This window comes from Lontra canadensis, unplaced genomic scaffold, assembly GCF_010015895.1.
Source record: "Lontra canadensis isolate GAN:19392208 unplaced genomic scaffold, GSC_riverotter_1.0 scaffold391, whole genome shotgun sequence".
Classification (NCBI taxonomy): domain Eukaryota; kingdom Metazoa; phylum Chordata; class Mammalia; order Carnivora; family Mustelidae; genus Lontra; species Lontra canadensis.
The window spans coordinates 1-104,468 of NW_022631385.1; the positions used below are offsets into that span (position 1 = coordinate 1).

The 104,468-nt window shown below is 51.3% G+C and overlaps 1 protein-coding gene across 1 annotated transcript; it reads right to left on the reverse strand.

Moving 5' to 3' along the window:
- Positions 1–93: 93 nt before the first annotated feature.
- Positions 94–80,720, reverse strand: LOC116862926 (active breakpoint cluster region-related protein-like; the record flags this gene model as incomplete). Its single annotated transcript, XM_032850376.1, has 8 exons — positions 80,691–80,720; positions 80,124–80,255; positions 74,753–75,152; positions 36,812–36,996; positions 15,995–16,093; positions 9,005–9,190; positions 2,925–3,032; positions 94–224 (listed from the first exon to the last, which is right to left on the reverse strand). Coding segments are annotated over exons 1-8 (1,271 nt in total), but the record flags the coding sequence as incomplete, so codon positions are not given.
- Positions 80,721–104,468: the final 23,748 nt, after the last annotated feature.

The following is a 104,468-nucleotide window of genomic DNA, read 5'->3' on the forward strand; positions in this document are numbered from 1 at the left end:
AGGCTGGATTCCTCGCATTTGTGCATACCACACACACACACACACACACTCTCTCTCTCTCCCCCTCTCTCTCATTCCCATGCACATGCTCACATGAGCAGGGCACCGTAGTCCATAGAGCAGACAAAGGAATAACTATTACCCAGCCCGCTCCCCCGAGTACCTTCCATAGTGACTGACGTGTGGCTGTCCTTGGAGTCCTTGGGACCTTTCACTTTGAGTTCCTGCCGAACAGAGGGAAGGAATCACTACATGGCCTGCCCCGTGAACCTCCCCTTCCCTTATAGCAGCCAGAGCAGGAAGAAGCAGTGCTCTGGAAGCCAGGGTACAAACAGAAGGACAAAGACCAGAGCCCAGGTCTCCCCCTGACTCATGGACTCCAGACTCCCTGTGCCGTACCCATGGTCTCCCGGCGTGTGTGGAGTACGGAGGAGGCTGGATGTAGGCAGGAAGGAGGGGCTCTGGGTACCAGAGAGGTGTGGAGCTCCGGTGCTCCTCGGACACACCCCCCAACACCCCACCCTGGTGACTCTGATGGCCTTCTGGAGAGGTGGCAAGAGCTGGATCCCCCAGCAGCAGCCATGAGTTAGGGCTTCTGTCCACCATCAGCCCGGGGTACATGGGATTTGAGAGGACAAAAGGCAGGTGAACCCTTAGGGCGTGGGCAGCCCTGGAGATAAGGAGCCAGGGGTCCTACGTACCCAGGACAGAGACTGAGCTCCACAGGGCAGTCCCATCTAGATCCTACCCGGATGGAGAGGGGTTCATCCAGCCCCCAACCCCACCTGCCATCCCCCACCCACAGGTGCTAACATAAGGGAGGAAACTGCAAGCAAGGAAGAGGCCACACCCCTCCTGGCCCCCAAGCCAAGTGCCCGGGAGAGAAGAATCGGGATTGCTTATCTGATCCTATTTTCTCAGCCTTTGGAGAGAGAGGTTCCAGCTCTGGCCCTTGGCGACAGACCACTAGGGCCCGCAACTGGAGCTGTAACGCAATCCCCATGGCAGGCAGGGCTGAGTGTGTGGAGGGGGGGCCTCCAGGTGGGGTGTCAACAGGGAGGCTAGGGTGAGCGAAGGCCAAGGTCAGGGACCCAGGGGATGGTGCCTGCTCTGCTCTGCCTGGAACGGGGGGGGGGGGGGACACACCCAGGCAGCAGGAGCCCCACATTTCCTACTCCTGCCTCAAGCTGTTTCTCAACAGAGAAAACCCCTAGGGACTGAGCTTGGGGATTGGGGTGGGGAGAAGGGGGGTACTCAGCTCCCCAAGGCTGTCTCTGGTGGGTGACTGGATTCCTAGCTTTAGGAAACTTGTCCCCGTGCCCCCCTCCAGCGTAGCCCAGAGGTATGAAATCGCTCCCACTGCAGAGGAGAAGGGCCCTAATTGCAGTAATTAAGTGGAAGTGCCAGTAGGAAGTGACAGCGTCAGCGTGAGTCAGGGTGAGAAGCCACCTGGCAGCAGGCCAGGGGGCCCGCTCTGCCGCCAGGGCGGGAGTCTGGGAGAGGGATTTGGGAGGAGTGCGGGGGTCTCCGCCGACCAGAGAACAGGCAGTCGGCCTAGGCTAAGAGGAGGTTCGCCACTCTCTGGACCAGACGTGACCCTGGGACACACATTGGGCGGTTACAGTTTGTTCCCAGGGAGGGCTGGGAGCCATGAGGGGAAGCACCATTTCTCCCGCCTTGTGACCCCAAGCAGAGGGACCTCCCCACCCAGCTCTGTTCTCCCAGGCAGAGGGTGACTGACTGCACTCCATGGCTGGGGCTGGAAGAAGAAACTGAGCTTAGCTCCCTGTTTCCTTCCCCAATAGATGTGTTTCATTGTGGAGGGGAAGTGCTAGCAAGCCCAATGTGCCTACAGATCCAAGGCCACATTTTTCCAACCTGGCTTTTAATAGTAATCGAGTTGACATTTTCATCTCCAGCTGTCCAACTTGTGTGCTGCCTCTCAGTGGATTCCAAACTGGAGTAGAACCTGTCACCCCAGAGTCTCACCAACGCTATCCTGCATCTCCCCGACTTTTCTAGCATCAGAGCAGAGATGGGAAAGCAAAGGGTCCGTCGAGGCCTGTAAGGCAGAATTTCCAAAACTGCAGAAGGAGCTCCCCTTCCCTGGACCCAGAGGTTCTCTTGACCCAAGCTTGGAGCTGGGGCTGTGACAGCAAGGGCAGCAGCTTCAGGAGTCTTATGGAGATCCTTTCAACGCAAGAGGGAGGCTGGGCTGTGCTCCCGGGAGGAGATTAGAGCTCCTCCCTGCCGCTTCCTGGAGAGGCAATGGCAGCCAATGCCACAGCTTTGCCCAGCAGAGGAGCATGGAAGGAAGGCTCCTGGCAACAGCAGAGAGAGGCAGGCTTCCAGCCAAAGTGTACGGCTGCTTCTCACAAATGGCCCTGGTCCTCTCTCTGTCGTGCGGTTGCAAAAGATCTTAAGAGACAAGCTAGTCCAGAACTCTTCCAATCTTTCTGATCATAAAAATAACCCGGGGAAGCTTCAAAAATAGAGACTCCTGGGTCCCACCCCAAACTCTCTGAATTAAAGCTCCAGGGAAGGTGTCTGGAGATCTGCATTTTAAACAGTGCCCCTGGTGGTTCTTATCGAGCAAACCAGGGATGAGCTGAAGAATCCAGACCCCTCACTGGACAGAAGAGGAAACAAGGCCAGGAGAAGGGAAGGGACTTGCTCAAGGTCACCACAGCGTGTGACAATACTGCCTTTTTTTTTTTTTTTCTTTTTCGTCTCCTCTGTTCTGATACAGAATAACCTAAACAGAATAACAAAATCAAACACATCGTTATTCTTATATTACGAGGGAAAATGTCAAGTGCAAGAAAGCAACTGTCAGTCTAAGTGCTCCCCTCAGGGGAACCATTTCCCTAATGGGCAACGGGCCCAGAGGCCAGAAGGCAGGGGCTGTGCGGGGAGCTGCCCACCTCAGAGATCTTCTGGAACTGGTTGTTGGACTGGCTGCACTTCTCAGCTGTCTCCAGAGCGACTTTATAGTTATCCACAAATGCTTTGTACACACCGAGCTGGCTGGCCTGCAGGGAGAAGAGGAGAGAGAGAGGAGGGCAGGGGGATGGGAAGGAGGATTAATGAATGGATGACACCGTAAGCAGGGCACCTGGAGCTCCCTTGGCACTCAGAACCTCTAACTTTGCTCCAAAGGGCTACACTCAGAACAGAGGTGAAAGGCGGGATGAACATACTATAGTATCCCTTTGAACTTGACAGTTTCCATGGAAACCAGCTCAGCCAATAAGGTTAACAAGAGAGTACTGGGGATGGGGGGAGCAGGGCAGGGTCTTTGTTGGCACACAAGAAATTCAACAGCATTTGGCTTTATTTAGCATCATAAAGGTCTCCTGGGGTTTGAAGCCCCGTAATGCCTTACCCGTCTTTCACAGCCTGGAATTAGCCTGCCCAGTACCCCACTCCCCAGGCTGAGTGTAAGGCACAGCATTTAAAGGTGCAGTCCCAGTGGGGTAAGGGCAGCTGGCTGGCTCAGTCAGTGGAGCATGCTACTCTTGATCTCGGGTTGTGGGTTCGAGCCCCAGGTTGGGTGTAGAGATTACTTAAAAAAAGAGATGCAGTCCCCACTTCCCTTGGCCTCCCTCAGTCCCTGTCCCTACATCCTCAGCCTCTTAAGGAGCCAGAGACCCTACCAGCCTCAGGACACATTTGCATGTCGCTCTGAACCTAACACAAAGCTTCCCACTACTTACAACCACACAGAACCTCAGCTCTGAGAGGCAGAACGGATACCATCATCCCTTTCTGCAAAAGGGGAAACCGAGGCTCATTAACTTAATTCCTCAAATATTTATGGAAAGTCTTCCTGTGCTTTGCATATATGCATTTCCCCTTGAGAGAGGAAAGGGTAGAAATGTGAGTTACAAGCACGGTGAGGTACTATGTCATCCCCATCAATCTGCCCCAAATTTTAAAGTCTAATCATATCAAAGGTTGGCAAGAATGAGGGGGAAATTAGAGCTTTTACAGACTGCTTATGGGGGCGTCAGGCCTGTTATTTGGACAGTAATTTGTCAATAACTGATGAATCTAAAAATATGCACAGCTCAGCCTACTCCTTAGCAAACCCACTTCTACATACAAACCCCAGAGTCTGGGGTCCGGTTCGGGTGTCAGTCAATACTTGTAGCAGGTGAGCACCTGAGAAGTGGCTAGTCCAAACTGAGATGTGCTGCGTGTGTGTGTGTGTGTGTGTGTGTGTGTGCGCGCATTTTTTTTAGAAAGGGAGATGGGGCAGAGGGAGAGGAAAAGAGAGACTCTTCAGCAGGCTCCACACCCAGCTCGGAGCTGGACATGGGGCTCAATCTCACAACCTGATCAGATCACGACCTGAGCCAAAATCCAAAGTCGGATGCTTAACCGGCTGAGCCACCCAGGCGCCCCAAGATGTGCTCTAAGTAGGAAATACATACTGGATTTCAAGGACTTAGTATGTAAAAGAGAATGAAAATGATCTCATTAATTTTTAAATAATGATTACATGCTAAAATGACAATATTTTGGATCTCTTGGGCTAAATACATATTTTTTTTTTTTAAAGATCTTATTTATTTGACAGACAGAGATCACAAGTAGGCAGAGACAGGCAGAGAGAGAGGAGGAAGCAGGCTCCCTGCGGAGCAGAGAGCCCGATGCGGGGCTCGATCCCAGGACCCTAGGATCATGACCCGAGCTGAAGGCAGAGGCTTTAACCCACTGAGCCACCCAGGCGCCCCAAAATACATATTTTTTAACAATAAAATGCATTCTTAAAATTAATTTCCTGCGTCTATTTCTACTTTTTTTTTTTAAGATTTTATTTCTTTATTTGACAGACAGAGATCACAAGTAGGCAGAGAGGCAGGCAGAGAGAGAGGAAGGGAAGCAGGCTCCCTGCTGAGCAGAGAAACCGATGCGGGGCTCGATCCCAGGACCCTGGGATCATGACCTGAGCCGAAGGCCGAGGCTTTAACCCACTGAGCCACCCAGGCGCCCCTATTTCTACTTTTAAGTAAGGGCTACTAGGAAATTTAAAATTAGCGTACGTGGCTCGCATTATAGTTCTAGTGGAGGCACTGCTCTAGTGAAACCTGCCCTTGTATGTCCCCAAGGAGCCGTGAGCAAGGGGATTCACTGTTCCACTCTCCCTCCTGTAGAGAGACTGGGGACAGATGCTCACAAATGCGGTAATTCATATCCACACTGCAGCTACAATAATGGAATGAGGTCTATGGGTAGTAACACCGACAAGTTCCCAAATGATCGAATTGCAAAATACATAAAATATATATGTTGAAAAAGTACATGTAATGCCACAAAAAGATACAGATACATAATAAAAATAGAAACTGCAGCCCAGAAGGCAACACACCAAATTCATTCCAGTAGCTGCTTCTGTGCTGAGCAGAAGGGCGAAGGGAAGGGAGACAGACTTCATCTACAATGCTTTGTTTCCTTGATTAAAAAGCCTATCTTCAGAGTTTAACATCCATCAGTTCTGGGGGAATGAGTGCAGTTGTTTGCTACACATATTCTCTAGAATTTCTGGTTTAAATATTTTGCAGTCAAGTAGCAACAGAGGTTCAGCTGCCACGGGGCTTCCTCGGGGGGATGCTAAGGTGCTGGGGAAAGCAGGCTGCCCAGGAGGCCCACCCTGGACCACTCTGCTTTCTGCAGAACTCTCGTGTTCCTCCAGATCCAGAAGATCTGGGGCAGGTGGAAAGCCTGGCAGGTGGGGGGCCGGGAAAGCCAGAGGGGAAAATGAGAACGGCGGTGCTTGCAAAGAAACCAAGGCCAGAGCTGTGCAGGTCTCAGCCTCAGATGGGCCAGACTTTTGGCAAAGACGACAAATCTGGCGGAAGTGCAGGAAGGGATGAATTTAATTCCTTTTCCAGGGAGAATCCAGCCCACCGGTGTCCCAGGCTACGGGGGAGGTGCTAGACAATTGCTTCCTAAACCAAAGTAAAAATCATTGCTTTTCTTCTTCCGGGGATGTGCTCTCCTTGTCCCCCTTTCCCACAAGAATGATGAGGGTTGGCTGCCAAGGTCAGAACGCTATCCTCCCACCCCACAGCCTAAGGGAGTAGCAGGAGCTGAGTTGGAGCTGGAGTCACCCGGGCAGAAGACTGGCACACGGGGGTCAAGGCCTGTCCCAGGCACTGCCAACTTCACGGTGTACCCTCGTCTGCAGAGCCTAAGGCCTGGCCTGCCAGGGCCATTAACTGGGATGTGGAGGTTGCTTGGAAACAGCAGCCTGGCACTGGGGTGATCTCATAAAACAAATAGCAGAGATGCTAATTCCCTTCTCTCAGTAATGGAGACCAGCTGAAAATAAACCACCTCCAGATGCCTGGGCTGCCCAGCTCCTCCCCGGCCCTCCCAGGCCTGCAGTCCCCGGGGCTGCGGAGAGCCCTTCATGCTGCTGGGGAGGGGAGGGGGATAGCAAATTCACCACCCGGGGCCTGTGGAGCTGAATGCAGGACACTGGTGACAGCAGGGTCCAAGTGACAGAGATAAAAGTGGGACAGCATCTCCACTATGCGTTGGCCTAGGTACCCCCACCCTCCTCTCGTTTGTTCTCTGATGAGGCTGAGGAGAGGCTGTCCCCAGAGCCAATCCACTCAGGCTCCTGGGACCAGGCCAGGAGTGATGACTGGGTACATGCTGTCCCTGAACTGGAGCAGGCACTCTGGGGCTGCCGGAACCAGGAGTGTGGGGTTCCCCGGCAATACCACCTTCCAGGGTGCCTCTCACTAAGAATAGCGAGGACGACGATGGTGGTGACAGCGGTGATGGTAGTAACAGTAATGCTAATGGCTGACTATTGAGTATTTACTAATTTACTATGTTCTGGGCCCTGTTCCAAGCCCTTTTCAGGTATTAACTCACGTAGTCCTCACAACAATTCGGTGAGGTAAATACTATTATTATCCTCTTTTTCACAGATGAGGAAGCTGAGTCAGAGAGGTTGCGCCCAAAGTCACAGGCTTAATCTGTAGAAGAGTCAGGATTTAAAGTCAGCTGTAGCTGGGGGCACCTGGATGGTGCAGTCAGTTAAACCCCTGACTCTTGCTCTTGGTTCAGGTCATGATCTCAGGGTTGTGAGTTCAAGCCCACTTGGAGCTCTGCCTCGGGCTCCGCACTCAGCACAGTCTACTTGGGAGGCTCTTCCCCTCGCCCTCTGCCCCTCCCCTCTTCCACATGTGCACACTTTCTCTTTCTCTCAAATAAATAAGTAACTCTTGAAAAAACCAAAACAAAGTAAGCTGTGGCTCTAGAAGCTATGTTTGTCCCTACAACACTGCTGGCCTCTTGGGACGCAGACCTCAGGCCCTGTGATGTACATCCCCCTCGATGCCCTTCCAAGTTCTCCCAAGTCACAGTAGTCAAGGTCATGGTGCACTCATTCATTTACTCACTCATCATGTATTGAGTACTAGGCTAGTTCTGGGGTCTAATGATAAAGAAAATGCAGCCTATTCTCTGAGAGCTTATGGTTTTAGGGAGACAGGAGGTTCCCATGTTCACTGAGGGGATAAACAAAGGGGCTACATTGGAAGTTTGGGGGAAGGTTTTGCCAAGGATGTCACTTCTAAGCTGGAAGCAGTTGGGGAAGGACATTTCAGGCGGCTGGAGCTAAAAAAACTAGAGAGGTCAAGAGTGTCTGCTGCATGGACTGAGAATAGAAAGTTCAGTGTCAGTGCGGGGAGGGAGCACACAAGGACAGGGGAAGCAAGAGCCAGAGGCCAGGGATGGCCAGCATGCAAAGGGTCTCATAAGCCATTCCTCAGAGCCTGGCATTTATTCAACAGGCAAGGGGGAGCCACTGAAGGGATTTAAGTTGGGGAGAAGCGAGGTCAGGAGTTCAGGTAACTCTGCTGCTGCTAAGTAGAGGTGGGGAGGCTGGCAGGAAGGGGGGCCTGGAGGCAGGAGCCACTCCTGAGGGGAAGGGAGGGCCCCAGAGGGGGCAGGGCAAGGCAGGCCCAGCAGTGAGCATCCTCCAGAAGTGGGGATGGGGAAGGGAGTGGAGCAGGGAGGTACCAAGGACTAGTCCAAGGGAGTCATGGATGGATGGGGGATGGGATGGTGGCAACACCCACTGACACAGAGGCAGGAAGAAGAGCAAAGAACTTTTGAGACAGTAAGTTCAGTTCTGAACATACCGTGAGCTTGAGGCCCTAGAAGAATCTTAGCAAGAGTTTTCTCCAGTGTAAGGAGAGTACAGGCCTGTCCATTCAACCGGTCCCACCACTGCAGGGGAGGTAAAGGAGAGGCACTGCTCCCTGCCCACCTCCATTCACACCCAGACAACAAAGATCACGGACTGGCAGTCTCCTTGCTGCCTCCTGGGCGGGCGAAGTTATGGGCAGTAAAGAGTGGGGATGGGGGCGCCATAGGTCTAACCTGGGGGTCCTCCTGGGACACAGCCAGAGACAGTCTCACAGCTAGGGGAGAAGGTGTCACAGAAGCCTTGGGAACTGGAAGACCTCTGAAAGCCTTTCCCAACACTATGTCTGCATGCTAATTCTACCTTGTCTCTCCCCTGCAATGGTGGGTGGGCTGAGTTCTTGATGCTTTCTGCTCTAGAGGCCCCAGGAGGGGATCATTCACTGACCCGTCTGACTGCTTCATTTCAGAGGCAGCACCTTGGTGAGGCAAATGCCCAGTGTTTCAAGGGAGCAGTCCCTGCCTGCCCACTGGCACTGTCAGCCTCTCTGTCCGCTGAGGGACAGGCAACCTGAAGCCCAGCAGGTGAACCTTCATTCCAGCCCTGAAGCCCCTCACATCCCTAGAAGCACTTTCAGGCTTTACAGTGGGAGGCCTGGAGTCGGGACACTAGGCCCAGGGCCCCACAGAGCAGAGGTCCAGGCTTTCCTCCGGGACTCAGAAGTGACCCAGGCCTTGAAGGAGATCAAGAAGGCTGGGGATTCCTGGACATTTCCCAACACCAGCATCTCTACTGAGGCATCAGATAAGTGCTGTCCGTCCACAGGAGACTCACCAGCTTCTGGAAGAGGTGGCCCATGGTGACCTGGCTGTCCCACTGCTGCACCTTGGGGCAGAGGTTGTCATAGAACTCCTTGTGGATCTCATAGATGTCCTGGATCTTGTAGAAGATGGTCTCGATCTGTTGGATGGTGAGCACGGGCTGGGAGGTGGTGGCTGTGGCCTTCAGGGGTTTCATGGGCTGGGAGTGAGGAGGGAGAAAGAGAGAAGGTAAGAACCGATGAACCAGATGGGCAGAAGCTCCAGGGCACAGACATGCACTTCCCGTAGCTGGAGTTGGGCCTCAACAAGGCCACGGAGGGCATGTGGCCACATCCTACCTCCTGTACCCATAGCAGACATTGCAAGTCGACCATGGCAGACATCACGAGTCAATCACAATGCTCTTTCTCACTGAGCCTGGTCACAGTCCCAGACTCTCTCCATGCTGAGACTGGCAGGTGAGATGAAACTTATCTGTCAACTGAGCTTATCTACACCAAGATGCTCCAGGGCCTTCATGTGGGGTGGATGCAGGGACAAAGAGTAACTCGGGGCACTCCCTAACACTGGTGGGGAGCTGCAGCTGTTGCCTTCATGCCCAACAAGGGGACGGTAGGAGAATGGGACCTGGGTGCAATTTCTTCAGTGTGATTTTTCTGCATTTTCTGAACCACCTACAATGAGTAAATATTAATTTTTTTAAAAAGATTTTATTTATTTGAGACATAGTGAGCAAGTGAGAGAGAGAGTACAAGCTGGAGGAGGGGCCGAGGGAGAGGGAGAAGCAGGCTCCCTGCTGAGTGGAGAACCTGATGCGGGGCTCGATGCCAGGATCCTGAGATCATGACCTGAGCCAAACGCAGATGTTTCATCTACTGAGCCACCCAGGTACCTGAGTAAATATTAATTTTTATCATCGGGGGAAAAAAGCTACTAAAATTCACAGCTGAAGCAAAAAAAAAAAAACCCCTGATATCAAAAGATAACGAACTCTTCCTTGATTGGCCTTCCCTTAGCCCCAAAGCCTGCAAAGATGCCTAGACTGCACTCCAGAGGTCCTCCAGGAGACAGGGTCTGGACCCCTGTCACTTAGAGAAAGTATGGGAGGGGCAGACACATTTACACAGAAGACAGAAGCCTGAGTCAGACGTGCTTAATGTGTTCTTCATCTAGTGGAAAGGCTGTGCAGAAAGAGCCCTTTGACTTAGTCTGAGTCACCCTGGAAACCTAGGAACAGCCAGGAGAAGTCATGGGGGCAGGTCCCCATCACCTCATAGGATTGGTTAGTGAGCTTTCTAACCAGAGAAGCATTCCAGCCAATAACGGGTGACTAGAGGCTAGACTGGCTGGAACAGTGACATTAACAGAGACCGGAGTTATCACTGGCTTGGTCTGAGAGAGGACCACCAGGGCAGCCAAGCTCCAGCAATGCCTGTCCATAAGAGTAAGTCCCATCTACCCAAATACCCAGATGAGGCTCTGACTTCCCAGCTCCCCTGTCCTCCCAGCTCTAGAAAGTCCAGAAGTGAGGAAAAAGGCAGGGAAAAGCAGAGCCCTCCTTCCGAGCCTCTTAGCACTGGGACCAATTAACCCTAACGCCCAGGCTTTGCAAGGGCAGTAGGATGGGGTTTTCCCTGGTGCAGGCCAGGAGGTGTGGGTTTGAGTCTCAGCTCTGTCACTTAGCATCTGGGCCTCTGAAACCTCATTTGTAAAACTGGGGTAATATTACCTTCTCAAGAACACTGATGGGAAGATCAAGAGCCATAATTTATATGAAATATCAAGTAGGTGCCTGGTACCCAGGAGGCAGTCAATAATGTTAGCTGCTACTATTATCATCATATGCCCCACGAATAATGTACCAAGTGCCTAATGTGAGGTCAGACCAGGTATTCAGTGACTCACCACACACGTCCAATCCCTGCCCCGTGGAGCCCCCCATTCAATAGGGGAGACAGACAAAACACAAGGAAACTGTCATACACACTATTTTCACCTGGGCACAATGAAGGAAATAAGGGGACCTCCTGAGACAGTGTGGGGAAGGACAGCTTCTCCCAGAAGGGAAGGAACATTTACCCTGAAATGGAAGCCTGGGGGCTCAGAGGACAGTATTCCTCAATGCTGGTTCCACGGTGGGCAGGGGCTTGATGAGAGAGAGGAGCTGGAGAAAGCCAGGGAGCCCATGTGCAGTGGGCAAGGGGAAGGAGCAAGGCCTAAGGAGAGCTGAAGGACTGGGCAGGGGCCAGACCAGGCAGGGGCAAGAAATGCAATGACCTGCCTTTCCCTGAAGGGATTTAGGCAGGTGAGTGACGGAGGGCCAATTCTCTTCTCAGGAGATTATTTTTCTGACTCAAGATCCTTGCTCTGGAGAACATTATAAGCCATGTGGGTAAACTAGACCATGTAGTAGACAAAGCCAGACAGGTTATTACCCATCTTGGACTGTAAATACCAACCAAGTGGTCCCAAGGTAGTGCTGGTACAGCCCAGGGGGCTTCACAGAGGTGATGACAGGAACAGCGCCTTGAAGGTTGGGAAGATCTGAGCAGGTGGAGGGTGGGGCATGGGTAAGCAGGGAACAGAAGAACCAGGAACCACAGAAAGGAAACACTGTTCTCCCAACCCCAGATGGGCGGCTGCCCTCAGCTTCAGGGCTCCCAACATTCTGTGAAGGACACGGAGCTGTTCCTCAAGATTGCTGTCCTAGTTTATCCTTTTTTTGTCCCCACCCCGCCCCGCCCCCGCCAGGATCCAGTGGAGAGACAAATCACCACAGAGTCCCAGAACCTATACTCCTTGCTCCTGCCTGGGTGCCGTCCCCTGGGGAAAAAAAACCACATAGGGCGGGAACAGCCCTGGGAAGACGAAGGGTCGGGACTTCTCAGAAGCTGCTGGGGAAGCACTTATCAGCCACCCCGGCAAAGACAAGACCCAACTGCTCTGCTTCCTCCCAAACTTCCCACTCTGTCTACAAAAAGGGAAGCAACGCCCGCTCACCAACAGCGGGTCACATGGATGGGGCCTGTACTCAGGACGGCAGAGGGTTCTCAGGACAAGGCTGGGGCCCTTTGGTCTCAGGCTTGACTTCACTGGGGTTGGCGGGGAAGAGGGAAAGTGCCAGGCGTGTGGGAGCCCCGGCTGGCCAGAGACCCTTGAAGGCAGTTACTTTTATCTGGTGAAGCCCTGAAACCAGGCCTCAGGTTCCAGATGGCTAAAAGGCAAAAGCAACCCAACACTGAACTTGCGTCCAACACTGTTCTTCTCCCCAAGGGCTAGCATGCCTCTCCCTCCTCCCAGAATCCTGCTGCAGAAAGCAGGGCTAGCCCTTGGCTCTCCATTTCGTCAGGGGAGAAACAAATTCTTAAAAGAGAGGATTGCTGAGTGACCCGGGAGTCAGGCCTGGCTCTCCACTTTCCACAAAGTGCTTCTCAGGAAGCGGGGCCAGGTGGGTTCTGACTCAGAGCGGGCCTTCCCACAGCCGTCTGTCAGCTCTGTCCCCCAGCAACCTGCCTTTTGAAACAGAGGCAAGAAATCAGCCCACTTCCTCCACCTCCTATCCCAGAAGGCCTGGAGGCTGCCAACGTATCATCTCAGTTACTCCTCTTCCCGGAACCCAGGGAGGGAATCATCATTAACCTATTTTAGAGAAAAGGAACCTGAGAACCCCAAATGCGAGGCTGAGAGCAGAGGGCCCTGTGGTGGGAAGTGCTGTAGCAATGGCCAGAGGCAGCCCCTGAGCTCACTTCCACATTCCCCACAGTGGGTGAGATGCAGAATGACACGCATCTGGTTGTCTCCCTTCCTCCACCCCCCACTCCAGCTCGGGGCTGCGGGCCCACTCCGTTTGTAATCTGAGCCAACAGGGAACCGGAGGTTTCCAGATTACCAAACCTTGCTCCAGCCAACAACCCAGGGGGGCAGGAACAGAGGCTCCTGCGTGAGTCCCAACAGCGTCTGTGTGTGCACACAGCCTTGGGTACACACACCACACACACCCAGCCATCTGCATATCAGGAAGTGTTAAGCTGAGAACAGTCTGACACCAACATGGGAGGAGCAGAGCCAGAGGGGCTGGGTGATGAGTAGGAGATCTGGGAGTGGGCAACGGAGAGGAGAGGTTTTCTTCCCCGGGGCCCCTCGGTCAGATCACCCCCTAAAGGGCAAAGGCTTTAGTAATCAGAAAGCTGTGAGGGGAGGGCTCCCAGCTCAAGGCCTTGGGTGGAAAGGCTTGATTCCTATCTCGGAGGCTCACTGTCTGAGGCTGTAGCTGTGGAGGATCCGCCCCCTCTTCCTGGAGCCCTCTAGCATAGACCAGGTCTCCCAGTCAGCCTCCCCACTCTTCTCCTGGCCTCTGTTCAAGAACCAATCAGGGGCCTGGGATGAACAAACTGGGGGGAGAGGAGGGATGTGTCCTGGGTGGCCTGTAGGCCTGAGCCTCACAGGTTTTGCCTTTGAGGCTTGAGCTGTTAGAAAGGTGAGGCAGGGAGGGAGTGTCTTGGCCCCTACTTCTGTTGCTATCTTTGCCCCGACACAGGGAAGCTCACCTTAGGCCCAATGACTGACGAGAAGGCACACACAGGCTGGAATCCAATAGGGCCCAGCCTCCTCTGAGGACTCGCCTCCCCTTCCTTCAGGGAAAGGCTGTGTTGACAGAAACAGGCCCCAACCTGCGTCTCTCCCAGGACTGGACAAAATAACAGCAGCAGCTAACGCTTTAGTCTCTGTTCTAAGAGCTTCACACACAAACTCCATTTGTCCCCACAACAACCCCACAAACAGAGTACTCGTATCAGTATCTGGGGTCTGCAGATGGAGAAGATGTGCCACAAGGGCTCACAAATATTCTGAAGGGCTCGAGCTTGAGAGCGGTCAAGCAGGGATTCTGACAGGCCATCTGTCAGAAGGTCCTCTGTTGGAACTCCTCTCAAACACACATCCTTTCAGTAATGACAACGATGCCCCCTCACTTGGCTGTGGCAATTCTCCGTTCCTGAGGTATGTCATGTGCATCTGACTGGTCCTCCGCTTGTCCTCCTTCCTTCAGCTACCCTGAGTGCCTGGGACCCCAAAAGGGATCAACTGAGCTTCTCAACCCCGTGAAGAAGACAGAGAAGGTCACGGGATTATTCTCATGTTTAGATGAGGCTCAAGGAGGTTATGCACAACTTGCCCAAAGCCAGGGGTTTCCAAAATGACAATACCCATGAGAAAGAATGTGGCCCAGTACATACATATATATATATGTATGTGTGTGTGTATATATATATACACACACATATACACACAACACAACAAAATGACAATATGAGAAAGAATGTGGCCCAGTACATACATATATATATTATGTATGTATGTATATAAATATATATATACATGCATATACACACAACACACCCGAAATTAAGTGAAATAGTACTTACTCTTATTATGCACAACGCACACTGGTATTTTCTTTCTCATTTTATAAAAAATGCTGGCTCCAACCTACATTGATTTCATGATGCACTAATGGGTTCAGATCCAGATAAGAAAAACAGTGCCATGAATCTATGATTAATGGCAGAGTCAAGTCTTGCCTTAGTTCTGGCCCCAGACCACAGTCCTTGTCTGTCTGCTGGACTGTCCTGCTCTTGAACAAACACTGTCATGCCTACCAATAAACCCTCAGTGAGAGGTACCACAGACCGAGCCCAGGCAGTCACAAAGTATCTACACATTTCTTTTATTAATTTTTTTTGATGCACATTTTTTTTTAAGATTTTTGTTTATGTATTTGAGAGGGTGCAGAAAGAGAGCATGTGAGTGGGGGGAGGAGCTGGGGGAAAAGGACAAGCAGACGTGGGGCTCAAGCTCGTGACGCTGAGATCATGACCAGAGCCGAAATCAAGAGTCAGACACTTAATCCACTGAGACACCCAGGCATGGCAAAGTATCTGCACATTTCGATAGTTATTCCTGGGGTAATAAATGCCAAGGCCCCCGGCATCCTGGGTGGCAACATTTCATATCACAACAGGTACATAAATGTGTATCTTATAGTTCTTACAAGAATGAGTTTCTGGGGTACCTGGGTGGCTCAGTCGTTAATCCTCTGCCTTCAGCTCTGGTCATGATCCCAGGGTCCTGGGACTGAGCCCCCTGTCAGGCTCCCTGCTAGGCAGGAAGTCTGTTTCTCCCTCTCCCTTGGCTTGTGCCCCCCCCCAAAATAAATAAATAAAATCTTAAAAAAAAAAAAAAAGAATGAGTCTCTACTCATCTACATTTCTTATTCCCTCTTTTAGTGATATCATCCCATGTCTCAGGCTGCAAAACACCCAGGGGGAGGCCTTTACATTCCCCAGTTCCTCTGTGTAAGATCTAGCCACATCTAAGGTGCACTTTCTTTAAAGGAAAATGGCGTCATATCTAATACTTCCCTCCCAGTCTGAGTCTCACAGTGCTGCCATCTTGGGAGGAAACTGAGGCATCTTCACAGAGGGTTGGGGCTGGTCTAATGCCTCAGAGCTATGGTGCTTCTCAAATGATACAGACACCCGCCTACCTCACACTTCCTGCCACGGGGCTTGAGGAAAGCCATGGCTCACTATCTGTGGGAGGAGAAAGGACTGCAACCAGGGCATGACAAAGAGGACTCGGCTTGATTGGTAGAGACTGCCCAGAGCACAGTGTGGAGGTGGAGGCTAGGTCCTCACCTGGGCCGCACCTGGGCCCCCACCTGGACAGAGCACCGTCATTCATCAGTGGTGCCTGTGCGTGGTCAGCGGCCACGGGAGCGTTCATCTCCAACATGGTTGTGTTTCTCCCACCTTTCCCAGGGCAGGTCAAGGAGGCCTGGGGCTGAGAGGCACAGGCCCCTTTTTTGGCAATGACCCCGGCTGCCCAATGCCAGGCTGTCAGACTCTGCCCACAGGGGAGGACTGGTCCAGGTCCCCCTTCTTCTCCCACCCCAAAATCAGTTTGCAAGCATGACGCTGACCGGCAAGCCGGAGCACAGACTCACCAGCAGCAAGGCTTCCAGCTGGTTAATGTAGATCTCTTCGCTGGCCAGGAACCCCGAGAGAACCAGCTTCCTCATCTCCAGGCCTTTCCCTGCCTCCACCTGTAGGAAAGCAAACCAAGAACCAAGAGCTCATGAGAAAGGAGGCTAACATCCTGAGCCATCCATTTTCTTGCCTTTTTCCTCCTCTTTCACAGACACTTTGGTAGGGAATAGAAGCCAAATACATTTATGATAATTTGGAAAATGCGGAACAAAAAAGGAAAAACAATCATCCATATTTCTGGTGCTCACACCTCGCTTTTTCTCCCACATTCTTTTTCCCACATTTCCTTATTTGCCATCCATCCAGCCACCTATTCCACAGTAATAAAGGACCTGGGGCAGTTTAGTGGAGGAATACGGACAAGGAAAATCAGAGGGGGGCACCTGGGGGGCTCAGTCAGTTAAGCAGTGAACTCTTGATCTCAGCTCAGGTCTTGATCTTGGGGTTGTGAGTTCAAACCCTGAGTGGAGCTCCAGGCTGGGTGAGGAGCCTACTTCAAAGAAGAAAAAAGAAAGGAAATCAGAGCCATGGGTGAGGCAGGAGGAGGGCCCAAGAGGGGCTGGAAAAGGCTCCTGGAGGAATGTCTACTCATCAACATGAGTTTATACTCATAAACTGAGAAGAGGGGTAGAGAGAATGGAAGTGGCCATGGGAGCCTCATCTTGTGGCCTTCTAACTATATCTTCCTTTCCCCAAGGGCTCAACCCCGCAAAAGAAGGTGCTGGCTGTGGGGTCTTCAGCCTCACCCCTGTATCCCCCAGCATTTCCTGATTGCCTCACTGGGCAAGGCAATATATCCTAACTAACCTCCTCCCCACTCCAGAATTCCTTCACCTTTACAGCAATCATGCCCCACTTAGCCTTGGAAGTCCATCTTATTCATCTCTTAAAATGACGCTGTTCTGTCCCTCCCTGTGGGAGAAGCTATGGACTTTGGCTCTGCAGCCTGGATTCTTCTAATGGACCTCTGCCTCTCTCTCCCCCCTTCACACCACACACCAGAGCCCGGCTAACCTTCTGAGGACACCACCTTACACCTAATGCCTGCCAAGGACTTAATATCAGTGCTGTGAAATCTTGCCATTTGCAAGGACGTGTATGGGCCTAGAAGGTTGTAAAGCCAAGTGAAATAAGTCAGTTGCAGAAAGACAAATACCATACAATTTCACTCGTATGTGGAGTTCAGGAAACAAAAGGCAAAAGAGACAGCAAAAAAACCAGACTCTTAAGTGTAGAGAACAAAATGGCGGCCAGAGGGGAGGCAGGTGGCAGGATGAGTGAAACGGGTGAAGGGGGTTGAGAGTGCCCTTTTCATGATGAGCTCTGAGTAACGGAGACAATTGCTGAATCACTATATCATATACCTGAAACTAATATAGCACTAATAACTATCTACACCAGAATTTAAAAAAAGAGAAACAAAAATTTCGACGCTGCAAAAAGTGATTACTTGGGGATTCAATTAGGTCATTCATTCATTTATTCATGCAACAAATATTTACTGAACACCCACTGGACTCTGTAGATACATCAGGAAGCAAACAAACTATAATCCCTACTCTTACGTGGTTTATAATGTAGAGGAAAGACAGTAAAAACAAAAAAACAAGTAAATATAAATATATAACAATGCCCTGTGATATGGGGTCTGGCTTAGTCTTGGCTTAAACACCTTTGTTGGCTCCTAGCGCCTCTTCTGACCCTGCTGACCTCCCCCTGCCCACCTCCTGTGCAGCCGGCAGGTCTCTGGGTCTTCCCAACCTGCTGGGAGTGCTTGGGCCTCTGTACTTTGGATCCTGCTGCCTAACAGGCGGGCTCCCACCCTGGCTCTTCTCTGCAGCACAGACCCTCCCGCCTGAGGCACTGCTCGGTGATTCCAGGGGCGGAGGTTGGGGGATGAAGCAACATCACACTCCTCTGCAGAGCCCTGAAGGCCCGCACCATATAGTACCCCTGGCACGTGGGCACCTTACACTTATTAAGCCTTGTAAGTTCTTCTCATGCTCCTTTAGCCCTCATATACCTCACTGAGGCGGGTACTACATTTTTCCATCATGCAAATGGAAGCAAATAGGACTTGGAGGAGGGAAGGGACGAGGCTGGGGTCACACAGCCCGGAAGTGGCAGAGCTGGGACTGCATCCCAGTCCTTCAATACCAGATTCCAGGCTGTCCCACTGCTTAAAAGAGTAACACCACCTCCCCACCCCCACCCCCGTTCTCATTTTCTTTTTCAAGCATCAGGTGCTTTCCCGGAATCACGCACAGAACCCTCTCTGGGCATCAGATGCACACCCTTACTTATTTGGCACAGGCTGGGAGAGTATATGAAGCTATCAGAAATTTCTGATGTCCAGGGCAAATGGGTGGCTCAGTGGGTTAAGCCTCTGCCTTCAGCTCAGGTCATGATCTCAGGGTCCTGGGATCAAGCCCCGCATTCTTCCCCTGTCCCCTCACCCCCGCCTGTCTCTCTACTTGTGATCTGTGTCTATCAAATAAATAAATAAAATCTTAAAAAAAAAAAAAAAGAAATTTCTGACGTCTGGAGAAGAGTGGCTTTCCCCAGCTGCACAACCTGCCCCACTGTGTTCCCACAGCTTTCCCACCATGCCCCAGGGGAGGGGTAGAATCCTTGGCCTTCCAGCAGCCCAGGTATCCAATCTGCACCACAGGCCACTGCCCCCAGTCTCTGAAATGTTATCTGACCCTGTGACCGAAAAACAATATCCTGCTAGAGATGTCCGCACCCTAGTCCCCCAAGCCTATATACACACGTCACCTTATATGGAAAAAGGGATTTTGCAGGTATGATTAAGTTAAGGATTTTTTGATGGAAAGATGACACCGGATTATGAGAGCTCAAGGACCTTTATGAGGGGGTGGAAAGAGGGTCAGAGTCAGAAAAAGCAATGTGACCAGAGAAGGGGAGCAGGAGGAGGGAAAGTGATTGCAAAGACTGGAAGATGCTACACTACCAGCTTCCAGGACCAAGATGGGGCCATGAGCTGAGGAGTACAGGGAGCCTCTAGAAGCTGGAAAAGGCCTGGGAATGGATTCTTGCCCCTAGAGCTTCCAGAAGGAATGCAGCCCTGCTAACCCTTTAAGGCTTGCATGTAAGAGAATAAATTTGTGTTTTAAACCACGGAATGGGTGGTAATTTGTTTCGGCAGCATTAGGAAACCAGGAGGGACAGCAAGCTTTAGGGAAGGGCAAGAGTTATGTACTTATGGCTTCACAAGTACCTGGAACCATGGGAGAGCTTTCCAGGGATTAACTCAGGACAATCCCACCCTCTGGAAGGTGTTGTCATTATCCCCCTGAGGCACGGAGTGGAAACCGCCAGCTGCTGGGGGGGCTCAGGCACACAGCACACCCTTCAAGGAATGAGATCTGAGCTGGAGCCCAAAGCAGGGCCCCAGGTGGTCCCAGGCCCTCCTGGTCATACTTGAGGCCACTTCCCTGCACACAGCACCAGCCCCGCTCCTTCCCAAGCCGGACAAATGGGAACTCGCCTTCCATGCTGGGGGGCCAGTGATTCCCCCCGCCCCCCCTTGCTGTTCCCTGCCAGCCGAAGATTTATCTGAGAGGCTGGCAAACATCTTGTAAAAGAAATCACTTGAAGGACGTTGTGAGCTTCCCTGGAAGGCTGGCTGGACTAGAACCGGGGATGAAGACCTGATCACCGCAGATCCAGCCACACTGTCCCCCACCTCGGCATGAGCACAGAGCCTGTGACAGTCCCTGCAACAGTCCAGTTCAGCAAGACCCTCTCCTCAAGAGACTCCCACCTCTGAGTCCAATCTGAGCTCCCCAAAAGTCAAAAGTCACCCCCCAAGAGTCCCACTATGGGCTATTCTCCCTCCGAAGTTTCGCTGGCATGGGGTGAAGGTCGGGGAGAGCTTAAGCACGTGAAATGAAGTTCTGCTCACGTTATCAACAGGAGGCCTATTCTCACCAAAAACCTCTTCCCTTTTTTTTTTTCTTTCCTCATACCCCCATGTTCCTGGCTTAGAATTATCTGGAAACTCACAACTGTTTCTTCAATCCTCGTGGGGCTATTCTTGTTTCAAAAAATACCAGGGCTGGACTTTCATTCATTCTGTACCATGTACTGGGCTCTGGGATACAAATACAAAGGTGAGAGCACCAGTCTCTGTGCCCAGAGAGCCCTCCGGAGGTGGTGCCCACGTGCCCAGAATGCTCAAGGCCAGTTCTCTGAAGAATTCAGGGACCCCCCTGTCCCAGTCTGTGCCATACTGCCTGTTGGTCCCCCAGCACAGGGAAGCTGCATGGTCTCTGCTATCCTCCCCAAGCGGACCTCATGAAACGCAGTCACTATAGGCTGGTTCACTCCCAGAAATTTCCCACAATTTGCAAGGCTGCAAGTCGGTCAGCTCAAGGCCCCCAAATGCAAGCATTCAAGTCCCCCTGGGAGGGACAGTGTCTACAAGGTCAGGTTAGCCAGCTCTGGCCTGGTCTTCTAGAGAGCGCAGAAGCTAAATAAATAAAAGCCTCTAAAGGTTTGGGTCTAGGCCAAACCAAAATACGATCTGTCCAGGAACTGTGACCTCCTCCAAGACAATAGCAAGGACTGAACAGGCAGGGGCACCTGCCGTTCGGAGCCTTGGGGCCACGTGGCGCTGTACCCAGCAGAGTTCGGCTCATGGGCTGCACCACTTTTCGGGGTGTACCCAGCAGGAACTGCGCAAAAGAGATGGTCTAGGGGGCTGTGTCCATGCCAAGCACCAGCCTTAGGACAGCTGGCCCTTCTCTGAGCCAAGACAACGCAGGGCCATCCAGCCATTGCTCCTCTTGCTAGTGCTAGGCACTGGGGAGCTCTCCTTCAGCTACTGCCTTAGCAGAATCTGGAAGGGGGGCACAGCCCACTCTCCTGGAGAGTGGATCCCTCTATTCCAGGCTCCCTGCTGTCTGAGGCCCTAGACAGGTCCCAGCAGGGCTTCCAAAGGTCAGGTGTTTGATTCCCATCTTTGCAGTTCTGTCACTCACACCTCCGACACTACCGTCTACTTAAGATCGTTTTTTTACAACTGACTTCTTAAAAGCCCAGCCTCATCCCAAACATGATATTTGAAATCATAAGATGCACAAGTCATATTTTTCCTAATACACATTAAAATATAAACCTAACTATTGAAGTTCAAGAAATACACCTAGGTGCCTCCTAAAATCACATCTCAAGTCATCCTAAGTGGGTTTCACACTCCTGGAAACACCTCAGTGGGGGACACAGGCGTGGCCATATGGGGCCCAAGGGCGGGAGGAAACAAACGTGGGCGTTTCTGACTCTGTTAAAAACTGGCCCAGAGTAACACCTGATGGGCTAATCTGCATGACAAAAGGACTTTCATTCCCGACAAAGGAGTTCCTTTAAATAGCAGCTTTTAGATAGCATGGACGCAATCAGCCCTGCGTACCTTGAAATAGAATTGTGCGAAAGATTTTTGGAAAGCATACAACCCTTTACCGCCAGGAGATGGTGTGGCTAGCGTATCAATGTGATTATTTGTTTATGGAGAATTAAATCCTCAAAAGGGGGTCTGGGTTGAAAGACACAAGCCCCGGCCCCAGCTCTGGAGGAAACCACTGCCCTATCCACCTCCGTCCCTGGGGGAAGACAGAAGCATCTCAGAAATTACACTGAAAGCAAGATTGATTTATAGGACACATGCTCAGGGACACAGCCGCTGCTGAAGGTAAGTACTCCTGAAGGAAAGTAATAGCCCAGAGAGAAAGGCCTTGGATTCCCACCAGCTGCTGAGAGGAGTCTATCGTGCAGACTGCCAAGACCATCCCTTGCCCAGGACAGTGAAGTACCCTTCAGAAGTGCCCCTTGACCACGCACATGCGCGTGCACACACACACACACACACACACACACGTGTGCACGCACGTGCACCCGGTCCAGCTCTGACCAAAACAGAAGCGGTCTCTCCTCCTCTGAAGTTCATACCCTGTTATTGGAACCCTGAGGACTTTCTCTTTCTAGTCCTTTTATCTGTGCACTTGCCCCCTCGCCCTGAGCTGTGAACTCTTCATGAGAAAGGATCATGCCCGTTCATCCCGTCTCCTCCCCAGTGTGAGGCAGAGTGCTTTGACTAGAACAAACCTGACAGTGTTTGTTCAATGACTCAATTCTTTGTCCCCACCCCTCTGCAGCCACCTTGCTTGCCGGCTCCCTCTCCTGAGGACCAAGCTTGGTAGAGAGAGCGAGGGTATCCTGGAGGTGTTCAGGAAGAGACGGGGGTGGGGGAGAGGTCTGGAATTCACCAACACTCAGGAAAGGCCCCATTCCCCATGCTGAGACAAATCCAGGAAAACTGAGGCCGCAAAGAGGGGAAGAGGCCACTCACAGGGATCTGGGAGGGTCTGGGTTTTTAGGGGTCGTGTGTGCCTGGGGGTGGAACACCTCTGAATAGAACAAGACTGGGAACAGGGTACCTTCTTTGCAGGCCCCACGGAGCCTCGCTCCCTCCCTCCACACATTCATTGCGCACCAGCCCCATCCCAAGCTCTTTGCAGTGTTCAGCAAGCAGTCAATACAATATAGCCCTTGCCCTGGAGGAAAACAGGGCATAATCGAGGAGGCAGACATCTAGAGTTCTGGGCAGAATGAAATATGGGCTAAGACCCAGGTATAAGCCAGAGTCTAGAGTAAGGGTGGTTCCATAAGGAAGCCCATGAGCAGGACCCCATCTGTGCTGGGGAGGGGTTCTGAGAAGGCTCATCAGGAAACCCCCTACACCTCGCATCCCACACACTATTTGGCTCTTGGTTCCAGCCAATGCTCTTGGTTCATTGCCACTTTCCCCCATCCTGTTCCTGGTGGGAGGTTGCTCAGACCCTAAGTGCAGAGACCTCTGCAGGCCTGGTGGAGATGTGACTGAATCCCAGTGCTCTGAGCTAGCACCAGATGAGAGAACCAGGGGTGGGATGTGAGCCACCACCAGCCTCCCATTACCTCTCCTCTCTCCTCCGCACCCAGGCCCACAGCTACAGCTATACCCAGATGCCGCACATCAGCCATCTCCTGTGGGTCTCCAGCCTGTTTTCACCTCCATTAGCTTGCCCTTGGAACCACAATGTAGTGTGGGTGTGGCACGGCTGTGATTCCCCATCCTACAGGAGGGACAAAGAGGCCCAGAGAAGCTCAGTGGCAGCCTCCTGCCCACAGCAATGCGCCCGTGACCACACCCTCTGGGGTGCAGACCGGCCCAACAGGGAGGTGGGCACAGATGGACACTCTGCTAGGCAGCCTGGACGGCCAGCCGGCCATCTGCAAACTCCTTGCCATACATTCCCACTGGCCTTCCATTCTAGCTGCAGAACTCGGAGGAGGTGAGCAAAAGGCTGAGGTTAGGGCTCTCAGAAGTGGATGAGAAAGAAAGGAAGAATGAATGGCACAGGGTGCCATGTCCCAGGCAGCACTGGGACCCCGCCCTTGGAGAGGAGGGAAAGAGAAGAAAAGGGGATGGATGTATAGCCCCCCTCCTGCTCTGCCTTCAAGGCAATTCCTATGACAGGACAGGGGCATCACTGGGGAGAACATTCACAGCCCCAGAGTGAGTGGGCCAGGGCCCACAGATTCTTCTTGCCTACACCCACCTTGGGAAAAGTGCCTACCCTCCTGGCTCCTGCCTCCTGCCTCCAAACCAACTGTTATCACCCCCTTTTCAGCTAATCCAATTCTTTTCCTTCAAGGAAGCTCAGTGACCTCTGGCTCCCAGTCTCTCCCCCACCCTCTCTTGCCTTAGCTCAGCCTGACAAAGTCTCCTGGCTAGAAAGCAAGTGGCGAGTGGCCCCTTTGGCCCGAACTTCCCAAGTGCACTTATCCTACTGTTGCCATGGAAACAACGAATTATGGCCTCCTGGTTTCGAGTCCACCGACTCCTCTGGGGCAGCAGGCTCACACCACTGCTGTGCCCACAGGGTGACTCATGTCACTGCCAGAGAAAGCCCCCGGCACAGCTGGCCTGGGGAAAACCGGCTGCCACTCCCGCTGAGGACAACTGGCCCACGGGGAGGAGGCAGGCACTGCACCTCTCCCTCAGGAACAGCTGCCGGAGAGCTCAGCCCCTCGCATCCCCTCGCAGGCATGCGCCAGCCCCTCTCGGGCCAGAGTGCGGGGCTTCCACCCAGCCACGAGGTTTGTGTGCAAACCAGCCATTTCTGCCCGCACACAGCTTTAGGCAGCCGGGCGCAGCTAGCCCTGCCCCTCCCCCGACAAGCATCCAGGGCGTGTCACATTCCCACCTTCACGGCCACCAAGAAGGGGGACCCAGAGCCGGGGCTGGTCGGGGTTCCCAGCTCGCACTCCTCCAGGAGAAACACATCTTCATCCTCCAGAACCTTGTCCAAAAAGCCTATAGCCTCCTCTTCCTCTTCCATGGCAGCCGGAGGCGCGGAGGGCAAACAGGAAGCGGGGTCCACGCAGCAGCAGCAGCCGTTGCCGCCGCCGCCCCGGAGGGAGGCAGGCGGGCAGGGAGGGGAAGAGCGTGCAGGGCAGGCCTAAACCAGCATGCTGGCCTCCCGGGAGTCAGTCCTGGCGCCCCGCCACCGGCTCCCGATGAAAGGCTCCATTATGAACCCTTTCCCGCTGCCGCTTCCCGGCCCTCCCGCGCGCCGGGGCTGCGGGCCGCCTCGCGCGCGCCCCCGGCCCGGGAGAGGGGAAGCGGCGCTCGGGCAGCTCTGGCAGCTCCGGCAGCCCCGCCGCCGCCGCCGCGAGCTTAGGGCTGTCCCTGGAGAGACCGCGCGGCCGAGCAGGAGGAGGCGCCCCCGCCAGCCGCCGCTGCCCTTCCCGCTGTGCGTGCCGGGCCCGGGCGCAGGCGGGGCCCCGCGCTCCCCGGCCGCCGCTAGCGAGCTCGGGCCGGCCGCCCCGCCGCCGCCGCCGCCGCTGCCGCCGCCGGCCCCACAGATCCCGCCCTTTCTGGACTCGGAGGCTCGCGTTTGCTATTAATACACAGGAAATGCACGACTTGACTCGTGAGGTGGAGCCGTTCCTTCTCTGCGGTCACCGGCCGGCGGCTGGCGGAGGCTTCTGGCGCGCGGAGGAGGGGCGAGGGGAGGCCGCAGACGGGCCGGCCGCGGGGGGGAGGTCCGCTTTCCAGAGACAGGCTTTATTTACAGCCCCTCACCAGAGCCCGGGCCGACAGGGGGAGGAGCGGAGGAACAGCTGCCCGCTCGGCCTCTGGAAGGGCCGGGCGAACCTTGCTCGCACCCGGGGAGAGCCCCAGGCTGAGCCCCTTTCTCATCTCCGCCGCCGATTCTGACACCTTTGCGGAGGGAGGCTAGGGCCTGGTAAGAGGAAACAGCTTCTCTAGCCACGGCGGCTGGAAGCACAAGGCTTTGTGCAAAAGGAGGCCTCGGCCGCCTCACCACAACAGCACCAAAAAGTGCCAGCCGGGGTCTGCGGCAGGCCCACCTTGGCTGGCGGGAGCTGCCCCATCTCCTACTCACAGATGCTGCTGGGACGCGCACTCCCACCTCCTTGGAGCGCTTTTGCCTCGAGAGGGGCCTCTGCCCTGCAGAGCCCAGGCCCATGGCAGAGGGTACAGGAAACCCAGGACGGGTAACACCAGCTGCCCTTCCTGCCCCCAGTCTGCTTCCCTTGGCTTCCTCAAGGACGGCAGAGGCTAAGCCCATCCAGACAGAGAAGTTTACGTTTGTGGCCGAGTAGGCCCCAGCTAGAGAGGAAAATAGTCTTACTCCCCTGGGGGAGGCGTTCAGGGGCAGCACCTGGGAAAGGCTCTATCACCACACAACACCTAGGGCAAAGGCCGCAAACTCCAGCAGCCCTTCAGATCAATGGAAGTGAGCCAGGTAGGCATGGGGGCAGCGGTGGGGGGTTGGCGGGGAGGGCTGCTGGGTGGAGGGGAAAAGCCACCACCCAGCTCCCCGCTGCTGGCTGCTGGGACAGTGCGGGCTGTGCCATCTCAGATTGTCCTAGAGAAGCTGGCAATGTGGATTTTTAGCTGATCTCTTCGTTTAAAAATGGTGGCAGATCAGTGACGTTAAAACCAAACAAAATGTCTAAATGAAACACACAGGTGACCTGAATCAGGCCCACAGACAAGGCTGCTGCCTTCTTGCAGCTGGTTGTTTTTTTGAGGGGTGCTGGGAATTGTGTGGGTCCGGGAGACACAGGGTGGTGGTCGTGTTCCCTGAATATTAACCCCCCCGTCCCACTTCCTCACCGGAACCGGCATCCTGGAATCCAGTTCAGCGTCACACACGACCAACCCACCACTTCCCCGTGTAGACCCGAATCATCAGCGCCACCACCCAGGTAGACCAAGTGGAAGTTCAGGGTTCCGGTGGTGAGCCCTTCAGCCCCAGTCAAACCAACCCCCTCAATCTGCGACCAGCCCCTCCACAATGTCTCCAGCCAGGGAGCCCCTGAAATCTTCCTGATGCTTCTAGCTCACAATTCTCTCTTCCAGTCAATATACAGTTGCTGGGACCAGTCAGCGTGGCTCTTAGTGATGCGGTGTCTGAGCTGTCCACTGGTGTGTGTATCTATCACCAGCCTCCTTAGGGACAAGTCCTACACCCTGTCGGGTAGTAATGGCCACAGCGGGGAGGATTCAAACTCTTTGGAAAGGAGTTCCAAAGTAAGGTCAACTGCGTGCCATTCTGCCTCTCCTTTCCACTGGGCACCTCAACTGAGAAAGGGCCCCTGGCTGAGCCTCCAAGCTGGGTGGAGGGCTGAGGAGAGAAGAGGGAAATAGAGAAGAATGGAAATGGTCTATCCCAACCCCCCAAAAGGTCTGTGGGAGCTCTGAGCTTGAGATGGGGCTCCCGCCACAGAGAATCTGTCCTCCCGGCTGACTCCCTGTCACTAAAGCTGAAAAACAGATGGAGGGATTTGGGGTAGGCTCTTGGGGCCTCAGGGCTGACAGGGTTCCACAGACGCACACCCCACCTTCCACCCCGCCCCTTCCCTCGGTCCCTGGTTTTTCCCTGTCCCTTCCCTGCTTGGGTTATAAATAGCCAGAGCACATCTGAAGGGCCCTTTCAGCCACAATTCCTCATTTGGTTTGGGCGGGTGAGGCTGCTCCTGGGGCTTGGGAACAACTGGGCCTGGCATTCCCCAGGGCACAAGTGTGCCAGCCCCAGGGCTCTCTGCCACCATTTCTGTCTCCTACCCTGCAAGCTTCAAGAGCACAGCCGGACTGCCCCCATGAGTCAGACGAGCAGATGGAATGGGAGAAGGGCCCGAGAGCCCAAGGGTCCCTCTTGTGTCCCTTCCCCTGCCCAAGGGGGCATGAAATACCCTTGGAAGTCTCCTGGAGTAGCCCGGTCTTCGTTCCCCACGCCCCTAACCAGCATAGCCAGATCAACACCCACTTCTTCCCCAAACCCTGGAACCTCTCAGAAGCTGCTCCCTAAACATCCAAGGCGTCTCTGCTCCACCCCACCCCAGCTGGCTGGAAATTCCAGTGAGTAAGGAGAATGCCCTTCCATTGCCATCGGGCACACAGACACCACTCAGAGGCCCTCAGTCCTCCCCCGGTGGGGGGGGGGGGGAAATGACTCACAAGTCCCAGCGACGCTCCCCTTCCTTTCCCCTCCGAGTGCCCTGAGCCAGCCCTGGACCTGAGCTTCCTTTCTGCCTCCTCCACACTCCACTGCCTCAGTCTGGCTCCTGCGCCTCTTTCCAGAGTAGCAGCTTCCTCCAAAGGTCTCCAAACTGCCTTATTCCGAAGTGAGAGGCCTCTCTCTCCTACTCCGCAGCCTCGGCAGTCTGACCGCTCCGGCTAAGGTGGGCCCTTCCTTCTCCTGCCTCCTGGAGTCACCCACTCAGGACCCCGGCCTCAGCCCGCTGCTCTCTCCCCTTGACGAACTCCTCCCTTCTCGCTTCTCAGCCGATGGTGGCCCGTCACCACCTGTAGCTCCAGCAACCTGCTCAGCTCCAAGCAAGACATCTCCACTGTCGGCTGGCTCTCTTCACTTGGAAGTCCTGCCAACAGCCCCTCGGCTCCACATATCCAGAGCAAATGACCCCTCCCCCTCCCTAAGCCAGCTTCCCCTTCTGGCTTCTCCACTTCTGTTGGCAGGGCCACCATCTTGTGACTCTTCCTTCCCTCCCTCCCCACATCCCTTTTACCGAGTCCTTTTGGTTCTGCCTTCTTTTCCTCTTCTAAAGCCACCACCCCAACCAGAGTTTGCAGCATCTCGCCCCTACACGGTCACAGTCATGTTCCATTTTGAGCCCTGGTCTTGCCTATCTACCTGGTAACGGTGTTTGCTCCTTCATACCCAGTGAAGCCTGGCATTATGAACACGAATCTGGGAGACACAGCCACTAGAGTGCCCTTAACCTATGGGAAGCGAAGGCCACAGGAACAAAAGAGACAGTGTCTTGGTGATCACCACAGTGGGAGCACAGGACAAAGGCAAGTATCCCTGCCTTAGAGAAAAAGCTTCTCAGGAGAGCGGCTTCTGAGCAGTAGCTGGAAAAGGGGAAGAGTTTACAGGCAAAGGGAGGAAGGCCAGAAAGGAGAACTTCTGGTGAGCAAAAACAGAGGGAGGACAAAATAGAAAAGGGGCAGGAGGTGAACTTGGAGAAGTAGGCTGGAACCACACTATGGAGGGTGAGAGGCATGGACTGCCCCATGGGTGAGGGTCACTGACTGAGCTTTTCTCTTTGAGTTCTGTTCTTTTCTTTTCCTTTCTTTAAAGAGGGAGGTGGGGAGGAGCAAAGGGAGAAGGAGAGAGATAGAATCTTAAAAAGGCTCCACACCCAGCGTGGAGTCAGACAGGAGGCTCAACCTCACAACCCTGAGGTCATGACCTGAGCTGAAATCAAGAGTCAGATGCTTAACCCACTGAGATTTCTGACACTTGCCAAATGCACACTCTCAAAGCCACTGACAGTTTCCTCTCCCCAAACCCAATGGCCTTCCCTCACACTCATTCTCCATCCCTCATTCTCTTAGCCACTAAATCAGTAAGTATTTATTAACGGCCTCCTGTGCACTGGGCATTCACAATGCAGCCATAATGGAACACTATGTCTCCCTCTATGGAGCTGACAGGCTTGGGGACAGACTGACCATCATGAGCCAAGGCAGCACCAGGAGTAGGACACGATCTCAGAACTATGGGGCTGAAGTACAACTCTCCCCGAAAGGATAACGTGGAAATACCTACTGTGATTTTAAAGGTTCACATCCTCTGACCCAGCATCTGCACTTTAAGGGATTTTTCTGCAAACACATTCCTTCTAAGGGCACAAAGATCTCTGTACAAAGATATTCACTGCAGTGATCTTTATACCAGTGCAAGACTAGAAACAGCCAAATGTCTAGCAGAAGGGGATGGTTAAGTGACTTATGGGATATTCATAAAGAAAGAAGAGTGAGGTAGATCTTTACTTACTGATATACAAAATGTCCAAGACTTATTAAGTAGAATAAGGAAAGTAAATTACATAACAGTACCAGTATGATTTAAGGGCAGGGGGAAGCATATATCTAATATGTCACATGGAAAAATAAGGAGAAGTATACAACCAACTCTTCACAAAAGTTCTGTCTGTAGGATGGGACTTTAGGAGACTTTCACTTTCTACATTACATATTTCTGTAAAGTTAGAATTTTCAGTGATGTAACCAGGGAAAATAAAGAAGTTAAAAAAAGAAGTGTGGCAAGTGCTACGATTGGGAAAGTAGACTGAGCTCTGGGGGCACAAGATAGGAGCAGCTGATGCAGCAAAGGGAGAGTCAGAGAAGGTTCTCCGGAGGAGACAACATTGAAATTCATACCCCAAAACGTTCAGGGGTTAGCCACGCCAGCAGGCGCAGCGGGGGAAGAAAGACAGGACTATGTGAGCACAGGAAATGAGTTCAGTCTGGGGGAGAGTGTGCGTTCAATCATTCAGCCAACATTTACTGAGCATCTACTAGGTGCCAGGCACAGTTCTAGGCACTAGTTTTTGGATGAACAAACATCTGGTTACAAAACTGACAAAGCTCCATCATGGGGCTCACATTCTAGCTGAGAGGTTGGTAATGACCCGTAGAAGTGGGCAGGGGTCAAGTGGTCAGATCCAGCAGAGCCTTTAACAGCATTGCTAAGAGCTGGATTTTGCCACTAGGAGAAAAGAAAAGGAACGCACTGGAGGATTTTAAGCAGGGAATGAGGAGACCATTGTTCAACAGTCATACCTCCCGGTGACATCAGATTATTCTTTCTAAAACACTGCTCCTCTGTGCCCACAGGAAGCCACCAAGTCAGCCCAAACAAGGGCAGTGGGGCCCTTGCTGGCGACTCAGCCAATCCAACTGTTGACAACAGTCTCCTACTCACTCTCCCCTTAATGGGCCGGGCCGTTCTCACCTTCAGGCCTCATCCTAGGCTAGAAGCCTCTTCTCCCTCCTCTCTGACAATTCCCAGCCCTCCCAACTTTCTGGGCAAAAGCTGAAGCTTCACCTCCAGATTTGCTGGAGCTCAAGAGACTCTGGGCCAATAAGAACTGGCCCCAAGGGGCCAGTGCCGGCAGCAGGCAGAGTCCACTAAGGCCACAGACAGAATCAGATGCATCATCTTCCTGATAACTGTGCTCCTCACTCTGCCTTTCCACCTCTGTTGTAGAAGCCATTCCAAAAATCATACATAGAGTTTAATTACATAAAGCAAATGCTGGGTGTCAGTCAGTACATGACACTATTTACGCAGTAAAATAAGCAAAGAAAAAAGAACTTCCCTAGATTCTGGATTTCAATCCTCACTCTGCCTCTTGCCATTTGTGTGACCCTGGCCAAGTCATTCAAACTGCTGGGTCCCAGTTTCCTTGTCTGTAAAATGGGATTACAGTACCAACTCCAGGGTTGCAATGAGGGCTAGTACATGTAGGGCAGTGCCTGGCAAGTGTCAGCCCTTGTTAGGCACTAGCTAGTCTCCTTTTCTTTGGCAGGGGTGGTAGGGTGTGGGGAGCACAGAAGTGGGGGGTCCTAGCTCACTCCCTGCTTCACCTCCCACCTCTTCCTTTGAACCCAGTACCCAGCAGACCATTATCCTTTTCTCAAACTTCCAGAGGTTTCCCCACGTTCCAGAACTTGCATAGCCCTCTTTACCTTGAATGCTCTTCCTGACCAGTGCCCAGGCAGAACACTTCCTGCTATCTGAGGCTGCCTCCCCCAGACTCCCCTCCCTGGTTCCCCTACCTGAGGTCACATGACCCCTCCCTTGGGATGCTGGACATCTCTCAAGGTTGTTGCATAGATGGCCTTGAAATAGAGTGTATGTGGGGGTATGGGGGGGCAGCCCCTGTGCATGCAAATTCCCCACAGCAGTTGGAACAATCTCTTGTAAAAAGTGGGTGCTCTGAAAATAATTAGTGAGTAGACATGAATGCTCACAGGGCAAGGCAAGGGGTCTCCCCAGAAGACAAATCAAGAGGTTTCGATGGGATGGATGGTTCCTATGGAACGTGGTCATATGACGTGGGGTGCTAGGGCTGAAAGGAGCACAGTCCTACCAAAGGAAACAGGCTGAGGAGGGAGGAAGGGTGAATATCTACCCACCAGTGCCCAGTGCAGGAGGCCAAGCTGTGGCTGTATCTCGATTTCCCAGCACTTCTCTCCCTGCTCGTCTCTCAAGCTCCTGGTAGTGGCTTGGTGTCTAGCAAGGTGGGCTTAAGGGGAATACCTTCGCGGTGGGGGCTGGGGAGAAGGGAAGGCAGATCATGGCCAAGTGACAAAGAGCCCAAGACCACTCTCACCTCCTTCCCAGCAGCTGGGCTCTCCGCTTTGTGCCCCTCTCCCCCCCGAATCCTTCACAGCGGTGCCCCCTCTCCCCTCTCCCTTCAGGGGCCTTCACGAGGCTGGAGTAACCACTGGGAACTGAGATGGGGCCTCCTGGAAAATCGGGTTCAGATCTCAGGAGAGATACAGAATCAACTCCCATCTCAGGAACCAGTGCTCTGTGTGGCTGTCACGAGGCGTTTTCACAGGTCCTGTGTCTCTTGGTCCTGGCAGCAACCCTTCTGCATGGGAGGCATTTGTCCTCATTTATAGCCGAGGGTACCAAGACCCCACAAGTTGCCCAAAGCCACACGGCCGGAAAGAAGTAGAACAAAGGCATGAAAGCTCCTGTTCGGGAGAGGTAACAGAGAACGGCCAAGGCGAGGATCCTACCACTTGCCAGCTGGGGGGCCCTGGGTAGGTGGTGTTACCTCTCTGCACCCCAGTTTCCGTAGCTTAACACAGGGCAATGGTGGTGCCTTCCTCACAGGGTCGTGGTGCGGGTGAAGCAAGCCAGTGTTTATAAAGTACTTTAACAGCACCTGCATTTAGTGTTTTTGTGCGTTCTCTTTGCAGGATGGGAGGGGTCTGGAGGCCCTCCTGGCAGAAGCAACCAGCCCACAGCCCTGAGGGTAGAAGGCTCGCCGGCACATCATCCAAGCAAAAGAAAGCTCTAGCAGGCGCTCCTGGAGAAACTAGGCTCAGGGCAAGTCCAAGCACTGGGGGTGGGGGTGGGGTGGGGTGGGGTGGGTTTGAGGAGGCCAGAAGGAGAACAGTGATCCCTTCAACACTCTTCCACCCTTACTTTGGATTCTCCTGCTATATAAAGTCTGAACCCCTCAATTCAGCCTTTTATTCGAACTGCCTCTGGATACCCCAGGAACTACAGAATGAGTCTGACGCTGAGCAGTCCCAACTGCACATGTACAAACTTCATGACTGCACAGCGCTCTGCCTAACCCCATCGCACGGAAACCTCCCAACAGCTGCGTGAGGTCAGGAAGGAGGAAATTCTCAGTATCTTCCCTTTACAGATCAGTACACTGGAGCCCAGACAGGGAAAGTGACATCCCTGACATCCCTCGGGTCGCACAGCTGGTAAGTGCTCTAGCACTGAGACAACACCCATATCTTTGCCTTGCTTCTGCTTTTTAGGGCATCTCCCAAGACGGGTGACGGAGGAGTCTATGGCTTGGGGGGAGCAAGCTTTTCTGTAAGACCCTGGTCATAGCAGAGGAAAGTGGGCCCCCACTTGTTAGCTGAGATCGAGATTCCCTGCCCTTCCTTCCCAAGATGGAACCAGGCACAGGACTCTCAACTGAATAGAGCCAGCACTGATAGGGGGCCCTGGCCCTACTAAGGAGCTCTGCTCAGCTGGGGCATATCTACTATAGGAGCAGCAGGGCAAGGCTGTAGGGGTGTGGCAGGGAGGGAGGAGTATGGGTCTGTCCTGCCAACACTGCGGGGACCTGGCTTCATCTGGGCTCCCAAACCTGGCAGGACTGATCCAACCTCACAAAGGAGGTTGCAAAAGGCAGACTCAGTTGTTGTCTAGCAAATGCCTTGAGCCTAGGTCCTTGCAATGGTCTTGGCTCCAAAAGCTCCAAAAGCTTGGCTCCAAAAGCGAGAAAAGTCTTATAGGTCCCAGTCACAAAGGATGAGTCCGACCCAATGCTGTGGGCTTTACCTGAGTCATCCCAGTCCCTCCTCTCACCATCCCTTTGGGGAGTTGGTCCTACTTAAAGAGAGTAGCAAGGAGGCACCCTGGTGGCTCAGTCGGTTAAGCGTCCAACTCTTGATTTCGGCTCAGGTTATGATCTCAGGCTCGTGAGATCGAGCCCCACATCAGGCTCCATGCTTAGCTTGGAATCTGCTTGAGATTCTCTCTCTCCCTCTGCTCCACCCTCTGTTCTCTCTCTCAAATAAAAAAAAAATCTTAAAATAAAAAGAAATAAAGCTGAGGAAAGTGAGGCTCAGAGGGGTTATGTCACTTTTCCAGATCCTACAGCTAGAGAGTAGCAGGTGTTCATCTAGTCAAAGCTCATGTTCCTTTCATGTGTCAAGCTGCCTGGGCCATGGGTACCCAGACATTTGGTCAAAATTATTCTGCGTGTGTTGGTGAGAGCGTTTCTGAGTGAAATTAACATCTGAATCTGGGTAAAGCAGATTGCTCTCCCTAATGTGGGCGGTGGGCCTCATCTAATCCACTGAAGACCCAAATAGAACAAAAAGGCTGAATAAGAGGGAACTCGTCCTACCAGTTGAGCTGAGCCATGAGTCTCTTCCAGGCTTCTGACGCAGCCTGAAACACCGGATCCTCTTGGATTTTGAGCCTGGGGGCTTCAGGCTGCAACTCACACCACTGGGCTCTGCTGTTCTCAGGGCTTTAGGCTCAACCTAGAACTAACTATACGTCATTCCTGTGTGTCCAGCTTGCTGATGGCAGGTCTTGGGACTTCCCGGCCTCCATAATGACGTGGCACCAATTCCTTATGGTAAATCTCTCTACAGATCTAGATCTAGATACAGATCCTATTGGTCCTGCTTCTCTGGAGTACCCTGACCAAATACAAAGACCAAACCTTAGGCTCCCCGGAACAAGCTGGCTGCATGTTTGGGTATGAAATGCCCAGCTGCCAGAGGCCAGAAATCTGAATATCTAGAACAATTGTCTAATTTAGTCCAAAAGTCCCCTTGGTTCCTAAGGCCCCAACAGGAAGCCTGGCAGGGAGGGGCCCTGCCTGGCCAAATGAACAGAGCCAAGCAGCAGAAACCTTGGTTTTCTTTTTTTTGTTTTGTTTTTGTTTTTTTCTTTTTAACCAACACCCCCCCCAACCAGTACTCAGGAAGGGGTGTGTCAACTCTCTCCAGCACCTCAATGTAAACAGCAATACTTGTGGAGTCCACTAGGTGGAGCCAGTGATCCAGCAGAAAGGTGGGGAATGCAAACTAACTCTAGGAGGGAAGGCCTGCAGGCAGGGCGTGCACCAGGCTGCGATCTTCACCAGGATCCCCTGGTTGGATAAATGCTCCCCGCCCTCAGCATGTCTTCTAGCCAATGGTGTAAAAACTCAACTCTGGGGTTCCCAAGCCCCAAGCCCTTTCGTCAGCTGTCACTGTAGCATCTCTGGACTTCAAAGTTCTCAAACCATGTTATTCCCTCCTGAGCCACCCAGCAAAATGAGCAGCCACAAAGTGAAAAAAAGTCACTGCCCCAAAACCTCGGAACTCCAGGCAGGAAGGTGGAATGGGGTGGGTCCCCTGCTGTGCCTGTTTCACTGGAGAAAGCACCCAACAGTACCTCTCACCAAGGAATCTAAAAATGGACCGGGCCAGCGAACAAGCAAGGTGGTCATGTGATGAGGGAAGGAGCCGGGACAGGGAGCAAGAAGGAAGGCCGAGAGGGGAGAAGAAGATGGCAAAGGCACTTTTCTTGACAGCGAGCAGCTCTACTTAGCTACCCGTTCTCAGCTCTCAGCCAGCATTCCTGGCCCTGGGTTGGGTCCTCCCATGAATCTTCCTGCACCTGCTCCTAGTGGGGATAAGAGCTGAGTCCTCCAGGGGTCCTCTGAGCTCTATTAGGTCAGAGACCCGAAGGCAGAGATGGGAGGCAAGGGTTTTCTCCTTGTTTCCCCTGGCTGGCCTCAGTTCAGGTCCCAGAATACTCCTTCCTTTATCAGTAGAAAAACCCTCCCCTGCCTGTCCAAGATGGTGGTCTCTCACCTTCCTTAAGGATGACAGGACAACAGCCCAGAATGCTGGCTGTGAGGGGTCCTGAACCTCACCCAGCCCCTCCACCTCCCACTTGCCCCCACCATCTTTCCAAACTTGCACCGCCTGGCAGCCACTAAGCTCAGCCTCGGCCTCTGTTGCCATGGCAACAATGTGGCTTCCCCCAAGTGGGAAGCTGGTTGCCAAGGCCCTTGTTGCCAAAGGCTATAACAGCCACCCCGGTGTGCAAAGAGGGGGGTGAGAGCTCTGTGGATGGGCGGAGGGTGGCCAAGGAGGCTGGGAGGGAAAGAAGCAGGGGGCTCTCCAGAAATGGTAGAGTCCCAGCAGGCCCCCTGCTGGAGTGGGGCTTACTGGGCCCTTTAGGATGGGAACAAGTACTCCCCGATACCTCAGTGACTGCTCCTCAGGAAGGATGGAAGAAAGGGCCCCCTTCCCAAAACATACCTGGATAAGCCCTCTACTGAGCAGGACTGGGCCCTCCAAGCCCCACCCCCACCCCCACATGGAGGAATGGCTTTGATGCTCCCCAACTCCAGAAAAACAGTCCCCAGGAGCCCCTCCGTGTCGCTCGCTTAGATGCCCCTGTACAAGCTGGATGCAGACAGAGCTGGGCCCTGCAGCCAGAAGCAGCATTAATTACAAGGACTGCAAACCTCTTAGCCTGTCTCAAAGCACGTACTTAATATTCCTTGTAAAATGCTTCTCTTTGGAGCAGAGCTCCTGTCAGTTGATAAGAGGAGAGGGGGACACCATTAGGACTCATTCCCTTCCAGAGGTGGGCAGAATAGGGCCCTTGATCTTCGGGGAACACTGCCTGAGCAGCTCACTCCACCCCGCAGAGAGCACAGAGACCAGCCTTGCTTTGCTGAGCCGGCATCTGGACGTCTACAGCCCACGGGTCACGTGTGCAGCCCCTGCCCGGCTCCGGGCCGGAGAGAAGAACTGGTTCCCTCCCCCAGACCCCATCCTGCTCGAGAGGGGCTGGTAAAGAAAGCTGAGAGAGGAAGTGAGGGTATCCAGGGAAGCAGATGGCTGGTAGAAGAAGCAGGGGTGGCAGAGAGAGCAGCAGGTGGGGGTGGGGGCGGGGAGCGCAAGGGGCCCAGGACTGGAATGAGAAGACGAGGGCACCAAGAGCATCCAGGTCCATGTTTCCCCAGCCCTGCTCCCCCCCAGTAGCATTGCAAGCAGAGCCTGGCCCGTGACCCCCAGACCTGCCTGGCCCCCTCCCCTAGAACTCCCCCATCTTCTCCAACCCCAAAGGAAAAGCAGGTGTACCTACCCCAGGTGCCAGCCCCTCAGGTGGGGTGGGGGAGATGCCATCCCCGCCGCCCTGGCCACGGGCACTGAGCTGGGGTGACATGGTGGGCGACTCGTCGATGTACGGCATGGTCTCCGAGCCCTCCGGGGGCCCCTTCTGCTCCTCATTCCCCTCTCCGTCGTAGTCGTCGGCCCCGTAGCTGAAGTCTGAGACAAGGAACAAGAAAGGCCACTGAGAGTCCTCCACGAGGGCCGCCAGGGACTGGTAGCGCAGTGGGCGCCGACGGCGACCCCCGGCTGCCATGCCCCCCGCCGCAGCATGCATGGCCTGGCCCAGGCGGGGGCTGCGCGGGGGGCCTGGGCCTCGTGAGGGGCTGGGGAGCGCCAGCAGGCCCCGCGGCTGCAGCTCCAGGGCTGCTGGGAGTCGGGGAGGAGCGGCTCTACTGTTGCCACCTGCTTAATAGCATGTCAGCCGCGGATTTCGAGCCGCTGTTTCTTTCCTTTGCCTCCTGCCTCATTCCAAGTCTAAAAATTCACAGTGGGAGCAGGAGGCAGGATGCTTCCAACTCTCCTCTCTGAGTCACCATTTTGCTTTTTATAGGGACTAAGGAGGTTGGGCGGGCCGAGCGATGTCACTTCCTGAGCCCCTCCTCCTTGGGTACCATTCGTATACCGAGCCCATCCCTGGCATGGGGCGCAGAGCAGCTTTCGGGGTGGAGGGCTGAGGCACTGCCCCCGGGGAGCCCTCCCTCCTCCGAACAAGGCCCCGGCGCGAGATGGAGCCCAGGGCTGGCTGAGTGTGGGCGAGAGGGTGGCTCCAAGGCCTGGCAGGGATGTGGTTTAATGGCAGACTCAAAAGCTGGCACTTATTTCTATAATTTCAATGGAGGCTCCCTTCGGAGAAGAGGGAAGAAAAGGCTGCAGGGAAGTCGAGCTGCCGTTTACCCGACCAGGCTGCGGAGCCCATGCACGGATGCCCCTCCTGGGGACGGCAGGCTGGGCCCACAGGGGCAGAGCCCCGCAGAAAGGCCCCCAGAGCTCCACCACAGGGGTCTCTCCTGCAGCGGCATGAGTGACCCTCTCGCTGCCCCTCACCCTGTCTGGGCCTCGTCCCATCATCTGCTCAGACGGAGCTTCTTCCTGGATGTCTTCCCTGGCGTCTCTGCTCAAAACGACAGCAGTATGGACTTCTAGCGGCTTGGTTGCTCTTGCCCAGTCGTCTCTGTGCCCCTGGGACAGGAACTGGGTGTCTCGGTCATCACTGTGTGTGCCCAGAACCCACAGGCCCACATGCGGCAGGATCTCGGGAAACGTGTGTGGAGGGAATGAATGAGTGGAGGAATGCACTGTCCCACTCAGGTCTCAGGTTTGAGCCAAATTCTCCATGGGGCCCTGGCTCCTCCCCTTCTGTCACAATATACCAGCCCCTGGGCAGCCAGCAGCCTGAGAATGGTGTCAACAGGTCACTAGGGCGTCTGGCCACGGCTGTACTCAGTCCAATCTGGCCCTTTGGCAGCCAAGAGCTTCCCCCAGGCTCGCTGCACCTGCTCCCTCTGACTTTCTCTCCAGTCCCCGTGCTGACGGCCCATTAAGCTGTCGGAGGATGTAAGCTATTATTTTTTTCCCCCCAGAACAGGCATGCATGTGAAGAACCACAGGATCAAGCCACGGAAATGTATGTAAGCCACGTACACGGAGATAGGGCCCACTGGCTGGAGAACGCAAGGCCTATGCATGAGGCTGGGAGGGGGTGAGCCGACTCTGCTATTTTTGAGGGCGGGGTAGAGGGAAGGCAAAGAAGCCACAGCATCGAGTCGGCCCAAGTCTGGCATTGTCGGAGAAAGAAGGGCACTGTCTGGTGAGGTCTCCTCACTTTGAGAAACACAAGGAGGGAATGAGACATCCTGTTAACCTCCATCTCTCCTCCAGGGGGCTCCAGGCTGCCCTGTGAGGGCCTGGAGTCAAGGTCAGGGGTGTGCGGTACAGTGAACCCTGAGCTGGCCAAAAGCTCAGATTCCAGCGGGCCATGCGGACTCTCCTGTACACTGACCTATATTCCCAGAGGTCATGGGCCCAGATCTGGGTAAGCTCCAATTCCTCCTCATCAGAGGACCAGCCATGGGCCTGCATCTCCCACTCCTCTCAATCTAGCTACACCTGGAAGGCTGTTGCTACTATCCCCAGTCTATCAGTGAGTCTCAGGAAGATCTGCCCAGAAAGGTTCTGAACCCAGGTATGTCTCCAAATGCCACCCTTTTCCCTTTGAGTTTCTAACTTCCAGAGAAGTCGACTTCCACAGCTCTCCTGATCAGGGGAGGCTGACCAAAGACCAGGAGGGAGGGGTGCCGGCCACAGCCGTGGGAGAGGCCCAGGAGTGGAGGAAAGTGCACACATAAAGCTCTCTGCAAAAGTTCTTAAATACTTTCCCTTTCGTTCCACCACCTGTCAAACACTGACAGCCCAGGAAGTCCGTCAGAGACCCAGGAGGACCCTTACCAGGAAAAGGTACAGAAAAGACAGAGAAACCAACCCTCAGAGAAAGAAGGTGCCCTGGGGACTCAGGAGGATGGAAATCTACTGAACACAGGCTTCAGTTTATGAGAAGTTGCGGATACAAAGGCTTGGCCACCAGGTCTCAAAGAGAGAGGGCAGAGGAGGCTGCTAACAGCCAATATCCGTTTCCCCTCCTAGTAACAAAAATATCATTATATTCGCAGTGGCACTGTGCCCAGTGGCTAACTAAAAGACCACTTTCCCTAGTGGTGTGGGCCACGTGATTAAGTTCCAGCCAATGAGATGTTAAGTGGATATGTATGAAACTTGAAGGAAGGGGGCTAAAAATGATTGGTTTAGCTGGAAAGCACGCCACTCCTCGCCCTGCCCCCATGGTTCCTCCTTCTGTTGCCAAAGTTTGGAAAGCAGATGGGATGGCTGGAGCTCCAGCAGCCATATTAACCATGAGGTGACACTGAGGATAGAAGCCTTCACTGAAGCTAGCCGAGCAGAAAGCTAGGAACCCAGGCTGGTGATGGCACAATGAAATGCCATACCACTTCAGGGCTGTCTACCGCCAGACTTCTTCTTCTTCTTTTTTTATTAGATTTTATTTATTTCACAGAAAGAGCACACACACACTCTTGTGTATGAGTGGGGGAGGGGTGGAAGAGCAGAGGGAGAGGGAGAAGCAAACTCTCCACTAAGCAGGGAGCCTGCCACAGGACTCCATCTCAGGACCCCAGGATCATGACCTGAGCCAAAGGCAGATGCTTAACAAACTGAGCTACCCAGGCGCCCTCAGACTTCTTTTACATGAGAGAGAAAAATGCTCATGTGACTTGAGCTTCTATTATTTAGCTTTTATGTTATACGTACTCAAACTTAATTGTAACTGATTCAGATGATTTTCCTTGACATTCTTCCTAGGTGCTTTTCCTACCGCCTTCACTGTTCCTTCTAAGTCTCCTTGGTCTCTAAGTCTTTTCCCACCCCTTAAAAATAGGTATTCTTTAAGTATCCTTACAACAGAATACGGCTCACCAATAAAAAGGGACAAACAATGGATACACGCAACAACAGAAATAAGTCTTAGAGGCATTGTGCCAAGTGAAAGAAGTCAGACACCAAGGAGCATATCCTGTATGGCTCCATTTACGTTAAGTTCTAGAACAGACCAAACTACCCTATGGTCGAAAATAAAAAAAGGGGGACGCCTGGGTGGCTCAGTCATTAAGCTTCTGCCTTCAGCCCAGGTCATGATCCCAGGGTTCTGGGATCGAGCCCCACATTGGGCTCCCTGCACGCCGGCGAGCCTGCTTCTCCCTCTCCCTCAGCCTGGTGCTCCTGCTCCCCCTGCTTGTGTTCACCCTCTGTCAAATAAATATATAAAATCTTAAAAAAAAAAAAAAAAGAAGAAGAAGAAAAGAAAAGAAAAAGGAAAACAGTGGTTACCTCTGGGGTTGGGGTAGAGACAGCAATTGACTGTAAGGGGCACAGGGAACTTTCTGGGTGATAGAAATGTTCTATATCCTGGGATGCCTGGGTGGCTCAGTTGGTTAAGCATCTGACTCTTGATTTCAGCTCAGGCCATGATCTCAGAGTCATGGGATCGAGCCCTGCGTCGGGCTCTGTGCTCACTGGGGAGCCTGCTTGGGGACCCTCTCCCTCTCCGTCTCTCCCCCTCTTGCGTGTGCAGTCTCTCTCTCTAAAATAAATAAATAAATCTTAAAAAGAAAGAAAGAAATGTTCTGTACCTTGAGAGAGATTTGGGGTACATAGGTGGATGCATTCATCACCTTTGTGAAATATACTTAGGATTTGTGCATTTTACTAAACACTGAACTCTGATTAATGATATTCATGCTTAAGTGTTGAAGTGAAGTGTGCTACTATCTGAAACACATACAAAACAAGATGGGTTGATGATGCTCAAAGAAATGGAGAGATGTACGATAAAGCAAGTATAGAAAACAGAAAACATCCAAAAAATACAGATAATTATAGATTCTAGATGGTGGGTACATGGGTATCCACTGTAAAATTCTTTTCTCTTTTTTTTTTTTTTAATTTAAAGTAGGCTCCAGGGGCACCTGGGTGGCTCAGTGGGTTAAAGCCTCTGCCTTCAGCTCAGGTCGTGATCTCAGAGTCCTGGGATCGAGCACCTCATCAGGTTCTCTGCTCAGCAGGGAGCCTGCTTCCTTCACTCTCTCTGCCTGCCTCTCTGCCTCCTTGTGATCTCTGTCAAATAAATAAATAAATAAATAAAATCTTTAAAAAAAATAAAATAAAATAAAGTAGGCTCCACACCCAACTCCATGTCATGAACTCAGGAACTCACAACCCTGAGATTAAGATTCACATGCTCTACTGACTGAGCCAGCCAGGTACCCCTCGCTGTACAATTCTTTATGCATTTATGTATGTTTGAAAATTTTTGTAATAAAATGATGGGGAAAAATTGGTGCTCTCCAAGCTTCTGTCACCCTCTCCCAAATTTTATTTACGTGCCAGGGAGAGGTCTAAGCCGTATACCCATCTTTCTTTTTTTTTTTTTTTTAAAGATTTTATTTATTTATTTGACAGACAGAGATCACAAGTAGGCAGAGAAGCAGGCAGAGAGAGAGATAGGAGGAAACAGACTCTCCGCTGAGCAGAGAGCCCGATGCGGGGCTCGATCCCAGGACCTGGGATCATGACCTGAGCTGAAGGCAGAGGCTTTAACCCACTGAGCCACCCAGGCGCCCCTAGACCCATCTTTCTGATTGGTTCCTGGATACCTGCATCCTCAGAGACCTCGATCCACCCTTTTCCTGAAGTTAATATGCTAGATTGCTCAAGTAGGAAACCCAGGAGTCATTTTGGATCCCGTCTTCTTCCTGGTCTTCATCTTCTACATCCTGAACTATTCTCCACTCCCCAACTTCTTCCCCATTTTCACCAGCTCTTACAAGGACAAATCCAACACTAACTCCCCATGAGCCAGACTGAAAATCTGACTGTGTTTCTCCCCTGTTAGAAATTCAACAGTTCGCCATTCACTTCAAGGGTAAATTCCAAACACGCCAGCTCAAGTCCCTTTACGGTCAGCAGCTGAATCTGCCTTTACAGGGTCATCCTCTGCTGCTGAGTAATATCAGACATCTTCCAGGTCCCTGCAGTGGGTTCTATAGTAGCCCCCAAATATAGATATAAACGTTCAGGTCTTAACCTCAGTCCCTTATGTGACCTTATTTGGAAAGAGGGTATTTGCAGATGTCATTAACTTGAACATAACTGACTGGGTCCTAAGTCTGATGATGTATCCTTATGGGAGACAGAAGGAGAGAGGACACACATGTACAGAAGGCCCTATGAAGAGAGATTGGAAGAGACTGGAAGAAGCAAGCAAGAATTCTCTCCCTATAATCTCAGTAAGGAACACTGCCCTGCCAACACCTTGATTTGGGATTCTGGTCTCCAGACTGGAAGAAAATAAATTTCTGTTGTTTTAAGCCACTGAATTTGTGGTAACTTTTTTTTATGGCACCCCTATGAAATTAATACAGTCCCCAGACACGCAACACTGTTTTCCCCCTCTGGACCTTTGCACATGCTGTTCCTAGACCTAGAACACCCTCTTCACCCCTTGTCAACCTTTGAAATCCTATTTAGCCTTTGAATCCATCTCTGCTGCCCCCTTCTCCCAGGAAATTCCTCATCTCCTGAATACATAAAGCACTTTTGCAAACTTCTGCAAAATGAGAAAAAGGTGAATACTTTAACTTTCTAAATGTCAGAAAAGTGAAGAGAAAATTAAATGGGGAACTACAAATGCTCAATGTATATATCCATTTAAAATGTAATCAAAGAAAATGCATGTATATATATTTGCAATTTCTTCTACCAAATCTGCAAGGTTTTAAAAAAAAATACCCAAAGTTGTCAGGGAACAGGCAACCTCAGAAACTCTTGGAGGCTATGGGGAGACCCGGCTGGCTCAGTCAGTAGGGCATGCAACTCTTGATCTCAGGATTGTGAGTTTGAGCCCCATGTTGGGTGCAGAGATTACTTAAAATAAAACCTTAAAAAAAAAAAAACAAAACAAAAAAACAACAACTCCTGGAGGTATGACACAACTTGTCTGAAGTCAGTTTGGTAACTGGTTTTGAAAGCTTTAATAGTTTGCCCAGCTTTTAACCCAGCATAAGACAAGACTATGTCCTAAGAGATAATTAGAAATGTACCTAGCGGCACCTGGGTGGCTCGGTCAGTTAAGCATCTGCCTTCAGCTCAGGTCATGATCTCAGGGTTCTAGGATTGAGCCCTATGTTGGGCTCTCTGTTCAGCAGGGAGTCTGCTTCTCCCTCTTACTCTCCCTCTGTGCTGTCTCTCCCTCAAATAAATAAATGGAATCTTAACAGAAAAGAAGTGCATCTAAAAATAAGGCTACAAGGTTATTAATCACAGGGCTATCTATGATTATGAAATATTAAAAACAAACTGAATGATTATACAGAATTCATTGAGTAAAGTATAGTACTTCCCCAAGATGGACTACTATGTAGCCATTAAAACTATATGGATGGTGTATATCATGAACTGAAAAAGGAAATAATAGTATGTACAGTATGATACTATGTTTGAAAAAATAAAAGTGTATGTGCACAGAATAAATGCAAGGCAGCAGCACAAAAATAATCATAAAGCATTCAGGTTCTAAGATTTTGGGAGAAATTAATATATGATCTCTGCTCTCTAGGACGCTGGCACATACTGCTTGTCTCCTACCCAACATCAATCTTTCCTTCATCCCTGCTTACCTACCCTGGTTTTATATGAGGGGACAAAGGACCCAGTCCCAGGCAAGATGCTCGCTTTTTCTGACTCTCACAACTAGGAGTGGCCACTGGCCCATGAGACCCAAGTACAGCATGATGGAGCCTCTGGCAAGGCCCCTGCTTTGATGATTAAAAAGGGACTTCTTGCCTAGAACTCAAGTGTGATGACTGGAGCTACAGCGGCCATGTTGCTGCCCGAGGAAACGACCAAGAAAGAACACGGACATTCCCTTGATGCTGAAAAGCGACTGACCTGCAACAGGAAGAGCCCATCTCATTTTTTACTGAAGGGAAAAATATAAGCTCCTAAGTGTTGGGTTTTCTGCCACTTAAAATAAACACATTCCTGAGTGACACCCTCACAGCCCAGCAGAGGAAGGTTGTCTGGTGGGCAAGAGGATATCCTCAGTGCCATGACAGAAGGACCTCACCAGTGAGGCAGAGAGGAGGGAGGAGGCAACAGTGTGGGTGAGGGTTGGAAGGGTTGGGTGGTACTCACAGGGAGATGGTTTATTACTGTGGCTCCAAGCGAGACCCTGAGGTCCCTCAGCTAAGGCTCCAGTCCAGGCTCCGTCACTTCTTAATCTCTCTGTGCTCCGAAGAGTGCCTGGCAGGGCAGCCACCTCTGAACAGATATTGGTTAACCCAGTGAATGTGAAAGAGGATGACAAAGGGGCCAAGTGCCCAGGGCTGCTTTGAGGATTATCTGGAATAATGCACACGAAGCACTTAGCACGTAGTAAGCACTCTATCAATCTTAGTGGCTATTATTAATATTATTAATTGAATCTTGAAGGATGCGTGGGTGCTTGCCAGGCAGATGGGGATAGGAGCAGAGTTCTAGGCAACGAGAAGAGGCTTGGCAAAGGCACAAAATGTAAAACAGCAGGGCCCCTCAAGGGGACTATAAATAGCCTAGCACGGCTAGAACACTGAGTGAGCAAGAGGGTGGGGAGGCAGATAATACAGGAGAAGTGGGCACAGACCAGCACACCAAGGGCCTCATGAACCAAGCTAAGAGTTAGGCAGGACCCAGTGGGACCATTCCCTAACGTGGGGTCTTGCCAGCCATATAATTGCCATATATCACTAACTTTACATAATTCTGCCCAATGCCTGTGTTCCTGTCTTGCGTTACAAGGCAGGCAGAATCTTGGGAACCCCCTTACCTCCCAGAGCTCCTAGGAGTCATCTAGATTGGGAACACATGTGAATATAGGGTTACCTATTCCAAACATGTAACAGAGCCTGGGCCAGACGGCAGGACGGGAGCCAACTGGTGACAGACCACAGAGACCTCAGACGTGCTCCTTTTGGGGCAACGTGGAGAGCTAGCCTGTCGGGGGTAGGTTCAAAGCCAAATGACCAGCCTTCATTTCTACCATCCCAAGCTCTGATTGGTGCAGGCGGGGAGGAAGGGTTGTCCTGCCGGCTGAAGGCACACAGGCGTCTAGCTGTTTACAACCTTCCCCTGAGGCTGCCCAGCACCTGTGATGGACACAGCCACAACCAACCTCCAAAACAGAGGCTGAGAGCAGTTTTGGGGGAATCTTTCCAACCTCTTCTTGGCCACTCAAAGAACCTGTGGGTCCAAATGGTGAGAAAAGATGATGAGCGCGGGTTGCTGTCAGGGCCCACAGCGAAAGAAAAAATGGATGCCAAACTCTGGTGAGGGAAGAGACCCATTTGGAGGAGGGTCTGAGCATCCCTTGATGGGAAGCGAGACAGGGAGAGAAGGAAGAAGCTGCTCCCAGTGAGGGAAAAAGAGCTGCAAAGAATGGGGTTAAGAACTGTATCCTTCTGTTTGGGCCACTACCCAGAACAGACTGGCAGGGAGAAGCTAAGGTCCCGGGGCTCTCTTGCACAGATGGCATCCGGTCACTAACTCCCAGAAAATGATTCTGCTCCCTGCTCAGACCTCCCTCAGATGCCAGGTGCTGGGCTGAGGCCTGCAGGGACCCTGTTGGACACAGTGTGAGCCCCTCCCCAGGAGACACACAGATCTGCTCACTTCCCCCCAAGATCCTCTAACTCCCCCAGATTCCTCTTCCAACTAAGCTGTGGGTCTTCCCCACATTCTCAGGCATGCAGGGCTATGAAACTTGGCCTCCCCCCTAACATGGGGGAATCGCAGACCCCAAGGCCAATGCGTAGTCTAGGATCTCCTTGCCCATGCCAGAGAGGGGCTGCCACAGAACCGGAAGGACTGTGTTTCATTCCTCATCTTTGAGATAACAACGGGGATAGATGACAATGCCCATGTCACAAGCTGGTTGTAAGCCGACACTGAATAACATAATTAGGTTAAAGAACCCGGACAGTGTCTGGAGAGAACAGGTATCAGGAGAGGTCAGCTGAGGGAGGAGGAAAGCAGGCTGGACACCTTTAGGGCCCCGTGACCCCAGTGGATCCAGGAGATACCCCCAGGAGTCCCTCAGTGGTAGCATGGCACTAAGGTCAGGCACCCCCGTACCAACCTCTTTGTAGACGCCTCCTTCTCTGTAGCCCCTGTTCAAATCTGACAGGGGGGAGGCTGGGGAGCTGGGATAGTACAGTGGTCCAGGGCCTGCGCTTTGAGTCAGATTCTGGTTATAATCCCAGTATTACCGCTTAACAGCCATGTGATCTTAGGCAAGCTACTTAACCTTCCAGAGCCTCAGTTTCCTCACCTATAAATAGGGAAAACTCATAATGTCTATACCTCATGAGTTTTCCGTGGGGTCCCAATGAGAAGATCTATTACTGTAAGGCACCGGGACCAGCACAAATGCTAAATAACCAGTAACTGTCCTTACCACCTTGGTCCTCTTCCTGTGTGGTGAGTGCCCTCAGGGATCTCCTAGTCCTTGCCCCAAAAAACACCAAAAAACAAAAAACAGAACGAGGGCTTTGGAAACAGACCCTGGGCTAGGCTCCCATGGGCCGGCCCAATTTTTCCTCCAACAGCCTATTTCTGGAGGGTCGGCTTCGAGCAAGGCCTCACAGGCCATCTGAACAGTTCAAATCTTCAACTTTAAGACATCAGTTCCAAACTTCCCTGCACACTGGCATCCCCTGGAAAGTTTGGAAACTACTCTCTGGCTCCTGCTCCAGAGATCCATACTGAATTGGGGGTGGGGAGGCGGGAGGCTGGGCATCAGGGCTGTCATAAGCTCCCCAGGTGATTCTAACATATTGTAAGGCTGAGAACCACCTGATTAAGACAAGGACCCTGTACGGAAAGAAACCGAACTCTGAAACAGCCCTGGGAAGCCATCAGCCACGTGGTATGAGAAGGGTAGGAAAGGGTACTTGCAAGAGGTGGGGTTTGAATTAAGTCGTGAAGGACTGGGAGGTCTACCTGGGAAGAGGAGGAGGAGGAGGGCATAAAGGGATTGTATACCGGTCGCAGGCTGGGGGGGGCAGCCCCTGTCCCATTCACACATAGCCCGCGGCAGCCACCTGGACCACAGCTCCTCACGCAGAGGACTTCACAGAGGTCACTAACCCAGGAAAGGGCAGAGGTGATGGGACAGCTGGTTCCTGGAGGTGCCTCGGGAGAGCTGGAGTTGGAGCACTTGGTTCTGGCTTGGCCTCGCTGCTAGGAATAGACTCCCTGTCCCCGTGGGGGTGCGGCTGGGCCTCTCTGGTTACCACAGAGATCAGACCCTCTACCTCCAGGTTCCCTGGGGGAGGGAGGCAGAGACAGGGCCCGCCTGGAGAAGCCAGGGCCCCAAAGCCTGGGACAAAGGAATCCTCGGTCGTGGGGTTCAGTGGCAGGTGAGGGGGCAGGGGCCCACCGACAGCCCTGGGCAGAGAAGAGAGGGTAGTTTCAGCAGTGTCCAGGCTCAGAGAGATGGAAGAGAAACGCTATTATCTGCACCGGATTTTAGAGCGTACAGAGCAACCCTGCAGCCGAGCTCTCAAAATACACGGGTGTTGTCAGCGTGGATATTACTCCCCCATTTTACATAGGGGAAAGCTGAGGTTCAAAAGGTTCTGAGTCTTATCCAGGGCTATCTGGCTAATAATAAACTGACCCACAGATTAAAGACTTTGGACCAAGTCTCAGGCACAAGGGCCTAGGATTTCTAATTGCTCTATAGAAAAAGCAGTTATATGCCCACTGAAATACAGGAATGCTGGTGCAGAACGGTTAGATGGCTTTGCCATCATGGAGGAAACGTTTCTGTGTAAATGAGCCACAGTCATTCAACAAACATCTCCTGCGTTGTTATGTGCCAGATGTAGTAAAGGAATGGACCTCAAGCAGGACTGGGCGCCCCCCCATTCCTGCTACTACTAGTCGGGGGCTTACAATGAGTCAAGCCTGGGACCAGAAGTCAGACAAATCTGGGTTCCGGGCCCAGCTCTTCTGGACTTGCAGCAAGTTGCTCATTCTTTCCGAGCCTCCACGTTCTCGTTGTGAAATGGGATGACACGGCCGCCCTGTGCATTCCATGTGGCTGCTCCTAAGAGCATTATCAGAGGCCAAACAAGAAAAGTATTTCACAAACCGCACGGCATTCAACCAATCAGACAAAAAACATTCCTCTAGAAAGTCAAATTCCCATTCATTTGGTCTTTGGTCTATTCCGGCTCCCTCCACTAGGTGGCAGGAGTCTGGAGCGCATTCACCAAGCAGATTCTGGGTAACCGGCAACAGGCAGATCCCATTCACTGAAACCCCTCCCCTAACAACCAATTCAATTATTTAGGGTCTGGGGTTGGGGGGGGGGGCAGGAGGTCCCTGAGACAAATCCTTCAGGAATTCTAACCCTTGTTAGAGTTAACAGCTTTAACTTGTCTCTAGTTTCCCCTCTGAACTGCCACGGATTAATGACAAATAATGATCCTGGACTGATCAAAGGCTCTGCTCTTCCTCCTGGTGGCAAATGCTACTTGGCCCCAAAGAGGCAGAAGGGGGAATGGACAGGACGCAGTGAAGAGGGAGAATCAAAGGACCATTACTGACAATGACTTTCAAATCCAGTCCACTTATCACCCGCCGTGGATGGCCTCCTCGGAGACCCCTGTCCCATATATGGTTTCATGAGTCCCTAGCGTATTTATGAGAAATTAAATGACTCTCAATCTAGTGCTGAGAAGTAGGAAGGGACAGTTCAGGAGACAGATAAATAACATAAGGTCCAGAGGGCTCAGTAAGACTCCAAGAGCAAACTTGTACTTTGGTGGCGGCCGGGATCACAATCCATGAGCACCGCCCTCCACACCGCAGGTTCCCTTCCATCCCAGGGCCGCGTGGCCCCCGGCTCCCACCCTTCTCTGCAGAAGTCAGCCGAGGTATTCCCGGCTTGCACACGCTTGCACGCCTTCACACGTACCTCCACAGAAACACCCCACATCTCTGTCCACTGCTGCCAGGAGGCATTCAGCTCGAGCTGCTGGCTCTCCGCAGACCCTCCCTCGACCTTAAAAATCATTCTATTCTTGTTCTATTATTTTGAGGGTGCCTCAAAATTCATGCCCTTTTCTGTCTGCCCCCTCAGGTCCAGAGCATTGGTGGTTTTCCTGTTCCAACTTCCTGTGGTCATCCACTGAGAGGAGATGAGAGGACCTCCCGAGGTCAATGGCCTCTTTCTGACCCACCGAATCACCCCTCCTCTGGAGCTCTACCAAGCCAGGTGAGGGCTGAGCCGGGGAAGGGCACTGCGGTTCGCCCAGCCAGCTTGTTTCTGCTCTTTGCCCACACACACACAGAGGCACGCACAGGCACACACATGCACACACAGGTACAGACACATATCCCCATCAAGGCCCTGCTGCCTTCTGACTCTCTGCTCTGGTCACCCATCATGCAAAATCCTCCATTCCCCTCCTCCTGCCGCGGTGACCTTGGAGGCCACAGGTTCAGAAGGGGCAGCCTCCGTCTGCTGGGTCTCTGGGCGACCGTGTGGAACAGAGGCCCCGTCTGACCAGCGAGGCACTGGTGTGAGCAAGCAGTGAACGGCGCTTGTGTTAAGCCGTGGGGCTTCCAGGGACCGAACTGGGTCTGCTGTATAACCCGCCGACCCGAGTAAGACCTCCAACTACTCCATGTAACGTTGGCCGGCTGGCCCCAGTCTCAAAGAAGCTCCACATGCATGCCCCAGTGCCCAACAATCCCTTTCCCCTAACACAACCCATGCCAGGCTCATGGTGAACCACGGCCACCCTCCTCCTATTCAGGAGAGAACCAGGAACCCAGCACCCTCTACGGAGGGCAGAGGGGGAGGAAATCCGGAATGGCTTCAGGCAAGGGGGTTGGTTCCAGGAGCATCAATGGTAGAAGCCAGCACCAGAGGGCCAAGCCTTCCCACCGAATGGGTGACCCACCCACTCTCCCGGGACCAAGTCAGCGAGCCCATCCCTGATCAAGCAAGCCCCAAGGATGGCCTACTGCTGATGTGTGAAGGGAGCCCAAAAGGAGACAAGGCAATACCCAGAGTCGAAAGGTTGAAGAAACAACATGAATGCATCTGGAGGACATGATGCTGAGTGAAATAAGCCAGCCACAAAAAGACAAATACTGTAGGAGTCCACTTACATGAGGTACTTCGCACAGTCAAATTCACAGAGGCAGGAAGTGGACAGATGGTTGCCAGGGGCTGGGTCGGGGAGAAGGGGGAGTTGGTGTTTAAAGGGCACAGAGTTTCGATTTTGCAGATGATGAGTGTTCTGGGGATGGATGGCAGGGACGGCTGCACAGCAGTGCGAGTGTACTTAAAGCCTCCAAGCCGCATACTTAAAAATGATTATGATGGTAAATTTTGTTTTATGTATTTTGTCACAACTTAAAAATAGAATAAAACATACTTTTAAAAAAGCAGACAGGAAGGAGCAGAAGGAGCAGAACTGGAGACAGAAACTCTTTGGTGAGGATTAGCAGGGGGCATGGGGACTAAACTAGGCCTGGAGTCCACTTGATTTTCAAAGAGGGCTTTGGAGTCACTTTTGGGGTTACACAGGCAGGTTCCACGTCCACAGTTCATCTCTGTTTTGCTGCCAACTTGCTGGCACCAGACAAGCCTGGCTCTGCCCTAGACATCTGTCGACTCCAATTCAATACTCCCTGTCCCATCAGGCAGCACCTGGGCACCCATTACCGTGTTCAGCAGGCCCTAGCGATGACCTAGAGAACACACAGAATGACCCAGGGTCACAGCTGGAAATGCAACTCCTCCCCAGGTCACCACTTCCCCTGGCTCTGCCCCCACCCCTCTGCCACCTCCCAAGTCCTTCACTCGAATCCACAGGGTTCCATCCTCCCACCTGGTTTCGAGAGATGCCAGCCTCACCTTCCGCAATAAGGAAGTCTCCTCTGAGAATCAAGCTCAGGACCAGACATGGCCCAGAGGCTGACATGAGATCGGGGAGGGAAAGGAAAAAGAGATGTTTCAACTTGGCTCTCATAACAAGTGTGGCTGCAGACCACAGGCCAGAGAGGACAAGCCAAGAGAGACAGGTGCCACGGCCCACAGAGCTGGCCAGGTCGGCCCAGGTGTTTACACTGGATCGTCTAAGTGCAGGCAGACTGGTGGGACAGGGCCGGAGCAGGAACAGCCAAGGTCAGTTACCTCTGATCCCAGGAGTGCTCCTGGAAATGTCCCTTCCACATCTGGACATGTGAGCCTGAGAGGAGAGAAGGGGCACAATACCCACAAACACCAGGGCTTGGTTGCTGTCAGAGACCACATCTCATACACAGGACCTCCAGGCAGGCAAGTGGACACATCTGTCTCCTAGGAAAATGAGAGCAAGATTCTGAATTGAGGTTAAGAGAAGGGGTATAGGGTCTGGAGGCTTCCTGTGGGAGCCAGGAAAGGGCATAGTAGCCCACAGTGCTTTTATAGCACTGACTCTGGAGTTACACTATCTAAATTCAAATCTCAGTTGTTAGCTGTGTGACCTTGGGCAACTTGCTTAACCTCTCTGTGCTTCAGTGTCCTCCTTTATCAAATGACGATAATAATAATACCACTATTTCACAGAGCTCTCTGACAGTTAAATGAATTAGTTAGCTCAAGTAAAGGCCTAAGAACAGTGCCTGGCATGAAGTAAGTAATGTTAGGGTTGTTATTATTGATGATATTATTATTATTATTATTTATCCCCCAAATCCTGGCCCTTGGAAAGACACTTAGAGGTCACTGCCTGCTCCTCCTGGGACCACTGTCCACACTCAGCTCTAGATCCAAGCTCGTTCCTGGGAGCCGGGGCCCTTCAACAGGATCAGACAAGCAATCCAGGTGCACAGTGTGCAGCAGAATGTTCCAGAGCGCTACACGAGTGGTGGCACGAGAGGTCCCAGCCTCCTGGGAACCACAAAGGCAGGAAGGGAAGAAGGAAGGGGCCCTCACGCACACTGGTACAGCTATCCCTGGGCTCCTGCAAATGTACAGGCTGTAGCCATCAACACACAGAAGCTCAGAAGTGCAGTCCAGAGCCTTTCCTCCCTCTGCCGGTATATTGGGGTGTGTGCACACACACGCATACATGTACACACGCCCTCCCCACGGTGGGCCACACAAGCTGACTCCCTATCATCTTTCCAGATGTTCTGGAGCTAGACTTCTGGGCTTTAGTTCCAGCTCTGCCTCTTACCAGCTGTGTGACCTTGGGCAAGTCACTTAACATCTCTCTGTCTGTTTCAGGTTCAGAATAGAATAATAGCATCCAAACTTCCAGGGCTTCTGTGAGGATGAATTGAGTAACTACATCTAAAGTACACTTAGAAGAGTCCTAGTACCACCCAAGTACTTACTCCTGGTTCTCGGTCTTCCCCTGGACCAGGTCACCAGACCCCTCTCTGCTGAGAATTCATCTGACAATCAGTCTTTACCCCTACAGGGTCCCAGCCAGAAATCCCAAGTCCCGTCAATGAACCCAGTCTGGGCTTTGTCAGTGCCCTCCCCTGGTATGACCTCACTGCTTCCTGGGTTCTTCTCCTCTGTCCACAGGCAACACCTGCATCTCTCATTTGTCCTGTTCAGAAGCCAGAAACAGCTCCAGTCAACCATGCCCCACACAGAACAGATGGTTTTCTCTGCGGAGAGGCTGCCGTGGTTTCCCCACCAAGAAATGGACTGTGTGTGTCATTATTAGATATCCTAAAAACTCCTGATTCTAGCGGGTTCTGGAATCTAAAAGACCACTGGACACGAAGCCCAAAGACAAGGTTTAACTCTTTGGGCAAGTCACCTGAAACTCTCTGGGTCCCTGAGACCGCCCCTCTGCAAAATGGGGACAGCATGACCTACTAGAGTAAATCGTTAAGGGGACGATAAAATGAGGCAATATTTAGTGCAGTGCCTGGCACAGATCAGGTTCTTGATGTGGCTAGAATGTGGACATTCCCTCTCCCTTCCCACTACAGGCAAAATGTAAGAGAAGAGATTCTGAACCAAGGTACTGTGCTGGTTTGGCCAAGCCATCTATTACCCTTAGCAAGATGAACTCTGGCAGGTGGTTTAGCAAAAAAAAAAAAAAAAAATCACGACACAACCTGGGTGGGTTTTATTGGCTGGGATGCAGAGCTGCCCTCTCTACTGGCTGACAAGTTACATCCTAGATCCCTTCCTTCCCCCAGAAGCTGGTTTACTTGCTCAAATCACCCAATGTTTCCAGAATGAGGCAGACCTGGTCAGTGCCTGCATGGCTTTTGGAGCAGCTGCCCCATCCTGGCCACCTAGGCCAATGACACATCTCCCCTTGGAAGAGAAGTATAGACCCGTGGACCGTGCCTGTCACATGACGGCATTGCAAGGCGAGAAGACCACACCCAGCAACTAACTTGTCCTCCTCACTGGTTTGAAGCCTCGTGGTCACCATAGCAACAGGCGGGGCTGATGCAATTCTCAGGCAGCGAGCAGCTCCGACTGGGCTCATCCAGCTCTGTTCCCACTTGGAGGCGGGAGAGTTGGGGGGGGGGTGGCAGACAAACGCAGAGGAAGGAGGTGAGCACACGTCCTACAGAAAACTCTGTTCTTCCCCCAGTTCTGTCCAAGGACTGGAAATAAGGGAGGTGGGCCCTGAAGCAAGCCATAGAGTGTCCTCTCGTACACCTAACGCCTAACAAATACGGTGTCATCTCAGTGGCTGCCAATTCTAGAAGGTTCATCTCTAAGGCCTGAGGAGATCTGGAGGAGGGGCGACAGACAGCACCAAGGGCCTCTCCACCACCATGCAGCCCCTTCCCTGCCTTCTGAGCCAGCACCCCACCAGGGAAAGCACCCCCACCCCCCGCTTTCCTCAGCCCACAGGCAACCCAGCAACACAGAATTCAACAAGTGATGCTTTACAGTTCCCTGCTCCATTGTGTTCTCTGCCTGTGTTGCACAAAAGTACCCCCAAGCCTGGAACTCCCCCACAACCAACATGTCCCCATGATACCACCGATCCCCAGCCTCCCAGTTCCTGATCCCACTCCACAAAAGTCTCATTCACTGGCTGGAGTCAGTGTGAGGCAACAACCCTACACAAAGGACATTCTGGCCAGAGCCACCTGACCTCTTAAAGCACCCCCAGCCTCATGGAATAAGAACTTGGAAAGGAGAGGGATCAAGTCACACATTCCCATTCCTACACACACACACACACAGACACACACACACACACTCACACTCTCTCTCTCTCAAGAAACAGGGAAGGAAGCCATGTTAGGACCAGAGCTTGGCAACACTAATGGCCCTTTCTAGCCTCCCAGTGCCTACCCATGGATGCCGGGTTCTCCCTCCCAAGGCTGTTGTCCTGGTGAAGATGCCTCTAGTGCCAGGAATACTTCCCTCCTGCAGGCCCCACTCCCTTCTCCATCCCAAGAGCCACTTCGCGCCCTACGGTCCCTCCTACCTGGCCCACACCAAGGCCATCCACCCAATCAGAAGCTGGGCTTTGGCACAAACAGGCCCTGCTCTGGGACCTCTCACCCTGCACTGGGAGATGTGCTCGCGTGCAGGGAGAGGGAGGGAAAGCACGCTTCTACAGCACTCATGGGCTTCCAGGGGCCGGTCACATTGGGCCCTCCCAGTGGCCACCGTGACAGATGTGGGCAGTGCTTAAGTCTAGGGGCCACCTGGGAGAGGGTGTTCAGAGGATGTCCTGGTAACGTGTGCTGCAGGAGCCTCAGGACGGCCGAGAGCAGATGGACAGAGACGGTAAACGCTCAGAGCTACAGGTGGCTTGCCACATCTACAGACCCATGGATAGATTTGAGATGCCAGATATGAACACGTCCACGTATGGTCAACTGATTTCCCACGAGCGTGCCAAGACCATTTGACAGTTTTTCAACAAATGGTGGTAAGACAACTGGTATCTGCCTACAAAAGAATGAATGTAGGCCCTTAATTCATACTTTACTGCATATACAAAAATTAACTCCAAGTGGACTGAAGACTTTATTTACATGTAAGCGCTGAAACTATAAACCTCTTAGAACATAAGGGTTAAAGCTCATGACCTTGGATTGGGCGAAGGACAACAAAAGCATGAAAAGAAAACTCAGATAAACTGAATGCCATCCAAATCAAAAGCTTTTGGTGGTTCAAAGGATAGTATCAAGATAGTGAAACGACAACCCATTAAAATGGGAGAAAATATCTGCAAATCGTATACCTGATAAGGGACTTGTGGCTAGAATATATAAAGAAATCTCACAGCTCAACAAGAAGACACATAACCCAATTAAAAATAAGCAAAGGATCCAATGAGACATTTCTCCAAGGAGGGTAAAGGCGGCTCTCCTCCGTTCCATTGACGGGTATCTGATGTGCACCTACTATGCACCAGGCACTGTGCCTGTGGATGGGGATGCAACACGGAGGAAAAGCAGACTCAGCCTCTGCCTTCATGAGGCTTCCATCCAGTGGACAGGAAGAACATACTGTGTCTGGTGCTGTAGTAACTCCCTTAATTCTCACAATGAGGTCAACAGTCTGAGAGCTCCTGGCATGATACTGAGTACTGTCAGGAGTCCCGCTACTAGCACAGCCTTCCGGGCCTCCATGGCCCAGCCTGCTGGCTTCCTGAGCCCTAGCACTGGTCCCACCCTTCACCTTGCACTTACACCTTCTGCTCCAGTACCTCTGACTACCCCCGGAAATTCCCGAACTCAGCACTGATTCTTGCGTCTGTGCCTCTGCACGTCTCCTTCCCCACTTGCTTGCCTAAATGAGAGATTCAAACCCGGTTCAGCAGCACATCCCCCCAACAGCTCTCTCTGGCTCCCACTTAGAAGGAATCACTTCTGATGACACTCAGTATCATGTACTTGTTCAGGAGAGAAGACTGGAGAGAAGACAGCCCTGGGGTTTGAATCTTGGCTCCACCACTTATTAGCTGTGCACTCTTGAGCTAGTTACCTAACCTCTCTGTGCCTTCGTTTCCTCATGCTGGGAAGGTTAAATAACTTTCTCACGGCTCAGACTAGTCAGTGGTGGAGCTGGGATATGAATACAGGCAGCCTGGTCCAGAACCAGGCTTTCTATCCAGCTCTAGCTTCTTTTCTTTTTTATTTTTTAAAGACTTTATTTATTTGTCAGAGACAGTGCTCACGCACAAGCAGGGGGAGTGGCAGGCAGAGGAAGAAGCAGGCTCCCCGCTGAGCAGGGAGCCCAATGTGGGGCTCGATCCCAGGACCCCAGAATCATGACCTGGGCCGAAGGCAGACGCTTAATGACTTAGACACCCAGGTGTCCTGACCTCCGATTTCTTTTAACTGAGTGTCTTGACCTCTTCCCAACATAGCTATTGTGTCCAGAGATATTAGCCAAGAATCAGATATCGGACCCTGACACACAACTGGCCTCGGAAGCAATAATAAGAAATGCAAACAATTAATTCACTTTATCCTCACACCACCCCATGAGGTAGGTACTACTAATACCCCCCATTTTCCAGATGAAGAAAATGAGGCACAGAGAGGTCACATATCTTGTCCAAGGTCACACAGCTGCTGAGTGGTCAAGCTTGGAACCCAGACAGTCTGGTCCCAGACACTACCCTCTCTCTTGCTGCCAGACTAAAACCATAATGCTACAGTGCACACATGTCTAACATTCCCGGGATCTGGTCTCTCAGGCCACGGCCCAGGAGATGTGCTACAAGGGCGAGGCCACAGGTAGAAGCTGCCCCATAGGAGTGGGGAGATGCCAACAGTCATGAGAGATGGCACAGTGTTCCCATGCCAGTGGGTGCACGCGCTGACAGCCTTGGCAAGAACAGTGGAGCCGTGACCTGTGCCCACCTGTTGGGCACAGAACCCCAGGGCCATCAAAGCACATACGAGGGGAGACACTGAACCACTGCTAATTGACCTGTCATTGCAGGATGCAATCAGTTTGGCAGGTCACCTTTTGGAATGGATTAAAAAGAAGCATGTCACAGACTAAGAGTAGGTATTGTTTCGTGAAGCTTGTTTCAGTTATACGCACGTGTGTGTGTGTGTATAAAACTATATATATATAGTTTGTGTGCGTGTGTATGTGCTGTGTTGCAGTGTAAAATGATTTTCCTACTATGGATTTTGTCCAAAAACATAGGAGTACTATTATTACTACTAAATAAGTTGTAGCTTATTCACAGAATGGGATTCTATGCAGCTTCAATAATGAATAATCTAGCGGTGTACACGAGAACAAAGACGAATCTCAAAAACACAATTTTAAGCAGAAAAAGGCAAGCCACCAAAAAATACTTATACGATGATTCTATCTACATAAATCGCTGGCAAACCTGCACAATTATGTTATTTAGGAATACATTCCTATGTGCTAAAACTCTGAAGAAAAGGAGGGAATGGTTAACACAAGATTCAGGATGGTGTTACCTCTGTCTGCACTGCGGGTGGGGGGGCCGTGAAAATGAGTGTGATGGGATGAATTGTGTCCCCCCCCCAAAAGAGATGTTGGGAGTCTTAACCCCCAAGACCTCAGAATGTGACTCATTTGGAAATACGGTCCTTACAGAGGTAATCGAGTTAAAATGAGGTCATTACGGTGGGCCCCAATCCAACATGACTATTTTCTTTATACAAAGGGAAAATTGGATGCGGAGACATGGCGAGAAGGCCATGTGAAGAGGGCAGGCAGAGGTCGATCGGGGTGATGGATCTATAAGGCACACAACATCAAGGATTGCCGGCCACCCAGCATAAGCTGGGAGGGAGGCACAGGACAGATTCTCCTGTGGAAGGAATCAACAGCAGCTGGCACCTTGACGTTGGACTTCTGGTCTCCTGAAGTGTGATCCAACACATCTCTATTGTTTAAACAACTGAGTCTGTGGGGTTTGAATTAGCAAATGAACTCAGTGTGGACCACATTGGCTTCTCAGGCCTGGCAAAGGTCTCCTTAAGCTTCATGGAGGACAAATGGATACTTGTCTTGGAAGTCCTTATTAAGCCAAACCCAGACGCTTTATATGCTCTTTTGTACGTATGTTATGTATTTCAGATAGAAAATAGAAATCAAAATCACGCAGGCATGGTCCAACCATTCCATTTTATACTTGAGGGCACTGAGAACCTGCTAAGGTCACACAACCAGGGAGAGCCTGCCTCCCAGTTCAGTGAAGGCCATTGTCATAGCCACAGCCCCGAGTCACCCAGAGAAGGCTGAATTCTACTGAGAGTACAGGGAACCTGGAACTTGCAGGAAATGAGAAGGAACCCTTCAGTCTTTTGTGCCACAGAGCCGTGGCCGTCTAATGAAGTGCATAGACCCTTTTCTAAAAAATGTTTTTAAATGCATAAAGGACATAGGACTACCAGGGAAATCAGTTACTCTGACATGCTATGCTAGCCACAGGGACTCTGGTGAGTCCAAGTGAATGAACTGATCACTGCCCATGCACATTGGGACTCAATATAAGTCAGTGATGGTTATTGTCAATATTAGGAACTGCTTCCAGGGCCTTGGGCCTGGGTCAATGATGCTGAGGATAGAGACTGGGGGACCCACACCTCGGTGCTTGGGGACCACCGTAGGGCCTGGATTCTGCCGAAGGAGGAGGAATGCTACCCCTGAACGCAGGCCCCTGTGAGTGTTGGTCCCCCCAGGGAGGCAGGTGCTGTCCGGAGAGAATAGGTCCCTTAGGACTGAGAGCAGAGGGACCCACAGCAGGCCCTGCCTGGAGCCAGAGAGGCTGGCCGTATAGTAAAGCACGAACACTACTGGGAGCAGAGCCCTGAGGGCCTGTGTTCAAAGGGCCTGTGGTCTCGTGTATTGCGAAAGGGCAGAAAGTGACACAACAGATGCACCTATAGGGCCGGGCATCTCCACGCATTACGTAACCGAATGTCATCAATGTCAGCACCGTAGGTATGAACCACACCACGAATTCACAGATGAGGGGATCCAAGGCTCAAAGATGGAACTACGTCCCAGAACCCACACTCACACCTGAGGCTCTTGGGTTCTACAGAGATTCTTTAGTGCAGACTAACAAGCATTTTTTCACGTGTTCATTCATTCATTCCTTCATTCACTCAACAAATCTTCAGTTATACGGAAGTCTCCCAGGGTGGGACACTTACCCAGTGGAGACACTGTCACTTGATGGAGTTTGCTGTTCTTGACCCTTGCAGCCTCTACGAAGTGCTGCTGACAAGGGCTCTGGCTGAGAGAAGTGGGCAGGCGGCAGACAGGCTAGAAAACCCTACAGACCCCCCAGTCCATGGACGCCACAGAGGCTGAGACCCTCAGCTCCAATCTTGGGCCTTTCAGAAAGCCCTAGTCCTCTGGAAGTTAAATCTTTCCCACTGGGTCAAGGTCGCCTGTCTTCTAACCTACCCACCCCCCCTCGAGGCTGGCTATTAGTAAGGACGGCAACCATGCTCTTCTGAACCCCAAATCGGCCCAGTGAGGTACTGCAGCTCACCACAGAGAGGCTCACTAACAACTTGCCCAATGCCACATGAACATTTTAGGCAGGGCTCTGAGACTCAGATCTCAGCTTTTGCCATTTCGCAACTGCTGTTTCCTTCACCCACATTTCCTTTGGAGATTAGAGGATCCCCAGCAGAAGTGAGACTGGGGAAGCCTCATTCTATGGGGGGTAACCAGTGCGTGTTTATCATGAACAATCACCCCTTACTCTAGTATAAATAAAACGGGATGATGAACACGTGTCATCACTCTTCATTGCCTCAGCTGATTTTTCCAGCGACCTCACAGCATACACAGGGTAGGTTTTGTAACCCTCACTCTGCAGATGGGGAAAGATTCAGAGAGAATGATCTTCCTGGACACAGCCTAGTGTCTTGGAGTATGTTCCTCCAGGTCCATTCTCCCTGCTTCTGCACTCTGGTTTCTGCTCCAGAGAAATCAGACGAAGGGAGGGTAGGAGGTGGTATTTTTCTGCCACCGCCTTCCCCCCACCCCCGCCCTCCCTGTGGGCCACCCAGGCTGTGTGCTTCCCCTGAAGGCTGCAGCTCCTGCCAAGTCTCACAGGTGGCCTCTGTGCCTCCAGGTGTGGGAACCAGACCCTCCCCTCACCCTGCTCACATTCTGCTCATAGTCCCATTTAAGCTCTCCCCAAACTCCCCAGCCTGAGTGAACCACCTGTTTCCTGCTGGACCCTGATGAACGTGGAGGTCACTGGTTGGGGACTCTGGTCTCCATATGGCTGAGCCAGGGTCTCTTGGAACCTGCCAACAAGCACTTACTGAACAGTCCCTTGGGGACCTAGGTGGGGGGGAGACACGGAGAAAAAGAAGAAGATGGCAGAGAACTGGAAGGAGTGAGTAGCAGAGACAACAGACAAAGCTCTTGGTCTCAGATTTCTCTTTGAATTAACTGGATGGAGTTAACCTTCGGAAAATGAGGAAGGACCACAACACTGAGAAACTGGGCCTGGGGGAGGCACGTGGTGGAAGAAGAGGCGGCGGAGACTTGGATGTGGGCTTCTGGCCAAACGGAGCCGCTAATGCACCCTATGTGAGCACTCTGGAAACTGGCCTCTAGTCACAAGCTGGGATAGGGGCTGGGGCAGAAAAGCTGGGATAGCAGCAGGCAACTCCACACTGTGCCCCCAGGATGGGTTGAGGCGAGGGCAGGTGGGCACGCAATGGCCTGGAGAGGAAGCTGCAGGCCTCCGGTCCTTGCCCTGGCTGAAGGAGCCAACTGGAGAAGGGAAGCTGCCAGATCCTCTTTCCTGGGCACAAACATCCAGGGTTGGTGCTTATATGTGGGGCTCTGAGGGGCTTCTGTCATGCCCTGGTCCCCAGCCTCACCTCTGCCAGGAGCACGCAGGTGGGCTGGGTGCCCAGACCTGAGATGACAGAGAATGGCAAAGAGGAAAGCTCTTCTCAGGGGTTAGGACAGTGGAACATGGCTTTTCTCACCTCTATTTCTAGGCATTTTTCTCGTCTTCTATAACGGCATGCATTCCTTTTATAAAGAGAAAAAAATTCTGTCCTGGAGAATCATGAAGATTTTCAAGGAAAAGGAAGATATCACATTGTGACACAATTATGTGTGAATTAATAAATCTGAAAAGGACCTGGAATTAGGATTTACAGGCATGGACCTCAGACACGCCTGGAGCCCGGGGCCAGTTGGGGACGCTCACTTTCTACCACCTCTCAGCAAAGATGGATCAGTGTATCTTGTACCTGGTGACAGGCTGGCATGTGGCCAGAGTCTCTACAACATTCAGGAGGGTAGTGGGCAGGTGGGTAGGGACCCTAGCGTGCACTCCTCACACCTGCCCGAAACCCTCTTTCCATCCAGGGATCTCCAGGGAAACCATGAAGTCACACCTCCCTCTGGGAACAGGCTGTGTTATCAGCTGCTCTGTGAAACCATCCCTGGAGGTTTCCATGTCCTTGACCTTAAAGAAACTTTACATCTTTAACAGTGGCTGTTGGTAGGCAAGATGTAGCCTCGTGTCCTGTTAAAGAGCAAGAACACTGGGGCCCCACTCTGCGGGTTCATATCCCAGCGCATCCCTTAACTAGCTATGTGTCACTGAGCAAGTTACTTGCCTAATTTGTGCACCTGTGTTCTCATCAAGGGTCTTCTCCATAGGACTGTTATCAAGAAGAGAATTTATAGACACAAAGTGCTTAGAACAATGTAGGACATTTGGCAAGTGCCAGGTAAATGCTAGCTGTTACCACCGGCATTTGCCCATGAATCACATCATTTTTTCCTGTCACGTCTATAAAAACAGTCTCAATATTTCTGTGTCAAATCCACAGAAACTTCTCATCCGCTTAGCCTCTAGGGGGTCAGGGTGGGCAACCAGGGGGTAGGAGGTCCTGAGGAGGGCTGCAGGCAGCCAAGGCTGCAGCCCCAGCCCTTCAGGAAGCTGCCCCTGCCTGGAGCTGGAACCTGGAGGCAAAAAGCCCAGGGGAAAACTCCGGAAGCAAGCACCATACTGAAGGAAACCCCTCCGGAAGTCCTAAAATATTTCCACAGCCCAGAGAGAAACTTTTAAAGTGACAGCAGCCATAAGAATACTGATAGGAGAGCCAGGCTGGCCTCTCGGGTCCTGGGCATGACCACAGGGCCCCGGGGCGGCCCCGGTCAAGAGGCCTCCTCGCCGGAGCTCGCACAGATGGCTTCTGCCTCCCGGGGCTCCAAAGAGCGCCCCCATGCCTTCCCAGGGAGGGGCCCCATCCCTGCCCTCCTGGACTCCAAGGCAAGTTTCACTTCAGTCATTCTCAGCTCTATTTTTACTCAAAGGTGGAAAGAAACAATGAATGTCTGAAGCAGGACAATGAAGTCACCTGATTCCAAGGCCAGGGACCACGGCTGACCTTTACTGGGAGCAGGGACAGGGAAGGGTTCTAGAAACCTCTCAGGGACTTCTCTCCAGGGCCAGAAGCTTAGGTCTAGAGCTCACTCCCCAAGCAATGACTTCCCAAGGAAGTGACATTCAGCATCATCCTCATCTAAAGGTCAATGAGCGTTCCTTTAGGCAAAGGAACAGCCTGTGCAGAAAATACCAAACTATGACCAGGAATGGTGTGTCTGAGGAACCATGAAGAATTCTGTTTGCCTGGAGGGTTGGGAGCATGGGAGGGAGCATAAGGAGGCAAGGCAGCAGGTGGGCTGCAGACAGTGTCTGAAAGGCTCCCATGTCATACTAAGGAGTTTAGATTTTATCCTGCAGAAAGGAGGGAGGTGGGAAGGCGCTAAATTGGCAAGTGACTCAGTCAGATCCTCCAGAAGGGCTTGAAGGAGTCTAGGTCCTTCCTACCCAGGGCATCAGTGGAGGGCTTGCTAGAAATGCCAAGTGGGAGGGCGCCTGGGTGGCTCAGTCAGCTGAGCATCTGCCTTCGGCTCCGGTCATGATCTCAGGGATCCTGGGATGGAGCCCCACATGGGGCTCCCTGCTGAGCGGTGAGTCCGCTTCTTCCCCTCCCTCTCCCTCGGCTCCCTTCCTTGTGCACACACTCTCTCTCTCTCTATCAAACAAAAGTATCTTCTAAAAAAATGCCAAATGGGAGGCCATGCCCTAGACTTGCTGGATCAGAATGTGTATTTTCACAAGATGCCCCCGCTGATTAATATGCCCAGAGCTGAGTGAGGCCCTGAGCTATGGATGGGGCCAAGAGAGGGTCACTGACTCAGTCTCTCCAAAATTCTTTTCTGACTGCCCTCCTCAGGCCCAGCCCTGCTTCCTCCTTGCATCTCCCCTGCACCATGATTCTCTTAGGGGGCCCTTGTACGATGAACCCGGACCCCCGCAGAACACTCCATTACTCCCTACCCTCTCCACCAATCACAAAGCCTTTCCAAGTTCCCACCTGTGTGAGGGCACAGCTTGGGGTGTGGAAAAGGGAGAAGCAGGCAGTGGTTAAGAACCAGTCCCCAGACTGGAGGGGGTGTGCAGAAGAGCTTTTCAAACACACAGTTCTCATTCAGAGGGCCCTGGCACTTGGGTTCTTCTGGTGAAGAATGCAGGCTGGGGCATCCACCCAGATCTGGGTTTACAGCCCAGCTCAGCCCTTTACAGGAAAGCTATTGAATGTCTCTAGAATCTTAAAAAAAAAAAAAAAAAAAGTTTCCTCATCTATAAAACTGGATAAAAATAGTTGGGACCGCCACAGGAGGCTGAAGATTAAATGGAACATTGTTTGCAAAGCGCTTAAGGACAGTGTCTGGCACTCCATGAACGGTAGTCTTTGTTATTTGTCTTCATGGCGCTAAGGAGTTTAGAGTCTGGCAGGGAAGAAATGACAACAGCCTGGAAAAGCGCATAGGTAAACACAAAACAATAGGTAAGAAAGCAGCCCCCCCACCCCCATGATGGGGCCCAGAGCAGTCAGGGTTCTGAGCTGGGGCCCTCACTGAGGCAAGGGCTATTGTCAGGCATGGGGGGGCTTCCTGAAGGCGGTGGGCGCCCAGGTGAGGCTTGAGGGTGGAGGGGAGTTCAGCAGAGCACGGAGGGTAGCTGCAGGAGGCTGGGAAACCTGAATGGACAGTGTGAGGAACCCCCGACCCACACTGCCCGGCATGGGGAAGCTTGAAGGCAGTTTGGAGCTCATGTGGAAATACAATGCCCCATGGAAGGTTTCTGGGCAAAGGAGTGGCCAGTGCAAGTGGGTTTGTCATCACTACGGCCACTTGGAAAGGGGGTGGCGTCAGAGAAGGGGTCTGCTCAGGCGTCCGCTGACAGGGCCTGGCTGTTGTGGCGGTGATCAGCCAGGATAGGGTGCTTGAGCCAGAAACAGCATTTGGACATCAGATGTGTCCCATCCTTCCTTTCTAGGGAGCAAGAGAGAGAACCTGCTCCTGCTTCCAGTCTCTAAAGGTTCTACACCCAAAGATGGCACACAGCGCCCAGAGACATCAAGGTAGGCACCATCCATGCCCAAAGGAGGAACGTTTAGTCAGGGGCAACCATGGGGTTTGCAAAATGTTTGCCCACCCAAATCAGGGGGAAATGGTGCTTCCACATGGCTGAGTGGCACGCCAGCTGGTCCCTCATTAACCCTCTCAGTGATGTGCTAGAAAATTAACAGCCAAGGCATTCTGCTCCATTAACACCGAAGTTGGCCCTTCAGGGGGAAAGGGGTGGGGAGGACACGGGTTTCGTCTAGACAGAGGCACTCAGAAAGGCAGATGCTTGAGCTTCTGCCACTCAGGGAGGGGGTGAACATCAGAGGCCTGGTGTGCCCCCCCTGCCCCATGGGAGAAATCCCTAGCAGAGGCCAACCCCAATGGTGGCTCTCTTTTCTCGCCCTCAGCACAAGGTAATAACAACCTTTCACAGGTTTCACTGTGAGGATTAAATGAGATCATGAACTCGAGAACACTGGCTCAAGTGTGGTACCCATTAGATGTCCAATCAATTGCTCTGTTCTTTTTTTTATTTGAAAAGTGGGCTCAAAAGAGAGAGAGAGAGGTCATGGGTGGCTTTTCATCTGGCTAGAATCCGGTTACAGAAGCGTCTGACTTGGTTCACGGTCTGCAGTCAGTCTCCTAGGGATGGGAACTAAGAACCCTGGAGCTCTGCTCCCCAAACTGTGGTCCCTAGACCTTCAGCAGCACTGACATTACCTGGGAACTTGCTAGAATGCTGAGTCTCAGGCCTCAGACCTTCTGTGTCTTAACAAGACCCCAAGGTGATTCAAATATACGACTGAGTTTGAGACTCTGCTCTAATATATTTGTTCCTAGGAGAAAACTGTCTTTTTTCCTCTCCTCTCCCACCACAGAAAATAGGGGACCCCGGACTCTGGGTAGAGAGAAGAAGAGAATGCCAACACAGAAGGGCCCTTTGATTAGCACCTGCTTGCTAGCCACACTGCATTAAAGCACACTCAAGCACATATTGAGAAAATTATTCCCTTCTTGATTCCTTTCAATCTCCCTGTTACTGAAGAAGAAAGACTCTGTTTGATGCTAGTATGTCTTTAACATCTTTCTATCTTCTGTTCCTTTTTCTTTTAAACAAGAACACAGGAGGCTTAGACCTAGATCTTTCCAAGGGCAACAGTGCATAATTTGAATTAATAACCTTGTTAGTTTTTAGTGCATTTGTTCGTAAGGTAACTTTTGGTTTTTGCAAGTGGTACATATTGCCACTAGTTCCCCTTCTAAGAAAGTTATAAACACCGAATAGAACTGAAGAAAAACAGTAAGTCCATAAGAACAGAATTGTGGGAATCTGGCAAAAATCCCAACAAAGGTATAGAAAGCACTACGGTTCGGTAAATTATTATTCCTTACAGTTCATAAAAGCCCTTTGGAGATCATCTTGCCCACTGTTTTCCTACTGTAGGTCACGAAATCAATGTAGTAGGTCATGACAGCACTTTCCAGGTTTTCTTTGAAATGCAACAAAATGGAATAGAACAAAAGGGCATAAAAATATAAGTGCACTGCAAACTTTATAGAAAGGATAAGTACTCTCCAATGAAACTTTTGTTTTACTTTGTGTATGTACTGGCTTATAGCAGAAAATATGTGGATTACGTTTAGATTGCAAGAGTTAGAGCCGAATCTCCCTTTGGTAGGGGTCCCCAGCTGCTGCTAATTCCAGTGGTGAGGAGACGACTCCTCCGGCCAGGCCACCCATGAGCGGAGTGCCCTTCATGCTACACCCTAAGAAGGTCCCCACCTTGGCTTTCCGGCTCCTCTCTCACAACACAGAGCTGACAATAGTAGTTACTGCCACAGGTGATGAAACAGGCACTCACTCCCCAGCCCTGCTCAGGTGAGAGAGGCTGGGCCTGGTCAAGGCTGAGCCTCTGGTCTGGAACCCCAGGGAAGGCAGTAGCGACTAAGGCCTTAAGGGCAACTGAAAGTCTTTATTTGCCCCTCTATAAACAGAGGAGGAGCCCGGGGGTGGGGTGGGGGGATGCAGTCATGGATCCCTACAGCCAGCCAAACAGGGATTCCTAAAGGTGCCTGCAGACTCAGAGGAAGCGAGCTGCCAGTGCAGTTTGGGGCAGGGAAGGGAAAGGAAGAGAATGGAGTGGTGGAGTGCCCCCTCCCTCATCCCCAACTTACACCTCTGGGCTTTGGTTCTCAGCTCAGGACGGGCAATGCTCCGTTTCAACACCTCCAGAATGCTCACCACACGCAAACCCTTTCTGCAGCTGTCTTGAAAGGGGTCTGCTAGGGTGAAAGCCACAGCAGACTGACCCCTTGGCAGGGGGCTCTGGGGCCCTGGGGGAATGGGGAGAGGGGCTGGAGGCTCTGCCCTCCCCAGGGAAGCAGCCCATCATTAGCATGCTGGGTGTGGGTGAGTTCAAAGGCAGAAGCTAGATATGCAGCCCAACTGGCCCTGGGCCTCGGCAAAGGACCTTGGTGTGCAGTGGCCTAATTTAGGGCCGAGGCCCTTTATTCTCCTCTGGAAACTGTGGAGGTGAATTTTAAAAGGCCGAAGAGTGAGGCCAGCACAACTAGACTCTGCCAAGTCCCCTCCTCCTTCAGTCCCCATCTCCTCGCCTCTGCCCTTGCTCTGTTCTAAAAACTGGGCCCTAGCTGTACCTCATCTCTGCCCCCAAAGTCTATTTTCTCTCTTTCCCTTAAAACTCTTTTGTTGCTGTTGTTGTTAACCATCAGTGTTTCTTGCCAGTGATCCCAGGGACAAGGTAATGCTGGGATACGGGCTCTAAATGCCCACAGGGAGATCTCCTTGGGATCATTCCTTTCGAAGAGGTCGTACTGTTGGTAGGCACTTACAGGCCACCCAGAGGCTGAGAGCTACTGAACCCCACAGGAGAGCCAAGAGTTTTTCCGGTTGTCATTTTAGCTAGAGACGTGAACAGATCGACCAGCTTCCATGAACGACCAGCTGCCAAAGGGCCCTGACTGGCATTGCTGTGCAAGGCAAGGAGTATGGGAGAAAGCACATGTTATTAGAATCCAACCAACCTTGTGCTCAAAGCCTGGCTTGTCCTCTAGCTCTAGAACCTGGAATTAATTACTTAACTTCCCTGAGCCTGTCTCCCCTCTATAAAAAAGAGATAAGAACTCCTGCCTCATAAAGTAGGGCCTTGATGATGACTGGTGATCGCACAGGGTTAATGCCTGGGACTGCGTTGACACATTGTAGCTACTCCAGAGTACCGGCTACAATCATTATTGCTGTTGGAAGGCTAAGCAGAGAGACAGAGCCCCCTGAAATCTGATCCAGTTCAGACTGGAGATCTCTGGCCATAACCTAGCCTCTCAGGGCCTCTGTTCTCTCCTCTTAGGATAACCTAAGGGGAGTATGGAGCACAGCACAGCATCTGGCCCATAGTGGGGCTGGTTTTACATCATGTCCGTTCTTCCCAGACCAAATGGAAAACGTAATTTCTACAACCTCAGCAGGACTGACGAGCTTTCTTTTCTTTTCTTTTTTGAAGATTTTATTTATTTGAGAGAGAAAGAGAGAGCACGAGCCGGGGGTGGAGAGGCAGAGAGACCAAGAGAAGCAGGCTCCCCGCCAAGCAAGGAGTCCGACATGGGGCTCAAACGGGTCTCAAGCCCAGCACCCTGGGATCATGATCCAAGCTGAAGGCAGAAGCTTAACCCACTGAGCCACCCAGGCACCCCAAGTTTTCTTTTCATTGGGCCCATTGAGAGACCCAAGGGTGAGGTTTCTATGTACCTCTGTGGAACCCAGACACGTTTCCCAAAGAGGTCCCCATTGTACAACGCCAAGGTGTGTATGGATGGAACTCATGCCTCTCTGGCCCTAAAACTCTCAGAAAGGGCTTTTTCTCCTAAAATTTCATCTTCAAGGGAAAAAAATCACAAAGATGGTCCCTACTCTTTTTAAGCCCAGGGTAACTTGCAGCTGAACAGGGTGACCACAAGTGAGGAAATCAATTGTTGCTGTGGAGAACAGATGTCTCCCAAGTAGGAAAATAACTGGGCTTAATTACACAACATCTTTGTTCTCCATAATCTTGATCCATTAAACCCTTGCTGCTAGCCAGGAGGCAATACCCAGGAGGAAGAGGTTAGCCTAGTGCACTAATACGATCAACCTTTCAATCCCATAAAGGTAATTATGGTCACAGCCTTTCCCAACAGCCCTGAGTAAACCCACAGATCCCTAGCCAATATGGGGCTCTTCTAGGCAGCCCCAGCTCCAGCAACACACCAGACAGGCCAACGGCCATGTTGCCTGGAATGACAAGGACTCTGAGCTCCTCAGCACTGGTCCACCCAAGGCTTTCTAGCCCCCCAACCCCTTCTGGAGACCTTCCTCATCTGAGGCAAAACACCTGACCATATCTTCCATGTCTATCTGTGGTCTAGAGGGATATGCAGGCATCAGAAGTGAGCGTGGAGAGAAACAGCACCTGACCAATTAGGTCACTGCAGAGACCAACCCATCATCTCCTGAAGACCACACTGACCAGTAGTTTCTATATGACTAGGAAACCCATATTCATTTTTTATTCTGGTGTGTGGAGGGGAAGGAAAGGCAGAAAAGAAGATAGGAAAAAAGCACAGGTGCAGAAAACGGAGTGAGAGGCTCAGATAAGGTCTGAATCTGGGGACAGAGAACGTTATCCTTCGTCCAGTCAGCCATGGTACCAGTTGGCCCCACCTCGAAGGGCTCTTTGCCAAATGCCTTGGGCAGGGGGGTGGATTGGGCATCTATCCCCCAATCCTCATACGGGGGTGTTTCTATAGACTTCCTACTGCTCTGATTTCTTTCTCTCCATTTACAGGGTCTGGGCAGGTTTTCCCCAAGCTTCAGGAACAAGCAGAACACTCCCACTGCCAGTCAGGAGTATCACGGCTCATGGCTCCACGTGACCCTATCTTGCCCCAAGAAATGCACAAGGCCACAAACCAAAATCAGTCTCTCCTGTCCTGCTCTGGAGACAGGTAAGCTGCAGGCCTCTTCCTACTGGTACTCAATGGAAAGTGCTAAGACCCTGTAGGTAGAAAGTGATGGGTACTGAAGCCCCATGGATTGCTTCCACCTGCCACAGCCAGGGGCCTGGCAGAGGTGAACAAGGATGGACGTGGAATTGACAGTGAAGCTGCCTAGTTCCCAGTTTGTCCCCAAAGGGCTCAAGCTGAGCCAAACAGCTACAGGATCAACTCTGACAGTGAAGTCTTCTAACTGCACAATCACAAGCCCTAGCAACGCGTGGAACTCCCTTGGGGGGTCTCTGACTCCGTTGCAAACTACTACAATTACCAAATCCACACAGCTGGAAACTTGTGAATGGGCCAATGAATGGGTTTCTGGGATTTCTGGTGGAGTAAGAAGTTAAAGGAGCCAAGAACCCAGGAGTTTCCTTCTCCCTCTCATACTCATGCTACCAAAAATCACTGAAGGCTTATGTTTCAGGGGGAGCTGGCCTAGGCACCACCTAAGAACCAGGTACAGCACTCTGTACCTGCCAGCCCCCTCACCCCCTTCGTAGCCCTTTTCCACTCATCAGCGAGCCCTTCACAGACTTCTGTTTGTAATGAGAACCACGAGGAGCTGGATAGCTGAGCAACAGTCCCACAGCACTCCTCACCTTCAAAGCAGCTTATAAACATGAATGAATCAGCGCGGAATGTACGAGAGACATCATGGTCTCGCATTACAGAGAAGTACGCACAGGGCACCCAGGAACCAGACCAGACCTCAGAGAGCAACCCAAGTCTTCCGTCCCACCTGCAAGAGTGAGGCGGAACGGGTTCTCTCCCTATTCCCCTGTCTTCTACCCACTTAGCTAATTCTTCACAAATGTTCCTGTCATTTCTTCTGTTTTCCAAAGAACAGCAGCAACAATCACAGTAACAAAAATTCTCCTCCAAGTAGATGACTTCATTCTGCCAGCCCCACCTCCGAGACTCCAGCAGCCGTGACAATAATGGACCAGTGTTAACGAGAAGGAATAAACGCTGGGGCTTTTCAGAGGGGGAAAAAGCACCCAACTGCAGGTGTTCACAAGGACATCTGGGGTGGTCTGATGCGGCTGGAGTGAGACAGCTGCTCCGATCAGACCCACAGTCTGTCAGGCCAGTCGCCGGATCCTTGGTGTGGCTGACAGAGGAGTAAGATGGGAAACTGAGGCTGGTTCCTGATGGTCTGGAGATGCGTATGTATGCCCACAGATGGGCTGTATGCCCACAGCCCCAAATGCTTTCTGGGCTCTTGGATAGGGTATGGAGTCTACAAGAGACATGGAAATATCACAAGTGACAGAAATATGCCTTGGAAGTGTTGCCTGGGGTGAAAAAAGAAAGACTTCCCATTTGAAGAGGTTCCAAATCATTGCCCGCCATCCATATCTCAGTTCAGCTGTTTGGAGGATATGGTATCCACTCCGAGGGGAAGGCTCAGAGCATCCCCCACTTTGTTATTCCACAGAACTTAATTTAAATCCAACCTTATCCCATGCTATAGAAGAAAACCGAGAGAGTGGTTAAGAGCTCAGTGGAGAAGGGGATGAGAGAAAGACATAGAGAAGATAAAAGGAAGAACGCAGCCCTACAGAAAGAATCACGCCAGCTATGGGGGGAGAGTCGAGGCAAGGCCCCAAGGGACAAAGCTGATGTTATTACATTAATGTAGGAAAACGAGTGGTACAGAGACAAGAAGGGGTGGCTGGAAGCCTCATCTGCCACTCCAGCTTGTCGGGAGCAAAGACCCTGCTCCAACCAGCCCCATAACGCACTGGTAGCTGGGAGTCAACTCATCTTCTCAGGTCAGACAAATCCCATCACAGCATCCCTTCCGGACTTCTACCATAGGGACAAAGGGGCTCTGTTGTCTACCTCTTCTCAAACTCCCATCCACCTGCAATGAAAATGTGCACACTCCTCCCGGCATCGATGCTGAAGCCAGGAAGAATGAGCTGACATCCCCGAAAGCAAGAAGCAAGTCAGAGGAGGGGCCAGTTGGCAGTCTGGCACCTTACAAGTAGAGAATCACCAACCTCAGTGAGTTCAACTGCCCCCCACAATGGCTCTAGGACCAGCTCTCAGTTCCCGCAAGAGACACAGGGGACAGCTCGGGCTCACAATCACTGAGGTCACTTTTCCTGCTGGACCATTTCAGGAAGAATCCTGTTTTAACAGAGGACCAGAGAGACAGATGCTTCCCATCCCATGACATCCCAAGGCCTTGGGTAAGCTCAGACGTCTCTAGGTGACGCTCAGAGTCTTCCTCAACAACATGGGGAATGATGTGAATTCTAGCCTTGTCACTTATCATTTATGTGACTTTGGATCATGATCAGAGCTTACCATAGCTCTCTTCCTGCAAAATGGAGATGAGACCACAAGTCTTGCTCAGTTGTGTGGCTTGAAGAGGATGGCTAGAGAGAGCCCAGCATAGTGCCTAGCATGTTCAAGCTCCTCAGGATATGCTATTATCCTGGTTACCAGGTGCAGCACTGGGAAATGGCCCCTATCACTGGGTGGGTGGGTGGGGGGGGGGAGTCCAGTCACATCTCTGAGACATACACGGGCCACCCTGTGCCATGAAGACATCCCCTTTATAATGCCGCTGGATGTAGCTTTTGTGGGGACTTCCCCCCCAGGACTGTGAGCCTTGTAAGCAAACAGCTTTCTGAGAGGCAGAGCAACTTCCTCTGGGAGCCACAAAACCAGGCTGCCAGGCAAATGACAGCCCGGGTATTTGTTTTAATTGAGGCTCCTGTCAAGAGGAAACTTCATGGCTAACAGCCCAAACATGACTGCACAGCACCTCCCCAGGAAGCCTCATTCTGTGGCTCTCACATAAGCCATTTTCAGGAGGAAGGCAGGGACTCCTCACATCACTGCCAACTCAGCGCCTCCCCCGACCCCAACCCGGGCTGTCCCAGGAGCCCAGGGGCAGGGGCAGCAAGAAGCACGGCAGACAGTTCTGATGCCAGCCTGCCTCCGTCAGGCCTGCTTAGCAGACACCCCCAAAGAACGCTTCAGTCCAGTGCCCTGTCCAGGTCCTATCTTCCTCTGGTCAGCAGTAATGTTCAAGGAGACCTCTCAGACAGTTTGGCTTCCCTGCTCCAAAGGGTGGTGGTTGTGGGGAGAGATAGGAAAACTTGGAATAATTAGGTTGAGGAGTCTCTGTTAGGGCAATAGAGAGAAAGCCAGAGACAGATCTCCATAGGATTCTATGCACTGAGAAGTAGGGAAATCACTACTGGGTTTTGCAAAAGGGCCAGGAATATTCAGGAACAGAAGCAGCACGTGAATATGAGGCATTGTGTTTACTGTTATTTGCAAGAGCACAGCTAAGAGGTCACTAATCCTTCCTGGGGGTCAGGAGTGGATCTATAGCAGGGCTCTGAACAGATGTATGCCCTCATTCACGCAGACACACGTGTGCACACACACGCCGCACAGCCATGGGCCCTGACCTTCACCCAATGGTGCTGGCCTCTGCCAGGGAAGGAGCAGATGGAGTGGCTGGGCTCAGTGTAAGACTGACACCCAGGGGATCCAGCTTTGCCCCTTTGATGTTGAAAAACCAAAGTGGAATGAACCATCACAAGGAGAGCTGGGGGGGGGGGGATGGAAGGGGAGGAGGAAGGAGAAGAGGGAGGAGAAGGTACAGGGAATGATAGGGACCCAAGGAGATACAGAGGTCAGAGGCTGGATGATGAGTACTGAGGAACCTCCAGGGCAAGGTCTTGGGGTTCAAGGCACCATCCTTGTCCATTCCTCTCTCTTTCCATATAACTGTCACCAAGAAATTTGAGCCAGGGTAACCCTTAAAAATGTCCTTGTCCCATGGCAAGTGTCCAGAAACTGCTTAGCCCCCCGCCTCCCGGAACCCCTGACCCCTGCCTCAGAAATCTGCGCTAGCAGACACAGCGAGAGAGTGGGAGGGTCCCCCGGAAGTGCTCAGAGAAGGCAAAAGCCACTCACTAGCTTCTGCAGGGGCCAGTAGGACCCTCTTCCGACCTCACTGAAAGCTTTGGGGAAGGTGCTTCAAGGGAGAGGTGGAGAGAAGGTCGGAGGTTCCGTCACCTCTGCAAGGCAGGGTGTAAAGTGAGGGCGCTCACCGTTCTCCACAAGCCCCCAGAATGTACGGGTGACCAGTTACACATCCCAGGCGGCAGCGCAAGAGCAATCACATGACTGAGGCAGATTTGGGAGCGAGGGGGTGGAGAAGCCGAGGTTTTTGGTTTTTTTGTTTTTTGTTGTTGTTTTTTTTTTTTTTTCTTTTTTGGGGGTTGGTGAGGATGGGGGAAGTGATGAGGAGGGCAGGAAAGACTGCTGAGCCGGAGGTTTCCAGCTCCTTCGATCCAAATGGCCCCCATGGAAATCTGCACCTAGAGTCCCTTCCAACCGACCCCACCTCCACCCCCAAACACTCAACGGCCCCAGGATGTCCCCGCGGTGACAAACTCAAGCGCCAAGGACTTTGCCAAAATGGCCTTTCTGCTTCAGCGTGGACAGAAGGAAGCGGAGGGAGCACCCTACAAGAGCTCTCCTTCCTGAGGGCTGGGGAGTGCTCAGTTACACAACAGGTGGGAAAGGGGTGACACAGCTCTCCGGATTCTGTCGGGCCACTGGCCCCCGACCCGCTCGAAGTCCGCTCCGGGGACCCTATCTGCGGCCGATCGCTGGGGGGACCGCCACCTGTCCCCCCATCCGCCCTACCTCCCGGCCCCCTGGCACCTGGCCGGCGGTGCCCGCAGCCCCCAGCCCCGCGCGGGGCTCCCCAGACAAGCCCAGCAGGTCGCGCCCCAGGACCGTCGGGGCGCGGAGACCCGTTCCCGCCTGGCCTACCCGGCCCGAGAGCACACGTACTGCTATAGAGGGTGTCGATCCAGGAGAGACGCGGCAGGCCCCGGTGGCTGAGCGGCTCCATGCCCGCGGCTCGGCGCGGCGGCGGCGGCGGCGGCTCCGTCAGATCGGAAACCCGACCCTCATCGCACAACAAAGGAGGGAGGGCGCGGGCGGCGGGCGGGCCGGCCGGCGGGGAGCCGGGAGGGGCGGCCAGCCCCGGAGGCCGAAGTTGCCGGGCGCGGGGTGGAGGCGGGGGGAGGCAGGGAAACAGGTAGCAGGGAGGAGCGAGGCGGAGCTGCGGGAAGAGGAGGGGAGGGCGGGCGAGCGCAAGCGAGCGCCCCCGGGAGCCCTTCCGGCCACTGCGGCCCCGGCAAGCCCCGCTGCGGATCCCCGAGCGGCGGCCCCGCAGCCCGCCCGCAGACTAGCAACTTCCCCGGGGCTGCGCGGCGGCCAGGGACGGGGGGCGGGGGCCGCGACCAATCGGCGCTAGGCTCCCGCGCCCCCTCCCCCGCCGCAGCACGCCTCCAGACCCGGTCGGGGGTGTGGGGAGCAGCCCCAGTCCCCTCGGACGGCCAGGCGAGAGGGGCTCCAGCGGGTGACCGAGGAGTGGTCCCGCGGGGGGGGTCTCCGGGCTGCGGCGGAGGCCCAGGCGCCTCTTCCTCCCCTCGCTGGGCTCAGCCGAATTCTGGCAGCCCGCAGACTAAGTGCCGCGGGGAGACCTATGGGCCCCGCAGGGGTGACATCACCTGCCACCCCAGGATCTCTAAGCGCAGTTTCTGGGGCTGGTGCGGCCGTCAGGCCCCTCCCCTAGGCAAGCCTGGGGGGGCGGCGCGGACCGGGTTAAGGAAAGCCTTGGCCGCCGGGACACTCCTTCCAAACCTTAATTACCTCATCTGTTTAAACACCCTTGACCTAAACGCCGGCCGTTCTGCCCAACACACCAGAGGGCAGCGGCTGGAGAAAGTCAGGGGGCTGGGGGTCGACGAGGGTCAGTGGAGAACACACTGGAGACAGGAGAGACTCCAGGGTCTTCACTGGGTTCCCCAGGAGACTTCCTTGGGGACCTACAGTTGCAGCCCAGGAGGCATACCTTGCATGCATAATCACATACAAGCTGAGAGAAGTCTGGGGGCAAGGTGGCTCTGTGAATAGAACCTTTAGAAATGAAATTCCTGGTAAGATCTCCCAAGAGCAGTGAAGAGTCTGTTGAGGGGGCTTTATGCCCATCTCCCGGGACCCAAAGCAACTTTTCTGCAGATTTGGTCCTCTAGGCCTCCTCTGGCCAAAGGACTCTGAAGGGCTGGGGAGGGAGGAGAGGGAAGGGAGGGTGGGCAAGGGCAGGGGCCACTGAAGCTCCTCTCCTGAACCCAAGAGAAGGGAAGCAGAAGGCTCCATGGGACTCAGCTCTCCTTGGACCCACCCAAATGGCGGCAGGGCTCCGCATCCTCCCAAACAACCACAGATCCAGTTCTTCTTCTTCTTCTTTTTTTTTTTTTTTAAAGATTTTTTTTTTTTTTTTTTTTTTTTTTAGATCCAGTTCTTCTTGAGGGGAGGAGCAGACCCTCACCCACAATGCTGAAAGGAAGCGTGCAACCAGCCCCAGCTGGGGTAGAGGCCTCCAACTCACAGCAGGTGAGGTGAGCCCCCGTAGGTGCAGGGGGGAGGGCATGGAAAGCCTTCATAGGTGGCTCCAGTGGGTGTTTTTCCACTGTGAGGTAACACTGGCCCCTCCCCACATTCACTCAGCTCGCCCCCAACTCAACTCTCCTGGCTCAGACTCTGACTCTGTCTCTTGAGGCCCCTCCCTGCTCAGCTGTCACCCTCCCACCATCCCTGACTTGCACACAAGACTGGGAGGACCAAGCAGGCACCTGGAGCTTGGCAGAGGGGGGGTGGTGTGCATCTCCAATGAGATGCTCCAGAAATAGAGCCGGGATGGGAGAGGAAGCAAACGGGCTCTCAGAGGAACCAGAGGGAGGATGGTGAGGGTGGAGGAGCGGAGAGGGGCCCAGAGCCTCTCCTTCCACGTGGGACTCTCAGAAGGCACGGAACCCAGAAGAAAGGTGGCAACAGGAGCGCAGCCCCGGGAGGCAGCACCACGGGCCCCTCCCCAATAATAACCAGCACCACTGAGGCAGCCTGGGCTCTTTCTGTATGCTGCAGGGATTTTCCTGATGGCCACATCCGGGCACTCACTGTCAGGAGGCCGGAGATGTATGTTTCTGCGTGAGATACATACATTTGCATACATTTTACATTTTTATCTACAAAGGCTTGAACATGCTATTTTCAGCATTTTCAAGCTAAAATGTTACAGTTGCTCTCCTTAGCATTGCCACAGTTTGCTTTTTTTTTTTTTTTTCCCCTACATTCTGTCCAATCCCATCCTGGACCTCCCACTCCAGAACACAATATAGGGTACAGGGAGAGAATAATCTTGGAGGCAGTAAGGAGGAACGCTTGTGGTAATTAACGGAGATGGTCTGCGGAGCACCTGGCTTGGACCCCAGTGCTTTGCTTACAGGACCATCTCACTGTGAACCTCACTGCCATCTCAGCTCCCTGAATTTTCTAGATGAGAAAACGGAGGCACTGAGTAGCCCTCCCAGCCCTCCTCAATCCCCACACACTTGTCTCTCGCACACACATCCCAGGAAAGGGCAGTTACTCCAAGATGCCCTTGAAGCCATTTCTGGTGGCTTTCAGTAGATCGGTTAACACCACACAGCCGGACTCTAATCTTGGCTGGGAGACAAGTGTATGGGCCTTTGAGCACCAGGGTGATTCGAGACTGGAAAAGAAGCCTCCCGATTCCTGGCACCGAGGGTGGGGAGGAGTTTGGGGAGACCCAATACCACACTTGACATTCGAGGAAGGAAGGAGTTAAGGAATCATTCTCCTCTGCATTTTGCCAAAGGTTAAGTGCTCTGCCAGCAACCCCAATCTGTCTGAGCAAGGGAGGGGCTCTCCTGTGGACAGACCGCCCTGATTCTGCGAAGCGTAGATCTGCCTTCAAACCCCAAGGCACTGAATCAGCACCCAACACACTTCATCCTCCAAGCCCACACGAACCATTCTCTATCCAGGTTTTTGGGTGAAATTCTCCACCGTCGCCAGCCCTCCCTAAGCCTGTGCACGAGGCTGCTCTCAGCTCCCTACTGGCCTTGCTGACCACCTGCTCCTGCCTTACCACCCACGCACATAGGGGGGATTGAAGGGTCGGCTGCCTTGACTGTAGCACTGGGCGGTGGATGAGAGGCTGAATGGTAAGGAGATGTATCCCATTCTGAAGGTCAGCGGCCTTGCCCTTAATTCACAGGTGTGCTGCTCACTGCCTTCCCAGCAACCGACTCTCGCTTCTACCAGCCACTTAGCCAGATGGAAAAAGGGTAACTGTGCTTTAAACCAAAACTTGGTGCTACCGCTTTTCTTCCCTCCTCACTTAGCAGCCCAGCTCCACTGTGCACAAGAGGAAGGCCAGGAAGTCCCTGCTTCCTTGATCACCCGGAGGTCACTGCTGGTGAAAAGGATGTCCATGCACCTTTCCCCATGCTGGGGCTGGCAGGGGGCACCAGTGTGCATAGGCTGGAGGTACAGGAGAGGGTGGAGGGCCTCTGCATTCCAATTAAAAAACAAAAACAAAAACCGGACTATGATAGCCAAAAAAACAAGACTTTGTACCGTTCCTGCCAGATCTGCTCTTTAAAAGCTGGAACTGCATTTTTCCTCCCCACTGGGGTATCCAAAGCACTCCGCCCAGTAGATGACTGAGGCTCAGGCAGACTCTAAAGCAGCCATAACCACATTGTGCCCCCAGACCAGACTCTCTGCCCAAAGCCCGACAGACGGGCTTCTAACATTATAGGTTGAATATGTAAAATGAATGACTGCTGACGTTTGCCCAGTGCTTGTTGGGTGTGGGACACTGCTCTATGGGCTTCACGTAGATTATCTCCCTTAATCCTTATAATAAGCTAACAAGACAGGTACTGCTCTTCTCTCCCGTTCCCTAGAAGTAGACAGGCTACGTATCGGCCAGCTAGCAGCTGGTGACACTTAGAAATGATCTGAGATGTGTACAGTCTCTGTATTGGGCTGTGATGAGTGAACAAATGAATGAACAGAATGAAGCTAAACTCGGAGAAAGACATTGAAGCCATAGTAGGAATGCAAGGCAGTGTAATTCCAGAAACCCTACCCACACACCCAACCACCTCCCCACCCCTGCCCACGAGCCCACCAATGATTAAGCAAAAGGAGAGCTGGTTCTCCAAGCCACATCTACCACAACAGGGCCAATGACCCTGGACACAATCTGGATGCAATCAATCCAGTGACCATCTCCTGAACTCCAGTGTCCACTAACCCCACAGCTTCTATGCCTTGGGCCAGTCTCTAGTCTTCCCCAGCTCAGTTTTCAAATCTCTGGGTGGGTGCCCTCATAGATCAGGCAGACAACTTCCAGGCTTCCTACCTGCCTTCGCAGACCATAAACTCTGCTTCCTAGCAGACCTTGCGGGGCTGTTTCTGGCTCCTGGCTTCATTTCCTTTACCTTGGTCCAGTAAAGTGGCACTGTTCCGAGGCTCATTTCACTGCCACCTTGGGCCTAGAAAGCAGGAAATTCCTTAGGCGTCTGCTGGGTCATCACCTCTCAGGGACCCAGGCTTGGCCAGACAGTTCTATCTATCCTTTGTCCTCTCCCTACCTGTCTCTTCCCAGCCTCTTATATTTCCAGAGACAGTGAGATCTATAGACAGCACAGATGAACTCAAAGCCTTCCCCAATTATTTATTTCTCCATCAAAGTTTGTGTCAGCTTGAGTCATAAATAATCTGCAGCCTTGGCAAGATGTAAACCAGAGAACTGCATTCACGCCCTTGTCGCCTCCCTCAGCATGGTGGCCGGGGAGAGGCAGAGTGCCATCCCAGTCTCTGTAGCTGGGAAGCTCCCGGCGTGGCCCCACACAGTTCCCAGAGGCTCTAGGGAAGCCTAGCTCCCCCAGGGCCAGCGGCCACAGTGAGCCTAGCTTCCTGGGCTGAGTAGCTGCCTCAGATTATATTGGGTAAGCTGCAATTTCAGGAGGGTCTCATGCCAAGCCCCTAAAGTGGCCCTCATCCAACTTGGCTCAGATTGTACCCCCCAGAGGTCAACGTGAGAGGCTTCCTGGAGAGCGGATCAGAGGGCTCAACAGTAGGGGGTGGAGCCCCCTTCCTAATTTACTCACCACGGCATCCCCATCAGCGCGTTTGGAAAGAGGCCAGAAGAGACGGAAGGATTCTCTAAGACCCCCAAACCCAGAGACAAAGTTCAGCGGTTCCAAGCTTCCCAGGTCCAAGAGTGCAGCAATGGTGTGCCCCCCCTGGGGTCAGAGCTCCCAGGCCAGCCCCCTGCCCTCTTGTGGCCGCCGCTCCCCTGCAGCTGGCTGTGCGTCTTGTTCTTGCAGCCAGACTTCTGCAGATGCACCCCAGCCCTGTGCTCCTCTGCCAGGAGCTGTGACGCCACCAGCCGGAGCTGGCCCAGTCCCTGTTGGGCCCAGGAATGGTCGCAGGGGCTCAGGACAGGCTGTCAAGGAGACTGGCTCCAAGAGCTGGCAGCTCAGCATTCAAGAAGGCAATGACAAAGGAGCCTCAGAGCCTAGGCGGTGGTGCTTGTCATCAGTGGTCTTGTTTTGGGGTGAACCGGACAAGTTTGCGGTGTGCGGCCGTGTCTCTTTAAGGAGCAGGCCTCTTTAAGGCAAGTTCCCTCTGCAGTCACTCCAGCCACCAGCAGCCCTGCGGAGGACTGCGCCGGGTTGGGGAGGGGGGTGGCTGCTGGACCGAGGGGGAGGTGTCTCCCGAGTGCCATCTGGTGGCCCAACAGAGCAGCAATTCACCCACCAGAAGCGGTCCTGCCAACCTTGGCCACAATCCAACAGAGAAGGCTGGGAAATGCCTGAGCTAAAATCTCAGCTTTGCCCACCAGATTCCGCATGGAGCTGCAGGCGACCATTGTGAGTGACCAGGCTAGGGAAGGCAGGAGGGACTCCCTGTGGGGTCAGGAGACATCAGGAGCCCCTATGAGTAGCCTGGGAAGAATGACCATCCCCCTAAACAAAAGGGTCTCTAAGAGATTCTCAAATGGGATTTTTCCAGTGTCCCAGGCCACCAGCTTCAGACCTAAAGCACAGCTGTGCATACCCTGTGTCCATAAACATGGGAACTGTGGTTCTCCATCAGGGAAAGGGGTAATTGGTACCAGCCCCCAGGAAGTGTTTGCAAATGTGTAGGAGCATCTTATTTATGTATTATTTTTGTAGGAGCATTTTAAAGCTGGAGATGTTAAAGTGTCCCGCAAAATGCAGAACCGTCCCTAAATGTCAACAGCGGTAACTTGTTTGGGCAGAAATAAGGAGGGTTCTTTGGCATGCTCGCTCCCCCTGTTCTTTTCCCCAGCATTCTGCCTTTGATGTCCTCCCTAAATTTCATCTTTATAATCTTAGAGGTAGAGAGAGGAAGCGGTCTGGCCCAGGCCACCTGCACAAGGGATGCCCCTACCCAGACGCTAGGTACACACCTGTACGCAGCTTGCACTGGGCAGTCACGGCCCTTGGAAGGGGGAGGCAGCAGCCAGTTGGGGGCCTAGAGCAGACCCTTGGGAATAGCAGACAGTGTCTGAGAAGATCACAGAAGACCAGTCACCTCCTTCCCCAAAGGGACCACCCCACTATCCTCCCTCATGGATGAGTCAACCTAGCGCTGGCTTTCTCTCCTGGAACTGACCCAGCGCACCCATCTTTTATATAAGGCATCATTTTCAGGTTCTAGTCATGAAACCTTGTGACACCTAATTTCCCCCTTCCCCAAACTCACCGCACTCTGTCCTGGGCCAGACAGCGCAGTCTCAGGAACCCAGTCTGGTGTCAGCAGCTGACGCAGGAAACCAACACATGTGACAGGTCTTCTAATGAAGGGTGAGTAGAAAAGAATGAAATTTTGGCTGTGGTGGCCAAAGAAAGCCACACAATGGTCACATCTGACGGGAGTCTGTTGGTTTGCAGTCCCAGGCCCACAAGGCTGACATCATCACAAGATGGTCCAGCTGGAGGAAAGATTTTCCCAGCATCCCACAGCAACTAGCGCACTACCCACTGTTCTCAGAATAAAGACCCACATCCTTTTGGTGGCAGACGAGGCCCTGTGGCCTGGCTCCTTACTTCCTTTCAGCCTCATCTGGCACAGTCTCCTTGCTTTCTCTTGCGCTTTCAGAACTTTTGCCCAGAATGTTATTTTCAGCTAAAATGCCTGAACATCTCTTCATCTTCCCTCCAACCTTAACTTGAATATCACCTCTGCTAAGAAGCCTTCCCTAACCACCAGACCACCAGTTTGTTTGTTTAAGATTTTACTTACTTATTTGACAGAGAGAGACACAGTGAAAGAGGGAACACAAGGAAGGAGGGGGAGTGGGAGAGAGAGAAGCAGGCTTCCCGCTGAGCAGGGAGCCAGATGTGGGCCTTGATCTCAGGACCAGCCCTATGTGGGGCTCGACCCCAGGACCCTAGGATCATGACCTGAGCCGAAGGCAGACACTTAACAACCGAGCCACCCAGGTGCCCCTACTCAGTGCTTGTGTAAACTCTTCAATGCCTGTCTCTCCTGCTAGACTGAGCCCCCCAAGAGGATTCAAACCATACCTCTCTTGTTCCCCACTGTAACCCCAGTACCTTAAAACAGTGGTTTCAGTGGATGAATGAAACCTGTTCCTGGTCACAAAGGCCCTGGAATGAGGGAGTATAGACGTTTCAGCCAGCCCAGGTCATCCAGCTGGAAAACAACTGTCTGGGCTGATTGGGATGTCGGATGAGATGGAGGGGTCATGCTCTCTGGACAGACTAAGGGCAAACAACAGGATCCTAAATCATATTTGGGGCAAGAGGATTGCTGCTCTAATTAATTCCTAACTGTTCACATGAAATCCCAACTAAAAACTCCCCAAAGCACAGGGCTCCCTTGCCAAGCAGTCAGCATTTAGTGCTGTACTCCTTTTTACCCAATCAGACTCCAATATGGAAATGGAATAAAAACCAGGAAGTGGTTCAGCCCACTAAGGGAACTGTGGTCTCAATTCTCAGAGTCCTTCTCCTGGGCCGGTCCCAAATTTGCAATTACATTTGTAATTGTAGTGGAAGCAAATTGTGGTGCTCCTCTGGGAAAAAGCAGTCCCTGGGTGAGCACCTGTCCGGTCTCTCCTCCTGTGTTGTGGCAGGGGACAGAAGTTGAGAGTCTGAGAAATAAGACGCTACTGGCCTGCAGCGATGGCAAACTCCCCAGTCCCTGGGGCTGTCTGCTGAAGCTGTCACTCCCTGGGTTCCAGACTCTGGTGTGCCTCCAACCAGAGAGATGGGAAATCCTGCTTTCAGCTCAGGGAGGGGAGAAGTACATGGAGACTGATTGTGGGCACCCTGTCTCTTCCCAGGACCTAGCTTGAGAGGGTCTGAAGGCTGCATCATAGAGAGACAGGGCTTGGTAGACCCTGTGGCTGCTGCTTGCCCTGAGCCATGGTGACCCCTGGTCAGGCCAGACAGCCCAGGCAGTGTGCCTGACTCACCCAGTCTGCTGGGCACCTGCAAAAAAGTAAGGCAGGCCTTGGGTCTATGTTGGTCCAGGAAAGTCACCCTACGCTCCTAGGGTCAGTACACCAGATGGTTAGTCCTCTACAGCTACCTACTAGCTTCTTCCTTGCTGCCTAGGAAGGATGTTCTGGCATAGTTAGTCCTCCCAGGGTTCTTCTCTCCCCTGAAATGATGGGGCCTGGTGGGAGGAGGTAGTAGTTGCCAATGATGGGCAGAGGAAAAATAATAAAGGGGATAGCAATAAACACTTACACTTATTCTGGGGCTCGGGCTGATCTAAGTACTCTGCATGTCTTAAATCACTCAATTATCAAAGTATCCCTGACTGCCCCAGAATTTATGTCTTTGCCCCTCAATACTCCCCTGCCTCCCCAATACACTAAACTGAGCACACCACGAGTCTAGGCCCTGGCTCTGCCACTAACTTGCTGTGTGACCTTGAGGAACCTCTTTTCACTCTCTGGACCTTGGTTTCCTTACCTTGACATGCAGGGATGAAAGGCATCATGCCTATGATTCCTTGAGAGACAGATGACCAGGAAATGGTTTATAAGGGAGGGGAAAAACCTTCTCCTTCCCCACCCCTCAGTTCCCCAGTATTTCCGGGAGGCCCGTGGGTTTCAAGGGCTAGAAAAGTTATTCATTAGCCCATCGAATATTCCCTGAGCTCTATGTAAGATTAGGTTCCTCTACCCAGGATACCTGTGATAGTGGCTTTGAGACATGTCTAGAAGTCCCCAAGAGGCAAGGCAGTGTCTGGCAGGTCCAGAGAGCAGTGTGGACAGTACGTTGTGGAGGGGAAGAAGGGGTCACCACTTCTGATGACTAAATCCTTCTTGGAGGAAGTGTCATTTGAACCAGGGCCTGGAAAGACAGCTCATATTTCAATGGGAAAAATAGTGGGGTGGGGCAACAGGGCATTGGGGGGGGGCAAGCATAAGCAATTATGCAGAAATGTAATTAGGCAGAAGTGCGGGTGAAGAGGGGAACCAGAATGGATGCCTGGAAGAGAAGGTTCTCTGGGGATCTGGGGGAGAATACAGGCAGCTGCTAAGATATTGTGTGGCCTCAGCATGAATTCAGGGACACGACAGAATTTGCAGCTTTTCTCAGGCCTGTCTTTATAAAGAAGGAACACCTCTTGCCTTCAACACCAACAACAAAAGTTTGGGACTCACGTCCTGTCCCTGTGAGTCTGTGGGCAGAGGCACCCATTACTGAAAACCCTCAGTCAGTATGTCTCTGGGTTTCCCAATATTCACGTTCCAGGCACTGTATCAGGCACACTACTTTCACCCTTTTTTCTTTCCAGGCTATTAAGTAACACTGGGTGAGTTTAAGGCGTACAATATGATGATTTGCTGTCTGTATTATGAAAGGTGAAAAAACTGAGGTGTTCGCTCTACATCCAGCCCATCCGAATGTTCATGTCTCCATTGCCCTGGCCCTAAGTACACTCGGAACGTGCGTACACAAAATCTTTTGTGTTTTGAGCAAAGCTAGAGGCTCTGGGGGAAGATGGCATCACATGGTGAGGTATGAGAGATGCACGTTCCTAAGGAAGGACCCTTTCCACAGAACCTCAAAGGGTAAAAAGGCTCTGAGGAATTTCTGGGCTGGCGGGTTTGTCCCTCTGCCTCCTGAGCCCTCAGAAGTCTCACACTCTAGAAATCTCCTTAGATTCTTAGCCATGACTCAGATGAAACCTGGTTCCTTGCCCTGACACCCAACCCCCTCTCATGGCCCAAAGCCTTCTAGATAAGTCATTGCCCAATCCCTTACATGCCCCACTGAGTTTTTTTCCAGATTCCTATTTCTATCTGATTATGCAAGTTTCTTTCCTCCAGGAAGCCGCATGCTCATCACATGAGGGTAGCCACAGGTCACCAGCAAATGGGACAAGGGTGCTGGAAAAGCCCCTTTCCTGGACCCCAGAGCAGTGCGTGGTTGTTCTCCACGTCTCCCCAAGGGCCTGGGACAACTGGAGGGAGACCAGTGCAGCCCCAGGTAAGATCATGACTTGGTTTTCTGTTTCACCAGAGAGGAGTCCCCAGGGGTGGCCACCACACCCAGGCTCTATGCCAGGCAGCCTCAACAGAAGACAAGAGCCACCACTCCATATGGGTGAGGAACGACATGGTGCCTCCCCTTAACACCAGGGACCTCCTCTGGCCCTCAGATCCCTGGCTCTTGGGGCAAATGTACACTACAGACTGTTGGAGCAGACCCATGCTAGAAGCTGCTGAGATTAGAGCGTTTGCTGTTCCTGGCTGGCCAGAGCCTCCACACTGGGAGTTCAGTTTTCAGGAGGCCCTTAGGGAAGCTGAGCTGGGTTTTGTTTTGTTTTGTTTCTGGAGGTAAAAGGACTGCTTTTATAAAAGAAATCCCATCTGCCTCCCACCACGACTAACCACAGATGAGGAAGCAGTCAGAGAGAAGCCCAGGCCCCTGCAGCCCCCGGTTTCCTGCTGTTGTCTCTCAGAGGCCACACATGGAGCTGTGCACGCAAGCAGGCCACATTTCCTTCCAGGCCTACGAGGAACCTTGACTTCCTACAAAGACTGCCAACATCAGTACACGCGGGCACGTCTGTCCGCAGCAGCACTTCTGATGATTTCAAAAGGAAGAGGTCTGTCTGGCCAAGGAGAACAGGGCTGGAGACACCGACAGAAGCTGACTTCCCAGCTGGCCTGCCCGATCCTGCAAGCACAGGTGCCTGAGTCCACCATCGATGCTCTACCTCCTGTGAAGACCCTAGTTCTCGGGTAGCTGGTGAAGTTGTGGAAGCTTTGCTCAGATGTGGTCATGGTCACAGACACTTGGGCAAACAAGTTCTTTCTAGGTCTGCAAGAGGCAGGGAAGAATGGGGGAACATGAACTGTGGCCAGGTCCTGCCTGGAACACCCATGCGGCTGGCTCAGAAGCCACACTGCAATTAGCACCTGTCATTTGCTCACTTGTAGGCATCCCACATGTCAACGGAAGGCTGTGTAGCAGGTGTGAAGCATATAGGCTGTTTTTTTTTTTTTTTTTAAGATTTATTTATTTACTTGAGAGAATGAGAGCAAGTGGTTTGGAAGGGGCAGAGGAAGAGGGAGAGAGAAACTCAAGCAGTCTCGGCACTGAGTACGGAGCCCCATGCGGGGCTTGATCTCACAACCCTAAGGTCAGACCTCAGCCGAAACCAAGAGTGGGAAGCTTTCACTGTCTGTGCTACCCAGATGGCCCTAGCTGTTTTTTTTTAACTAGTGAGTTTTTTCCGTGTTTTTTTTTTCTCCTGTTCTAAAAGTAATAAAGTCACAAACACATTCTTTGACAATAAAAGAGTAAAATGGGCATTAGCATTTTCCAGCTTTTTTGGGTATGGCTACAGTCAGGGTCTTTGCATAGTTACGATCAAAGCAGCTCTCCAGACTCTGCTCAGAATTTCTCAGCCACTCATCTATGGCCAATCCAGCTTTCATTCTCTCCTGTGTCCAGCAAGGCAAGCTTTACCTAGGTTAACTATAACCTCACTTGGCTCAGGGCCACCTTAGCCCCAAATACGAAGATGAGCCCCCCCCCGCCGCAGGGGTGGGGGGACTCTAGTTCATCATCCACCTTTGGTCCCAGTACAAGTGACATGGCTCTGATTCCTGGGGGAGGGAGGAACAACACCCGCTTGTCAGCACTGCCCAGGAATACGGCCCAGGAATACTGGCGACAAAGTCTCATCTGTAGCGTCCTCAGTAGAATCAGAACTGCTTTCGACAGGGCCTGGGGACTCTTCCTTCCTTGGGGCTGGGCCACAGCTTTGGGATTAGAAGGAAGTCTGGGGATTCGCTGCATTAGTTGTTAGCGACATCAGCCCTTTAGCAATGGAAACTGAGGGGGAGCGGAGGGAGATGCAGGAGAATTGTAGGAAAAAAGTTGGGTTTGAATTCACCACCCAAACCCCAACCTGTGATAGGGGCAAAGTAAGCTGGGTTTGTTCTTGCAATCTCAGGAGAACAGGAGAGAGATGTGCTTATCAACCTTTTTCTGCATCATGCCACAGGCAGGAAATACCCATGTCTACACTGCTCGCTGGGACAAGCTGACCAAGAGTCTGAAACATCAGCATTTCCTCACACTTTCAACACATTCTAGAACACTGATTGGGATGCTCTGGGAGAGGGAATGGGAAGAAATGGCCCTTCTACTTTCAACCAACCTCCCGAGTGACCACAGGCTTTCCTAAGACTTTTCCTAAGACTCCCTCTAAGGCAGCGATCCTGGCCCCCACAGCCGATGAAAGGAAGCAGTGCCCAGGTGAATTCTCCTGTACACTCCAGGGGACTGAGGCATGCTTCCCAGGACACCCTATCTGTTGGGCATGGCTGCTGATAAAACAGAACTGATAGCCACGAGGAGAATGCCAGACCTTAGGTTTGCCAATCTTGTCAAAAGGTTCCTGTTTCCTGGCTCAGGAGTTTGCAGTCCTGCTGGCCAAAGCAGAAACTGATAATTACTTAAGAAAAGCAGACCCATGCAGGAGTGACTCTTCTCTAGGCTGGGTTAGCCCATCCCCTCATCCCAGGTGCAGGGGGAGGGCGGGGACACCTGCTATTTCCCCTGGGCACTGCTGCTGAAAGCTCCAGCCCCCTGCAGGTTGCAGCGTCCCCCAGAGCCACTCATGTCAGCAAGAGCTTCATGGGGCCAGTTTCTGGGCCGCTGCTACTCCGGATGCGCCATTCAATGGTCAGGATGTGGGTTCCAGAGACAGAACAGACCTGGTTTTGAGCCCTGGTGTCCTTAATTCAATCTTACCGGGCCTCAGTTTCTTTCATTGTAAAATGAGGATAGTCATGGTAACTGCCTTATCTGAGACGGCTGACATAGAAGAACAGATGTGAAGACAGCGGGCCTGGTGCCTGCTCCGTCTACAAACTCAGCACCGTTAGCTATCACCATTATGCTGCTTGAGCTTTGCACACGTGCGCGCGCGCACACACACACACACACACACACAGAATACACCTCTCCCCCACCCCCAAGATTACAGCAAAACTTGTAAAGAGATACTGTGAGATATGCTGAGGTTACCGAGGCCAAACCACACCCTTTTTTTCTGTGGGTGTCTCATCTTCACTGTGGAGTTAACTCATTAGCATTTTGTAAAGAGTCAAAGCAGCCTGATTCCCTCTTCAGAAGTGCAGCTGCTAGAGCTAGAAGAGGAAGATCCGTCTAGAAAAATGTAATCCCTTGTAAGTAAGGGTAAATGTAAGTAATGTAAGTCAAGGCTGTCAGGCTTGAGAGAGCCAGGGGCTTCCAGATCGGTAAAGGTCCTTCAAAGACCTCCAAAACAATGGAAGCTGAAAAATTCAGTTCAGAATAGGATACACTTTCTTGACAAAGAGAATTTTCTCCAGGACACCAAGTAGACTGCCCTTCTTGGGCAAAAGGGAAATAGGTCTGAAGTAGCTAAGTGTGTTAAAAAAAAAAAAAAAAAGTAAGATATGTGGGTAATTTTATGTGAAAATTGTAAACCTTGAGGGGGGCCTGGGTGGCTCGGTCGTTAAAGCATCTGCCTTTGGTTCAGGTCATGACCCCAGGGTCCTAGGATGGAGTCCTATGTTGGGGCTCCCAGCTCAGCCAAGAGTCTGCTTCTCCCTCTGCCCCTGCTCCTGTGCGTTTTCTCTCTCTCTCACTCTCTCAAATACATAGATGAAATCTTAAAAAAATTTTTTTGTATATCTTGGATTATCCAGAGTAAACACTATACCAGAATGTTGAACTAAGAAAAAAAGTTTCTTAGAAATTAGTATATACCAATACACACACACACACACACACACACACACACACAAACGATGAGGCCACACTTATGGGCATTTCCCCGAGAGACAAAGAGCCCAATGTCCCAACCCTTTTCTGAAGGACCTCCGGCTATGATGTACCCATTAGGGTGTGTAACACCCTCTTCATGTCTCACATATTAGCCCTTGGTAAATGTTGCATGAAATTTGATGATCCTGCTAGGAAAGGGAAGATGATTCATAATCATCCACTCCTAATCCACACACCCTTGATGAAAGCCTGCTTGGTTTAGGGTTTGAAACATGGGCTGGGAACAGTTGGTTTGAAGACAAATGGTCCTCTCATTTAAACGAGAAGGTTCCAGACGCCTGCAGAGACGGTAAATTCAGTTCTTCCTTGAGCCCTTCTAGTTCCTCCATTAGTCTGTGTGTAGCGGGTCCCGGTGAGGGCCCCGTGGGTGGGGTTTCTGACCATAAAGGGGCTCCCGGACAGCTCCCGGGAGGCGGGGCTGCAAGCTCCGGCTCTCCAGACCCTGCGCTGCGGTATTTAAATGTGAAATGCAGCACCGAGTCTAAACCTCGCAGACAACCAGAGTTGCCTTCACCTGCACGCATGATTAATCCAACATCACAGAAGTCCCGTGATGGCCCGCTGCTCCAGGACCCCGGCAGGGGAGGCGGCCTCGGTTTCTGAGGTTTACGCAGTTATTGAGATGCAAATGTATTCTGGGCCTGGGGCCTCATTTATCTTCCCTCGCACGGGGAAGGCAGATGCCAAAACCCTCCGGGATCTGCCTACACCCTTGGCACCTTGCGGGGTGAAGGAAGGCCCAGACTCTGCCTGCCACGGTGGGAAGGAACCCGCCAGGGGGTGTGGCATTCGTGTGGGTCTCGCCGCGCCCCAAACAACCAGCCGCAAACTGCGAACATTCCAGCAGGCGCTGGCTGTAGCGGGAGGGGCTAGCTCCGACTTTTTTTTTTTTTTTTTAATAATTTTTAAAGATATTTGTTACTTATTTGACAGAGAGAGAGAGAGAGAGAAAGAGAGAGGTCACAAGTAGGTAGAGAGGCAAGCAGAGAGAGAGGAGGAAGCAGGCTCCCTGCTGAGCAGAGAGCCCGATGCCGGACTCGATCCCAGGACTCTGCGATCATGACCTGAGCCGAAAGCAGAGGCTTTAACCCACTGAGCCACCCAGGTGCCCCTAGCTCCGATCTTTTATTCAGACTTTAAAACAAACAAATAGATCAAAGAGTTTCCATTTCCTGGCCTCAGTGTCAGATCCACTGGGGAAATCCCTGGAGCAGAGGAGGAATGAGCAAGAAAACAGGCGCACCTGTCCCAAGCGCCAGGCCAACCTAATTCCTCTTGGCATCTCCCCCAGCTCATTCCAGCAGGAGGTGCTGTCAGGCTCTCTGGGATATGCCCCAGGGACACTTGGGGGAACTGTGAGAGTCCCTAGCACCTGAAAACCTTTCTTGGAAGCTCTTCAACGATGTCTTTACACAGGCCTTAAAACGTCCTAGCAAAATGGAAGATTTGAAATCCAGATGAGGGTCACCTGAAATTTTTTTTTTTTTTAAGATTTTATTTATTTATTTGACAGACAGAGATCACAAGTAGGCAGAGAGACAAGCAGGGAGAGAGGAGGAAGCAGGCTCGCTGCTGAGCAGAGAGCCTGATGCGGGGCTTGATCCCAGGACCCTGGGATCATGACCTGAGCTGAAGGCAGAGGCTTAACCCACTGAGCCACCCAGCACCCCGGGTCACCTGAAATTCCATTAGGCAAGGGCTTGTTGCTCCCTCCAGTCTCCAAAAGGACAATGGCTCAAGGAGAATGTAGCAGAGTGGGAGACCCCAGGGTCCCTTAGACTCCTTCAGACCAGTTTGGGTTTGTCACCACTGAGTAAGGCTCATTCTTTTTTTTTTTTTTTTTTTTTAAGATTTTATTTATTTATCTGACACAGAGAGGCAGAGAGAGAGAGAGGGAACAGAAGCAGGGGGAATGGGAAAGGGAGATGCAGGCCTCCTGCTGAGCAGGGATGAGCCAGGCTCCATCCCAGGACCCTGGGATCATGACCTGAGCCAAAGGTAGACTCATACAGACTGAGCCACCCAGGCACCCCTAGTTCGTTTATTTTTTTTTCAAGATTGGTGCCTCCACCTCCTGAGAAAGAGGCACTGGCTCTTTTCAAAATAAGAACATGGATTCAACCTAATTACCTGTGGGCCACTTGGCACATTGCCCAACTTTCTTGGGCCTGGATTTTGTCATCCATAAAATGGGTTAATAATACTAGCCTCTTGTGGCTGTGAGAACAAATTAAACAATGCACAAATGAGATAAAATATTTATATGTGTGGCATAAAAGGACTGGAGCAATATATTATCTACAACAAACTGTTGACTGCAGGTTCTTTCTGGAGAGAGGAGTGAAAGTGGTGGGGATAGATAACTGGAACTGATGTTTTCTTCCAAGGACTTCAGTACTATTTACATCTTTTATATTAAAAAACACCTATATGCATAATTTGGGGACTGCTTCATGGTAGATACTCATGTTAAGTTTTAAAACTGAGATCTTGATTCTAACTTAATTTTCCTTTGGGGCTTCTGGTTCAAGGTGGAAGACTGTGGACGTGGAGGTTTTTTACATGTTTTACACCATTATAATAAACTTGTCATATGTCTCCCTTTCTTAACCGAAATCTCTAGATATGATCTAAATCATGGATTAAAGGGCACCTGGGTGGCTCAGTGGGTTAAAGCCTCTGCCATCGGCTCAGGTCATGGTCTCAGGGTCCTGGGATCGAGCCCCGCATCAGGCTCTCTGCTCAGCAGGGAGCCTGCTTCCCTTCCTCCCTCTCTCTGCCTGCGCCTCTGCCTACTTGTGATCTCTGTCTGTCAAACAAATTTTAAAAATCTTAAAAAAAAAAAAATCATGGATTAACACACAAAACCTGTAACAAGGTAGACACAGGGTACTCTCAGGGACCGTGAATGCTAAGTAATCCCTGAAAGAAGGGCATAGGAGTATTGGATGGAAAGAAGAAATCACAGGCCCCAACATACCCAGTAGAAGACTGCTGCCAAAACAGTGGGTAAAGTGGGGTGCAGGAAAAAGTAGATCCTGGGGGCACGTTAAGTGTCTGCCTTTGGCTCAGGTCATGGTCCCAGAGTCCTGGGATCAAGTCCCGCATTGGGCTCCTTGCTCCGAGGGAAGCCTGCTTCTCCCTTTCCCACTCCCCCTGCTTGTGTTCCCTATCTCACTGTACCTCTCTCTGTCAAATAATAAATAAAATCTTTAAAAAGAAGGAAAAAAAGAAGTAGATCCTGGAGCAGGAAAGCGTCAGGGGCAGCTATCTGGGAGACTGGTAGAGGAGAAGTAGGAGGAGCACCCAGGCAGTTTAGTACCCTGATGCCCCTCTTGTCGCATTCTTCCCTCCCTAAGACCCGGAGCCCAACAGGCTCTGTCTTCAGCTGCCTTTCTCATACTGTGGCTTTTATTCCATTTCTGGTTCATAGAGATATATATCTTATTTTTGAGCACAGCTATACCTTTTTAATTAAAAAAAAGTGTTTACAGCTTTAGAATGGAGGGATAAGCTTAAAGCATGAATTCACAGTGTGAACTTGATCTAAAGTTTGAAATGATTGATTTTTCCAGAAAAAATAAGCCCAAATATTGGTTTCAGAGGAAAACCAGAACAAATTACTAACCCTAAAAAAAAAAAAAAGGTTGAGGCACCCGGATGGCTCAGTTGGTTAAGCATCCAACTTGGCTCAGGTTACGATCTCAGGGTCCTGGGATTAAGCCCTGCCTCAGGCTCTGTGCTCAGTGCTCAGTGCAGAGTTTGCTTGAGATTATTTCCTCCACCTTTTCCTTCCCTCTCTGCTCTTCCCCCCACTCATGGTCCTCTTCCTCTCTCACTCTCTCATAAATAAATAAATAAATCTTTAAAAAAACTGGACAAGTATGCAAATATTGAGATATGAGATTCTGTTGGCTATAAAGGCAGGGGCTTCTAAACCTTTACAAACAGGAAATGTCCATGTTCTATAAACTGTTTTAGATCATAGGAGCAGATGGGAAGCTACCCAACTATTTCATGATAGTACCATAATTCTGACATTAAACTGGATAATGATAGCAAAAGAAGAAAAATATTAGGTCAATATTTTCTATGCCATTGATACAAATGATCTTAACTTGCAAGTAGCATATTGAATCTAACAATTTTTTTTTTTAAGAACCAAGTATCTTTTTAAAACAGAAAACAAAAAAAAAAGTTTTAGTTTTGTTTTTTTTTTTAATAAGTCAGGGGCACTACGCTTGGTTGTGCAAGTTGTATACTGCACAACTTGCTGTTGTGTGAATGACTTATTTAGTGCATCACTCAGTAGCCCTCAGCCTTGTATAGCAGACCAAATAGGATTTAATCCCAGGAATACAGGTCTAGTGCAATAGAACTTCTTTAAATAGAAGATATATTTGTGTAATTCACTGTATTAATAGGTTAAGGAAGAAAAAAGTATATGGGGGCGACTGGGTGGCTCAGTCATTAAGCATCTGCCTTGGGCTCAGGTCATGATCCCAGGGTCCTGGGATGGAGTCCATTGCAGGGCTCCTTGCTTGATGGGAAATCTGCTTCTTCCTCTTTCACTCCCCCTCCTTGTGTTCCCTCTCTCGCTTTCTCTCTCTCTATATCAAATACATAAATAAAATCTTTAAAAAAAAACAAAAAAGAAAAAAGTATATGATTATCTTAACATATGGAGAAAAGCATTAAAGAGTTAACACCCACTTCTGCTTAAAATAAACGGAAAAAATATTCCCAGAAACTAGAAACACAAAGAACAGCAGGAACTCTGAGAGTCCTAAATTCTTGGTTAGTGAAGATTCTACATACAAATTCTTTGAGGCTAGCCTCATCGATCCACTCCATAAAGCTATCAAAAGAAATCCTGACACCCAGGTCACCAGACTAACCCAGCAGCACAGGTTTCTTCGAGGGCTGACACGCGCAGGCTGCAAGAGCCATGACCTTGGGAAGGGTCACAAGTTCCACCACAATATGGGTGGCTCTTGCCATGCAGCTTGGAGAAGACACATTCTCCAGCTTCACCCTTCCCACTAACGTAAGTAACGTTTGTAAAATTCTTTTTTTTTTTTTTAATTTATTTGACAGACAGAGATCACAAATAGGCAGAGAGGCAGGCAGAGAGAGAGAGGGAAGCAGGCCCAACTCGGGGCTCCATCCCAGGATACCAGCATCATGACCTGAGCTGAAGGCAGAGGCTTTAACCCACTGAGCCACCCAGGTGCCCCAATGTTTATAAAATTCTTAACGAATAAACAATTTAGGACAGTCAAAAGAAAAAAAAAAAGGAACAACACATTTTCCTTAAGTCAATCTATAATCAGCATACTATTCAAAGGTAAACCATTCACATTAGATTTAAAAAAATGGGCAACGAGGGGCACCTGGGTGGCTCAGTCTGTTAAACATCTGCCTTCAGCTCAGATAATGATCCAGGAGTCTTGGGATCGAGCTCCTCATCAAGCCTCACATCAGGCTCCTTCCTCAGCAAGAGCCTGCTGCTCCCCCAGCTCGCGCTCAATCTCTCTCCATATAAAATAAATAAATAAAATCTTTTTTTAAATGGGCAAAGAATACCACAAAGAAGAGGAAATAGGAATTGTCAAAGAATATAAGAAAAGAGACTGTACCTTATTAGTAATCGGGGCCATATGTATATTGAGATGTCATTTTTGTCCATGAGATTGGCACAAATGAAAAAGAGTAACGATTTTGGTGAGGGAGTGAACAGGTTCCCCCAAAAAGTGTGGAAAAGAGTCTAAGCTGGAACAGCATTTTTGGAGGACAATTGATAATACTGATTAATATATATTTTTTAAAGATTTTATTTATTTATTTGAAAGAGAGAGAGATCACAAGTATGCAGAAAGAGCAGGGGAGGCAGGCTCCCCGCTGAGCAGAGAGCCCCATGTGGGGCTCGATCCCAGGACCCTGAGATCACGGCCCGAGCCGAAGGCAGAGGCTCAACCCACTGAGCCACCCAGGCGCCCCCCATTGTGTTATTCTTTTTTTTTTTTTTAACATTTTATTTATTTATTTGACAGAGAGAGATCACAAGTAGGCGGAGAGGCAGGCAGAGAGAGAGGGAGGAGGAGGAAGCAGGCTCCCTAGTGAGCAGAGAGCCCGATGCAGGGCTCGATCCCAGGACCCTGAGATCATGACCTGAGCCGAAGGCAGAGGCTTACCCACTGAGCCACCCAGGTGCCCCAAAATATCGATTAATATTTTAAAATGCACATGCTTTTCAACCTCGCGAGTCCATACCTAGGTTTTCTCTAGAGAAATATTCACACATATGCACACATGGGTTGTGTACATGGTTTTAATTGTGGTATTATTTGGAAGAGCAGAAACCAGGACACCGTGCCAGGGATTAGATTTATCCCCTTTGCCTTTTCTCTAGAAAAGAGAAATGCCCTCCCACCTCCCAAATGCTCTTCGAGTCACAGACCTTATAGCCTTATAATTCCTTGGGCATTCTGTCTCAAATCAGGGCATTCTGTCTCAAATCAACTGCTTTGGAACCACTGACATCAGAGGCAGCCTCCTTGCTGCTGTCTAGAGAAGATGGTGTGAGAAGACCCACTGAGTTCAGAGGGCTTAAAAAGAGAAGTTTTCCAGTCCCCCAGGATGGGTCCCCCATGGAAAGGAAATAGTGGCGGATGCTAGAACTTGTCCTCCCAGTCTTCCCGGGCAAAGAACACACAGGAAGCCATTCTGTCGATGGCCTAAAGGAACTGGGTGTCAGGAGCAGGTGCCCTGGGAGGAGCTCAGCACGGAGGAATTAACGTCTTGTCCCAAGGACGGCTGTGCTGTGCATCCCCAATGCCGTCTCTGTTTCCAAGGTCACCTGCTGGCCTGTGCAGTGAGAAGTCCTTACTGCTAATGAAACTCAAGTTCTCTGCTGATTTGGGTTTAGTAGCACTGACCCCTGTCCCCTCTTTGACTCTAAGGGAAAGCCTCAAAAGGGAGCTGCTGGGATGTCTGCTGGAACACATGTGGGCACTGGAGCTGAAGAAACAAAGAAAAATGTCAAAGGATGTGCCCTCAAGATTGTGAAGCAGGTACGACGACTTCTGTAACCACTGGTCAACCTGCAAAGATGTGGTTGTTACTGTTTGGTATCTGAACACAGTGGTCACCGACAGTTTTATTGAAACCTTCTTTGTGTCTTGGGAGGCAGTTAAAGATGGCAAGCCCTTAGCATGGGTCTCTATTGTGTTTACATTCCTGCAGGGAAAACCTGTTTGCCAGCCTGCTCCCACAGAGAAACTGACGAGTCTTGAAGCAGAGGTTTGAACCCTCTGACGAGTCTTGAAGCAGAGGTTTGAACCCTTTCCCCAGACACATGTTTGGCACACTTCAGGTGTCAATGGCATCCCTTTCTCCTGGAGAGAAGGAGTTTATGGTAGCCCAGAACTGATCTTACACGGTCATGAAATTAGACATACCAGGCTTTACTCTCTGCAACCTGCTTGGAAGTGGATGACATTTTGTTTTGTTTTTTAAAGATTTATGTATTTATTTTTAGAGAGAGGTAGGGGAGGGACAGAGGGAGAGGGAGAGAGAGAATCTCAAGCAGACTCCCAGCAGAGTGCAGAGACTGAAGCGGGGTTTGATCTCACAACCTTGAGATCATGACCTGAGTGGAAACCAGGAGTCAGACACTTAACCAACTGAGCCACCAAGGCGCTCCATGGATGGCGTACAAATCCTTCTCTTTTAACCCTCTAATACTTGGTGATTTAGATACTCCATAAACATTGAGAATTATGGTAGAGGTATTTGCTGACCTTTCTTATTGATCAGTTTGGAGGTTATAAGCACTCCATGCTATCCAGTGACTTTAAAACCCAAGAAAAAGTTCCAATTGTTAAAGCCCAGCAGGTTTGCTTAACTATTTACATGTTCAGCAAATTTACAAATTGCCATGAAGTGGTTGTCTTAACTTCATATTAATCTCCGCTCCCCAAGAAAATACACACAAGTATTTCATGCCACCTATGTCTAAACGAGTGAAGGCTGATCTCTTTCAGACAGTAGAGGCAGAAAGGAATGAAATTCAGAAAGGTAGAAGCTCAGCCTGTGTTGGGACTTTGGGGTTGTCACTTGTAACCTGAGTGCAAAGACGTGTCCCCACCCCACTGCCCTCCTTCCCCAAAGCTCAGCAGGGGGAATGAATGCCAGTGAGCATTCCAAACCCGACACCTTCAAACACCACGATTGCTATCTGGGGGCAGCAACAGGGTGACCTACATGATTCAAGCCACAACCAGCCAAGTGTTCTGAAATAGGAGACCACAATGGACTTCTCTGTGTCCTCATCCAAGTGTCACTCAGCTTGCTGATGCTGTGTTTGTGCTCAGGCCAAAGGTCACCCTGGGCTGCTTCCTCTCTCTAACTGCTTACTGGCTCCTAACACAAACGGATTACTTTATCAACTGTCTGGCAATTCCTTATCTACTCACACACAAACACAAAAGGCCTTTCCCTCCACTTTTTACTTAGGTGCACCTAAAGTTCTTTTTTTTTTTTTTTAAGATTTTATTTATATATTTCTCAGAGAGAGAGAGAGAGAGAGAGAGAAAGCACAAGCAGGGGGAACAGCAGCAGGCAGAGGGAGAAGTAGGCTCCCCACTGAGCAGAGAGTTCCACATGGGACTCAACCCCAGGACCCTGGGATCACGATCTGAGCCAAAGGCAGACATTTAATTGGCTAAACCACTCAGGCATCCCAGCACCTAAAGTTCTTAAGTAAACGGGACTTTTTTTTTTTTTTTTTTAATGGCTTCCTTTTAAAGGAAAACCCCTTCCTTTGGGGCTGTATGGGCAGAAAGGGCCTTACCAGGCATTTTCCAGCAATTCTACTACTGGGTATTTACTCAAAAGAATGGAAAGCAGAGTCTCAAAAATATATTTGTACTCCAAGTTTGCAGCAGCATTATTCATGACAGCTAAAATGTGGAAGCAACCCAAGTGTCCATCAATGGATGAATGGATAAGCCAAATGTGGTACAGACATATAGTGGAGTATTATTCAGGCTTTAAAAAGAAGGAAATTCTGGGGCACCTGGGTGGCTCAGTCAGTTAAGAGTCTGCCTTCAGCTCAGGCCATGGTCCTAGGGTCCTGGGATAGAGCCCCACATCTGGATCCCGGCTCAGCGGGGCGTCTGCTTGTCCCTCTGCCCCTAGTGCTTGGTCTCTCTATCACTCTCAAATAAAGAAATAAAATCTTTCTAAAAATTAAAAATAAAATACAAAGAAGGAGATTCTGACATACGCTACAGCACGGATGAAACTTGAGGACATCATGCTGAGTGAAATAAGCCAGTCACAAGAAGACAAACGCTGTGTAATTTGTTACATGAGGTACTCACAGAGTAATCAGATTCACAGAGGCAGACAGAATGGTGGTTGCCAGAGGCAGTGGGGAAGTGGGGGGTTGGGGAGCTATTGTTTTATGGGTATAGAGTTTCAGTTTTGTATGATAAAAAGAGTTATGGGGATGATAGTGGTGATGGTTGTACAGCATTATAAATGTATTTAATACCACTGAACTGCACACTTAAAAATGGTTAAGATGATAAACTTTATTGTTATGTGTAATTCACTGCAATAAAAATTTTTGAAAAGAGAAAAAGGGGGGGATGTAATGTACATAGCCTCACCCTGTTTTCCATATTTGATGGCAATTATAACAAAATTTCTTTTTTTTTTTTAAAGATTTTATTTATTTATTTGATAGAGATCACAAGTAGGCAGAGAGGCAGGCAGGGAGAGAGGAGGAAGCAGGCTCCCCACTGAGCAGAGAGCGTGATGCGGGGCTCAATCCCCAGACCCTGAGACCATGACCTGAGCCGAAGGCAGAGGCTTTAACCCATTGAGCCACCCAGGTGCTCCCAAAATTTCCTTTTTGATAAGACAAACTCTAAAAGTGCACACAAGGGGCACCTGGCTGGCTCAGTTGGCGGAGTGATTGACACTTGATCTCAAGGTTGTGGGTTCATGTCCCAGGCTGGGTATAGAAATTACTTAAAAATAAAATCTCTATTTAAAAAAAGAAAGAAAGGAGGAAAAGTGCACATGCAAAACAATACAACAGTAACCAAAAAACCCCCAGATATTGACCACTACTTCATATCGAGCACTTAGCAAAGCCTGCGTAACTTCAGGGTGCTGGGCTAGCTGCCACGAGTCCCCAGGACTGGCTAAAAGTATAGATTCCAGGTTGCGCCCAGATCCACTGGATTCCACATCAGTGGGTGTGGGCACTAGGAATCTTTTTACAGTGCTCCTGCAGAAAAGACTGTGACCTGCAGTCAGTTCCTTACCGAGATTATTCTAGAAGTAGAAGAATACTTCAGCAATTTCCTCAATCATTCTCTCAGGCTAATCAGTACACATTTATCAAACACACAGGACACATATGGCTCAATGGCAGATGCTAGGAAAACAGAGGGTAAATAAGAATATGAGGGACACCTGGGTGGCTCAGTGGGTTAAAGCCTCTGCCTTCTGCTCAGGTCATGATCTCAGGGTCCTGGGATTGAGCCCCACATCGGGCTCTCCGATCAGCAGGGAGCCTGCTTCCCCCTCTCTCTACGTGCCTCTCTCCCTACTTGTGATCTCTGTCAAATACATTTTAAAAACCTTAAAAAAAAAAAAAGAATATGAGTTATCATTTACTGAGTGTTCACTATGCATCAGGCTGAGTACTTACCATGCATTACTTCATTCTTTTTTCTTTTTTTTTAAAGATTTTATTTATTTGAGAGAGAGAGAGTGTGCATAATCAGGAGCGGGGAGAGGGGGTATGAGTGGGTGAGGGGCAAAGGGAGAGGGACAAGCAGGCTTCCCGCTGAGCTATTGATCCCAGGACCCTGAGATCATGACCTGAGCTAAAGTCACATGCCTAACCCACAGAGCCACCCAGGCGCCCCACTTTATTCAATTCTCAACAACATTCCAGGAGGTGTATCTATTCACACATCCATTTTACAGATGAGAAAACAGAGGCACAAAGAGGTTAAATAACTTTTTAAAGTCCTCACAGCTGGTAAACGTGGCTCCGGAGGTCTGCATTCTTGACCACCGTAAGCCAGTCCCTGCCTCCAGCAAGCCTTGTGAAGTGGGAGTAACATGGAAGTTACCATAGTAAGAGGCAGAGTGAAACAAATGTGACATTGAAACACAGAGACAAGTGCTGGGAGAGGAGCCATAGTGGGCATGGCAGGTTTAGACTTAAGAGGTTTTTTCCCTTCTGCCAATCAGCTGTAAAATTCCCCAGCAAATCCTTGAATGGAGAATCAGTAAGAGGCAACTCATCTAAGCACAAGCAGAGACCCAGAGCTTTTCCTAACACACATCTTTCTTTGAGGTATGACACTGACCAAGCTTTAGCCAGGGACCAAGGAAGACAGCAAGCAATTTCCACCGCTCAGTTTCTAAAACCTCTTGCTTTTATAATGTGCTCGGGGTGTGAGTCAGGTCAGCCTGGGAAGGGGTCAGACAAAAACCTGCAGATTTTGTGTTTTCTTTCCATTCTGTGACTACGACTGATTCACCTCGAGATGGACTGGCAGGGACAGAGAAAGCTGTCAGTCAATCTGGGAGCCAGAAAGCAAACTAATGAAGTCTGAATGAAGGTCACTGAGGTCACTGTCTTAGGTCATAAAAGTTCTGTGCTGGCTTCTCAGAGATTTGTATGCAAATTGCGACAAAGATGCCCTCTTAACCCCATGGTGATCTCACTTCTTCAAAGATGTGTCAGGCCCTGTGGTTCCAAAGAAACAAACTGGTTTAAAAGAAGGCAGTGTGCGGAAATTTCTATTTTGAAGAGATGTGTGGCGCTGCATAGGACATCTTTTCATTTCTTTTTTCCTTAATCCTAAAGATTCACCTTTATAGGGTCCCTCCTAAAAATAAATGTACTTTGGCTTTCATTGATTTTTAAAATTTATGATACATACATTTGATTGTATTCTATATACATATACCTCCTCCATGAGTAACTGCTGTAACAAGTTTATGTTACCTACTTGAACCCAACTTAAAGGAAGAAAAAAAAGAGATTTAAGATTTGAATATAAAAATTCTGATTATAAATGTCTTTCTTCCTTTAAGTTGGCTGCGATCTCAATGTACATACAAGCACCATGACTAACTTGCGTGTTTCTCCAAATAAGTAACTCAGATGAAATGCTACTGCCCAAATCTAATTTTGATATCCCAAATCAAGGCTCTTGTGCTATGTAGGAATTTGAAGCCTGAGATTAAAAAGAGAAAGGTTGTTTCCCTTCTTCTCCCTGCAGTAAACCAGACAAAAAAAAACAAAAACAAGGCAGTCACCCTCTACGAGCTAAAAGTAGCAACAAGGAAATAAGGCCGGGGAGATGTTGATTTCGGGCGTCTTTACTGTGACTGTGGGGGCAAAGACAGCTGAGGGTACACCAAAGATTCCCGCCCCAGCCCCTTTCCCAGAGCACGGCTGTTGTGGGAAAGGAGCTGCCTGTTAGGGCTATACTTGCCAGGACTCCTGAGTCTAAGAGGGGACACAGGTCTTGTCTTCGCCATTGTAATGCCAGTGAAAGAAATGGGTATCACTTCTGGGTTAAGAAGAGCTAAGAAGCATGTATGTCTTCATTCTCTTGTTTGCCCAGTGCCCTCTGGAAACTAAGAACTACCAGGACCTGGAGGAGGGCCCCTGCACAAGAGCCCGGGGGCCTGGGTTCTGAGTGACCACCATCAGGAACACCTGCAGCCACTGTCATGGGAACCAGAAGAAACTTTGCCTGCTCAGCCACGGACATGTTAGAGCAGAGGGCAGCACTATGCTGATGGCTAGCTCCAAGGTGGTGAGTGCAGGGGCTGGAGGAGGGAGGAAAGACTTATTAGAGTGAAGACACACACTAGGAAAGAAATATATTTTCTTCTTCCATGGGAAACTTTAACACAAGGACTGTCATCTCAGATGCCGAGAACGCTAGGCCAGTCGTGCAGTACTAGTAGCTACTGACAACTAAGCAGCACTTACGATGCGACAGGGAGCTTGAAGCTCTGACACAAACTCACTCACCCGTTTACTGGGTAAGCTATTACTACAAGCCCCATTTTGCAGAGAGGAAACCGGGGACCACAGGTGTTGCGTAATTTGCTTAAGGTCATACAGCTCATGCGTGGCAGAGGCAGGAGGCGAGGCCAGGCAGCCCATCTAGAGTCTTGCTTGTTTGTTCGATGCACGATACCCACGGAAAACAGGACCAGACGAGAGCTGAGGCAGTTAGTGAAATCACGCCCGGTCTGAAGGAGTCAGCAGTCCTGCACGACCTGATGATTTCCACAGGTACTGCAGATCTTCCCATCTTTCAAGAATAAGCCAGAAATCCAGATTTTCCTGGAGAGTTTCCGGGTTTTAGATTGGTTCGCTTTTGTTTTAACCCCCTACAGCCCAAACAAAGTGCCAGGACAGACCACATGTAGTCCAGGGCCAACCGGCCACCTGCCGCCTCGGCTCTCAGGGCAGCTGTCTCCCAGGACTGTGCTGTCTCCTGCTTGCCCAGAGGCCCTGGGGAGTTCTGAGAGTCTGGTAGCCAGAAGGGAAGTCAACTCTGCAAACAACAGCTCCCGTCAGGCCCACTGATATGAATAATTAATTTATGTTTTCTCACTGCCGGCCCACAAAGGTTACCAACGGGCCCAGCATTCAGGAAGCAGCTCTGTCCCCTTCTGAGACAATGAGGACAGGCCTGGAGGATCCTGGGGGTATTCAGGGAGCCCCATAATGAAGCCCGGAGTGGTGGCCGGGGCTCAAAGGGAGCCGGGGGCCAGTGGGCCTGTGCCCGTGCTCCCTGCCTGGCTGCCTTGGTAGGGCCCTCAGAGCCTCCGAGGCTCATTAGAGACAGACACTCTGTGGCTTTCACTGCTATCAGCGGGAGGGGGTTCTGAATTCCTCAAGATGCTTTATAATGAAACAAAAAGGCGCAATTATGCAGCCAAACTGAAGACAAGGCAGCTGCATACAAAGCAGGGCTTTCTCCATAATAGGACCAACCTCAGCTGGACGGTGCCGGGGCCTCACCTTCCTCCCCAGGCTGCAGCTGCGAGGCATCCGTCTTGGATGCTCACTGCTCCAGCTCTTGGATTATTCAAACCACAGGATCTCCAGAAGCCTTGCATTTCCGTTAAGGACATGCCCAGGCGATGAGAGGAGCCACGTACTGTTTCTCACCCTTACTGTCTATTTCAGCAATACGTCCGGCCAAATCAGTCATAACTATGATCATAATAACAAAGTTAACCACCACACACCGAATATTGTGCATCAGGCGCTTTTCTAAGGGCTTTATATATTAAGCTATTTTAATCTTTGCACCAACTTAATTTGGTATTGATACCATGTTACTGTCCCTCTCAGTCTACAGACACAGAAACTGAGGCACAAAAAAATTAGCCGTGAAGTGGCAGAGCTGGGCTTGAAACCCAGGCAGTGTGGTCCTAGACTGTATGCTCTTGCCCATCACGCCAGTGGCTGTTTGCATTTACACAGAGCTTACTGGATGCTAGGCCCTGGGCTACATATTTTCTGTACCTTATTTCATCTTTACAACACCAGGTGAGGTGTAATTATCTCCACTGTACAGAATAGGAAAAGGTTTATAGAAGGGTGAAGTAACTTGGTGAAGGGCATAAAATAACAACTGGCCTATAGACTAGACCCAAATCCAGGTGTCTCTGACTCAAAGCGGGCTCTTAACAATTACTTGGTACAAAGTACCAGTTCATCTAACTTAGTGGTTTTTGTAAAGATTATGCCTGGAAAACCTCTAATCTAATCCTTTTTTTTTTTTTTTAACAGGGGAGGAGATGTAGCCTACAGAGATTAAGAGTTAATGGTGGGGGACGCCTAGCTGGCTTGGTTGTTACAGCATGTGACTCTTAACTGTGATTTGGGGCCCCATGATGAGTTATAGAGTTCATTTAAAAAAAAAAAAAAAAGAGGGGTGCCTGGGTGGCACAGCTGGTTAAGCATCTGCCTTCAGCTCAGATCATGATCCCAGGGTCCTAGGATGGAGGCCCATGTTGGGCTCCCTGCTCACTGGGGAGTCTGCTTCTCCCTCTGCCCCTCCCTGCTCATGCTCTCTCTCTCTCTCTCTCTCAAATAAATAAATAAAATCTTAAAAAAAAATAAAAAGATGCTTCCTCCTCTCTCTCTGCCTGCCTCTCTGCCTGCTTGTGATCTCTCTGTCAAA